Source organism: Crocodylus siamensis, chromosome 2, assembly GCF_052110815.1.
Source record: "Crocodylus siamensis isolate JL-2025a chromosome 2, ASM5211081v1, whole genome shotgun sequence".
NCBI classification, from domain to species: Eukaryota; Metazoa; Chordata; order Crocodylia; family Crocodylidae; genus Crocodylus; species Crocodylus siamensis.
Window position 1 is genome coordinate 48,291,476 of NC_143396.1, and position 144,179 is coordinate 48,435,654.

General features: G+C 42.7%; 2 protein-coding genes across 6 annotated transcripts in view; both read left to right on the forward strand.

The window, feature by feature from the left end:
- Positions 1-22,030: 22,030 nt before the first annotated feature.
- N4BP2 (NEDD4 binding protein 2) lies at positions 22,031-89,635 on the forward strand. 4 transcript variants are annotated; one of them, XM_090035784.1, is made up of 19 exons: positions 22,031-22,392; positions 29,198-29,307; positions 29,616-29,781; positions 48,219-48,564; positions 51,637-52,879; positions 53,866-53,990; positions 56,192-56,280; positions 56,968-57,044; positions 58,256-58,411; positions 63,068-65,334; positions 66,925-67,010; positions 67,450-67,495; positions 68,842-69,086; positions 70,405-70,523; positions 73,876-74,014; positions 75,476-75,664; positions 77,631-77,799; positions 79,859-79,982; positions 85,272-89,635. In XM_090035784.1, the coding sequence occupies exons 4-19, from the start codon at positions 48,336-48,338 to the stop codon at positions 85,315-85,317; spliced, it is 5,349 nt and encodes a 1,782-aa protein (XP_089891910.1). In that variant the 5' UTR covers positions 22,031-22,392; positions 29,198-29,307; positions 29,616-29,781; positions 48,219-48,335; the 3' UTR covers positions 85,318-89,635. The 4 variants fall into 4 exon arrangements, with proteins under 4 accessions (XP_089891910.1, XP_089891912.1, XP_089891911.1 ...); XM_090035786.1 differs by having other exon boundaries at positions 29,621-29,781; XM_090035785.1 differs by having other exon boundaries at positions 29,638-29,781.
- Positions 89,636-127,853: 38,218 nt separating this feature from the next.
- The window catches only part of RHOH (ras homolog family member H), a 19,792-nt gene continuing 3,466 nt past the window's right edge, over positions 127,854-144,179 (forward strand). Inside the window, exons 1-3 of one of the 2 annotated variants that reach the window (XM_090035789.1) lie at positions 127,854-128,144; positions 129,211-129,307; positions 143,823-144,179. The exon at positions 143,823-144,179 is cut by the window's right edge and continues 3,466 nt beyond it. In XM_090035789.1, the coding sequence (XP_089891915.1) occupies positions 144,015-144,179 (165 nt within the window). In that variant the 5' untranslated portion in view covers positions 127,854-128,144; positions 129,211-129,307; positions 143,823-144,014. The remainder of the gene's footprint in view (positions 128,145-129,210; positions 129,308-143,822) is intronic. The other variant, XM_090035788.1, reaches the window with a different exon arrangement.

Below are 144,179 nucleotides of genomic sequence, written 5' to 3' on the forward strand. Positions count from 1 at the left end.
GTCAGTTCCATTAGTGGAAGTCTCAACTCCTTCCACTTGTCCTTCCAGGACATAAATAAAGTCATATCATAGTTTCATAGTTTCTAGGGTCGGAAGGGACCTGAGCAGATCATCTAGTCCGACCCCCTGCCATGGCAGGAAAGAATACTGGGATCAAACGACCCCAGCAAGATGTTCATCTAACCTCCTCTTAAACACCCCCAGGGTAGGAGCCTGCACCACTTCTCTTGGAAGTTGGTTCCAGACCCTAGCCACCCTGACTGTGAAGTAGCGCCTCCTGATATCTAATCTAAACCTACCCTCTGCCAGCTTGTGACCGTTAGTCCTGGTCACTCCTGGCGGTGCTCGGGGGAACAGGGACTCTCCCAATACCTGCTGGTCCCCCCTGACTAGTTTATAACAGGCCACAAGATCCCCCCTCAGCCTTCTCTTTTGGAGGCTGAACAGGTTCAGGTCCCGTAGCCTCTCCTCATAGGGCCTGCCCTGTGGTCCCCTGATCATACGAGTGGCCCTCCTCTGGACCCTCTCCATGCTGTCGACATCCCTCTTGAAGTGTGGCGCCCAGAACTGGACGCAGTACTCCAGCTGCAGCCTGACCAGTGCCGCATAGAGGGGGAGGATCACCTCTTTGGACCTGCTCGAGATGCATCTGTGGATTCATGACAAGGTGCGGTTGGCCTTCTTAACTGCCTCCCCACACTGCCGGCCCATGTTCATCTTGGACTCAATGATGACTCCAAGATCCTTTTCCGTCTCCATGCTGACAAGAGGGGAGTTCCCTAACCTGTAGGTATGGTATCAGGCTGCACTGAAACATTCTACCCTATTAGCAGTAGATGTTACCACATGTGACTGGTTGGTTAGTGCTGATTGGTATTCAACTAATTTGACAAACTTTCAGAAATGCACCTAGAATGGGTGGTGGGATCGCCAATACAGGAAATGCCATCAAAAAGTAAAATAATTAGGTAAGGGATTAATTAAGGGCATCCACAAACTGGAGGAAAGGCAACAAGAAACTATCCTCTATACTTCTTCTGTACTGCAGCAGAACCAAGGCAAATCAATCCACATGTGACACTGGATGGTAAGATATCCTGCCAGAAAGTGTGACAAGTTACTCTGGAAAAGAGGTTAAGGTCGTGATGTTGCAGTTAAAAAATGTTGGGGCAGTACCGTGCTTGTTTTTTATATGAAGGAAAAGAATTGCCTGAATCTTCAGAACTAAATAATCAGAATAGGAAAATGGAATATGGAGTATATGTACGAAAGGAAGTTTGTCACTGTGATCAAAGTACTGGAAAGATACAGACAGAGGTGGAATTTCAGAATCATGCTGGAATGCTAGGGGGCATTTTAGGATGGTGCACAATTGCAGTATATTACTCAGGATCTAAGAAGGTAAGACATCATGGGAGTCATGTTTATATATCCAAGTAGACTTTAAACAGTGTGCTTGGATATAACCCAGTCAAACTGAATCATTACAATTCACCTTTGAATGAAGTCAGTCAGTATGTCAGTCATGCAGGCTTACACTTCTGTGACAGAAGCAGTTGACAGAGCAATTTAGAAGTTCTGTGAATGGCTTGAATAGACATTCATTAAAACACAGCACCAAGCAGAAATATCATTCTGGTAATTGGCTGCCTGAATGCAAGAGCTGCAAGTGTAAGCTCTCATACAGAAATCATAGGAAACAATGGTCTAGTTACAGATAAGAGAAAGGTTGCAGAGGATACAATGAACTGAGTAAACAGATATAAAGGTAGTCTAAACAAGGCAAGAGGCTATAGATAAGGACAAAATATGTACAACCTGAGAAAAATAAAGAGGATAAAAGCAAAAGGTGTGTTCACAACCAAAACATTTTCCCTGCAATTGAATATAGTTATAGATCATGATGGCATGACACTCGATGAAGGTGGTGATATCAAACACCAGCAGAGAACTTAATGTTTTCAAGTCCAACTGACATATATCCATTTACAAACAAACTGATATCTCGATGAAGGGGGTGATATCTAACACCATTTATAAAATCTCTGAATTGACTCCAGCATACCCTATTTGTGTAATGTACTGTACTGTCAGTGTACCAACTGTACTTCTGTACATTTTCAAGGCACCGAAGACCTAATCATACATTTGCTTTGATAAGCACATTCTAAATTTCTTAACATCTTCAACTTGGATCTAAAGCCATTGATACAGATACAAGAGCCAGGAATTAATCCCAAATAAAATAAATGAGAATTTTATACCACCCATTACTACAAAAAGTAAATTTGGCTCTTTTGTCTTCCAGTGGACCCAAGGACAATATCCAGTAGCTCAGGGGACTCTCCTCATCCATGCATATACCTGCCTGCTGCTTCTAAATCAGCTTTAATGCTGCCATTACTAATAAATGCCTTCTTGCAATGGTGTGCATGCAACAGCCCTCCAGAACTGGCACTAGAGAATGAAACTGACTGTTATACAGAAAGTGCTGTCAAATATACAAAGTAAACAAGCCTAAAATGGAGAAGTGTTGTTTCTCTCCTCTTCACTTTTAATAATATTAACAGTTTTTTGTTACAAAATAAGTTAAAAAATTCAGATGCAGATATGTTGCTTTAGTTCAGGGATGGCCAGCCTGAGGTACTGGTACTGCAAGCAGCACAGGCAGTTTATGTGTGGCATGTGGCAGATCAGGGAGGGGACAAGCAGCACAGAGAAAGATAGAGCAGGAAGCACAAAGCAAAGCAGCAAATTGAGTGGGGAGCACAAGGAAGGAAGCAGAAAACAGAGTAATAGACTGGGAAGGGAAATGGGATCAAAGTGGCATTTAGGGGAGGTGCAGGGCTAATCTGTGACACATCTGCCAAAACGGTTGCCCCCCACTGCTTTAGTCAATATCCTTTTAATCACTGTTGGATTTTGAAAGTAAAAATCCAATTGATTATTATAGCATCCTAAAGAACCATGAAACACTAGGAACAAATAGAAGATACAAGATAGAAAAGACTAGTAAAGAAAACAGTTATAGCTGGAGGCAAAAAATGGGAGCTGGGATTGCAAACATTTTTTCCATAGTATTTTTTCTCTTTCACTTTCTTCTCTGTTGCATGTAGTCCATTTGTTTTTTTTATAGGAAATGACCAAGTTTACCAGTAGATTAAAAAAACATTTAATGGGTCCTCATGCTTTCCACCCTAAACTATAAGCTACAATATACAGTACCATATTGCACATTTAAGAGAAAGTAGGGCTGTGGAGAGACTCCACTGATGTATAGAAAATTGGAACCATTACAGTAACATTTTTTAAAACTGTTAGAGACATGTTTTGTTTTTAAAGAAGATGGAGAAGCAGCAGTTTAGAAAATTCAGTATTTGCTCACCTATTTGGAGAATGCTAAGGCATGATTTTTATGTCAGTTGCATCTACGATTTTTCAAAGGAGGTTGCTTTATTTAGGTGGGCCAGGTCCAAATTACAATAACTCTTCTCTACTCCAAGTGTTGTATGTGGGCTGGATCAAAATTTAGACACTGCTCTGAATTGCATAGGTGCAGGGTGGGAATGGACTCTGGTTTAATATCTGAAATTTCCTTTCCACATATTCCTTTATTCATTTCATATATCCAACCTATCTAATTCTTATCTAGTAGCAAATAAAGCTAAAGTTGAAGGCTATGAATGACTGGGTTTTTTATATCTTAGAAACAATATAGCAGTTTTCAGCTACAAACAGTGCTCTAAATAAGTAAATGTTTTCTTAGTGGTTGGAGTCTATATTATGAATTATTGCAAAACCATGTATGCCTAGTTCTAATGGAATTTTAAAAAAGTAGAAGTGATAGAAGGATTTAAAAAAAAAGATAAAGCACCTATTCTTTTGAAGTGCGGTTTGACTTTACAGGATAGCAAATAAAAGCTAAGTTCCCCTTCAGCAACCACTCAACTAAATATATCCTGTTCTTCACTTAAATAAATATACTTCATATAATAAAGAATCACGTACGAAACAAAAAATTTCCTTAGGATAATTAATGTAAGCAGAATTATTCCTAGAGCTATTTTGTGTGAAGTCTGTTTTACTATTGCAGAGAATATTCCCAGGACCTCTTTTGCCTGGTTTTCTGCTACATAAGAAACATAACACACAAGCTGTCCATGTGCTTAGTAGATAACCGTCGATCTTCTGGATCATGGTGTACACATAAGAAGTCTAATCAGATGCCTGATGAATCCATTTGTGTCTGACAAGCACAACTCCGTATGCTCCGTATGTTGCCTGAGTTGGATTCCAAATTTACAGGATGCTGCTTTCTTCTTTCTCCCTTTGCTTCCATCCTCTGGATCAAAGCCGCTTTATGTTGAGCTGTATCCAGTGCCAGATGTTCCAGTGCCAGATGTTCCAGTGCCAGATATTCCCTGCAGATTGGATGGGGTTCTATGCTTTCCTCCCAGCTTTCTACATTGAAGCTGAATGACTTCATATAATTTTTGCACACATTGTGGTACTGCCAGAGGGCGTGTCCACACATGCAAGCATTTGAGCTTGCAGCAGCTCAAATAAGAGCGGCATAAATTTGAACTGGGGATTTTTACCTCAGCACACATGCCCAGACCTGTACTTTGGCATGGGGCAAGTTGTAACACTTAGGGCAAAATAACCCCGCCCAGCTCCTTCCAGATCTGCAGCCAGGGGGAGCTAGAGCCTGGGGCCAACACCTGTGCTGGCCCCAGCAGTATAAAAACCTTCCCTGGTGAGCAGCTCAGGGCTACTTACCCACAGGAGCTTCTGAGGCCCAGCCAGTTGGTATCTGGGGACACTACTCCTTGTGCCAGAAGGACTGCTGAAGCAGCCCTAACCTGGAGTGGCCCCTACACTCCCTGCCCATTGCAGCAGTCTAGCAATGGGGGCTGCTGCCTAGCTGTGACATGTTGCCACCTGTGACAGCATCTGTCCCCTTGAACCTGCGGCCCCATGGCTGCACACCTGCCAGCCCCGAATGGGGTACACCCACTCTGCCATCTAGGCAGCTAATGCCCAGAAGATGTGTTCCTTGCAGCAGCCCCCTTTGAACTGTCCAAGTATGTCCTCTTGGCCCCAAACAGCCAAGAGGTCAACTACCTCATTTGCCCTTCAGCTGGGTTCCTAGTGCTGGCCCAGGAAAGGCTCCTCTGGCTGGGTCCTGCCACTTGTCTCACCAGCAGAGATCCTGGTGTTCCCTGTTTAAAAATAGCAAATTCTCTGATAAGAAACCCAAATTTCTCATTAAAATATCCAAAATAGTGTTCTTTCACTATTAAAATTAAATGCCACTATATAGAGAGAGTTGGGCAAAGTTTTATTGATATATTTACAAGTTTAAAGCAATTTGAAAGCATACCCATGTCTCTTTCATCATCATAAAATCAATTCTAAATATCTATATACTTTTGGCTTTTCTGTCATAGAAAAATCAGAGCTGCCCACACCCCCTTTGCTCACCAGGATGTGCAGCACTGAGCTGCACTGATATGCCAGTGCTCTGCACTTGCCCTTGCCCCTTACCCTTGCCTCTTAACCCACAGCCTGCCCCCTGGCCCAAGTCCCGTCACTCCTGACCCACAGGGCGAGGTATGTAGGTGAGGAATTTGGAGTGCCTTGGGGGTGTGGGGTTTGTGGGTGGACTGTGGGGGGACTATGGGTGTTGGGGGCTGCGCAGGAGAGGCTGCTCAGGAGGGGTGGTTCCCCTGTCCTCACAGGGCACAGCCCCCCGGCACAGTTCACAGACTGTCCCCCCACAGGGGCCATAGCCCTCCTACAGGGGCCACAGCACCCCTCCACAGGGCTACAGCCCCCCACTGGGCCCACATGCCCCCCCACATGGCCTCCACAGGGCCAAAGCCCCCCTACAGGGGCCAAAGCCACTCCGCAAGGCCCACATGCCCTCCTGCAGGGGCTACAGCTTTCCTGCAGAGGCAAAAGCCACCCTCCGCCGCAGGGCCCAAAGCCCCCACAGGGTTTAAAGTCCCCCACAGGGCCCACAAGGCACCCCACAGGGCCCAAATGCCCCCAAGGCCCACAGCCCCCCTGCAGCAGTCATCGGGGCACTCAGGGCCCTCCTGGCTGGCTACCAGAGTGTCTCTTTAGAGGACCTAAGCCTCTGGTTGCCTCAGGGTACAGTCCTGGACCATGCCCCCGCCCCACTTTTTTTGCCTGTTTTTTTGATACTTAGATATCCAGGCATCAAATTTTGAGCCCGCACTGCAAATATGCAGCGCAGGGAACATTTTTTTGTTCCCAGCATGCTTCTTGCTGCATCTCAAATTGCTTTGAGATGTGGCAAGAGGCATGTGCAGGCTCATTGGGACGTGCCCATAAAGGGCACCCCAGCTTTCTAGAGCTATCTTAAATCTCGCTATACAAAATATTCTTGGGGATACAGTCTTCTCTCATTCTCCTGAATGGATGATCCATCACACCCTTTTCTTCTTGACAGTGACAGACCTGTGCATTCCAGTTTCTTTGTATTTGGTATTCTGTCTTCTCTCTTCATTTTCAGGATCATCTTATGTGTAAGTTGTTTAGTCTCTTGATATGCCTAGCCTATATAGTCCATGTTTCTGAACCATAAAGCCACATCATATCATGGATGACATCATATGTCTCATAGATTTGTATCTTTACCTTAGCTGATAGTTTACTGTTATTCCATACACATTTCTGTAATAGGACCTAGTTATGTAGTAACTAGTGTGCTTAGGAACTAATTGCTAAAAGCTAATACATAAGTTAATGCTGGTGTTTTTAGTGGATACATTTCCTAATACAGAATTTTTATCAGTAGTTGGAATGTTTCCCAGAATTTTATGAAATACATTGAGCTTTGCTTTAGGTAACCATTAAATTTTTTTTCATGTAATTGTGTACAAAATATGTGACAATTGGTAGTTAAGCAGAATTCACACTAAACACGATGCAAATGCTGCAATGCTTACTTTTTTCATGGTATTTCAAGCTTGCAGCTGTTACAATGTGATCCCATAAAATTTGGCCAAAAAAGCAAGTTCAAACCAGACATTTATTTTGATAATAGCCCTTCAAGAACATGTTCCTTCTAAAGAAAACAAGATGGATACTCCTCAAATTAACTGATTGGCAATTTTTGTGCTGTACTTATATGTAAATCATTTGCAATTTGCAATCCATTAACCTGAATTAAAAAGAACAACTGGGTATAAAAGCAAATAGGGTATGTGTTGACAAGTAAAAAGTATGTAATTTTTTAACAATTTTCCTTAAAATGTCTGAAAAGTCAGGTTAAAGTACAGGTTAAAATTAAGTCAGAAATTCCAGCCTGTTGGACTATTCCAGTGTTTGTCTGTTTTTCTGAATCAGAACAAAAAGTATCATTTCAAAATTGCTATCACATTAAATTTTGAAAAAATGTTCATTTGGAACCATTGAAACATTTCAATAGTATAAAATTACTTAGATAGTCTGTGTTTATAAGTCAAAATGTGTCGTCTCAATAATGTTAAAATCTAGGGGAAATCTACAACATTAAATATAATCTAAAGTGTAACAAAATTATTTGAAATTAAGTTGAAATTTATTTGAATTTAGTTGAAATATTTTGACATTAAAATGCAAGAAAAGCTTTGGCATAATTTATTTTGGCTTTTTTAGCAAAATCTGTATTCTAAATGAACATTCCCACAAAACAGTTTGATTTCAATTGAATTGACTTTTTCAAAGGAAAGCTGTTCCAACTGTATTTTATCCAATCTCTATTTAAAGCCAAAATGTTTGGCTGTACTAACCTGAAAAGCCTCAGCTACATCACTGCAAGCCAGTGGAGGTTCAAAAGTTTGAATTGGCATGTCAGAAGACTTTTCGGTCATGTTAGTCTAATTCAGCTGAGGTAACAAGAGTGAACTAGCACACTCTTTTTGTCCATACAGCCATAGTCAAAAGATATTTTTATCATTTATTAGCTAACATGTTATAACTGAAACTATAAAATCCTAAAGGCTGCCTGTACGTAAGTGTGGTACAGGCACCAACGTGCTGCATTACAGTGCATAAGAGCAAGTGCCACTTAGTCTGCTGGAGGGTGGTAATTACCATACTCCAGCTGCCTCCCAAACTTTAGTTCAAATGCCCCCGCTGCCATTTTGAAACACCACTATATACATGGGTATCAGTTGAACACAATGTTTTATTGATATATTTACAATGTTAAAGCAATTTGGAAGTCTACCGGTGCCTCAACTATTCATAGATTCATAGATGTTTGGGTTGGAAGGGACCTTAGCAGATCATTGAGTCCAACCCCCTGCCCTAGGCAGGAAAGAGTGCTGAGGTCAGATGATCCCAGTCAGGTGTATGTCTAGTCTCCTTTTAAAGACCCCCAAGGTGGGGGAGAGCACCCCCCCCCTTGGAAGCCCATTCCAGATTTTGGCAACCCTTACGGTAAATAAGTTCTTCCTGATGTCTAACCTAAATCTGCTCTCTGTCAATTTGTGGCCACTGTTCTTAGTTACCCCAAGAGGTGCCCTGGTAAACAGAGCATCTCCTATTCCTTGGTGTCTCCCCATGATGAATTTGTAGGTGGCCGCAAGATCACCTCTCAGCCTTCTCTTGCGGAGGCTGAAGAGATCCAGGGCCCTCAATCTCTCCTTGTAGGGTTTTGCCTGCAGGCCCCTTTTCTGATCCCATCTTGATTATGGAAAATATATATTGCTCCTTCATGTAGACAGCAACACCACCCCCTTTTCTCCCTACTCTATCTTGTCTGTACAGCCTATAGCCCTCAATGTTTATTGCCCAATTGTGGGTAAATTTCATAGACATTAGGGCTGGAAGGGACCTCAGAAGATCACAAACCCAGGCCCCTGCCCCAGGGGCAGGAAGTTGGCTGGGGTCAAAGGATCCCAGCAGGATAAATGTCCAAACATCTCTTAAAGGAGTGCTTGCACCACCTCTGGCGGCAGTCTGTTCCAGGCCTTGGGGGCTTGGACAGTAAAGAAGTTCTTCCTTATGTCCAGCCTGAAATGGTCTTGGAGGAGTTTGTGACCATTTGAACTTGTCATCGCTTGGGGCGCTTTGGTGAACAGGTGTTCCCCCAGATCCTGATGTACACCCCTTATATACTTGTAGGTAGCCACCAGGTCCCCTCTGAGCCTGCTGTTTTCTAGGCCGAAGAGTCCCATAGCTTTCAGCCTCTCATCATAAAGCCTGTTTTCCTGCTCTCTGATTATGCACTTGGCTCTTCTCTGGACTCTCTCAAGCTTCTCCACATCCTTTTTGAATTGTGGAGCCCAAAATTGGATGCAGTACTCCAGCTGCGGCCTCACCAAGGCTGAGTACAGTGGGAGGATGATATCCTGGGTTTGCTAGAGAAGCAAGCCAGAGTTTTGCTCACTTTACCAGCTGCAACATCACATTGGTGGCTCATATTTATCTTGTGGTCAGTCATGACCCCCAAGTCCCTGTCGTCCATGGTGCTAGCAAGCGTAGCACTGCCAAGTCTATAAGCATGCTGCGGGTTTTTCTTCTCAAGGTGGAGTACCTTGCATTTTTTGTTGTCGAATGCCACCAGGTTTTCATGCACACAATTTCAGAGCCTGTCAAGGTCAGCTTGGATCACCATCCTGTCCTCGGGTGTGGATGCTTTACCCCAAAGTTTGTTGTCATCAGCGAACTTGGCCAGTCTGCTTCTGACACCAATGTCCACATCATTAATGAAGATGTTAAAGAGTATAGGCCCAAGGACGGAACCTTAGGGGACCCCACTGGTCACAGTGCACCATGATGATTGACCACTACTCTCTGGGTATAACCTCGGAGCCAGTTCCCCAGCCAGCGGACTGTGATGTAGCCAAGGGTGTGCAGTTGGCCAGTTTTTCTATGAGATGATCATGGGACACCAGATCGTAAGCTTTTTTTAAATCAAGATATATGACATCAGTCTCCCCTCCTTGTCCAGGTGATATGTCCCTGGTTGTAGAAGGAGATGAGATTGGTCAGGGAAGACCTACCCACAACAAACTCATGCTGGCTATTCCTCAGGATGTTGCCATCAGCCAGTTTGTCAAGAATGGTCTCTTTGATAATTTTTTCCAAAATCTTCTCCAGAATAGAGGTCAGGCTGATGGGCCTGTAGTTCTCTGGATCTACTTTCCTCCCTTTCTTGAAGATAGGCACCACATTGGCCTTCTTCCAATCTTCAGGCACTTTGCCTGAGCGTCACAAGTTCTTGAAGATCTGTGCCAATGGCTGAGCTATGATGCTTGCCAGCTCCTTAAGTACCCTGGGGCGTAGACTGTCTAGGCTGGCTGACTTGAAGCTGTCCAGCCTCTCAAGATGTTTCTTCACGTGGTCAATATAGATGGAGGGTAACAATTCTTCCTTGCCCTGGCAGTCCCGTACTGTACTGAGCAGGGCCGTCCCTTGAGGCTGGTGAAAAACTGATGTAAAATACCCAATAAGCAGGTTGGCTTTTTCCTGGGCGTTGGTTGTCAGTTGTTCCACGTGGTTTATCAGGGGTCCAATGTTACCCTTGCTTTTCCTTCGGCTCCCCACATATCTAAAAAAGGACTTTTTATTATCCTTGATATGTGTTGCCAGTTGGAGTTCAGTTGCAGCCTTGGCTTTCCTGGTTTGCTTCCTACAGGTCTGGATCAGTGCAGAATACTCCTCCTTTGAGGTGGATCTAGCCTTCCATCCTTTATAGGTCTTTCTCTTTAGATGCAGGAGGTCCACTAGTTCCCTGCAGAGCCAAGGGGGCTGCTGTGCCCTTTTGCTGCCTTTCCCCCAAGACAGGATAGACATTGCTTGTGCTTTCAGGATCACTCCCTTGAGGAGCAACCACTCATTCTGAACTCCCCTCCCCTTTGAGTCATGGTCCCTTAGGGCCTTACTAAGAAGCCTCCTGAGCTTGTCAAAGTCAGCTTTCCTGAAGTTGAGGACTTCTGCATTGCTGTCTGGCTAGCCAGCTTTACGGGGGATGGTGAAGGTGATCAGCTCATGGTCGCTGTCTCCCAGCTTCCCTTTGATTGTTAGGTCGCTGATTAAGTCACCCTCCATTGCCAGTACCAGGTCAAGCAGTGCTTTGCCTCTCGTCGGTCCGTAGACTTCTTGAGTCAGGTAGAGCGCATCCATGCAAATGAGGAAGCTTTGTGACTGTTCAGATGTGGTTGAGCGCTCTTCCCACGAGATGTCAGGGTAGTTGAAGTCTCCCATGACAACCATGCATTGGGCGTGTGCAGCCTCAGCCAGTTCCCTGGCGAATTCATGGTTGAGCTTTTGATCCTAGCTAGGAGGTCTGTAGTAAACTCCCACCATTGTGTCCCCTGTGCTGTGTTCACCACAAATTTTAACCCAGAGAATCTCTAGTCATCCACCCGGGGTGCCAATGTTGGCTTGCAGGGATGCATAACTTTCCTTGACAAAGAGAGCTAGTCCCCCGCTCCCCCTTTGTCTGCACAATCTCTCCTGTTCATGGTATAGCCATCTATACCTCTGGCCCAGTTATAGGTGGAGTCCCACCAGGTCTCCATTATCCCTATGAGACTGTAATCATTCTTGTTTAGCAGGAGGACCAGTTCCTCCTGTTTATTCCTCAAGCTCCTGGCATTGGTGTACAGGCACATAAGTGTCCCACTGGGGGGCCTTGCCTTCCCTATGGATCTTTCTGGGGCTGGGATAGGGATGGGTTCCCTTGAGTGCCTTAGCCTGCTGGATTTTCAAAAGTTGCCCCCATCCCCCAGTGGGCTTAGTTTAAAGCCTGGTCAAGCAGGTCAGCCAGTCTGGCTGAGAAGGGCCTCCTCCCCAGTGCAGTGAGGTGGAGGCCATCTCTTCCCAGCAGACCACTGTCTCTCTTACCAAAGAGTGGACTATAACTGTGGAAGCCAAAGCCTTCATGATGACACTAATGCCACAGTCTTTGGTTGACTACCTTGATCCTCCTGATTTTGGGCTATGATCTGAGGAGGAAAACACCACTTGTGCCCCAACCCCTTAAGTCCTGCTCCTGAAGCCTTGTAGCTTCTCATGACCTCACTGGGATTGCTCCAAACCATGTCATTCGTGCCCACATGGATAAGGAGCATAGGGCAGTGGTCAGTGGGCCAGATGAGTTTTGGGATCCTCTTGGTCATGTCCCAGATACAGGGTCCTGGGAAGCAGCAGACCTTCTAAGGGGCTAAGGGGATGGGGCAGCAGATTGCGCCCTCAGTCCCCCTCAGGAGGGAGTTTCCCACAACAACCACTCTACGAGTGGCCTTAGGGAGAGCAGGGATGGTAGCTGTGGGTGAGCCTGCATTGCCTGCAGGATCTGGCAGCTCTGCAGGCTCTACTGGGGCTGCAAGAGGTTGGTATCTGTTGCAAAGCTCCAAAGGGATGGGGACTTTGGTGCAGTGGGCCTTGGGGCTGCTGATCACCTTAGTCCAACCCCCCAGCTGGACAGTATGGGAGATCCCTGAGTCCTCCCTCATCCTGGAAGGTGACCTTGGCCAGCCCTCTGTCTCCAGGTGAAGGGCCTGGCAGTAGGAGTCTATCTCCTGTTCACCTTCCCTGATGGCATGCAGTCTCTGGACTGTGGCCTGGAGCTCCTCTGTCTGGTGCCCCAGAGATTCCAAAGTGGAGCAAACCTCACCTAGAAACATGCCAGGCAGCCCCTGCAGTTGAGAACCAGGGGCTCCGTCTGCATGGAAACCAGAACCGTGGGTTCCACCAGGGTAGAGGCCTCTGAAGTGCTAGGGGGGAGGCCACAGACTCTGAGGGGACCCTTGGGGTGTGGCGTGTGCCCATCTGCATCGTGCTGGCTCCCTGGGGGCTGGGCAAAGTAGGAGCTGGGGGGGCATGTCCCTCCTTGGCTCCCACTCAGCTGCCCCTTGGCTGACTGGGTTGGGGGTACCTCCATCCCTGCCATGGGCCCCACCTACCTCCAGCTGTTCTGGGGATCCAGGTCAGGGTCCTGTTGGGCGGGTCCTGGGTGTCCCTAGGCTCAACGGGGGTACGACAGGCTTCCGCCCGTTCATTTCTTGTTGGAGCCAGGGGACCCACCGAGTTTCAGTTAGCTCAACTAGATAGCAGTTTTTGTTTGCAAGCAGGGGTGTGAGTTCCTCCTGCTTGTTCCCCATGCTCCTAGCACTAGTATAAAGACATTTGAGCCCTCTGATGAGTGCCCTTGATGCCCCTGTCCTGATGCCCATTGGGCCCCTTAGTACTTAGGTGGGCTGTTCCAGTTCATGGCTTGTGGTTTGTTAATCCTAGATTCTCACTGTCATCTGCATCCCCATCCCCCAACAAACCAAGTTTAAAAGCCCTTCGTAGGAGATCAGACAACCTGTAAGAGAACAGACTGTTACCTTTCAAAGAGAAATGAAGATTATTTTATTATAATAAAATAAATTCTAAATACCTATATATTTTGGTGTTTGATTTTGGTTTTTTTTATCATAGCAAATCAGAGCTCCCTCTGCCCCCTTCATTCACCAGGAAGTGGGTTCTGCTGTGGCTGTCTCCCCCACTGCTTTGTGGCATTGAGCAGCCCTGATATGCTGGCGCCCCTACCAAGCTACAGTCCTCCCAGCCCCGCTGGTGCCCATCACTACCAGCCTGCTTCCCCCTGCCCTCAGGCCCCAGCCTCCCAGAGTATGTGTGATGCAGGGGGGAGGTGTGGGGTGGGAGGGTGTGGGGCAGGGATGGTGCCTAACCATAGGTGACACAATAGGTGATGCGTTGTGGGGGCATGCCCCACCAGATTTGTATGTCCACCGTGGGACACAGGGCTGCAGCCTGGCCAGACTGGCATCAGGTCGCCGCTGTGGCCTATTGGGTGGCACCCAGCGTGGGAGGGCAGGAAGACTCATTACTGCTGCCGCTGTCAGGATCCTCGTGTCAGCCATGCACCCATGGAGTAATGCCGTGCCACCAGCCGGGCAAGAAGTAATGAACTGGATGGGGGGCTGTGTTGCGGCTCACCTCCTCCTGGCACCAGCCACTCATGCACCGGATCACAGCTTTACCTTGCTGCTGCTCCCCTCAGGCCTCCTGCAGTGACCTTACCCCGCCTCTCCTCCAGGGTAGAGGCATGGCCTAGCACATGGGTGGCGGACAGCGGGAGGAGGTGAGGGTAGTGTGGTTCCGCATGTCCATTACTCCTTGCATTGCTGGTGGCACAGCATTACTCCAGGGCAGCACAGTAGTGGTGGTGGTGGCAGCAGCAATGAGTTTTGCTGCCCCGCTCTGCCCTCCTGCACCGAATCCTCCCTGCTGGGCTGCAGAGGCAGCTCAGTGCTGGTCCACACAGGCTGTAGCCCTGTGCCTTACTGTGGCTGTACAAATCTGGGGAGTATGCGCCCCCCATGCCCTCCTGATGCATCACCTATGGTGCTCAACCCCTCCATGGGAGAGTGTGCAGCAGCAGAAATCCAGCCCCTCTCCCAGCCCTCCCTCTCACTGAAGGAGCTGCCCATGACTCTATCCCACTCTGCAGCCGGGCTCTGCCACCACATATTCCTACCTGGGGCCCTGCACAGCACTCCACCCCAGCCTCAGCCCCAGCCCCAGTCTCAGTCCCAGTCACCCAACCTGCCCCATTCCTTCTTTCCCCTTGGGGGCTTGGCTTGAGCCACCACTGCCTCAATCTCCCGCCTCTGCTTTTCTCCCTCTGGCTCTTCAGCAGATCAAAATGAATTAATCCTGGAGCTATATTTGTGTTATTTGTTGATACCTATGAAATATAGTATATCAGGTTACTAGAACCAGTATAGCAGAGTACATCCAATAGTTGAATTATATGCACCACATATAAAATCTAAATTGCCACTGTACTTTAAATTCAGAAAGTGGAAACTTCTTTGTGGCAATAGGGCCTCTCTCAAGCAAATGATTATGATCTCATTCTACTGCAGAAATGACACAAATAAACTTTTTTAGTTCCTGGATTATATCACTATTTAAACAAAAACATTAAACACATTAACTTCTATTCGGTATGTCATACACTCCTATCCAAGATAATATAGTGGGTATAACATACAAATTGTATTTCTGCTGTTCTGTAGCATATTTGGAGATGTCACTGTCAAAGTACAAAAATCCCAAATGTACTTGTAAATATTTTGCACTTCCTGTGGCTTTTTAACCAAAAAACTACGTCATTCTTTATAAGTATTAAACTGCCCCAATAACCTTGTTAGATCAATATATATTTGACAGGTGGTTAAACTAAAGCACGTATATGTTAAGAAACTTAAGAAACAATGAGTGGCACTGCCAGGAATATAGTTCAGAGGTCCTGAAATGAAGAACAGATCCCGCTGAAGTTACTGAAAGTTTTGTCACTGACTTCAAGCAAGGCCACTATTTCATCCCTGTTGTCAGTTTTCTGCTTTCAGCACTAAACCACTGTTTCTTTCTACACAAAATAATGCTTCAGCAGAACTCAGTATAAAAGGGATTAACAAGTTAGTCCAGGATAGGTATAATAAAAATAAATGAGATAGGATGAAAACAGTGGTACTAGGGCACTAAGGCAAAGGCATTTTTAAAGTATTTTCAAACTGGCAGTTAAAATTAAGGGTCTTTCTGAATTTCTGTCTTCCCTAGCAAGTCTAGAAACAGTGATGTGATCAATATTGCGCTCGTCTACACATGAAATTAATGTGCGTAAATAAACTTGGGAGCTTATTGCTCCTGAGTTTTTAGCTCCTGGGTGTGTCATCTGAACATGCATCCAGGAGCAAAAAAAGCTTTGGAGTATATTGCTCTGGAGTTTATTTGTGAGCAGCACATGGAGCAGAGTTTCTCTAGTTGGGCTCAGCATGCTGTGGAAGGGCTGGCTGGGGCATGAGGGTGGTTTAGTGTGGGGCTAGCCAGCAGGCAGGCCCCACACTAAAACACCCTTGTGCCTCAGCCAGCTAGTCAGCATCTACTTGTGCACTGTTGCACATGTAGTACTAGTAAATACAAGTACTAGCCTGCTCCAGAGTTTATTAGTTTTGTGCATCCTAACAGGGGTCCACGTGTAAACTCAGAGATGTTTACTGCAGAGCTAATTAGGCAGCTCCGTAGTAAATGTCTAGTATAGATGCAGCCATTGTGTAGGAATAAGAGCCATATGTGGGAGTCCTCACAGATTTAAGACATGATTTCTATGGAGATTAAACATTAAAAAGCACTGTAATATTTTTTATGAGCTGTCCAAAGGAGTCACATACACTACAATACTAAAACACAAAAGGTTAAATAAAAAAGACTGACATTTTCTTGTTTTTAATTATATGACTTTAATGGTACTAGTTTTCAATATAATTATATTTTTATAAATGTTGAAGGCAAGCAAGAATTTGGTAAAGTGTTTTTACTTTGAAAAGACTAGATTAAGGGACAGATTCTCTTTGAATTTTCTACATGGTATTTAGTGTACACTTGGGCCAAGAAGCACAGCTTACAAGCTATATGTTCAGGAAACACCAACTAGAAACAGACCAACCGTAGACATAAGGTGAGACAAAAGAAAGAAAAACATTTCTAACATGTTGTCGGAGATTACTGCATTGAGCTTCAGCAGCAGCTTGGCAAAGTTTAAAAAAAAAGACCATAACTAATTAAAATAATTTTAACTGAGGTTTTTTTTCTATTATCAGATGCCAATATCCATCCTATTTAAAGTGTTAACTGTGGTAGAGAGCAGTCTGCCAGTACCCAAATTAGTCTGGCATTTTCATGGTGTCAAATACTGTAACATGTACAATTGGCAAAGAATGGCATAGTTTGAGGCATGAAGTGCCAGCAGCAATACCACACTAGTACTCCAATATAATCAAGACAGAGAGCAATATATCAGATGTGAGCATTATTTCTTATTTCTCTTCCCTTTTTTGGGCAAACTTAAAAAAATAAAGATGCCATCATTAGACTGGAATTTACATGACCTATTTTTCATATGTATGATTATCATATAACCAGCATCACACCCTTTGAGAGAAGAGGTTGTTGTCTGTCTCATATTTGCTTAGAAGCTGAACAAGGAAGAAGACAGTTCCTTTCAGATACACAGAACCCTCACTTGGCACCATGAGCGTGCTGATTTATGAATTGTTTTTCCATGTTCTCGGGCAGTCTTACCGTGCTGAATTTTTTTTTGTTAAATTAGTGATTCATGGCAGAGACTGTTTCTTTGAAATGTGCCAGCATGTTCTGTGGGTTGAATGTGTATAAATATTACAAATGTTTCTTTTATTTACATATTGTATAATATACAAATGAAATATATACTGTATATGTTCAAATACCAAAGTTATGAGCAAATCAGAATAATTTAAATCAATTCCATTCTCATTTAAGACTGTAATTTTAAAGTGCATTTTCCATAATTTTTAACATTATTTATTATTTGTATTACAGTAACATTTAGGAATGCTACTTACAGATCAGAGTCTCATGATACACATATTATTTACTTTTCAACTGCTCTGTTTTTACACAAGTGATATGCAATATAGCTTTCACTGATCTTCTCTAGTGCCACTTTTAATCCTCTTCAGAAATAGTTCAGTGTGCATGTGCTTGCGCAAGTGTACTTGCTTTGTACTTTAATGTGAGAATTGCCACATTAAATATTAAACATGAAGCTAATGAATCTCTAGTGCAAATAGGTCAGCTTTGGCAGCAGAGAGAGAGAAGAGTTAGGCCTCAGTGAGACTTTCCCTTTTCAGTTTGTTATACTGATGGAACAAAATTTGTCCCTAAGTTTCTGCCTCAGTACAGAAAGAATCTGTAAAAAGCCACCTCTTCCTTTTCACTTTAAAGAAAAGCAAAAGAGACAGTTTTTGCCTGTACACTACTGCAAAGTTGCAACAAGTTACTGTGTGGTAGCTCGTTACTACTGTGTAATATTGTTGCTGCATGGTTAGTGCCTGGCATTGCTACTGCAACTGTAGCATCTTGAGTAGACATGCCCACTATCATTTTGGGCGTGAACGAGGCTGATGGGGTACAGTGACCGCCTGCAGGTGGCGGTGGGAGCAGGGGCATGGTAGAGGCTAGTGAAAACCTCATGCAGGCAGCCACAGTGGTGTTGGTGGCAGGGAAAGGCTAAGTGAGGAGCTCCTGCAGGCAGCCACAGCAGTGTCGGTGGCAGGAGGGCAGGGGGGGTGCACCCCCTACATGTCGCCAATGGTTTTGGGGGAGAAAGAATCTGCTAATTTTTCCTTCCACAAAGAATAATAATTTGTCTTTGAAATATCCTCATTACTCTTCAGATCTCAGAGGGGAATAACTGGACAGCACAAAGGGAGGGAATTCAGAAATAGCTACCTTGATTTTAGCTCCACCTCCTTCTCATCTCATGAGAAGCAGGAAGCTGTGGAGCTTAGTGGTAGCCTACATAATTGGATTAGTGATAGCTAGACAGATCCCACTGCTTATACTTTATAGTTGTCTGATTTAGTCAGTCTATAACAAAGCTTGTCAACCGGGGGGTATGCGTACCCCCAGGTGTATGTAGAAAGGTCTTTCGGGGTACATGTGGGTGCGTGGGTGGGCATGGAAAGACTGCGCCCTGGGGCACAGTGGCAGCATCTCCCCCAGCATGTTCACCTCTTATGCTGGGGAGGAGGAGGAGAAGTGGTGCACTGGGTGCTGCTGGCCCCATGCGGTGCATTGTGGCGCCTCCCCATCCCCCACCTCAGCTCATTCTTGATTGGCCTCTAGGCCACTGCCCTCAGCCAGTAGTGGTGGTAGATGGCAGCAGTGACTGCCATGTGCAAGCTCTCCCTGTTTGCCCCCCCCAGCACTGCTGCTACATGCACCCCCAAAGGTCATGGGGGGCACATGGCCCTAGATCTGCACACAGGGTGGTGCAGGGTGGGCTGGGGTGAGGCAGCGTTGGAGTGTTTTTGGTGGGGGGGAGCTGGGCCATGCTGCACTCAGGGCAGGTGGTGGTGGGGCTGGCAGGGGGGTTGGAGGGGCTACGGCGAATTCTGGAGTGGCTGCAGCCCCTCCCACAGCCCACCTCGCTAGCGTGCAGCCTGGTTCAACCCCCTGCCAGGAAGGGCCCGGTGCTGCCCCAGCCCCAGCCCGCCTGAGGTGTGTGCAATGGTGGGAGCCACCTGCTATCCCTGCGTTCCCTGAATGAGCCACTCATGGCTCCGTCCCGCACCTTGTCCCACCCTGCACCCCGTCCTGCCTCGGCTGTGCAGTGCCTGCCCCAACCCCACACCCTCCCTCACTGTGGGGGCCTCAATCTGCACCCCCCTCCGTAGAAACAAAACAGAAAAATCCCTAGGCTATAAGGTGCAAATCTACCCTGCCTTATGCTTGACAAGGAGACACATAGATGACAATATAACCACAGACTCCCAGAGAATTCCCTGGGAACTGCCAGTATTCCTGTTCGGTGGAGCTACTTGGGAATTTTCTGTCAAAATGCTAATGTTTGTCTCTTGAAACAAAATGTTTTGTGAAAATATTCCAGTTTAATGAAATTTCATGGAATTACAGGCAGGCTTCCTGCCTTGTTTCCTGGCAGGCTGTTGGAAAACTCAAGTTTCTAGCGTGGAAGGCTCTAGGAAAACTGTGCCCTATGAGCTGTCCTGGGGCTGGAGAATGAGATACTTCAGTCTCTTGGGCCTGCTCGCTCTCAAACTCCTGAATTCCTTCTTGTGTAGTCTGGAGCCAGCTGTCCCAGGAAACCAAGTGGGGTCTCCAATGTCAGCACAGTCCACACAGGGGTGCTGTCCCAGAGTTGTACATTTTGGAAGCCCAATCAAGGCCCTCCTCAAACCCATTTATTATGTCCATGATAAATTGCTGGCTGACAATGTCTATGTTGTTTGTCAAACAGAATTACTGATGTTAAGTGCCTGGCTTATTTATTTAAAAAAACTTTCACTCTTTTCTTCATCTTTCTTTCCTCTCTCCAAACAATTATGTATGCCTTGAATTCAGATAGAGTTTAATCTATATGGGAAAGGGACTTTTTTAATATGCCTTTTGTAATAAACTTAGAGTAGAAGTGCTGGATGCTAGTAATACAAATAAGAAAATTAATTCAGTTCGTTTCTCTGGTAATTCAGGGATGAATTTCTGTACAACATTTTTAAGATGAAGTGCTTTAAGCACTAAGTATTATTACTAAGTCAATGGAAACAATTATTTTAATGTTTTCAAGACAAGCATCATACCATATTTTATTTAGAGAGCACCTAGAACAGAGATCCCTGACTTAAATGAGCTCTTTAGGTATTAATAACAGGTCTGTTTAAAGAAAAGCAGGAAATATTGAAGCTTCCCACTACAGATGTGAAAGGTTAAATGATTAATTGTCTGACCAATAAGTACAGTGATAACCAGTTAGCTTACTGCTTATCCTTTAGCTTGGATAAAAGGGGAAATCTGTGGTTTTCTGTTTTTCTGTGGGAAACGGAAAACACGGATCCCTGCTTATCAATTAAGCCAAGGGTTTTCAACCTTTTTTGGTTGGTGCACCCCCTGCAGCCAGTCGAGAAGCTGGAAGTCCCCCGACTGGTCGACAAGCATGGCGGGGGGGAGGGTGTCCCCCTGCATCTGGTTGACGAGTGGGGGGGGACAGGAGGGGATCCCCCCACACGTAGTGACAAAACCAGAAGCACCAGCAGCAAAACCGGAAGTGCTTCCTGCTTCTCCACACCGCTGCCATGTATGCCCTGAGACCTTCCCAAGTACCCCCAGGGGGTACCCCTGGTTGACAACCCTTGAATTAAGCAGCTATCTGCTCCTTCACAGGTGCGCCCTCCTTCTCAGGGCAAGGCTTCATGTAGCTGTGTTATCTGGCTGGGCTTGCCTCCTCTCCCCGTCCCCCCAGTCAAAGGGCTCTGTGAGCGGGTGTGTTATGGGTTAACCGTTTAACCGGGTGAGGGTGGGACCACAGCATGCTGCCCTGGCTGGAGCTGGTGAGGCTCAGGCCTCATGTGAGTGTAGCAGCAGCAGCTGTGGGCCAAGTGGGATATATTTAATTGGTGGGCACCTGCCTGCTGGCCAGATAAAAATTGCCTGGCAGCGGCCCACAAGTCATATTTTGCCCACCCCTGGTTTAACTGCTGTAATTAGAGAAGGTTAAGACTTAAAAAAAAAAATTACATTCCTACTTCCCACCTCCTTTCTTCCTCAGCCACAACATAAGTAGTATTTTCCTAGTTTTCTTGACCTTCCTATAACAGGGTGTTCCCTAGCTGCTATTCACTTTCAACCTGCTGTTTATCTCCCCTCACCAGCTTTCAGTATGTGAAGCCAGCAGATCAGCTCCAGTCCTGTATCATCTTGTACCACCTGGACAATTCTTGTCACTGGGACTATGTGTTTGCCACCAGGGAGCTCCTCTGGTGGGTGAAGCAGAGTACACCATGGGGACCTAGTTTCCTTGGTTTGTAATGGCCATACTGGCTTACCACTGTGGTCCTCTGGCTCCAGGGTGGGAAAACGGGCTGCACACTGCCAAGGCTTTGACCCTTTCCCCACTGACAGAGCTCTTCTCATATTTCCAGAAGTTACATTTACCTTCTCTGCCCTGCCAGCCTAGCTTGCACTGTTTTGTTTTATTGGGCACTTGCCCCATCTCCCTTTGTACTCTGTGTCTTTTCTTTCCTACTTAAAGTAGGTTTTATTTTCATCCTGTATTTATTACCCACAACGACACAGATGCCTGGATTGGAAAGGACCGCAGGGGTCACCTAGTCCAACCTCAGCCCAGAGGTGGGGCGCATAAACCCCAGGGGACAGCACTTGGATGGGGTGGTCTGGATGGGGCTGATGCTGCCCGAGGCGTGGGCTGGCCTGGCTCAGCCCTACCTCTCCATGACCCTAATGACACCTCCCCAGCTCTTCTGGAACACGTCCAGCGAGGGAGGTGGCAGCACTTCCCCCGGCAACTCATGCCCTCCTCCCCAGCCTGTTTACGCAGGCCCGTGTCCCGTGTCCTCCATGGGGGGCGCTGATCACCCCGCTAGCCGCAGCTCCAGTCAGAGCCGGCTCCTGCGGCTCCCGGCCCGGGCCGGCTCCTGGTTTTGGCGCTAACCGGGTGGCGGCGCCGCTGAGGCCGGGCGCCGCGCCCCGGCCTCGGCCCCGAGCGAGCCGGCGCGGGCTGAGGGTCAGGCGCGCCCTGCTGCTCCTGGGGCAGGGAAGGGCGAAACCTCCTCCTGGGCTGCCCTTCCCCGGCCGGACAGAGAGCGGCACTGTGTCCCCGCGGCGCACGCTCCGCCGGAGCCTCCCCCTCGCTCCGCTCCTGCCGTCGCCGCGTAGCAGCCGCCTCTGTCCCCGCCTCGGAGCACGGAGGCTGCAGCAGCAGCGGCGGGCACAGGCCCCGGCCCTCACCCCACTCCCATCCGCGGCGCGGGCGCTGCCAGGCAGGAGCCACAGGAGGTAAAGGCGGCCGGGCCGGGTCGCGGAGCTGCGACTGCTTCTCCCTCGGGGCTGCGCGGCGGCTGGGCCAGGCCGCGGGCCCGGGGCGCCCTGCATGCTGCCGCGCGGGGTCCTGGACTGGTTGGATGTAGGAAGTGACCCGCGCGGCTTCGCCTGGGGTGGGGGAAGGAGGCGGCTGCGGGGGCCGGAGCCGGCCTGGGAGGCCGAGAGCGCCCGCGCCCCCTTTCCAGGCGTCGTTGCTGCGGCGTCTTGGTCAGGTTCTCGGTGGCTCTGTTCATATCTTCCCCCCAGACCGAAAGGACGTGGAGCTGCAGCACTTCCTAGCGCCCCTCGGCTCCTCAACACCCGTTCCCCGGAACAGAGAGCTCAGCCTGCTGGAGGACTGAGCCTGGCCCAGCTTCACAGTTGCTCTTGACTCTCAGACAGATCCCTCAATACAAAAGTTTGCAAGGAGCCCCTAAAAATTAAACCGGTGGGCAGGTCTAGTAGGTGATTCTTTACGATTTCCAGCAGTTAGCTGTTAAAAGCCAGTAGTGCCCTCCCTTTTCATCTGGACCAAGGCAGGCCTTTGAAGCTGCAGGGAGAACTGACTGGATGCCAGAACATTATATTTGAAGGAAATCACATTCATTTTGTTCAGTGTCTAGTCACCTGAGTTGTGACTAACACTGAGACATTGGTTTGCTGACAGCGTGCTTTTGAAATTGCATTCCTTTAAAGGAGTGCCAGGTGCTGCGCAATATTAAGTGGTTAGCTGTGCTGACACCTATACTTGATTCACCAGATAAACCCAGAGATATTGAATAGGAGTCCAGAGCTTCAGAAACTTTCTGACCTGTTATGGCCTTTCTGCACCTGAAGAATTGCACTCTTATTTTGTCCATAATTAAAGCAAGTGAAAGCTAAGAGCTGAGATTTTCTGGGGAGTTCCTTGTCTCTGAAAAGACTGAGAACCACTGCTTTAAAGCATGGTTTCCATCTGCAGTGTGGATCCACTTTAAAGGAGTACCCATGCTGTGGTCAGGTGCATCAACACAATTGACTTTGGTAGAGTAGATGTTACCTAAAAGTATGTGCTTGTTTTCATGGCATTTCCTAGAGAGCTTCTCTCATTCCTTCACTAAGCAATGAGAACAACTTGATTGCTACTTATTAAATGTTTACAATACTCCCTCCCCAACATATTTTCAATCTGCACCTTTTAAAGACTTGTACCCCTCTTCTGCTGAAGTTATGAGTGGGGAAAAAATCAAAGCAAATGATCAAGAAATAAAATAAGCTTCAGCTTAAATCCTAGCACATGTTTTTTGGTGATGACTTCAGCTAAACAAAAGAGAGAGAGAAAGTTAGTTGAATCATTCTTCACCTATTTCCTAGGCATTAAATCTAAGTGTTAACTTCTGGATGGATCATTTAAATGAATAGTTATTTAACATGTCATACTAAGAATTCAGTGCACTTGTAAAGAAAATACTTTAAGTGTTCTTTAGATTTGTTTTTTATGGTATTACCCTTCCCCCCTCCTCTTTCTTGATGGAACATATATGACAGTAATGTAGGCTGGAAGTGGTGGTGTTGCAGCTGTAAATGTGGAGCAGTGAAAACATTAAGATATTAGTATAGCTCAGGCTTTTAGGTACCATCTCTGCCACATTTGAAATTGTTTGAGGTAACCAAAGTGCAACACTAGTTTGTACTATACATCCAGTGGGAAGTTTGCTCTGACCTTTGCTGTCTGACAAAATAGAACAACTCTTTTAATCAAACTGCTAGATAAAAATGTGTTGTAGCAGGGTCCTGTAACTCCTGTAACTGGTATATTTGAAACTTATTTTCATGACCTGTTGCCTTTGGCCATTCTTTGTAGGCTGATACAGCCCTCTGCCAAATCAAAGCAAAGTTGAATAAAACAACAGACCTTTCTTAAAGAATTTACTACGTTTCAGGTATAATGGAAGCAGATCACTGTGTAGAAGTCTATTAAAATATGGATTCAGCTATAAAAGTTGCTAGATTACTAGCTCCAAGTTCTTGTTTACAATGGAAAGGTTGTCGAAAGAATGACCTGTGTTAGGAACTCTAGTGTAGACAAGAGCCTTCAGTAACTTTTGCTCAGCACAACATTATAAGGACTTGTCTACACGAACAAGTTAGTATTGCATACACTCTTTCTGTGCCCAGTATAAAAATAAGTTGCATTTGTGTGACAACCCCTTGAAGCGATGTAAATTGAGAAATTTTGATCTGTCTTCATCTTGGTGTGCTGTTTGTGTTTATGCCTCTCTGTCTTGATTGACCCTCCAAACGTGGTCCCACACTGCTTTAAACTCTTCAGTGACCTGACCTCTCTCTGTATATGTGGCTTGTGCACCTTTGGGGGTACAGTGACCAGGTGTTTAAACTTTTCCATGTAAATACTGGCATGTAGCTGTTGTCTTCATGCTTGAATGTGATCTACACATGCTTCTGTGCACACTGCAAACCTCTGAATAGTTCCTGTCATTGTTAAAGTTGGCCCCATGTCAAAATCCTAGGCTTCTTCGCACTTTGGGACAAAGGCAAGGTGTATCCTCAGAACCACGGCAACCAGGTGGTATACAAGGCCATTGGCAAAGAAGTGGCAGCCTTTGGGCAATTGCAGCAACACCACATATTACTGCTCTGAGGTAAAGGGTCTGTTGGGCTGTGAAGAATGTTAACTGCCTTGTCATACTGCAAGGAGTTGGACTAGATCTTGATAGGTGTCTCCAGCACTGAGCTGTACTTTTGTGGTGGATGCAGGGAAGGGACTGCATGTTCTGAGGACAGTGTGATAGACTTACAAAAGGACAACCCTGACAGCCAGTGACTGTTTGCAAGACAGGAACCCAATCAGGGCCCTGGCCCCTCACCCCAGCTCAGAGAACCTCCTCCTATATATTGCTAGCCAACTTGGCCACACTTGGTGAGTCCCAGACCTTCAGCAGGAAAAATATAGTAAGCAAACTTGCATTTCCCTTAGCTATTAGCACACAGCAAGATTTAGGCCACAGACATTTGTTTGCATAGTCATTGTGGGCCAGTGTGAGAAAATGCCCTGTGTGAGTTCTAGTCTCACAGTGGTGCCACTATTCACATGTCCAGGATGTTGAGCTTCAACTATGGTTGCTGAAAATGCCTTCTCTTCCGTTTCCCGGCACTGTCTTCTGTTCTCTCCATCAAGCCAACCTCATCCATATTGCACATGTTGCTTGGCTCCCTGGCAGTGACTACCCAAGCTGAAATGACTGCTCCTTCTTTCCAAATGCCCCTCTTTGCCCTTGTCTGGTCCCAGTAAATTAAAAAAAAGTAATCCAAAATATATATCTTTACTGTATCTCTGTTTTTTTGAACACCAAACCTTTAGGTTGCATTGCAGTAAGAAATCAGTGCACTGTTATTAGGATTTGCCTGTCCAGAAAATGGTGTCCAGGGTTTGTTTTTTTTTGTTATTCTCATAAGGATTTTCAAAGTGATTCCAAGTTCTCAGCTGGCTTTTGAGAGAACCATGACTTTCCAGAGAAGTAAAGTTTCAAAACAATTTGTCATATCCAGGGTCTCCCAAGACTGAAGAGAGGCTCTGGAGATGGCTTTCCAAAATTGTGGGGCAAAGAAAGACATTAACTCTGAAACTTCGGAAACCAAATAATCATTAGTAACTGGCTTGATACTTTTCTCATCTTTGGCACCTAAATCTTCAATAACTTTAAGGCCACAAATGCTAACCATAACTCATCATATAGTGAGCTTGATTCTGCAGAGAAAGTGAACCAAAATGAAATGTGGGAGGGACTGGAGGGAATTCTTTAAATGAAGAGTTGTGGAGAGGCTGGTTGAGTGTTCATCCTGGCCAGAGAATGGCAGAAAGCAGCTTTGATTGATTTCAGCAAAGGAACTGTGGAAATAGAGGAGAAAACTGAGGGGGTGGAAGCACAAATGCAGCAGGACTTAATTCATGTTCTCAGCAAGCAGACTTTTCTATAGAAGATGTTCCCTAGCTGCCATTCACTTCCCATCTTGTTTACTCCCCCTCATCAATTTTCAATATGTGAAGCCAGGAGAAGATTAGCTCCAGTCCTTTGTCACCTGGAGAATTCTTATTGGGACTCTATGTTCACCAACAGAGTCCTCACCAAAGCAATTTCCTTGTGGATTGAGCAGAGTATGCTATTGGAGCCCAGTTCCTGTGACTCATAATAGCTCTGATAATGGTTTACTGCTGTGTCCCTCTGGCCGCCAAGGTTCCCAGCCTGGAATGGAAAAAAGGGCTGCACACTGCCAAGGTTTTGACCCTTTCCCAACTGGCAGCTTTCTTCTAACATTTCCAGAAGTCACAGTTACCTTCTTGTCCCTGCCCACCTTGTTTGCACTGTTGTGTTTTATTGGGCACTTCTTGTCCTATCTCTATTTGCACTCTACATATCTTCTTTGCTACTTAAAGTAGGGTTTATTTTCTACCCTCATGCAAGAATCTGTTGAATTTATAAATAATTGCACAAGGTCACTTTTAAGGTAAAAGGTAAAAAAAACCCAGCAAAGCAGATAAAGCATGCAAAACATCCCACTTACATGCATCAGAATAGTTATCAAAACTTTTGACTCAGTATTTCACATTCTGAGAGAGAACATTTCTTTAGATGAGTCTTAGTTAAATCTGCTTAAAATGCTACCAGTGAGAGCAGCTATGGAAGGTAAAATTCATTTTGGAGAAGGAGATGAGTATATTGTCATGGAAAAAGCAAACATACTGAGATATATAAACAGGACTCCTATATGTTTTAAATGTAAAACAATTTTTCACTCTACTCAGCAGTAGTAAGGCCTCAGCTAGATTAATGTGTCAACTTTTGGGTACCATGCTTCAGAAGAGATTAGATCAGTTAGAGCAACAAAAGTGATCAGAGGTCTAGAAAGTACGTGCTGTGGCAGAAGATTGAGAAATGGAGTCTATTTTGCCTAGAGAAGAGATGGCTATGGGGAGAGCTGATAACACTTCTCAAATATGGATGACTGCTGAGATGTGGAAGGTTATAAACTTATCCATATCCACTGGGATAGGACAATAAGTAATAGGCTTAAATATGGTAAGGAAGATTTAAATTAAGCTTTAGGGAAACTTGCTAACTGTAAGAGTAATTAAATATAGGAAAGTATCACATATGTAGGTTTTGAAACTTTTAACTCTGGAAGCTTTAAATAAGAGGTTAAACAAAAATCTGCCCAGCCAGGAATGGTTTTGGTATAGTTGACTTGGTCTTTAGACAGGAAAGATGACCTCTCAAAATCCTTTCCAGCTCTGTTTCTGGTTCTGTAACAATTGTTTTAAATAGTCTTAAGAACTGTCCTGTCTTTATCTGTATTTCTTGGATTACCATACCATTTATTACATATATTTAAATGCCCGTTTGGAAATTTATAGTTCATTTAAATTAAATGGGTGGGAGAACACTGAATTGGCTCCTTTGATGTTCTTGTTCTTACGAAAATGTCTCCAGCTAATTTCTTTCAGCAGTTTTCCTATATATATTTTTTTTTTCTTTTAAACTAAGGGAAAACAACTCGGGGATTTGGAGAGAGGAAGTTCACATGCTGTCTACAGGGAAAAAAACCCTTGCAACTTTGTAAATAAAACCTAAGCATATAATTATCAAGTCTGTAGTCAGTTAGGTACTTCTCTTTAGCTTATTTTTAAAAAACTATGTACTTCATATTTTAGCACTTAGCTTAATGGATCATTTTGAGTATATAGATCTAAAAAGTTGGTGAACTGTCACATAACTAACTGGGTGAGAGTATGGACCTTTTAAAAATGGACAGAATTTTGAATTCAGACAATCTGTCTTTCACAATTTTGCTACTGCAATTCTTAAAATTTTTTATGCACTTGTGACAGCCTGATTCACAAATACAGATTTGGGTTAGAAAAGGATCTTCAATTTTAAATATTAGAAGAAAAGGAAATAACTCAAGATTATGTTCCATCAACCACACTTCAACTTGTTCTTACTGTTCTAGGTGCTTTATATTTAGGATCAGTCTTACTAACTAAGGTAATAATATTTCATAGGCCTTCTGGATGACTTCTCAGAAGAGTCCACGTGAGATTTTGTTGTTTTATGTGAATTAGGTGAACTTAAATTTTCATGGAGGCTCAAATGGCAGTCTCTTAAGTCTATAAATTTTTGTGTCTTCAATTCCTTTTGTAAATGTAGCCTGCCTTTGTAAAATCCTATTGCATATACAATACGCAGCGTTTTGATCTCTGCACCCCATATGTTTAACAATGTCAATATACTTTGCTTGGAAAGTGGAGACAGTTTTCTAAAGAACTCCGCAAAAATGTCTTTAGGCAGTGGGAACATCAATTCTCCCTTTTAATCAACCAACCATAACATTTGCTTTAGAAGATGATTTGTTTTTTCAGAATGGATTTTAGGACTGTAGGGTTCAGTCTTTTGTCTATCAGCTTCACTTGATTGAAAACCCCACTTATCTCTAATGCAGATACATTAACTAAAGTTACAACCTTACCTACTGAGTCAAGCTGAAAATGTTAAAATTAAAGTTGTCTTAAAGGAGTGAAAGGACTCTACATTCATGCTAAATAGAGTTTTCAATTGTGCTGAGTACTGCTGTTGAAAACCCCTCTCTAGTGTGGACATATTAGTCCAGGGCTATTCAGTTAACTTGATTGCATAAAACCACTCTTTTTCCTTATCTAGAAGAAGCTACAAAACAGCTTGATTAGTTGTGCATTAAGGGATATATTCTAATTTCTGTGCACTAGATATCTGTGCCTAGCTCCCCACCATGGTTGGATGAATCTTTTCCTGACTGGCACTGAAGTGAGAACACCTTCAGGATGGTTAAGAACTGTGCTGATGACATTCAAATCAAGTAAGACTATTTCTAGTATGATCTGTCTTCTGTTTTTACTTTTATGCACGGTGCTGTTTCTGTAACTGATGTAATTCCATGCATTTAAAACTAGGAAACAGAATCCTTTTGTTGAGTTAAAAGTTTTTTTCTGTAGAAAAGCAACTTAAATCTAACTGAGTTCAAGCTTGAGTGCCAGGTTAATTGTAGTGAAATAGTAGTTATATCTAGCCTTATATATTATTTAGTCCTTAAAATTATTAAGCATTATATGGTCTATTGGAAAATTGCATATTAGATTTTATATTTTTATAATTTCTCCTCATGAGGAAAGTGCGTTCACACCTACAGATGCCTAACTTGTATGTGCAACAATATGGTTTCCTGACAGCAAGAGAAAAGTATATTCTATAGCTACAAAGTCTTTATGAAAGAAAGATGAGAAGGAATCCATTGCTGGGCAGCACAGCTGGAGTAGTCAGTGAAGCTCAAAATGTAAGTTCTTTAGAATTACTACTTTATTTGAACAATAATTCTTTTTGGTCTCCAGGGTCTCAGTAGGTTTGTTAAGAATAAAAAAGTTAAATGGAACATTGAAATATGTTTTGCGTATATATGGTTTGGAAAATTGAATGTCAGATTTGTTTAAGTACTTGATTATTGTCTTTTTAATTCCTCTGAGTAATTTAAAATTTATATAGCAGTCATACCACTTGAGATTGTATGTAAAGAGTTGGGCAGGGTCAGAGTTTGTTGTATAGGTGAACTGAAGGCCTGTATGATGTAAACAAAATTGTAAGGGTGGATAGTACTGATGGTTCAGGCTTAAACTAATAACTTCTGGTGCTGGATACCTAATTTATGCATACTTTTTAAGTCATTCATAATCTAACACATTGCTAAAATATGTAGCTGGCGTTACTAATCCAGTGACTATTGACTGTAGAAAAATAACTATACTAACGTTTCTTCCACAGTAGAAGAAATGCAGTAACCTCTGACATAAAATTCTGAAAGGGTTGTGTGACTTTACTATGCATTTATTATCAGCTTTTTACTTAAACTTGTTAAAACCGTGGCTTACTACATTTTCCTTTTGTTAGGCTTTCCCTCCTTGGTTCGACTCTCTTTTCTTTTTCTTTTCCTACAATAATGTGATTATTCCAGCTTCATAGATTGTTGGATAACTGCTCATGAATTTTAGCATCCATTTTAAGGAATCCTGCATAGCTGCAACTGCCACATCCCCCAGTGTGAACTGTATGCATGTAAATGATATATATGTGAGGTCTTGTTTATATTGAATAATCCTATATTTATTTTTCAAAAAGTAAACAATGCATGTTGGACTCTTTCCTACTACGTCAGAAAAATAAAATACCTGCATCCTGTCTAGTAATCCTTTATCATTGTTGGAAAGCCAAGAAAAAAGTAGACCTTTCCCAGACTAAGAAAGATGATGTTATTTCCAATCAATTCGGCTTCATTGAGTTTAATCTTAGTATAAACACAATTTAGCACTTCCCACCCACATTTAGCAGATGTGTTGTGGCCTAGATCATGTCTCCTGGAAGACTTATATGACGGGTTTACACAGGAAACTTGCTTGCATAATGAAGTTAATTGTCATTCTAGCTTTAAACAGACATCTCATTTGAGGTGGTCCTGATTGATCCAAGTCAAGACCTGGAACAAATGAAATATAGCCCTGTATATATGTCACCATTCTAAGCTGCATTGCTTCCCCTCTGATATGTCTGTCCCTGCATGGCAATTAACTTAACGAACTGCCGTGAGTTCACAAATGTATACAGCTTGATGGAGGTGGGGAGGGGGGAATGTTAGCACATTTTATCTTGGGTACTTCACAATTACTTAAAGTGGGGAATGAACTTGTATGTCTGCAGGATCCCAGGACAAAGGCTTTTTTCTGGGAGAAATGTTATGTCTGCTTACATCCTTATTTTAGGGATTCCATTTAAAGCCTCACTTTCAAAACAAACAATTTAGCTTTTGTGTATGGTTGTAAAGTTGTTGCAGTGAGATTCAAGATGGCTCTAGAAAGCAGGGTTGTCCTGTATGGCAGTGCCACGATGTGTGCAAAAATAGGAAGTAATTCAACATCAACATGAAAAGCTGGGAGGAATGCGCAGAATCCTGTCCGGTCTGGAGGGAACGTCTGGTACGGGGTGCAGCTCAACAAGAAATGGTTTTGATCCAGAGGATGGAAGCAAAGTGAGAAGAAGAAAGTGGCATGCTGTAAACTTGGACTCCAGCTCAGACAACACATGGATCTGTGAAACTTGTAACAAATTGTGTCACTCTTGAATTGGGCTCATCAGCCACAAGCAGATTCATCAGACACTTGACTAGACCTCTTACATGTACACCATGATGCAGAGGATTGATGGTTGCCTACATGGCTGTAAAGTTGTATTTTTCCCAGGAGAAAGCCTTTTATCCCTATAGCTGTTCACACCCATTGTTCCACTTCAAGTACTTGTGAAATAGGCAGGATAGGATAGCACTTCCTTCCCCCACAATGTTCTGTGTTTCTGTAAGCTAATTGTGGGTCATTTAACTTAATAGTGGTTCATTCCAGGGATAAGCCTGTCAGGGTGTGTGCTCTATCTGGCCATCTAATGGCAGAAGAGCAGGGGTGCTTAACCTCTGGCACCTGGGCCAGATCCAGATCCAGCCCCTGGAGCCTGTGTGGCTCTCCCAGGGTCCAGAAATTTGGCAGCAGTAGAGGAGCAGTGGCAGTGTTAAATGCCACTCCCCTGCTGCCAAATTTCCAGACTGGTGGAGGGTCTTGTAGATCATTTTGGCTCGCAGCTAGATCTGTAGGTTGGCCTCATGGAACCGGATTGGGTGGCATTAAGCCAGATTGCAGTGGCAGGTCATGTGGGGTTGAGTTGGAGTGGTGGGCAATACATGGCTGGATCTGGCAGTCAGGCAGCAGGTACCATGATAGGGGTAGTGGCAGAGTGAGCCTGGGTTGAGGAGACACCCAGACACCCAGTGGGCTGCTGAAGGCTTGATTGAGACAATGCATAGTTTTTAATTACTAGAAATGATTCTTTACATGCTATAACATTTTGGCCATATCTGTAGTAGGAAAAAAGTTGGGTTTTCCCAGCTCTTAAGATCCATAGATGCTAGGGTCAGAAGGGACCTCAACAGATCATCGAGTCTGACCCCCTGCCTAGGCAGGAAAGCGTGTTGGGGTCAGATGCCTATACAGCCTTGTCTTAAAGACCCCCAAGGTAAGGGAGAGTACCACCTCCCTTGGAAGCCCATTCCAAATTTTGGCCACCCTTACTGTGAAGAAGAGGAGTTTAGGATAGCAACAGGAGGGGAGAAAGATTCCTTCTTGGGCCCAGGTGGCAATTAGCAAAGCCCAGAAGGTATGGGGAATATATAGTAGAGTATAGGCATAGGTGCTCCTATATCATCCCTGACCAATGTTTATCTAACCTGTTGTTGATGGAGATTCCACAACTTCCTTAGGCAGTCTATTCCACTTTCTTGCTGTTCTAACAGTAAAGAAGTTTTTCCTGATACTAATCTAAACCTACTTTGCAGCAACTTTAATCCATTGGTTTGTGTTCTGCCCCCTGCAGCAAGAGAAAAAGTGTTCTCCCTCTTCTTTATGGCAGCCCTTCAGATATTGAAGATGGCTATGATGTTCTCTCTCAGTTGTCTTTTCCAGAAGCTGAGCGTATCTATTTCCTTCAACCTGATCTCATGATTTGCCTTCCAAGCCCTTTATCATTTTTATCTCATGCCTCCGGATCCATGTGTCTATTTTAATATGTGAAGCCCAGACCTTCTCACATTACTCTAAATGAGGCATAACTAGTTCTGAATAAAGAGACTTGTCTCATTCATTTCCATGTCTTGCACCTAGTGCTTCTACTGATGAATTGGCAAACTGCATTTGCCTTTTGTGCAGCTGCAACATGCTGCAAACTTATGTTGAGTCTGTGATCTGCCAAGATTTCTAGGTCATTCTCTGTAGTGCTGCCATGCAGCCAGTTGTCACCTATCTTGTGTTTTTGATTATTTTTCCTGAGATTCAGCACCTTGCATTTGTCAGCATTGAATTGAGCCTGTTAGCTCCAGCCCAGTTTTCCAGGCTTTCTGTAATGCAACATCTTTTTTTTTTTAATCGCACTCGTTTCCTCCAGTATGTTTTTCAGTCCTTGCCTGTTTTGTGTCATCTGCAAATTTGCTCAAGAAACTCTTTATGCGAACATTCAGATCATTAATAAACATGTTGAACATCATTGGGTCCAGGACAGACTCCACTTGAAACCTGCTGTTATTCTGACATGGATCCATTAACCTTTGTTTGCAGCTTTTGAGCCAGCTGGTTATCCACCTAATTGTAGCTTTCTCTAGGGGGACTTTGTCAGAAGCCTTGCTGAAGTCCAGATGCACGATATCTACTGCATTTCCTTCTTCCACCAACTAATTATTTTGTTGAACAAGGAGGTAGAGTTTGTTTGACATGATTTGTTCATAGTAAATCCATGCTATCTGCTTGTTTTCAGCCTTTGCGTCTCCAGATGCTTGCAGGTAGATTTCCTTATGATATGCTCCAGTAACTTCTTGGGTATTTTGAGGTGAGGCTAATCAGTCTGTAGCTCCCAACATTCTCCAGGTCCTTCTCTTTGCCTGTTTATTTAAGAAAGGGCACTATATAGACCTTTTCAAGTCCCTTGATACCTTACCCATTTCTGATGACTTCATAAATGCTATTGACAAGTCCTCTGAGATCTCTTCTGACAATTCCTTCAGTACCCTGGGATGAAGTTCATCATGTCCTGCTGACTTGAATTCATTCCAACCCATCGAAAGCTTTCTGACTGTTTGTGTTATCTCATGCCTCAGTTTGTCCCCTTCACTATCCAAAGAACCCTTATTGACTGGTGCAGCCTGTTTTTTTGGGTTTTTTTATGAAAACCAAAGCAAAATATCCTCCCTGATTAGTTTGACATTCTAGTGTGATCTCAAACTACATATAGTATTAGATCTGAAATCTTTTTTTGGTAATGTGATGTTATACCTCAAATAACATTACTACGAAATTTTAAAGGTTGGTTCCTGTGTGGCTATACAGAGGTGGAGGAGCTTAGCACAGTCAGCCTTGGTCTCGCCAAATCTTTGAGTAGGCAGCAGCAATTGGACTTTCTTTGCCCTCCTGCACACCAAGATTACTCCAGTGCTAGAGTTTTGTTTTGAATAAAAAAAAGTTAATTTTTACCTTCAGTTAATAAAAGTTCAAAGCACACAAAATAATGTACATCAAGGGGCTACAACTTAACTGCTAAAATTCAGTTAAAAGCACTAAACCATGGGTGCCAAGTAAACATATAGATTGCTTTCTATACTGGCCAACACAAAAGGTGAAATGTAAAGGTAATTTTAATTGTTTTTCTTAAAGCTGTTGTCTTTCACGTAGGCCTGCTTTGACAGACAGAAAAGGTATAATATTTTCTAAACTGTGTTAGAGTAATGCAGTCTTGTCCAGCATATGATCCATGGGCTGCCATGCGGTCCACTGAGGCATTTTCTGTGGCCTGCGGTGCTGCGATGGGAAACGAGTAAACACTGTTTACTTTCGTTCCCACCCCTTGTCTCTCCCCCAGCCCCTCAGCAGCTTCGTAATGGCTGCTGAAGGGCTGGAGAAGGGACTAGGTTTTCACATGCACCGCATCAGCTTGACTTTGCCAACGCGGTGCGTGTGGGAAGAGGAGTAGCCATGTGCTGCTCGGGACAGGACGAGCCTGGCTGGAGCAGCAGGGTCTCAGCTGTGTTTTCCTGTACCTGCGCTGGTCAGTTCCGGGCGGCACATGGCTCTGCTGCTGCCTCTGCTGGCTGGTGCCGACCCGGGCAGGTCTGTCCCATCCAGAGCAGCACGCAGCTGAAGTCAGCTTCCCATGTGCCGCTGGGGATGGGAGGAGGCTGGCCAGGTCGGTACCAGCCAGCAGAAGTGGTGGTGGAGCCAAGTGCCGCTCAGGACTGACCAGTGCAGGCAGGGGGAAAATGCAGCTGAGCCTCTGCCTCTCCAGCCGGACTCGTCTCATCCTGAGTGGCACATAGCTCCACTGCTGCTTCTGCTGGCTGGTGCAGATCCAGCCAGGCTCCTTCTGTTCCCAGCAGCACGTGAGGAGCTGACTTCAGCTGCATGCCACTTTTCCTAGCTGGTGCTGACCCAGCTGGGTCCGTCCCATCCAGGGCAGCATGCAGCTGAAGCTGGCTTCCTGCAACTGGCTGGGGATGGGAGGACCCTGGCCAGGTCTGCACTGGCCAGCAGAAGTGGCAGTGGAGCCATGTGCCGCTTGGGGCGGGACGAGCCTGGCCGGAGTGGCAGGAATCAGCTGCATTTTTCCCTTGCCTGCACTGGTCAGTCCTGAGTGGCACATGGCTCCACCGCCACTTCTGCTGGCTGGTGCTGACCTGGCTGGCCTCTTCCCATCCCCAGCAGCACATGGGAAGACAGTACGGGGGGGTGGGCCTCAGCAGGTGGTGTCCTGGCATGACCTCTGCAGGGCAAGGTGACGGGAGCCGTTGTCTGCCAGACCCCATGCTCCCGGCTCACAGCTCTGAGGCCACTGGGACTGCGTGTGCGGGCGGCCAGGCACCACAGTGAGTGGGGCCGTGTGGATGGGCAGGTGCGGGGCTGTGGTGCAGCAGCCATCTCGCTCCAGCCCCTGTCAGGCAGCACTGGCTCGTGGGGCTGTGCTGCTTGAGGGATGGAGGTGTGGAGCTATTTATTTCTCCCCTTCAGTCTTTGGGGCAGTAGCTGGCTGGATGAAGAATGGGTCCCTCCTGGCCCTGCCCACCAGCAGCTACCATGAACCTTGGAGTAACAGGCAGGTGCAGTAGGGCTAAACAGGCAGAGTCTCTCTGGCCCAGGACAGAGGGTGTTTGAATATGGCTTGCCAGCCCACTGGATGATAAAAAGTTCATGATCCGACCCCCACATTCAAAAAGGTTGGACACCCCTGGATTTAAAACCCTGATTAACATGATTAAAACCCTGTATTAAAATCTAGACTAACATGTTTGAAACCATATTAGAGTGGGTTTTTTTGTCTGTTTCACTGTAGTTATTCCAGATGAACTCCTTGTATAAGCAGTCTTCCCAGCACATGTGTGTCCACACCAAGGGTTTTTCTTGAATTTCTCTAGAGTTTTAAATGTGGGCTTCATGGCTTCTAAGAGGCTGGAGGCTGCACACTGTATACACCATGCCAGCAGGGGCTGTGTGCCCTGGGAGTTAGACTAATATGAGTGAGAAACTGCCAGGATGCAGCCTGTCTCACACATCACATGAGCAGGTAGGTCCCCCCCTCTACCACTGTACTGTGCTGGTGGGCATTGTATTGTGTGTGGGCTCCACAGCCCCCCTCTCCCAGCGTGTATGGGTGTCCCTCACCTCAGCTGCTCCTATGGGAGTGGCAGGAAATCTAGAGACCTAGCTGCAGCAGCTGGAATGATAAGGGGACTGGTGACCAACTGGGAGTTCAGGGGCTGTACATTAACTCCTCTTGGGCTGCCAGTTGGACAGCTGTGTTTTAAAGGTATACCTGTCTTATTCCAGAATCACTTCCTTGTCTAATAGAGCCCACTGACTCTGCCCAAGCTATAACACTTAGTCATCTGTAATATTTTAGAATTATAATTTAAAATAAACAGGTGGTTAAGAGGAATAGAAAAGTATGTAAACTTGTGTTATGTTTATTTGGCACATATTGTTTAGTGCCTTTAACTGAATTTTAGCAGTTAAGTTCTAGCCCCTTGATGTACATTATTTTGTGTGCTTTGAACTTTTATTAATGGAAGGTAAAAATTAACTTCTTTTATTCAAGCAAAACAAAACTCTAACACTGGAGTAATACACAGGAATTGCATGAGGCTGGAATTATTACATAATTACAAAGGAAATAAAATGCAACAGTTGTTTATAACTTACCAGCTGTACTATCAATATAATGTTTGTATATGCTAATATTCAAAAGTTTGTCTAGGGACACTGGCATATTGGCTGGTGAATAATATATATATTAGGTAGAACTGCCTTCACCTCTGTATATTATAAGGAAATACAAACAAAGCATGTCAGGATTATGTTTGGTCTATTTTAATGTCTGAAATACTCTTTGGTCCCTGTGTATTCTTTTATACATTTTTGCCCTAAAATTATTTACTAAAGCCCCTGCTCCTCCCCCTCCCTTATCTACCCAGTCCAGTTTCCTTCTCACTTGGATCCTCAAATGATCCTTATTTTTATCCCCTTTACTTTCCTGAAATATGGATTCACCCTAACCTTCAGATGGAAAGGAATGTGTAATTCTTTCCCACATGAACAGTGAACTCCTTCCTTCCTGGGAGGTTCCTGACTCCTACTAGGTGAGTCATGGTAATTTATTACTGTTAGATACTGTTTGCTGGAGGGGTTAGTGCAGAGCTATATTTCAGACCTCTCCCCAATCTCTTCCCATGTTACACTGTATCTATACCCGTCCCCAACTCCCTTACCTTTTGCTTTTAACTTTAGAATATGTCTTTGCTTCCCCATTTTTCAGTTATTTTGGTTCCCAGCATTTTTCTTTAATCTCTCCCGCCTCAAACCCTTGTGATATTCCGTTATCCATTTTGTCTTTTCTCCCTCATACTGTTATTCAGTCCCACTAAAATTCTCTTGAATAGCCCTAGTTTTGTGACTTTTCTTAGTCTACTTGTCCTTATGCTTTAGTATCTTCTTTCTCCTATGTAGTTGAGATAAAGTTAGATAAGCTTTCAGATGTAAGACATTCTTTCTCAGATCTCTGACCACAGGAAGCCAGGCACAGCATTATAAAAACCAGGAGAGGGTGAGAGAAATTCTTAGGGGTAGCAGACACGCAATTAGCAGAAGAAAAGAGGCTGATTACTGGGAGATCAAGGCCTATTGAAAAGGAAGAGGGTCATTCTCACCTATCATGTGTGGAAAGATGTTGTATAAAATACAGTGTGCCATAAACCTGATATCAGTGTTTAGTTCTTGGCTCTTAGTGTCCAGCCAGCTTACCAATTTTTGTTCCCAAGTTTGTCTTTTAAAGGTGTTGGGTAGATTTCCTTTGAGTGGGAGGGTAGAAAGATCAGAGAGGGAGTGGTTGTTTTGTGAAAAATGTGCTTCTAGTGGTGTGTCTGTGTCCCTGTCCTTGTACCCGCCTGGCCTTGTGGAGTCTCTCTCTGGTGGCACTGGAGTGGGCTCCCTGGGGTTGCCACAGGGGCTGCTCCTGCAGCTGCAATGCTGGGTCTCGCTTTCCCCTTGGGATGCCCCGATACTTGCCTGCCACATCTTGGTTCTTTCATTCAGTAGTGGGGCACCCTCTTGTAGTGGTGCCTGTGCCAGGCGTTGTCACCAGTGGATGCTCTTGGGGCTCTGCCTCCCCTACACCCCAGCCATGCACCAGCCTCTTGGGACAGCAAGTTGATGGTCTGCCTGATCCCTTGCATCATCACCTCCGTCACTTCTTTGCTGCTCCGGCCCCAGTTTTCCACTGTGCTTGCATGTATTAAGGGTGGTGAGACGACCCTAATGATTTGTCGGGTCGTCTGCAGTGCTGGGATCTCTGCAGTGGTCCCAGCTTCCTTTGCCCTTTGAGTGTCACTTTTGGCCCTCCTCCCTTGCCCTAGGCTTTGAACAGATCAAAAGTAAAATAATTAACTAAAATTCCAGGGATGGGCCTCAGCCCACCCCCACTCACATACCCTGCGTTCAACCTTGCCGTCCCTCGACACCTTCCCCTCGGCCCAGCTCTCTTGTTGTCCAGGGTGGCGTCTCCTTTAATTAAATTTCAGACCCCTCTGTTGGGTCCCTCTTTGGCTTCTCCTCCCCTTTGCTGGGAGGTCCTCGTCCGTTTCAGGGAACAGCCCCACAGCTTGTTCCCCCAGCTGTTTCTCCACCACTGGCTTTTATCTTTGCTGGGCAGCATTTTCAATGACATCATCTTGCCTCGCCAGTCTTAGCCACAGATAAAAGCAACCGATGAACTATGTGGGCGTTCCTTCCCTCCACGGCTTGTTTGGCTTGCCTGTTTCTACAACGGGTAAGTTTACCCTTTTCTCAGGGCTTTTCTGCTTGTTGTTATGGCAGGCTGTCCCCACCTTAACCCACACCATGGGAGAGGTCTCCTGCCCCTTTTCCTTCGTCTTCCAACACCCCCGCCCCCGGCAGTCCTTTATATTTTTTCTGTAAGAGTTGCTGCTTTGGTTGGTTCCCTTTTTGCAGTTTCGTGGTGCCTAATTGCTGTTTAATTTTACCCACATAGTTGCCATGAGGGCACTTGGTGCATTGGATCAGGTATATCATATTTTAGGAAGGATTGTGTAGGAACCATGGATTCTGATGGGGGTTTTTATTGGGGGGGGTGTTGATAATAGTGGCAGTGGAGATGTGCTGACAGGTTAAGTATTATTTGCCAAGGCCAGGTTGTGTTCTACTTGATATCTGTTGGGCAGTGATGTGTTGGGCAAGGTTAGGGGGCTGTCTGAAAGCCATGAGTGGAGAGGCTGGGAATATTTCTCTCAAGATCTGATCTTTGTTGAGCAGAGGCTGTAGTTGTTTGGTGATTCTTCTGATCTGTTGTAACGTGGGATGGTAGGTGACCACCAGGGACCTGTGGTCCTAGAGCCATTTCAGCAAGTTTTTTACCAGGTACAAAGTGTTTCCTTTAGCTCCCTTTGCTTCTGAAGAATCATTATCATTGTGTGTGCAATGAAAAGTTGTTAAGATGGTGTCTTGGCAAATAAGTAGTGTAGAATGCAACGCTTGTAAAATGAGGCTGCATAAAGCTTCTGAGGCACAATCTGATGTTTCAGAGGGCAGGATGGAAATGTGTTTGGTAATGGAACAAGGCAGTTTTCTTAACTGCTTAGTTGGTTTTCCTCTACATTTTCAAAATGCATATTAGTTATAAATAGCATGAATGTGGGATGTGAAGAAGAAAGGAGTTCACTGGCTCATTCTCCTTTCATTTTATTCTTTTAAGTTTTATCAGTGTGGCTTTTAACTGTTTTAACTTTGCATTTATATACATTTGCAAGAAAGAAACAGCAGTTATTGAAATGAATGGAAAGAGAATTAGCAAACTTCTTCCTTGTACGTTGAGTATATCAACAATGTATTTGCATGCAGAGCATTTAAGTTTATGACAGTATCTCTTTGTACATGAGTAGAATCTTGCCATGTTTAATGGAGGAAGCCATCTGTGTTTTGTGCACACCAATATGAAAAGATATTTCATGACTAGTTAAGGTGACATACATTTTCTGGGGGGGGGTCTCATGTTTGCTTTTGCCATTACTGTCATTTTTACTATAGCAGTGAATAGTAAGAGCCAAATAAGTGGCAACATGTTGTGCTATCCTGACGTAGACTGGGTAGCAGATTGAGGAAAATGGCCCTGACTTCTGGTCCCAACTTGCCCCCTCACTCCTCCACTTTGAGCATAGCCCTCCATTGGTGTTGCTTCAGTAACCAATGTGCACTGTAGGGTGGAACTAAAGCTGCTGCTTCTTGCCCCTCTCATGGTTTCTTTTCTTACTATGAAGTGAAGCATCTGTGTCTATATGTAAATATCGAACTGCAGCATTGTAGTTTTTAAGAGGCAAAGGCTGAGGTTCAACTTTGAACAGAGTTTTTGAGCAAGAAAATCTGGATGAAATACTTTGTCCTGATCAAGTTAAGAAGTCTGCTCCAGGGTAGCCCAAATGCTGCCACTATTTTGCATCTTGTGGCAAGACCATGATTCACTCCTATAGTGAGAATGACAGTAATAGCAGAAGCAAACCAGAGAGACCCAAGAAAACTTTTGCCATCTTCACTGTTCAAAGTTAAATCTCCAAGTACCAAAATAAAACAACAGTTTCAAGCACCAGCCTCCAAAATTGGAAGTGTCCTTTATGTTCATGGCTGACTGAATCAGTGCTATAGCAACAAAGTTTGGCACCCAGGGTGCCTGCCCTCGCCCCGCACACATATCCAATAATCCAGTACTATCCAGTCAGTAAATTTGCAGCCCTTAAAACATCTGAGATGCTCAGACTACTAGCTAATTTTTTCAGCCATGAAAATCCATTTTTCTCAATAGCTTTCATTCATCAGCTCATTGAAAGGTAATTTTCATAAAAGTAGACTTCTCTACATGTGCTCTCTTATATAGCTGAGTGATCTCGTGGGAGCATTTTTAACACTAAGAGATGCCTGTCCTTGAAAAGCTCATTTGAAGGAGGAAAAAAAGTAAAGTTGAGACCTGTGCCACAAAGGAACATTCACTTTAGCATTGATGAAAGGCAAGCAGTGGTTTACTTTAATTGGATACATGTGCAACAGAGGTACCTAGTATCGAATCATGAACTACAGAGCAGATAACAGTCTCTGGCTAATTATCTGGAATTCCATTTCTATGGGTTCAGCATAGTCCTATCCATCACTATGTCTAAATCACCATGATATTACTGTCCCATTTTAATCTACAGAAGCACCCCATCCAGAGCTTAATACAGAAAGCTAAATACAGGGTGATTCATACCATATTTCCCAGAACGTATAGATGAGGTTCATAGATGCATAGATGTTCGGGTCAGAAGCGATCTCAGTAGGTCATTGAGTGTGACCCCCTGTCCTGGGCAGGAAAGAGTGCTAGGGTCAGCTAGGTGCTTGTCCAAGGTTGACCTGCATTTCTGATTACTGAAGTGCAGGCACTGTGTATCAGGGTTGTTGGAAATGTATTTAATTTTTTCTGTATCAGCTAATTCTGCCAAAAAGAAGTTTTAATTACTGAGAAGCTAGATATATGGTGAATGTTTATTAGGGTTCTAGACAGGCCCCTATACACTCTGGGTCAGATTTAAAAGAGGGACTTAGGTGTATGGGCTCTGAGCAATCCCGTGCCTTAAAGTTAAGTATCTGGTTCCAGGAGTGGAATTTGCAGTTAAGTGCGGAAGTTCCTTGCATTTTAAAAGGAGAGATTTAGGCATCTAGGACTGAGATTCACAACAGTCAGTATGATGAGTGGCGGTCTAATCCCAGCCAATAGGAAATGCTGTAGAGGAAGGGTTATCTGTAATCTGGAGTCACCAGCAGATTCTCCCTATGCCTGAAGAAGGATGTTTGTGCCTGGAAGTTTGCAAAGAACAATTTCTTCCAACTGTTTAATTGGTCTGATGAAAGATATCACATTTACCCAAAAAACCTTGTATGATAGTTGTAGATACCTGAATTTTTTCCACATTTTATAAGTAACATTAGTTTTGCTAACATTTTCAGGGGCTGAATAGTATATGGAATTTGACAAATTGGTGGATAAGGAGCTCAAGAAGATTAAATGCTATACTGGGTCATACCACACGTCTGTCGAGCCCAGTATCCCATATTTGACAGTGTCAGTAAGATGCTGAGGGAAGGAGGTGTACGAATATAGGGCCCATCAAGATTGATCTGTCTCTTCACATTTTCCTTTACAGCTTCTAGCATTCAGGAGCCTAGGAAATCCTAACATGGAGGATACATCCCAGCTATCATGTTTATGCAGGATAGGCCCATCCTGCATAAATTTATCCGACTGTTACGAACATGGTTGAACTACCAGCCCCTACAACATCTTGCAGCAATAAGATTAATAAATTAATTATACAATGCCTATAAAATAACTTCTGCTTGTCTTATTATACCTGTTACCTAATAATTTAATTGTATATTCTGTAGTTCTAATATTGTAAAAAATGTGAAGTGAGATCAGTCTTGCCTTCTGATTTAACCCCTGTATATGTAGCATGATTTGCTAAGCCCTTGACCAACGTTTTTATTCTACTTCATATTATATAAATAAATTACTACCTAGAGATTCTGGAGTCTTTCAAATTTAGATCAATATCCTTCAAAACTAAAAGAAAGATAATGAATTATGATGTCATTGGGATAACGGAGACCTGGTGGGACTCCACCCATGACTGGACCACGGGTATAGAGGGCTATATCCTGTACAGGAGGGATCATGTTGACAAAAGGGGTGGGGGTGTAGCTGTCTATGTGAAGGAAAGCTACATGTCCCTGCAAGCTGATGTTGGTGACCAGCATGGACAGCTAGAGACCCTCTGGGTAAAAATTCTTGGGGAACACAGCACAGGGGACACAACGGTGGGAGTCTACTACAGACCTCCCACTCAAAGTCCTGAGCTTGACCAGGAGTTCGCCCGGGAACTGACTGAGGCCGCTTGCTCCAGGACCTTGGTTGTCATGGGTGACTTCAGTTACCCGGACATCTCGTGGGAAGATCACTCAGCAAAATCCGAGCCGTCGCAAAGCTTTCTCTCATGCGTGGATGACCTCTACCTGACTCAAGAAGTCTATGGGCCAACGAGAGGCAAAGCGCTGCTCGACCTGGTACTGGCTACAGGGGACGACCTAATCGGCGACCTAGTGATCGATGGGAAGCTGGGTGACAACAACCACAAGCTGATCACCTTCACCATCCACCATAAAGCTGGCAAGTCAGTCAGCAACACAGAAGTCCTTGACTTCAGAAAAGCCGACTTTGACAAGCTCAAGAGGCTTGTCAGTCAGGCCCTTAGGGACCATGACCCCAGGGTGATGGGAGTTCAAGAAGAGTGGTTGCTTCTCAAGGAAGCGATCCTCAATGCACAAGCTAAATCTATTCCAACATGGAGGAAAGGCAGCAAGAAGGCACAGCAGCCCTCCTGGCTCTCCAGGGACCTAGCGGACCTCCTACGGCTAAAAAGGAAAGCCTACAAAGGATGGAGGATGGGATTCACCTCCAAGGAGGATTATTCTGCACTGGTCCAGTCCTGCAGAGAGCAAACCAGGAAAGCCAAGGCTGCAACTGAACTCCAACTAGCTTCAAGCATCAAGGACAACAAAAAGTCCTTTTTCAGATGGGGAGCCGGAGGAAAAGCAAGGGCAACGTTGGACCCCTGCTAAACCAGATGAGGCAACTGACAACTGACGCCCAGGAAAAAGCCAACCTATTAAATAGGTACTTTGCGTCAGTCTTTCATCAGTCCCATGGGACACCCATGCCTGCTATGGGACAGGGAGATCTGGGTGATGGGGATACCCTACCCTCCATAAATGCTGACCTCGTGAAGGAACATCTTGAGAAGCTGGATACCTTCAAGTCAGCCGGCCCTGACAATCTGCACCCCAGGGTACTCAAGGAGCTGGCGAGCATCATAGCCCAGCCCCTGGCACGGATCTTTGAAAACTCCTGGTGCTCTGGTGTAGTGCCCGAAGACTGGAAGAAGGCCAATGTGGTGCCTATCTTCAAGAAAGGGAGGAGAGTGGATCTGGCTAACTACAGGCCCATTAGCCTGACTTCTATCCTGGGGAAGGTCTTAGAAAAGTTTATTAAGGAGGCCATCCTTGATGGACTGGCCCAGGCTAACGTCCTAAGGGATAGCCAGCATGGGTTTGTTGCGGGTAGGTCTTGTTTGACCAATCTCATTTCCTTCTATGACCAGGTGACCTATCACCTGGACGAGGGAGAAGAGATTGATGTCATATATCTTGACTTCAAAAAAGCTTTTGATCTGGTATCTCATGATCACCTCTTGGCCAGACTGGCCAGTTGTGGCCTTGGCTCCACCACGATCCGCTGGCTGGGAAATTGGCTCTGTGGTCGGACCCAGAGGGTTGTAATTGATGGCAGTCACTCATCGTGGTGCCCTGTGACCAGTGGGGTCCCTCAAGGCTCTGTCCTGGGACCCATACTGTTCAACATCTTCATTAATGATGTGGACATTGGAGTCAGGAGTGGACTGGCCAAGTTTGCCGATGACACCAAACTTTGGGGCAAAGCATCCATGCCAGAAGATAGGCGGGTGATCCAGGCTGACCTGGACAGGCTCAGCAAATGGGCGGATGAGAACCTGATGATGTTTAACACCGAAAAATGCAAGGTTCTCCACCTTGGGAGGAAAAACCTGCAGCATTCTTATAGGCTTGGCAGTGCTACGTTGGATAGCACTACAGAAGAAAGAGACTTGGGGGTCATCATTGACCACAAGATGAACATGAACCTGCAATGCGATGCTGTGGCTAATAAAGCGACCAAAACGCTGGCTTGCATCCATAGATGCTTCTCGAGCAAATCTCGGGACGTCATTCTCCCCTTGTACTCGGCCTTGGTGATGCCGCAGCTGGAGCACTGCGTCCAGTTTTGGGCTCCACAATTCAAAAAGGAAGTGGAGAAGCTTGAGAGAGTTCAGAGAAGAGCCACGCGCATGATCAGAGGTCAGGAAAACAGATCTTACGATGATAGGCTGAGAGACATGGGACTCTTTAGCCTGGAAAGCGTAGGCTGAGGGGTGATCTGATGGCCACCTATAAGTTTATCAGGGGTGACCACCAGGATCTGGGGGAACGTTTGTTCACCAGAGCGCCCCAAGGGATGACGAGGTCAAACGGTCACAAACTCCTGCAAGACGGTTTCAGGCTGGACATAAGGAAGAATTTCTTTACTGTCTGAGCCCCCAAGGTCTGGAACAGTCTGCCAGTGGAGGTGGTTCAAGCACCTACATTGAGCACCTTGGGAGGAACAACCGGCACCATACCTACAGGTTAGGGAACTCCCCTCTTGTCAGCACGGAGGCGGAAAGGGATCTGGGGGTCGTCATTGACTCCAAGATGAACATGGGCCGGCAGTAAAGGAAGGCCAACCGCACCTTGGCATGCATCCACAGATGCATCTCGAGCAGGTCCAAAGAGGTGCTCCTCCCCCTCTATGCGGCACTGGTCAGGCCACAGCTGGAGTATTGCGTCCAGTTCTGGGCACCACATTTCAAGAGGGACGTGGACAGCATGGAGAGGGTCCAGAGGAGGGCCACTCATATGATCAGGGGACAACAGGGCAGGCCCTATGGGGAGAGGCTACGGGACCTGAACCTGTTCAGCCTCCAAAAGAGAAGGCTGAGGGGGGATCTTGTGGCCTGTTATAAACTAGTCAGGGAGGATCAGCAGGCGTTGGGGGAGTCACTGTTCCCCCGAGCACCGCCAGGAGTGACCAGGACTAACGGTCACAAGCTGGCAGAGGGTAGGTTTAGGTTAGGTATCAGGAGGTGCTGCTTCACAGTCAGGGTGGCTAGGGTCTGGAACCAACTTCCAAGAGAAGTGGTGCAGGCTCCTACCCTGGGGGTGTTTAAGAGGAGGTTAGATGAACATCTTGCTGGGGTCATTTGACCCCAGTACTCTTTCCTGCCATGGCAGGGGGTCGGACTAGATGATCTGCTCAGGTCCCTTCCGACCCTAGAAGCTATGAAACTATTTTACTTCTTTCTCTGATTCTTCGTTTGCTTTCTTCAATTTCTCATCCATTACCATTCTTCCTTTACTTTTGGAAGTGAAGTATCTCTCTCTTTCTGATTTTGTGCATTTTTTTCGTCTCATGACCTGCTTCACTCTTTCTTGACATCCTCTTTGTTTCAGACTCCTTTTTTAAATCTCTCTGAGCTCCACCTCATTTTTTATAGGGAGGCAGGATTTTTTTCTGAGATTCTTGATGATCCCGTATTTGTATTTAACTTTCTACAACCCAAGTGGGCAACCACCAGTTCCTCTGGAACCTTTAAAATTGTGTGTGTTTGCAAGTAATCAGAAGAGATCACTGAACAATAATAGGGGTTGTTACCATCCTGTAGTACTAAAAATGATGCTATCCTCATACATGCCCTGATGATGACCCAGGGAGAAAAGAGTCAAGTGTACTAGTAAATTATTAAGTGTGTTTGCTAGATTGTTGGTGGACCAATCAAGATGGCCATCACTGGGACAGTTCTTTTTAATTGGAAAAAGACTTATTTTAAAATCACTGATCATATGATCATGGATTAGTGATGGTTCACTGTAATTAATCCAAGGTTCTTAGATTTGTAGCCAGTTGTTTCAGGATCCTGGTTAGTACACAGTTCTTTGTACTAGGTTTGTAGTGTTACCAGCTACTGTCAACTTGAAAAGAAAACCAGAAACTGAAGTTCTTTCATCATGAAGAGGCAGATCTCACTATGTTTGTTTATGTTAGTTAATGCAGTGATTACAATAATTATAATGTGCTATTACATTTTATTCCGTAAAAGTGGCATTTGAAGGATCTTAGAAAAAGGGGATGGCCCCTCTCTCCTTTTCTACTTTTTATGATAAATATAGTTCTGAAAGATTTTTTTATCAAACTTCTGTTCATTTTAATACTTAGACATGCTATTTCTTTTTTTTGTCTTGATAGAAGACTTCTGGGAGATGTTGGATGGGTTTACTATGATCTTTAGCACCTTCATTTAAGGGCTCTAGGTCCTCAGTCTTCAGGAAACATTGCATTTCCCCAAAACATTAACTAGTCATCAGAATTAATCTGATACGTATTGACAAAAAAGTATTTTAAACCAGGGGTAGGCAACCCCCTTCCCCTGCATAGGTGATAGAGCATGGCGTGTGAAGGCATTTTGCTTAGGACATGTGCCTTGGGTGGGATGGCAGGGGCGGGGCTGGGGCTTCATTGACACAACAAGGATTGGGCCCCTTGTGGCTCCCCGCCATCTGCCCCACCATGCCAACATCTAATAAGTTGAGGTTTCAGGTGTTTTTGCACTGCCTAAAAACATTTTTTACTTCTGTTTTAAATTCTTTGAGTGATATTCCTTCCTTTTTCATTTGCTCTTCATCTGTAACATCATTATAGTCACTTGTTTGTTCAGACAAGACTTAAATATCTGATTTATAAAGAAAGAAGTATATGTGCTTTTTATGGCCCTTTGAAAGAAGGAAAAACAACTCTCAGAAAAAAAACTTCAGATCTTCTTTGCATATATTTAAAAGGAAATTCATAGAAACTCATTTGCATATTTCTCTACTGTTTTCCCTCTAGGTCTGCTACTGCTAATATGGGCATTGGAGATATGAAAAGTGCATTATCTTGTTTTCTCTGAACTTGACATAATCAACCTTGTGGGCAAAGTAAAACAAAAAGGCAGCTGGTCTTAGAATGCCAAAGAAACGAAAAAATCCTGGTATAAGTCCCTCGAGGAAAATTGTGAACTCTGATAGAACTGTCAATACTGTTGAGGGACTGGAACCATCATCAAGAGATACAACCATGTCACATGAAATGTACAGTGTCAATAAAGAAGAGCTCTTCAACAGCGTGTCAGAAATGTTTTCTGACTTGGAACCTACTGTGGTTTATATGGTTCTTTCTGAATGTGATTTTAAAGGTAAATTAAATGCTGTTTGTTGTATAAGTGGTTGCATTCCATAAGAAAATTTTGCCATCTGAAAGATAACAGCACCCCAGTCTTTCCTGTTTTTAAATATATTTTCTTTTTTGTTATACTCCTCTATACATTTTAACTGAATGGGTGCGTATACACTTTGCCCTATGGTGACATAGCTCTACACATGATCACCAGCTATTTTGTTGTAGCAGCACACTCCTCCAGTATAGCGTGTCACTACAGTGACGTAGCTGCAAAATTTACCTATGTGCCATGTGCATGGCGCAGTAAGAGCCTGTATTACATTCTGTAAGAGTGCTGTTACTGTGCCAAAAGGAAATACTAAAGCACAGTGCTGTAGCAGCGTTGCCATACAGCGACGTGTAGATGCACGCAGTGTGTTTTTCATGTGGACCTAGCTAAGTACTTTGAGGGAACATGTAACATGGGAGAGGAACAGAAAATCATTCATAAGAAAAGTGTTTGTTTCTCTTTAGCAGTTTCATTCTGCAATCTTCGTCATATAGTCATAGTCTTTGGCTTGGTTTTCTTATTTTCCTCCTATGAACAGATTAAAATAGGGAAATTAGCATTTTAATGCTAACTTGATACTAGCAAGTTGTCCGTCAAGAATGATGGTGGGGGGGAGGCAGGTGGGGACAGAGGCCTGCATCTGGCTTCCCCACCTTGGGCCAGGGCTGCAACCGCTACCTGCCTCCCCATTGCTGCTTTGGGTTGGGGCCAGGGCCATTTCTGTCCCCCTGAGCTAAGGCCATGGGTGCTCCCTGTCTCTTCCCCCCCCTCCCCTCCCCCCTCTGCCGGGGCCTGTGACCAGAGTGGTGGTTGTGGTGGAGTGCAGTCACCGGTAACCCCCCTACCCTTCCAACTCCCCTCCCTCCCTTCCCTTTCCCCCACTGCCTCCCCCTCCCCTCTGGCTGTTGTGGGGGTGGTGGGCACTCTGACCCCTGGTTCCAATGAGCGGAGGGGGGGGGGAACTGGCCTTCTCCTCCCACTCTGTCCCCTCCATCATGGCGGCGCTCTGGTCCCCATCATCCCCCTCTGCCTCCAAAGGCCAGCTCTGCTGGCTCCGGCCCCTCAGTCCCTGCTGTTATGGCGGTGCTCCACCATGTGCCTCTTTCTGTCCAGAGCACTCGACTGCCGAAGCAACCAGTCAGAGTGCAAGTAAAGAAAGCGTTATTGACAGACAAGGTTTTTATAATATTAGAATTTTCACTACATCAGTACATCAGCCCATAAACTATTGTTTTGAGTAGTTGACGTAATAGACTGAGGAAAAGCTAAATACGGGTTTCCCTTGCTCTATGAGGTACACGTGTTCCTGTAAAACAGCACATAACTCGAATTGGCATAAAGGGAACCTACTTCACAATGTAACAAATAGGGATATGTTCCAAGACCTTGACTGTACTGACCCCCAGACACATTTTTACCACTTTTGCAAGACAATTTTGGTATTCTCCAACAGCAGACGGTACACACAAGCACAGGGCACTATCACAATGGGGATGGCAACTACAGAAACACATCTTAGACAACCAGCAAGGAGCACAGGTCCACACAGGAGACTATATTCTGGTGCTTGTCACTCCCACAATGCACCGCACAAAGCAGTTGACTGTGGGCTTCCACCACACAGATCATATAGGTGTGAAATTACCTCGCATATAATACATTTTTGGTATAAAATGGGTCATTGCATAGAAGTGAATTTGCACATACAGAACCTGCATAAAGCAAGAGAAACCTGTAGTTTGTCTTGATTAAAGGGATATATCCAGCCCTGCCAAAGGATCTGAATTTAAAATAGGTTTTTCTACATGGAGGACAACAACTACATATCCCTTTAGAATAAACAGTTAAATTCCAGCTTATGTTAGTCATGTTAAGCTCTTCTTCTCCTAAGTCCTTAAAGCAGAAAAATAATATAGTAAGTCTTCCGTTGCAGAGAACACAGAAAGATCATAACGGGTCAGAATGGTTTTTGACACTGGATTTTTGTTTGACATCTCTGGGTTTATTTTGTGAATCATTTGCACACCTAAGAGTGCTAACGTTGTGTGGCATCCTGAAACAAAGGATCTCATGGCACCCTGGTTGAGAATCATTGCTTTAAAGTTTGATTTGCAGTTTTGTTGCTTTTCAAGTTCATAACAACTGCTAACACTATAAACTTAGTTTTTAGCTTTATAAAAATGGTGCAGTTAAGTGGATTTTCATACCAGGGCTGTCCAACTGGTGGCCTGGGGCCCATGCACAGTCTGTGACAGATTAATGCGCAGCATCCGGGTTCCTACCTGGTTTGCTGTTCCGTGTACCTCTAGCTGCTTCTGCAGCTGGGGTCTCTAGGCTTCCATTCCTCCATCAGCTTTAGCTTGCTGCTTCTGCGTAAGAGGGCAGGGCATGATTGCAGTGTCATGCAGTAGTGTATGTGGCAGAGGCTGACCATTTGCACGGTGTGGGGTAGGGGTATGCAACCCAGGGGCCTGTGGCTCTCAGTAGTGTCGTCTCCAAGATGTGCAGCCCCGATTGGTATGGAATATGTGGAGTATGGCCCTTGGTCACTGAGAAGTTGGACAGCCTTAAGCTATGTCATTTTTAAATGCTCTTGGATGCAGCAAAACAGTTTCTATGTTTCTGGTTTTTTCTGTGCATCTCTGTAATCCTCTCTTAGTGATTATTTCAGTCCATTTCATTCTATTTTTTCTGTGAAAGGTAGATTAAATTCAAGCGTCTGTTTCATTATCCAATGTAATATTTTCCTTCCTCTCCAAGGTTAAATTTAGCTTCTCAGTTTAACTACCTTTCAATCACATTATGTTGTTATTTTGCAGTGTGTGCAAATTCAGTTGAGTCTTGAATTCTAGTGAGCAATAGGTTTTATTGAGATTAAGAGAAAGTATAGTAAATTCTGCTTTCTAGTCATTTTATTCTATGCTGTTATAACAAATTAATAGTTCTTGTAATGTAGATTGTAAAACTTTACTTAAACTAAATCAAAATTAGCATCTGTTGTTTCTCTTGATCACCTCTTATTTTTTTTTACTTTAACAGTTGAAAATGCAATGGATTGGCTGCTAGAACTGTCCACAGCTGCTAATGGTGTAGCATCTTCAGAAGTCTCAGGGTTTGATTCAGTAGCATCATCTCTAGCTCTTGTTCAGCAGCAAAGGTCTCTTGCAAATGAAGCAATGAAAGAAAGTTCTGCAAAAAAAGATCCGGTAAATTTTAAAAAAGAAACAGAAAAGGTCCTATCGCCTGATACTCAGTTGACTGAAGAGCTGGATTCCTTGATACAAAATGCTTTTGAGAAATACAGACTGGAGGACAAATTGCAAGCTACTGAATACAGTAGTTCTAGTGCCATTACTGAATCTCCTGAATGGAAAAAATCCACATTAGGCTGTAATGCCATGCTTTTTCAATCTGAGATAAACAATGGGAAGTTAGAAAACTTCTCCTTTACATGCAGTGCAAAGTGTCACAAATCTCCTCAGCCAGCAGTAAGTCAATTGAGCCTTCGAACGAAAGAGAGATCATCAGCTGACATGGACAATTTTACACAGGTATTAAAAGACTGCAGGCTGCCAGATATACATGCTGACAATAGTGCAGCTCCAGAAATCATTGAACTAACAAACTGGGAAATGGGTCATAAAAATCCTGATCAAATGCCAAATGTTGTTTCCAATGATGAAAGTTTGAACTGTACTTCTGGTCAGTCCTCCCATGAACTTCTAGAATCTGGAACAGCTGTTTTTGGAAATTCCAGTTCAAAATGCTGTGAACAACAGGAAGAAGATATGGCTGTATGCAGTGGCCATAGAAATATTTTTATCCCTGCTGCATTTACATCTTTTGAAGGATCCAGTTTCAAACCATTAAATCGCTCAGATTTTCAGCAGTTCAAGCACAGTTGTAACTTTAATTTTTCTACATCACCACAGCAACTTCATCAGCCTCCTTGGAATCCATTGGCTTCTGAGTTATATCCGTTAAGTGGAAGTCACAGCTTTGTAACTCCAGTTGCTATCAGTCCTGGACAGTGGAGACCTGCTTCTGATTCTAGGACTTTTGGAAAAGGAGTGCCTTTTTCCTCTTCAGTTGTTTCAAATGTCCAAGATAGCAATGCGTCTCTGAAGATATGGGGACATCAAGATGGAAACCAAAAAATGAACCTCTCTCAAGTATACCAGCCATCTGTTTGTCACATGATGAGAAAAAAAACACATCTTGTAGGTCAAGTACTTGTTCTTCTCAGAGGGGTTCCAGGATCAGGAAAATCTTTTTTGGCAAGGTAGAACATTTTATATTGTGTGCTTATAAAAAAAAAAAGCTTAACAGTCAGATTATAGGATTTAATAAGGGAGAAAAACGAAGAAGAGTTTACTGGTATTTGTAGAAAGTTGTGCTTATGTCCTGATTCACTATTTTGTCTAAATTGAACGTGGGTAATTGTAGCTGCGGGAAGCTGAGCCACTAAGTCTTAGTGGTCTTTCTTTGCTGGATATCTCTGCTGGATATGGGAGGGGTCCTGCTCTGAGCTTTACCAGTGGCTCAAAGTTCATATTGGAGTTTATGCCAGCAGAGGATCAGCTATGCTAGAGTTCAGTTCACTCAGGTCTTCCTGTCCATCTGGGACATGCCTTACACTTCCTTGTGACACAACTGCAGGTAGAGTTGAACATTGCCAGATCTGGCAGTTTTGGGTAGATCAAAGTCCCGCTTTCACAGGAGGGAAATTTCTGGACTATTTAAATTCCAGCTCATTTGCACCATTTAAATAGGGGCAAATTTAACTTGCTGGATTGAAGAATCCAGCTCTTAGTTTTCATTCTGTTGAAAGGCTTTTGAGAGGTAGGTCTTTTGTACATATGTTATGTTATAGTCCATTTCAGACTTATGTAGATATTTAATAATAATGCCAGGTAAGCAAATATAACTTTGTGTGGGACTGATGCAGAAGTACTTCACTAGATACAGATACTATTTTTTCCTTGGGCTCTCTTTCCCTCTTGACTATTTGGCACTAGAATTTGTAGGAGTCACATTGCAAGGTTATTTTCTTCCAGCTACTTTCCATGGATGGCTATAGCCTGAGTAGAGAGTGCCAGTTGTGTCATTGACTCTGTATTTCCCTGAGGTTGAAGCTTCCTTCAGAGGCTGTGTTCCTGGGGCCACACCAAACCATATATATGTGTGCAGGACTTTGCATATGTATTTAATGGGTAGAGGCAAACATTGAAGAAGAAAAAAATGCTGCTTTAATGTCATCTTTCATAGGAATTTGCTAGAGGATAACCCAGGTGGAATTATTCTCAGTACTGATGATTACTTTTATAAAAATGAACAATACCAGTATGATGCAAATTGCTTAGGAGAAGCACATGAGTGGAATAAAATACAAGGTAAGAACTAAATACAAACTACTTATCTGCTTACATGCTGTTGAAAGCTAATACAAAGTAGTCTGTCCTATAATTTTTGTCTGTAATATAAAAGTAAAATATAATTAGCCCATAAGTCACAAAATATACCTGCCTTCTGTCTGACTTTGGATTAACATGAGTAAATATAATTCTTGTGCTAGGGGTTGAGTGCTAAATCCCATTTTAGAGGTGCATATTTAAAGTTATGTATAATAAATATCTCCAATTTGTGTGCTTTACTAAGCAATATCTACTTCTATACAGGTATACCGTATTCAGGTTGCAGCAAGGAAAGTTTAGATTAGATATTAGGAAAAACTTACTCACTAGGAAGGTAGTAAAACACTGGAAGAGGTTACGCAGAGGGGTTTTGGAATTTCCATTCTTGGAGCTTTTTAAGACCTGGCTAGACAAAGTCCTGGCTGGGTTGATATTGTTGGGGATGATCCTGCCTTGAGCAGGGGGTTTGACTAGATGACATCCTGATGTCCCTTTCAACTCTCATTTTCTATGATTCTATGACCTACTCAAATCCAAGATGAGTCCCCCTCCCCACCCCCCAATCAGCATGGAGGAAAAAAGCGTCGTCTTGGATTTGAGTACCAGCCTGGGGCAGGCACAGCTCAGCTCCAGCTTTGGCCCTGGGCTTGGGGCTAAAGCTAGAGCTGAGCCATTGCCTGCCTTGCACCAAAATGACTTTTTTGGCAGGGGAGGGAGATATGCAGCTGGGGGGGGGGTGGAGTTTGAAGGAGACCATGGTGGGGTGGTGGGGAAACCTGGACCTTCCTGCTTCTCCCTGGGTTGAGGCCAGGCCAGGCCAGGGGTGTGCTGCTGCTGATTGTCATGGAGGAGCAGAGCTGCAGCAGAAGGTAAAGGGGAGGTGGGGGGCAGATACAGAGGAGCAAGGAGGTAGGGGGCAGGTCGGGGAGCTGGGTGTGTGGGGGGTGGGTAATGGTGGGGGTAGGAGGTGGGAAGGCAAGCTACAGGGTGGGGACGAAGGCACGAGCACAGAGGGCAAAGAACAGCGTCAGGCATAGGCACGGGGCGGGGGGGCATGGCGGGGGGGGGCAGACCTGGGTAGGGACAAGGGACAGGGGAGCAATGGGGAAGGGATCTGGACCTTCACTCCATGCCGTTGCTTTCCTCACTACAGCAGTTGCAGGGGACATACTTAAAATGACCACTAATTAGATTCTATACATGGCAAATTATAACAGATTTATTGGGGGGTTGTCTTGCATTTGAAGTCATCTTAGATTTGGGTAAATGCAGTATTTTTTTCTTTCTTGGATTATATTTTGGTATATATTCTCCTTTGTATCCCACTCTTAAAATGGTAGTCTGTGATGTCTCCTAGAAATGTTTCTATAAATACTAAGTTCAGTAATTATTATTTGCATTCAGATATCAAGGCAGTTGGGGGTGTTATACATGCAGTGCTTAAATAAAACTTTCCCTGCTTTTGAACTTTCTTTCTTTGGCAGTGAATTATTGAGAAAATTACAATGAAAACACAAGGACAAAAGAAACCAGAAAACAGTGTTGTTACAGTCAGTTTTATTTTTTTTCCTTCACTGAACTCTCCACAGAACTATATTCTCAGGCTTTTCTATATTAAATCTTAACCACAATTACATTTTTAGAATTTGGTTTCTGCACAAAAAATGGATTTACAGTAAAAAGTACTGATTCAACAGTGACTAATTGGTAAAGGTAACTATTTTGGAACAGCATACTTTTTTTTAAGCCAGTGGGTATAAATGTCTAGTTACTGTGTATAAAACCTATAAAAAAAACTTCTGATTTTTCATACTTATACAGTTTAGAGTCTATTATTTTAAAAATGTTATAAAACCAAAAATTATGTGTACAACAAAAAGGTCCACTTTCAAATGATCTAGTTTTTTAGTATAACTTACTGATTGGTCATATTTGTGAGTTTACCACTGTATTTTCATTCCTTTATTATTCACACATTCATTGTATAATACAGTATGTTTTATGTTGGGGATAGGGAGCTTAAATGAAGATGAATTTGGAAGCAAAGAATGCAAACTACAATATCAACTCTTTGGATGACTGTCAAATATGATGGCTTATTTTTAAAAATAAGACTGGGTATCAGATTTATTATAAAAAATTAACCATATCTTATTCTTTTGCACACAAATGTCTTTCAGCAAAAAAAGCATTTGAAAAGGGAGTGTCTCCTATAATAATAGACAACACAAATATACAAGCATGGGAGATGAAGCCTTATATTGCTCTGGTTAGTATGATAATTTGAGTGTTATAAAAAAAAGATTGCAAACTAAGCTGAGAACATATTTTCAAATAAGGTATTAGGCCTCTCTCCAGTCTTTGTTTGATTTCAACAGGGGAGAATTGCTCCCACAAGCAGAAAAGTGATTAAAATTAGCATTGTGTTACTTGGTCTATATGTCCTAGTATTGTATCTACTTTATTGACAAATTTAGGTGTTTGTACTATGGAGCAAATGTGGTGTGGTTTTCAAAGAGCAAGCTGGATTCTATTCCATCTTATACATAAGATGGAATAGTGAAAATGTAATCAGTGAAAACTTAAGCAGAAATAATTGAATGAACTGAAATAAGAAAAAAAAGAAGATGTGCATGGTGTAAAATTTTGAGTTTTCAAAACACTAGCTGAACAAACTAGATTAGATCGGGTATGAAGAAACTAGTTGATAAAAATGAAACACATTTAATTAATTTTTATGGGAGTTATGCATCTAAATCACATAGATTACTATGGAACTTAATCTTCATAACAAGTAAAGCATAGCCCAGGGTCAGTATATTTCTGGAGTGTTAAATTTGTTTGTATATTGAGCACCTGATTTATTATTTATGTATGTTTTGTATGCAGTGTGCTCTTTCATGGAAATAAGGAATCCCTGATATGTTTTGCATTCTATTTTTGTATGTTTGTTCAGGCTCAGCAGTACAAATACAAAGTCATGTTCCGAGAGCCAGATACTTGGTGGAAGTTTAAACCGAAAGAACTCGAAAGGTAAAAGTAATATAGAAGATTTGAAATAAGCTCTTTCACCTTCCATTTATCTTGTTTAAAATAGTTTGTTACCTTGACAATGGCTATTGGGTTTCCCTGTGCCACTGAGCCTCTTGTTAATGATGAAATAAACACCTATGTGATATTTATTTTTATTTTAACAGCTCAGAAAGCTATTATTGTTTACAATTGCTTACAATGCTATTGTTTTTGCATGAGGTTTTGTTTAAGTGTTTGAGGAATTCCTTTGATTTTTTTTTTAAATATTGTTTTAATTTTACATCCAGGTTCCGAAGAGATTGACTAGTAGCTTTAAAACAGTAGCATATAAATAATACTTCGCAGAATTGTGAAAATGCTAACACAGCCTTAAAACATCCCTTGGGAACTGAAGCACAATTTTCCAGAAGGACCCACCCTTAACAATTTGCAAGGCTGTGTCCCATTATGCTGAGTCTCTTCTTGCATCTCTCTGGCTGTTCTGCTCCATGGTTAGCCTTCCCTGACTCAGAATGTCCCTCATAACTTTTAGATTGGACCAGTCAGCACTACTTGATATGAGAGAGAGAGGCCCCTGTGAATCAGCCCTTCTGAGCCACCAGTAGATGCTTGGTTACGCTCTACCTGTGCCATCTGAAGTGCTTAACTGATGATACTTACAGATGCCAGGTGCTTACAGGGATCCTTCTGAAGCAGCCCTGGGTTGGTGGATAAAGAAACAGTTTCACCTGCTGCTGGAACTTAACTTAGGTCTTCTTCTAGGTTTGTGCAGTTTGCAGCTCTAGCTAGGTTTTACTCATGCTAGATCAAGCAGCTTGTTTTCTGGGATATAATAAAGGCAGTGTAAAATCCTATCCAAAGTTGTTGGCATATGTTGGCATGTAGCTATAACAAGAGGCAGATTTGTTTGTTTCCTTCATGGCAGCTTCTGCTCAACTGAACAGTACCAGAAAGTAGCCCAGAGAAGGTGGACTGAACAAAATCTCCTCTATGCATTTTAAATCCATGCATCACTGACAGAAAGTGAACCAAGAGCAACTGTACTGGTTTGCCACATTCCAGACAGTAATAAAAAAGATAAGTGCCTTTAGTGTAAATATTGCATTGAAAATTAAGCAAAACATACAATACAAAGAAAAATCATTCCATCTTCTAGCTGTTCTCTTTGAGTGTTAAAATAAAAACTGTTAAAATCTCATTTTAATCTCCAGGCGTAACATTCACGGTGTATCCAAAGAAAAGATCAAGAGAATGCTGGAACGGTATGAGCGTTGCCTTACTGTTAATTCAGTCTTGAATTCTACAGTCCCAAACAAATCAGAGATTACTATCTGGAATGAAGAACCTACTCGGGATGAAAGCTGTGGGTAAGATTGACTTTTTTAGTCTTTAAAAGTTTAAGAATTTTAGAAATGAATTGTTAAAGGAGTCAGCCGCTGTAGGATGGAAATCTATCAGTCCAGTTGATTGCCAGTGTCCTACAAGCTTAACTTTATCCTTTTTGCTTTCTTCTGCCCTAGAAATATGCTGTTGGTTATATACTTTAGATTTTGTATGCTGTTTATAAAGTGCCTAATAAAGTTTTTAAAAATTTAGTCCCAACTATATGTAATATACCTATGAGTTCTGTATGTTCTTATTGTGGGGTTTACTGGAGCACAAGCTGACATGTGTGTGTAACTCCAATGAGCAATCTGTTTGATATTTTAAATTATATTCAATATATGTTTGTGTAGGTTTAAGGGGGCATATGTAAATTATATTTATTATATATTTATATAAATGCTTTGTAGCAATTATTTTTAAAGTCTCAGAGTAAATGATGTATTATGTATTTTTATAGTGTATGGAAAATGGATTCCTTTAATAGGACTGTATTACAGTGTAATTCAGGGGTGGGCAATAATTTCAGCTGGAAGGACTCTTAATGAGATTTGGTGAGGTGTCGAGGGCCACAAGGGTGCCCTGCCCCCTGGTCACCATCTTGTGACCAGAAGTTCTGCTCCCTGACCTTTGACACCAGAAATTTGTCCCCATGCCCAGAAAGTACTCCTTTTGGGAGGGACGGGGCGTTGCTTGTATATTGTGTGTAAAGAGGTGGGATGTGTTTGGAGTGGCTGTGGCTGAGGTGTGTGGGACTGCTCTGTGTGTGTGTGTGTGTGTGTGTGTGTGTGTGTGTGCTGGGTATGTGTGCAGGTAAGATGTAGGTGGGGTGTGTGTATGATGTATGAGTGGATGTGTGTAGGGGTGTGAGATGTGTGGTTGGCATGTGGGAGTGTTGGGTATGTGTGTGGGTATGGTGGGGGTGTGTGGGGGCATGGTAGGGTGCGTGTGTGGGGAGGTATGTGTGTAGGGGGTATGGTGGGGGTAAGGGGTGTTGGGTGGGGTGGTGTGTGGGATGTGTGTGGTGGGGTATAGGTGTTGTGTGTGAGTATGGTGTGGTTGGGATGTGAGGTAGACAGTGTTGAGTGTACGTACAGGTATGATGGGTAGAGTGTGAGGGGGCATGGGTGCGTGTAGGGTGGGGGTGGGTTGGGTGTGCATGTGCGGTGGGTTCCCCCCTGCCCACTCTTAGTGCTGTGGCTGAGCCCAGCCCCACCACAGGTAGGGGAGGAGATCAACACTTGCCTGGCTCTCAGTGCACTGCAAAGGGTGGGAAAGCAGCTGCTGCTGGTGGGTGGGCAGCAAGAGAAGCCCCTGGGCGGGTGGGGGATGACCAGGAGCTGAGCCTGGCACCGCTGTCTCTCTTGGTCTGTGTCCTACACTTGCCGGATGGGGCTGTGGTGGAGCTAGTGCTAGCTCCTGCTGCTGCTTCTACCCCAAGTGTCTGACTGCTGGGGCTGCACTAAGCTTGCGCTGGCTCTTGCTGCTGCTCCTGCCCCACCTGCCTGTCTTGTCTCTGCCGAGCAGGGCTGAACCAAGCCCAAGCCGGCTCCTGCTCCCACCTCTCCTTTCTGTCCCGTGCCTGCCCAGCAGGGCTTTATGAACAGCCAAACTCCTTCATGTCTCCCTCTCCATCCACACTCCCCCACCCAGCCGTGCAAGAGCAGTACCAAAGCAAGCTGCAGGCAGAGCCCACCCTGCTTCCCTCAACACTGCACCTACCTGTCCGTATGTGCTGCCTGGAGCACTTCAGCAGGGACAGGAGGAGGAGTTGCTGGAGGCCAGGGAAGTCCAGCAGTTCCCTGGGCAGCAGCAGCAGCCCTGCCTGGAAGCTGTGCCTTCTGGCCAGGGCTGGTGCCCTTGGGTCAGGGGAAGGGATGCTAGGAGTGTAGTATGTGCTGACTCAGGTGGGACTGGGCAGGATTTGGTCCCATATAGAGCACAGCAGAGGGAGCCACTGGCCAGGCCAAATGCAATTGGTGGGTGCCTGTCTGCAGGCTGGATCCAATCAGCTGGTGGACTGGATCTGGCCTGCGGGCCGTATTTTGCCCACTCCTGGTCTAGTTATTTATTGTTTTGTATTTTGCACACTTTAGGGGTATAGCAGGCCCAAGCCTCAGGGTCACCCCCTGATGCTCACATGGCTCTTGTCCTACTCTAGTTCCTTAGGTATCCTTTTTCATTTGCCATGCCTTGATGGAATTGCTTTTATTGTAGAAGGGAGGCAGCCCCAGAGCAAGCCCTAGACTGCTTTGGCCAGTGGGTCCTTCCCATATGCAGCTGACCTCCAGGCCTAAGTGTCCCCCCACTTCCCCATCAGTGCCTCAAGGTACTCCTTGTGTCCAGGGCTATTTGTGGTCTTCTTCTGCCCCTACAGCCCCACCCATACCTTGCAGGTGATATTTGGTATTGCTTCAGAGGAGCTGCCCAGCTCCACCACAATGGATGACACTCTCAGGCTTCAAAATCACTGTTGGGGTTTTGGCCTTCCTGGCTTTGGCCCCTTTTCTATGACTGTGCTCCCCTCTGCCTAGGTATATTGCCCTGGACCTCAGCTTCTGGGCCCCTGGCCTTGGTCTTGCCCTTCTTGAGTTTAGATTATGACCCTTTTGGCCTTAGGCTGCCTCTGTTGTTCCCACTGGTCTCGTGCTCTGGTCCTCTTGGTCTCAGCCTGCTTGCATCTTGTGTCGCTGCCCCTGGCATCACTCAAAACCTTGGCATGTCCCTCAGATACCCCTGTGGCCTCCTTTCTACCCCTTACAGCCATATTTGGCTCTCCAGTCTCAAATGCAATGCAAATACAAGTGACCGCTTTCAATAAAAATCTCCCCCAACTCTGGGTTTATGCCTTCCTGAAAGCCCTACCTCTCTTTGGGCTCTTACCTCCCAGCTCTCATGAGTGGCTAGGGTGCTTGTCAGACGAGCTTCTGCAGCCTGTTTCCCCCAGATATACTTCCTGTAGCAGGCAGGACCAGACTGCCTGCTGGGCTTGTGTGCCCTGAAGAACTGCCCCTTTAGGTGACTCTCTAATTAAGCACAGGGATTTCCTCTTGAGCTTAATAGTCAGCCTGTCTCTCTGCTGCAGCGTAGCTGCTTGCAGCCTTTATGTTCAGGCTGCTTGGAATCTGTCCCACAGCCTACTTATAGATTCATAGATTCATAGATGCTAGGGTCGGAAGGGACCTCAATAGATCATCGAGTCCGACCCCCTGCATAAGCAGGAAAGAGTGCTGGGCCTACATTACCCCAGCTAGATACACATCCAACCTTCTCTTGAATACCCCCAGGGTAGGGGAGAGCACCACCTCCCTTGGGAGCCAGTTCCAGACCTTGGCCACTCGAACTGTGAAGAAGTTCCTCCTAATATCCAATCTAAATCTGCTCTCCTCTAGCTTGTGGCCATTATTTCTTGTAACCCCCGGGGGCGCCTTGGTGAATAAATACTCACCAATTCCCTTCCGTGCCCCCCTGACGAACTTATAGGCAGCCACCAGGTCGCCTCTCAACCTTCTCTTGCGGAGGCTGAAAAGGTCCAGTTTCTCTAATCTCTCCTCGTAGGGCTTGGCCTGCAGGCCCTTAACCATACGAGTGGCCCTTCTCTGGACCCTCTCCAGGTTATCCGCATCCTTCTTGAAGTGCGGTGCCCAGAATTGCACGCAGTACTCCAGCTGCGGTCTGACCAGCGCCCGATAGAGGGGAAGTATCACCTCCTTGGACCTATTTGTCATGCATCTGCTGATGCACGATAAAGTGCCAGTGGCTTTTCTGATGGTTTCGTCACACTGCCGACTCATGTTCATCTTGGAGTCCACTAGGACTCCAAGATCCCTTTCCACTTCCGTGCCACCCAGCAGGTCATTTCCTAGGCTGTAGGTGTGCTGGACATTTTTCCTCCCTAGATGCAGCACTTTGCATTTCTCCTTGTTGAACTGCATTCTGTTGTTTTCTTGTTTCAGTGCAGCTAGTTCTTGCCCAGCTGCCTGCCTACACTGCTACACTGCTACACTGCCTGCTGCATTTTTTCCTTTGAAGCAACAGGAGCCTCTGGCTCCTTGTTAAAAGGGGGTACAGTTAAAGCAGAGTAGGAATGAGAATTAATAGAGTGAAAGATCACATGATGGTAAGGACCTTGCTGGAGCTTTTACCTTTTAGTTTCTAAAATATACTGAACATCTGACTTCGGTGACATTCATGAAATTTGAGCACAGTAACTGGATGTGTTGATCCAAAAGGTTAGTGGTCCTTTGGGAAGTTGCATACAGGACACGGAAAGAGAGAGACTATTAGGAAGATAAACTTTTAACCTCAGTTTGGAGTCGAGAAGGGGTATTCATCAAATAAAATCTTGTTTTTTAAGTGGGGAGTTGAGGTTTTTAACCTGTTTTCTAATCTGTTTTCTTCTCGGTAGATACTAGGGTGTTAGAGTGAAAATTAGAAATGTATCTCAGCCTGGTGATTACACAGTATTCTAGACAAGAAGATAGTTCTCACCTTCAAAATGTTTATGACTTTTGAATTTAAATTTAAATTTATTTAGTAGCTAAACAGGAGTAGAAAGGTTCCCAAGTGGGAGATAAATTGTCTTTTTAAAAAATTGGTTTTCAATACAGTTGTCTTTCATTGTAATGTTTGTCTTACAGACAGAAAGAGACTCATACTTATGTGAAAGAAGAAGGACCTTTGGCTTCTCTTTTGACATCTCTTGAATTAGCTGAAGATAAATCTGTATCTGCTACATCTTCAGTACTAGAAAATAGTTGTGTTATTTCGGATAATGTGGATATATACTTGTCAGAGCATGATGAAAAAGTGCCGTTGAAAAAAGATAAAAAAACAGAAGAAATGCATAGAAATATTGAAACAGAAGCAAGTGAAACTGACACTGTCGTATCTGAGGAAACAACAGGCTTGCATATATGCTCTTGTGAAGCAGTTCAGGAATACAGTGATAACAAGATCCTTGAAGATCAAAGTGAAGTAGATCAGTATACTGAAATTCCATTAGAACCAGAATTAATACAAATAAAAGATGTTACGAAACAAAATGATTCAATTTTAGTTACATCGATGAAGCCAGAGTTATTAAACTTTGTAGGTGATTGGCCTGTAGAACAGACAATGGGGCAGAGAACCAGAAGGACTAGGAGAATAGAAAAATCATCTGTGATTAGTGATGAAGATAATAAAGCCACCAGCCAGCCTCCTCTGGAATCATGTGAGGCAGAAGTGGGCCTGGCTGATATTCAGCCTGGTGAAAAACAACAGGAAGACATTTTACCTTGTGATACTCCTTCTGTTTGTGGTACAGAAAAAAATGCAGCAGAATTGGAGATGGTGGGAGATTGGCCTGCTTCAAGCTCTTTAGAGCAGAGGCAGCACAGATCAAGGAGAACACGAAAAACAAGTCAAAGCCAATCTGATGAAGCTGGAAATAGTAAATGTGATCTACACAAAAACATTCTCAGCACAGTGAATGTGCTTCATGGAACATCTTTGGGCATTGAAAAGCTACAGGATGCAGAGAAGTCAACTTTTGACAAATTGGAAACAGTAACTAGTGAAATTGTCAGTGAGAGAAAGCCACAGCAAAATAAGAGGTCTCGGAAACACCATAAATTAGCCGTAACGTTTACCAACCATGATTTGGCCCTCTCCAGGCCAGAGGAACAGTTGTCTACTCCTAATTCACTGGAAGAAAACCTGGAAATACATGCATATAAACAACTGAGCAGCTATACGCAAACTGAGCCACAGGATTTTGCTCTCTTGTGGAGAATAGAGAAGAAAATTATCATTTCTGAGAGTCCTAAAGTATTAAATAGCAGACTAGATGGATTCAGACCTAAAGATATGGATTCTGCTTCAGATTCTCTGGAAAAAATACCGTATAGAGTTACATATGATAAAAGCACATATGTAGAAGAAAGTGAACTTACCAGTATTGATGAATCTGAAAATCTTAATATTCTTTGTAAACTCTTTGGCTCCTTTTCATTTGAAGCACTGAAAGACTTGTATGAAAGATGCAATAAAGATATTGTCTGGGCCACCGGTTTGCTGCTGGATTCTGATGAAAAGTTGTATAAGGACAAAGAGATTGAATGCTTACAGGAACAAGGAACAGAACCACTGGTCATCAACCTTCACTCCAAGGCAAATACAAACTGTGGAGATAATCTGAATAATTCTGAACAAACCAATGAAATAATTATGACTGATGGTGTTCAACTTTCAGAGGACAATAATTTATCTATTTTTGATACAGAGAGTAAAACTACAGATATACTTGAAATAGCTGCTGAAGTACCTGATTCATTAATGAGTCTTTCGCTAGATTCTTTGGTAGAACCCAGAAATACCAATGACATTGCTTCTCGAACTGATGCAGAAACTACAGGAACAGAAATGGAACAGTCCATTTCAGAGATACAGGAAGTAAACTTAAATAATACGAGCTTGGTTTATGAAGTGGAAAATAAGCTACCAGTCTTGCAGCCTGATGTGGGTTTATATGCATCTATGACTTTTCCTAATGTTCTTAACCCTCCTATTGCTATTTTGGAACCTCAGTTAAATAAGGATAGAGACAGTGAACTTTCAGAAAGAGATCCAGAGAATCCTGAAGTAGATAAAACGATTATTCAGTTCTCGCAAATGGATCAAGCAGCTTTCATGAACCCTGCCAGTGACAAGCAAGAGTTTGGGACTGATAAAGAAACTCAGGGGAACCCTATGATATCTGTTGGGAATGTTAAAGAACAAAGTAAAATCTCAGATAGCAATGAAGACAAAACCAAGATACCAGTTTCTTCTCAGTCTTTGAATATAGATTGCCTAGAATTAACATTACCTGCTGAACTGGCACTTCAGCTGAAAGAAATATTTGGGCCAGTTGGCATTGACTCGGGTAATGACATACTACTTCATAAACATATATTTGCAATATAGGTCTATTAGTGTTTTTAAATTTAATCTTACATTTTATCATGCTGATTTATTTGGGAAATGCTTTTGATAAAATGGCACTATTCAAAATCTATTGTTACTTTATAATATAATCTCAGATGGAACATAATAAAATATAGTAGTAAGTATAGCTATTTTCCCTTTTTAATTGTTCAGCTCTACCCAAATTAATATTTGAAGTAATATTGTAAGAGAATATTTGAGCTTGCCTTGCAGTTCAGGAGAATCTAGTTTCAGACTGCTAAGGCTGAGGAGATTATGATGGAAAAAGGTTGTGGTTGGGTAGAGAAAAAAGGGACAGAAAATCTTAAACATAGAAGTAAATGAGGAAGGAGGAAGCTGAAGAAAGTGTTAGAGCAAACTTTTTCTTAAAAGATATTGTGCTGGACTGAGTGGAAAAATCCTAAAAAAATACCTGAGAAAACAACTGAAGATGCCTCAAGATACAAAATGTAAATCAGAGGCAAGGAGAAATGGGGGAAGAAGGAAGACACCATGAAATATCGTAACCTTTTTGCTTTTCCTAAAGTATATTTGTTATAGATTATGAATCTACAGTTTATCAGTGGATCTGGACATGTTCTATCACATTTAAAGGAATGTGGGTACTATTAAGTCTCGGGCCTGTTCTGTTTCTTTGTTTGCTGTATATCAGTGTCTTTTTCTTTTTCAGAGGTTGCTGGATGTAACAGGTGTTTGTAGGAAAAGCTTTATCATACAGTTGTCATGATCACTTCTTCTTTGATTAGAGTAGAACAGGGGTGGTCAATGTGCAGCATGGGTGCTGTGTGTGGGATGTGGTGGAGGAGCTAGGAGAAGAAGGCAAAGGAGCAGGTTGGGCACTGAGCACAAGGAAGGAAGCAGGGAGCAGAGTAGTAGATCAGCCAGGGATCACAGGGCTGGTAACAGCAGGATAGGGGAAATCCCCATCTGCTGGGGATCAGGATAGGGGAAGTGGATCAGAGTAGCACTCAGAGAGGGTGAGGGGCTAATTTGTGGCATGCCCACCAAAAGGTTGGTCCCCATTGGAATAGAAAGTGGCACCTAATGTTTTTCCTTTCCTGGAAAAATATTTCTCTAATTTGGGTATGATCCATGGAGGGGATACCTGGGCATTTGTGCTCACATTATAGTATTGTGTTAATTAGGACTATCCGCAGACAGGGATTAAATTAAGGGAAATGCAGTTTTGCAATTGGTCACAAAGTTAAAAATCAGTTGCCAAAAAAAAAAAAAAGAAAAAGAAAAGAAAAGCAGTGATGAATATATAAGAAATTATGCTTAACAATACCCCCAAAAACTATAAAAGAGCTTCATTTAGTAGTTAAGATTATGGAAGATGCACTTGTTAACAACGTGACATTCAAAATTTGAGTGCTGGTTTATGAATTCTGTGGGGAGAATGTCTTTGTTTAACTTATCAGTTGCACTTCTTTCAGGTATGACCTGTAAATGCAAATTGCAGTCCTGTATTTGGTTAAACTAACCTTTATACAGTGTTGTAATGAGTATATTTTCTTTCTTTCAAAAGGATCATTAACACTTGAGGATTGTGTGGTTCATATAGATCTGAATCTGGCAAAAGTGATTCATGAGAAATGGAAAGAATCTATTATGGTCGGTAGAGTTCTTTTGTATGAAAATGTATACTTGTACTTTGTCAGTCTATTTGTTTCTCTTTAGGTATTTGCCAGAATTTTTTTTTACAAGATGTTTATATTCCTAATTGAAATAATGCCTCAAACTGCAAAATTGGAAGGGTAGATGGACATGCAACATAGAATAATTTATCTAATTTTCATTATGAGATCTGATTCAGTATCTTAGCATAAATTATTTTTCTCTGCTCTGTTATTTGAAAAGTAATTTTATTTTCAAAATGTACCTCTTAATCTATTCTTATCTGTTGATACATGCATGAAATTTAATATATATATTATAAATTAATTTGAAAAGAGTTTACCTGGAAGGTAATATTTCTTGTGTTTCATTGGTGGGGAATCTACATCTGTGTTTCATTAACTCTCAGTTATTTTTTTTCAATAATTGTATTTAGAAGCGGCAAAGGAAAGAAGATGGATCATATAAACTGCTTGTGGAAGGTATAGTACACGCTTCCATTACAGCAGTGGTTTTCAAACTTCCATGGAACCCGGGGGTTTTCATAGGTCATCAGGGCTTCCACAGAGTGATTTGGGGGTAATGGCAGAGTAGGCATTACCCCCTGGGGCAGTGCACTGCCACTGCAGGGCCAGGTCTCCTGAACAGTGTGAGCTGACATGTGAAGCAGTAGAGCCAGGGATAGAAGGGTTCTGTGGCAGAAACGATATGCAGAAGTTCTGAGCCTTTAAAAAGTTTGAAAACTGGTGCCTTACACTCTTATAGAAATGTTATGTTCTTAAAATTAAAATGACAGTAAGATTTAATTCATGAGAACTGAGTGCTTCTTTTATTAAGCTAAGGTGCCTACCATTCTCTCTCAGTGAAACAGTGGCACTGTAAACAAATTAGCTAAAAATGTTAATTATAATAGCAGCACTGAAGTGCTGTGGTGATTGATTTTTGCATATTTCTGGGATCAAAGTACTTCAGGCCAAACTACAGCTGGGTGTTTATGAATGTTGGAAAGGCAGCCACAGTCTCAGCTGATATAGGGTGTACTGTATACCAGGCAATTGCCACTTGTGGAGTTAGTCTTCTGCAAAGGGACCTTGGCATTCCTCCCTCCCATCCATTCTGATTAGGAGGACTGATTTAGTCTGGGGCAAATGCATGTCACTCTGTTTCAAAGGGTGATGAAGTGGCTAATCCATTGTTTAGCCCTCAGTTTCCCAGAAAGAATCATTTGTTAGGGCATCCCCTTTCCTTTACCCTAAACCTTGGTTCTGACAATAGCCCACAATTCACATCATAAGCAGCTTCTTAAAAATGCTGTTAGTTTACTGACTAAACCGTGCCATTAATATCGGCCATAGAAACATAGGATCAAATTGTTGAACAACAAGGTGTTGGAAAAGGTGAATGCATGGAAGTAACTGCATCAACAACCCCCCCAAACCCTCCCCCCCCCAAACGGCCCATTTTCGTCTAGTTACTCATTTGTGATTGAGGGTTAGTTTTCAGTATTTGAATTTTTCAGTGTTTTCAGTTGTATGTTTTCAGTGCTTAAATGTCAGATACTTACTTTCTAGAATTAAAATGAAGCCTGATTAGAGTTTTGAAGAAAGAGGCAAAGGGATAAGGGGGAAGGGAAGCCAGAGAGAGATGATTAAAGTATAAGTAAGGTAATATTTTTGCTAGAAAATGCTTAGATCAAGTAGATATTAATGAATTATAAGTAAATTACAAAAAGTATCTGTGTAAAATGCATGCATTTATGGCTGTGCTTTGATTAAATATATTGTTGAGTGTTTCGTTCTGTCACCTTTGGGTTTTTGCTTTTTGGAAGGTCCCACGCTGATTGAGCAGTTAGATTTAGATGACTCGGGCATATTCTTATCGCAGAGCACAGACAGTAAACTGCAGAAGAAGAAAATGACTTGGGCCTCATCTTCATCTAACATTACACAGATTAAAAATTCAGCAGCACCAGAAGTTTTCCCTTTTATGGATCACTGGAATGCACAAACACATAAAGTATCACTCAGAGAAATAATGTGTGAAGAAATTGCTTTACAAGAGAAACAGGACCTGGTATGAATATTTTTATATTTTATGATGCCTATTTTTTTTTTTAATCTGATAAACTTGGAAAGCATATTTTGCATCTATGGTTACCTGTTTTCGTGTTGCCTGACTAATGCTGAGCTTCTGACACTGATGGATAGCTAGTATTATAAGTGATTCTGTAATAGCAACAGTGTATTTAGGATCCTAGATAAAAGACAGGTTTTTTCCTATTAAAATAAATCTGTCAATTAAAAGTTTAATGTCTTGTTTCACACACAGATTATGCTGGATTTCAGTGAACAGGTTAGCATTTGCATTTGATTGAGCTGCATTTTTAGTTTTCATATTTAAGAGTTTATTAAACTGATTTTTATGCATTTTTTGTGAGAAAGCTGTGCCAAAATTGTTAATTAATACTATATGATACTCATTTAAAAATGGATTTGCCTGGTTTTAATACTTTTTAAAAAGAACCCACAGTATTGCTAATGAAAATGAGTTAAGATTTCATTTTTTTCTGTTTTTCCATACTGCCTTCTTGGAAAAGGTTATTTAATTCTTCCATACAGTTTTGTTCTTTTTCATTTTTCTAGTATCCATTTTTTCCCTGTTTTTAATGTGGAGCTGATAGTTATGTAACAAGAGTGAGTGTTTACCCCACTGCCCTGTACGGGAGCCACTGCAAGACCAGTGTGACTGTATTACTTTATAAGTCTCCCTATTGCCTTTAAACAGCTGTCCTAGAAGGAAATCCCATTTCTGCTTACATGGATCAGACATTTAAAAATAAAGGTTTATAATCAGAGTTGTGGGTTCTTTTCCGTGAGCTGCATGTACAGTTATAACCGTGGTGTCCATAAATAGTTTTCAGCTTGGATTAATGGGATTTGGTTTTGTTTTGGTCACTTGGATTAAAAATATCTGACTGCTGGAAATATCAGTTTTATTTCAGCTTTTAACTAAAGAAGGGTGTTCCAACATTCCTGGAACCTTAAGGAATCTGGATTTAGCTTGAACAGTAGATGCCTAAACTGAAAGCTCCTTTCAAGAAATGCTCTACCATCTGCCTTTTAACAATTAAATAAAAGGAGCTGTAGTTTGGTCACCCCAAATGATTGGGACTGTGGCAGCATGGTATCCTTACTTTCTGTTCATTAGTGCAAATGCACGGCTTCTACTGAAATATAATTATTCTCTTTTTTGTCATAGGTATATAGATTGATTAGGTTTTTTTTCTGTGTAGTTGTGACAAATGAAATACATTATTGAATCAGTTCTATTACTGATGTAGATTCCTCTAATGATAATGTGGGGGGTTATTTTGTTTTACTTTCTGGATTAGAAACGTGCCGCTTGCATGGCTAGAAAAGATTGTGCTGCCAAACTGAAGGAGAAGCAACTCTTTGAGATGTTTCCAACCATTAATCAAAATTTCTTAAGGGACATCTTCAAGGATAACAAGTGAGAGATCTTTACATGTTTCCTCTGTTCCTTTGTGAAATGTTGCATAATACTTTTTTACGTACATGGTTATTCTGTCATGATTAAGTGCAAGAAAAGGATATTTTCAAAAGAATAGCAAAATAACATATTTAGCTGTGATTAAGGACACTTAATTATATCATCTCAATTCATCAAAATTGCCTCAATTAATCACATCTCAATTAATCAGAACTCTTTCTGGGGCTCCATGATCTTTTAAGCCGTATAATACTGATGAGGAAAAATGGGTTCAGCTCAAAGGAGCCATCTATCAACTTATCTTGGACACTTGTGGTACCTTGCATCACACCTCAAACAATTGAGAACTCATCTGCAATGATCCCATTCATAGAAAAGAAATGGTCAACTCTCCTTAAATATAAGTGTGACCTTAGCCACTCCAACTTGCAGGCACTTTGAGAGATCCAGCAAAAGGTCAAATGTGTAGTGAGATGGTGTGCAAACATTTATTGGCTACAACTATGCAGAAGTATCCAGAAAGCTGCTGACTGAGGCAACATGCAAGCAATGTACGGGGGCATCAGGAAAGCTCTTGGGCCTGTTTTGGGGAAGACTGTCTCTTTAAATGACCACAATAAGCATATGGATCAATGGGTTGAATGTTACTTAGAACTCTGTTCTTGCAGAGAAAATGTGGTCCGTGACTCCTCTCTTGATGCACTTGAAGACCTCTCAACCCTGACAGTACTTGACAGTGAACCTACTGTCGTCGAAGTAGAAAAAGCCATTGATCAGTTTGTTTGTGGTAAAGCCCCAGGTGCAGGTTGTATACCGGCTGAAGTTACTAAGTATGGGAAATCCATCCTCCTCCTCCATTTGCATGAATTAAGATGTATGTGTTGGAGAGAAGGCAAAGTTCCTCAAGATGTGCAGGATGCAAGCGTAATTACTCTACGCAAAAACAAATGACTGACTGCAGTAACTATCATGGAATTTCCTTACTTTTCATCATTGGGAAACTGTTTGCCAAAGTTGTCCTGCTAAGACTTCAGACTCTTGCAGACAGAGTCTACCCTCAGTCTCAATGTGGTTTCAGATCTGGTATATCCATGATCATAGAAACAGTGAGTTGGAAGAGACCTAGACAGATCATCTAGTCTGACCCCCTGCCATGGGCAGGAAGGGGCACTGGGGCGGGGGGGCAGGGGTCATAAGACCCCAGCCAGGTGCCTATCCAGTCTCCTCTTGAAGATCTCCAGGGAAGGTGGGAGCACCACCTCTCTGAATATGATATTTTCCTTGAAACAGCTACAGGAAAAATGCCATGAACAAAGGAAATCTCTGTACATATATGGCATTTGTTGATCTTAACAGAGCTTTTGGTTTTGTCAGCAGAGATGATTTGTTCTGAATCGTGAAGGCGAGAGGCTGCCTTCCTAAGCTCCTGAGCATCAAGTCCTTCTGCATAAGTATGCATGCAGCAGTGCAGTTCGATGGGTCATGTTCGGAAGAACTTGAAATCAGTCTGCTCTTGTGACAATTGTCTTCATTGGTTCGGACATACGAATCGTTTGAGCTCGTTTGAGCCATGGCCAAATCCCCAAGGACATACTCTGTGGTGAGCTGGCCACTGGCAAACATCAGCTTGGATGGCCTAAACTCTATTTTGTTGCTGTCTGCAAGAAAAACCTTTGTGAACTGCACATTGATGGCCAACACTGGGATTTAATCACTTTGGACCACTGCAAGTGGAAAGCTGCCATGAAGCAGGGCCTATGTCACTTTGAGTTGGAGAGGGTCAATGATGAGATAGAGAGGAGGAGACAGAGGCAGGCAAGACAAGATGGTACTCAAGCTCAACCAAGATTGTATGTGCAACTTGCCACAGAGTCTGCTTGTCGTGCATCAGACTCCTCAGACACTCAAAGCTGTGGTGGTACCTGGTAACCCACCAAAAGCGCAGCCTCTGTGGTCTCATGAGACTGATGTCTGCCAGTGAGGGGCACTTAAGAGTGAAAGTTTCCCTCCTACTGCCGTCCTTGAAATTTATACATAAAGTTTTTGCTTATTTTCCCCTTCACTTATTGGTTTGAGGAGAAGACTACTCCCTGACTCCCTTCACTTCACTTCACTTCCCTTCCCCTGCATCTGTTAGATGTTACTGATATCTGGCATAATTGCTGGCCCCTCCCAACTGGTGGCTTAGCTAATTGAAGCAACAGTCATCCTGAGGAGCATATTGGTCAAATTGCCCGGAAATGGGAACAGTGCAACTGAAGAAAACACATCTCACCTGACAGCAGTAGCTAATACTCCATTGTTTGCTACAGCAACTCTGAAGAAGTCTGTAACGGGGCAGAGTTATTTCTCCTTCCACTTATTCTTGCTTCTGATTATCTTTCAGCATCTTCCTAGATGTCCAGCTACTACTTTGAACTCAAAATAGGGAAAACTGAGTTTCATTTTTTTCTCTAAAATGTTCTTTCTTCCTCTATTGGCATCTTGCTTGACAACCCTTGTTATATTTCTTTTCATATGGGTTTACACCCTCTGGGATTCTCCTACACATCCAGGTTGACATCAGATCCTTTAGATCTTTTCTCTACAGAATTTCAGCTTGGTCATTCTTTCTATTTTCTCTAGAGGTCAAATGCTTGTCCCTCCACGACTACTGAAACCAGCTCTGTCACCTTTGTTTAATCCATCTGAACTGCTGCTCAAGTTTTCTATGAATCTTTTCAGTGGTGTTCTTTCATTTTTTTGTCAAGTAGATTTCTGGCTTCCCTGTCAAGCCCAGCACAACTCCACTTATCCCTGCATCTTTGTATTTGTTTCTTCCTTTCCTCCCAAACTCTTCCCCTTCTAAATTCTCTGTGTTGTTTTTGAGCCCTTTTCACAAAAATGTATTTAATTTGTAAGTCTTTCTTTCTGTTGTTTTCTGCCTATTGAGGAGACATTTTTTCACAGTATTGATGAAACTAAGTCAGAATACTGCCAGAGTTTCAATAGCAGGTTCAGGAGTCACTTAAAAGGCTGACAGAAAGTAGCTGTATGTTTCCACTCTAACTAGAGAAGTGGACACAATATAGTGCAGAAGTACCCAAGCTAGCTTTAGACTAGTGGTATGGCTTTTCTTTCCAACTCTGTAGCTTGCCATAGTGCTGGTTGTCTAGCCGTGGCATCATGGCTAATTTGACTTGCCAAGATGCGTTTGCAGTGTAAATCTACCCTTAGACTGATTTTCATATTTGGCTAAGTATCATGCTGTTGCCTTAATGTTTAAGAAGTAACAGGAAAAGCTTTTTAGTAAAGTGGCATGTATGTTAACAATGTCCTATTAATTGTATTTTATATTAATTATTTTCTACAGCTATTCTTTAGAACAGACTGAGCAATTTTTGAACTGTGTCCTGGAGGCAGATCCTGTAAGAACAGTTGTTGTTCAAGGGGCTGTTCAGCAAAGTGAAACCCTCCTTTCTTGCAGTACAGTGAAGAACCGAGATAAAAAGGTTTTGTTGAATTATTACTAATCTATATACTTAAATCCTGTCACTGAAGCTATTATATGTATGTTTTGTTTCAGCATACACAAATTTGTCTTTGTAATGGTACGCATGGTATTTCACATTCATGGGTTCGTAGAATTTGAAGTACAGAGATTTTTTTTAGGTGGCCAGTGCTAACCTATATTAATTGTATTTTATATTAACAAGATTAACCATAAAATTCTGTTGTCCTAAAGTCTAATATTTTTGGTGTTTGCCTAATTTTCTGAGTCACACATGCATGTCCTTCATGAAGGAAAGAAGCCTGCTGAGATTAGGCAGAGAAGAGGAAAGGGCAAGAAAGTTCCAACTAATCAGAAACGTACTCAGGATAGAACAGATTTATAGAATTCCAGGGCTGGAAGGGACCTCGAAATGCTGTAGCCTACAGTTAGAATGCCTTTATCTGGTTGGCTCTATTTTTATAGTGTTTTTCATTTTAGGGACATACAGAGAATATTTGGAATACTTTTTTTGAACATTTTTAGAATCAGATCATAATTGCAATTGCAATTTGGAATCTATGATGGCCACAGCATGTATAAAGTTGGTTAGTTTCAGTGACCTTGCATTGAGTAGTGTAGACAAACATGTTTTCCCTGAGAAGTCTGAGTATATATGTTGCTTATGATTAATGTAATACCTTACCCTCATGTAACGCTTCTCATGAATAGATCACAAAGCACTTAATATAAGAACAGTGTTGTTATACTCATTTTATAGATGGGTAAACTGAGGTACCGAAAAAGGAAGGGAGTAGCTAATGGCAGCAGGCCTGTGGGAGAGCTGTGAATAAAACCTAGGTCCTCCAAATCTTAGTGTGGTAACTTATCTACTAGGCAAAACTGCCTCCATGTGGAGTAGTTTCAAATAGCTAAAATGGGGAGCACGTTTAGTCAAGACAGGTTTAGTCAAACTTAAAACCATCTGAGGTTTTTAAAAAAAACCCTGTTGCAAGGACTGGATAGCTCATGCCATAAAAATGGGAAGATGAAATATAAAAATAAATGTTTTCTTTGTATATTAAAATAGTACATGGTTCTAAGAAACTTCAGTAACTTTCAGTTTAACTGAACATAGCAACTTATTTATCAGTTGGGGTCATTTTCAATACCATACTCTTAGAGGTGGATTACAGCTGCTTGTAATAATAAACAGGTAAACTGGACATGAATTTACATTTTACACATAAGAGCCAAAAGGGGACGTATTTTCACTTGTCACTGGTCTGGTCTTTTGATATATTGATGTCTTCTCTCATGCCTGTTTTCCTGTGATGTATTCAGTGTTTGCTCCACTGTAATGAATAAGTAGTTATCACATAGCTGAATGTTTCAGGCAATTACTGCTTCAGTGAGATCAGTAGAAGCCTTGTAAAGGGCTTAATTTGGACTAGACCTTTCCAGTAAATGTTACCTGTTACAGGCAAAGAAGTTCAAGGAAGATGAAGATGTTATGCGTAAGATATCATTTCAAGACATTGAGTACCCTGGATATGATGATTTTAGAGCAGAAGCTTTCTTACATCAGCAGAAGAGACAGGACTGTCTGAAAAAGGCAGGGGAGGCATATTGCATGGGTATGAAGCCTGTAGCAGCATTTTATGCGCAACAGGTAAAAAAAAGAGTTTTTTAAAAATGTGTTTTGTGTCTTGGTTTAGGAATGTGCTCACTACCCAATTAGATTTGATATGAATTCTCTCAGTTATCTGGATATGCTTAATCATTCCTCCCATATGGAAGTCTTGGGAAACCATCTAACACACATGCATTAATAGTTCTAAAGTAGACTGTAGTTTTACAGTGATCTGGTAGCATATGTAGAACTAATACTGTGATAAGGCAACTTTCTATTGAAAGATCCAAAGTTTTAAAACTGTGAAATGCACAACATATTGTAATATGACTTTGGATTGATTTTTCTAATGGATAGTGTAATATTGCATATAAATTGGGTGATATTTTATTATCTGTGCTCATATTGGTGGTCTGAGAATTTTAGTGAAATACTGAGGATCTGATTCTTTTAGGAGTGACTTTGTTATGTTCACACTTTAAATGGTATTATGTCTTGTTCAAAGAGATTCTAAATAATAATGTCTCTGTGATATTTGGGCAGCTACACAGTTTCAGTCTCTGTCCTGCCTTCTCTTCTTGGATACAAAAACAAGTAAAATTATAAAGAATTTATTGTATGGTTGGTAAGGGAATACAAACTACTACCTTTGCTCCAGAAAAACTTTATCTGCTTTTTGTGTTTTCAGTTTTGGGGCAAGTTACAAGGACAAGTTTTTATTTGTAAGCCTAAGTTTGAGGCTGTAGCCTCCACTTGTGATCTCTTACAAGTGTAAGTTTTAGGCTTGGTATCTCTGAGTCTGCAACAAGATTATCCTTTAAAGGAAACTTCAAAATGAAGTGTTACTTATTCCTTTTCTCTATTTATGAATACCCTAAATTGTTAAGCAATTTTCATTTCTTAATCCGTATTCACAGATCTTCAAGGAAATGATTTGCTGCTGCAGTCTTTACAGTGATGGTATCTGGAAGTTTATGTGACATGACTGCAGTAATAAAACAAAGTACGGTTATTAGTTGCAGGAAATAATTGAATTAACCGTGGCCCAGGAGAATAGAGTAACTCCAAAATAAAAGCCCAGTCCTATAAACGTTTATAACCAAGTATTAGTCATGAGTAGTAAGTGTGTGTGGGATGGAGTTGTTGATCTGGAGTTGTTACAGGTTCATAATCAATGTAAAAGTTCTCATAATTCAGACTCCTTATTGCAGGGAGCATAACGCAAGTGGTGTATGTTAGTGGGACTACTTTGATCTGCTATTTAATATCTTCTCTGGAAACCCTTTTTTAGTTAAAACATTGATAACATTACAAAAAAATTCAGTGCATCTACCCTGCCATGCTGACAGTTCCATTATTCAGGTTTTGTTTCTTCCATAACTCCTTAGTAGGCTAGGCTATTCCCTTGATAGAAGTGCTGTTTCTGTTTTGGATGATTTGTCAAAGACTTTACTGGAGGGCTTGGTGGCTATGGAAGAAGTATTTGCAAGGCCCGACTAGGTTGATCTTAATGCACGCATTTTGTAGTCTCAACTTAGATTTAAAATAGATGTGAGATTTGTTCTGGACTATGGGTCAATTTTTGAGTGTTCTGAAATAAAGCTTGTACAGCTAAATATTTTCAAAAAAGAAAATGTAATTGTTGGAAAAATTACTAGCAAAATTTGAGACCAAGTAGAATTTGTTTTATTCATAAGGGGTTCTTATAAGGTTAACTTGTCTTTCTGGGTTTCCTTCCCTTTTCTTACCAGGTTTTCATTCTGATCTCCTCTGTGACAGCTTTGACTAGTGTCTTGCGAACAGGTTTCATTAAATCAGCACATGACTCTTTCTGAATAGATCTTACTGAGCCATTTCCAGAAGTTGAGTTGTGATTACAGCTCACAGTTTGAGGCAATGAAATCTTAAAAGCACCCTGCTTGTGCTGTCATTTTGAATCCCCATAACCAGTATGGAGTTCAGATTATGTCTCAGAATTTAACGGTTGATGTGTTTATGAATAAAGGGCCGCCTTCATGAGCAGAAGATGAAAGAAGCAAACCATGCTGCTGCTGTGCAAATCTTTGAGAAGGTAAATGCCTCCCTGCTGCCCATGAATGTTTTGGATTTGCATGGTCTCCATGTAGATGAAGCCATGAATCACTTGTCCAGAGTACTACAGGAGAAAAGTGAAGGTAGGAATAACCTAATAATCATTTCTCCCCACACAATTATTTTTTGACGCTCTACTCATCAGGGCCCGAGTAGAAGGAATACATTACATATGCAGGAAAATCTAGGGGGTCTGAGTATTGCTAACTTACCTTCAGTATTAACACCTGCAAACAACTTGATTTTCTTGTAATCTTTGAGGACCCCTCTTTGCCATGGAAACATGAATAAAATGTTCTTTCCTCTTTTTACTTTCCCACCTGTGTTTCTCTATCAATTTCTTCCTTTTTTCTTTATACTTTATTCTCAAATCTTTTCTTCTTTTTCTTCTTCTTCAAGGAGATCTGTCACTTACTGATCTTTACCCTGACATCAGAGTTGATCACACTTGCCTTCATTACCTTCCTTTTACTTTAATCTTTTCACTTGTTTCTTTGGTATTGTGTTTTTTTTCTTAATCTTAGAAATAATAAAAAAAAATATGCTGGCTCTCCAGCAATTATGAGGATACTGTCCTAACACAACTGTTATACAAAAGTTTAATTCCTCTTTCAGGGCCTTTCCATATAATTGTCACCAGTACGCATTTCCTTTCAAGTTCAGAAGTACTGCCATTTTCAGACATGTAATTTGGTGAAGTATTTCTTGGGAGAGTCTTCTTCCAGTGGCATATTTAAGTATTGCAGAAATGTTGTTTCCTTAGGGAAATATTATGCAAACAAAGTACATGTAGAAAACATAATGTTATAAGTGAAGTACAGTTGACATTCTTTACAAGAAATACTTGGTCTATAAGTTACAAATATATGGGCTCTCTTTAAAAATAATTTCCTAACAGAGCAGAAACATGAATCCTAAGAGCTCTTTTCTCATTTGGAGTATGGGCAAGAGCTAATTTATTTGAGCCAATCTATAACTCTGTGGTCCTGAGATGATGCTCCTGTACTTTAAGCTGTAATGTAATACTGTTTGATAATGCATGGTATAGTTTTATTTTCCAGAAGCTCAGCATTTGTCATCGGGTGCTTTGGATCATTGCTGGAGCCTTTTCTACTCTAGAAAATAAATAAATAAAATTTCAGTCTGAATACATGAAAGGAGACCAGTCACAGGCACTGGATTGTCTGACAGTTAGTAAAGATAACAGAATGAAAAAGAGGTAGATAAAGGAAAGAGAGGCTGTTATAGATTTCACATGAAGTGATAATCCTGAAATACTTATTCATCTTTTTTTTTTTTTTCAAGTATACACTACATCAGTTTGTTTAATTATAGACTCCAGATTATTTTAACACTTTGCTTACTTTCTTTTCCTAGTCTACATCCAAAGGATTTAGCCATAGATAGTAAGCTATTGCAGTCTTCTCAGGAGGTAGAATTTTGTTGATTTACTTACGCTTACCCAAATAGAAAGCCTCTGAAAGCCCACACTGATGTATTGAAACTGCATATTGATTCGTAGGTTGTTTCCAAGAACTTGCTGCAGTGTTGAAAAAATTACTCTCCAGCTAGCGTAACTTCGATCTCCAGTTTAAAAAATAACGTACTGGTTCAGTGTCTGTCTTTTTCCTCTTATCCTTGTTTGTTAAATGAAGATGAACTTGGTTAAAAAAAATTGGTGTAAAATTGATAGAATTTGTTTAGATTTAAGAGTTTTGTTCTGTGTTCTGTAACTGGTAATTAAGTCGGTCAAATATGGTCCTTGTTATATTGTGCTCTTTTAACTGTTTTATCTCCTAACCATATGTTAATTTCAAGCAATGGTCTGATATTGTAAATGGTAGTTGAACTTGCTATAAAATCATTAGCTCTTTGTGACAGAACACATGTAGATTATACATTTGAACAATTCCAATATAAGTTCTTAAACAATAATGATGCATTTAATTTACTTTTTATGCTGGCAGAGAAAAAACACTAAGGCAGTGTTGCACAAATAACATCTATAGCCAGTGTACTAAAACAAAAAAGGTCTAAATCACTGTGGTAAAAGTTTTCAGATGTTTGGATGAAAAAGTTCTTTTGAACACCAAGTCTGTGCAAAGAGAACATTTTAACCGTTAACAATTCCTGCTATAACAGAGTACAAGCAGACTGGTGGTAAACCCTATCTCTGTGTGATCACGGGAAGAGGAAGCCATAGCCAGGGAGGAGTTGCTCGTATCAAACCAGCAGCCATTAAATACCTCACAAGCCACAACTTCAGGTGAGCTTAGATTTCTGTTGCTGATATTTTGAACTTACATTTAACTAGTTAAACACTGAAATTTGTTTTAGAATATGATACAATTATTAAAATGATTTAATAAATCACAACAGAAACATCCTGTGAGCGAAGTTTAATAGTTTTGTTCTGTCATTTCGTCCTTTGACAGGCAGACAGAATTCTGTTCTTTTAAGCATAGTTTGCCTATCCATTTCCATTCAGTATTACCAGACTGAGAAAAGAAAGAAATACTTCGAACACAAGTTGAGTTGTGCTATGTGGCTAAGAAAAACAGAAAATCTACATAGATGCATCAGATACTTCACACACTTAGCTTACTTTTCAAATTTAAACTTTTTTTCTAGGATTATCTTGACTTGTTGTTGAAATACGATACAAAAATACTTACCCGCGTTTCCAACACAGTGGTTTTGCTGATTGTTAATGTTTTAGTGTCTTGTCCCGTTATCAGCATTAATTACCTCAGTGACCACACTGAGGTAACTAGTATAGACTGGGTTCCAGCATCTTTACCACTTGCCTTTTGAGTTTATTATTATTGACTCTGTTATCTGTTTTAAACACATTATCTGTACAAAGTAGTTAAACTCTCCCCTCCTGCCTGCTACATACTAGAGCTGCAATTATAGGGAGCATCTAGTGCCAAACGACACCAGTCCTAGGTCATCATTTGAAGCCTCTGAGAGAGATGGATGTAGACAAGACTTAATTGCGAATATCCAAGCAATTAAGCATATACACCATACTTGATAACTGCTCAGTCTAGTATATCTCACTGTCAGCTGGTGTTCTTGATTTTTCAGATTATAATTTTCTCTTTCTTAATTTTACCCCATTCCCTTTGTTTATTCTATTGTGCTTTAATAGTTTTTGCTTCTGTTTGTACCTTCATGTGTGGATCATTACCATGACTATATCCTGGCAGTTAGCTAAGCTATATATATATTTTCCTTTTAATCTTTCTTCATAAATCAGTCTCTCAAAACCTCTAAACTCCATCCATTATGCCATTATGTTACTTGAAAACTTCACTTTTATGGATAGCACATTACAAGCTTAAGTCAGATCATAGCTAGATGAATGACCATTACCACCTCTGTGATGTGATGTGATGTGATATGGTGCCTTTGTATCTTTTCAAATATTGTATTGGCCTGTTTTGTTATCAGGTGACACTGAAAATGAATGTTATCACCCCAGTGTCTCTGTGGTACCATTCTAGACACTTCTCTTTCCAACCTGACATGTTGTCATTTATCTAAATTTGTCAAGATTTTCACTCTAAAAACTAATGTTGTCACTTAATTGTGACTATATTATCACATGTGCTTTGATTTTCTGAAGTATTTTGGTGTTGGCCTAACTTTGCTCTCACTGGCATCAAGGAACCAAAATTTGGCTAATTCTGAGCATTTTGGGGAAGTCCTTTCATTGATATTTTGCGATTCCCTCCATCTTTTTTTATTTTTGTTGCATTAGTATTTTTAAGTTCATTTTACAGGATAGTAGTTTCCAGTATCATATATTCTTTTTCTGAAGATTCATGCCATATTTGTTCTCTTTCAGCTCTTTGATATTGTCACATCTCTGTCACTCCTTTTATTGCCAGTGGTTCAATAATATGTAGTTCATTAGTTTATTCCCAGTGAGAGTTACCAGGTTTAGCTCATTTGTATATGATCAAATTTTCAATGTATTTCCTTATCTACTCTTTATCAAAAGTTACTTTACAAAATCATTTTAACATCCTAATTCATAACTGACTTCAGATTTCAGAAAGGAGTTCAGCATCTGACAATAATTTATTCTTTTTTTTCTTTATAGTTTTCTTTTTCTGATGATAATGTGATAGAAACCCTGCTTATTTTCCTTTAGCACAGTGGCTAACACTGATTGCCCCCCCTCCTTTTCCCCTTATGGTAATAACTAATTCTGACTTTGATGGATGCTTCCCCCTTTTTCTATTCTTCATGCAGATTATTTTTAACCTCAAATCTTGAGCAGTCTCTTGTGAAGCCATATTGACCATTGTTTGTTTCTCTTTCTGTTTTGGCATTGTAGTTAGCTAGTAGAAGCAATATCTCTGTCGCATCAAACCTTAAGATACTTATCTAATCTATCTTCTCTGTTACATCAAACATAAGCTATTGTCTTCACTTTCAGAGCTCTTCACAGCCTATTTCCCTTCATCTTCTTTCACATATCAAGAGGTCAAGCCCCCAACCTTGGATCTGATGCCAACATCCATTGCTCATTTGTAGATTTTCACACAAGCACCTTCATGCATTCTTTTGTGTTGCTCTGCATCCTTTTGGAGTTGCTACCCATAAGCAACCACAAAGCTACTTCATCCTTCTTCAGATCTTGAAACCACCTCAGTAAAAGTCTCTCCTTTATCATAATGTCTGCAGAAAACTTAACAATAAGATTCTGATGTGCTTACCTACTATCATGTTGACCAATATTTTCTTTTTATTTCCTTGAGCTACCCATCACACTGTTTGTACCCTGCTCTGTCTTATCATTGAACTGTAGACTTTCTGGGAAAGGGGACTGACGTACTGTGAACTTGTAGAGAATCTAACACAATGGGGCTGGTGATCCTAGTCATTCTAATACAGATAACACCACCAGTGTGAAAGTGTTTTGCCATATTCCTGAACTGTTTGAGTTGCACTGGAAGCAACTTCCATAGACAAAGTTTAAAGGGCAGTATTAGCACATGATTAATATTTTTCCATGTAGATATGTAACCAGCTTTATGTTCAGCAGATTAATGAATGATAGTCAACATGTTATTGTAAAATAAAAATTAACTAGATTCATTTGGAATTATTTCCACTCTGGATCTATGACATTTCTGATTTTAAAGTTAATGGTACTATCTATTCTGTTTCATTTTCAAAATGAGGCATTATCCTTCATATCAGTATTTTAATTTGTGTTGTTAAATCAAGATAGTATATTCAAAAGAATGTTTGCTACGATTCTGTGGTGGTATTTGTACGGTTGAATTGCCATAAAGTGCATTTCTTAATCCATTAGTTTCCACATAGAATTCTTAATGATTCTTTGTTAAAACAAAATATCCTTGTAAAAGCCAGATTTATATGACATCTTGTAAAATCATATTTGCATGCTTTGTTACTATTCCTGCCTCCTCAGTCCAACTGGTGAAGCTCATACATCATCAATTCAGCTGTTGTCCAACAGATGTCATTTAGGACACTCCCCGATAGTCCTGTACACCTTGTTTCGAGCTGCAGGTTTCCCTTATGCGGTGTGGGGGGTTTTTTGTTTGTTTTCTGGCAATTTACCTTCTTCCCTGTAGCAAAAAAGCTTCCCTGACTGCTTCATTTAGTGGTCTAAAATGTTTCCCATTAATGATTACAGAGTCTGCTCTGGTGGTTCCAAACAGGTATTCCATGTTGTAAAGCAGTGGAGGCATGTATAGCAGCTATTCTGAGGAGGCTGCTGGGTATTGACACCACTTTTCTTGGCAGAGGTTACAAAGTGAGGACAATATATAAGCTTCTGCAGGTTCTGTGTATATTAGGTTATGGTCCTGGTCAAAAACTGTGAATGTATCAACTTTTCCTGGATCTATTCTTTTCTGTTTAAGAAATGAATAGTGTTTTGCCCTGACTCTTGGTAAAACTTACTGGCTTAGCTATCTTAATGAACCAGTGGACAGCTGAGTTGTTGAAACTAATTATAGACTGGATGAGCGCTATGGGCGTATCCCAACAAGCGTGCACATGTGGTTTGTGCCACCTTAAGCCCATGTGAGGTGCTGCAAACCACATAAGGGACCTATACACCCATTTGGCACAATGCAAATTAGCAACACAGTGGGGGGGTTTTTGACACTGGGAGATCCTGGTGCCAAAAGAACTGCCAGAAATGGAGCCTGTCGAGCCAGCGCCATACCCTAGCTGCTAGCCGGGCTTTGAGTGAGTGGCCTGGTGCTGCTGTTGCCCCAAGAGGCCCCCAGGACCACAGGTAAGGCTGGTGCTGGCCCCAGTCTCCCCTACCCAACCTGGGTCAATTAGTTGTGTGTCAGAGTGTGCATACAGGGGTGTGTCTGGGAGCAAATAGCAGTGCCACATCTCAACTCGTGTAAGATCTGTAGCATGGGCAACTGGTGTTGCCTTAGTCAGGGGGGGCACATGCCCCCCAACGACCAGTCAGTGACCGAGGGAGGATCCCCCCCACAGCCAATCTTGCTGACCGGGCGGGGGGTTCCCCCGTGGCCAATCACATTGGCGCTCCCGCCTGCCCCCCTGCCCATTGCCTAAGCAGCGAGTGCGGCCAGTTGGGTTGCATGTGCACCCTGGTGTACCCCTATGCATCACCACTGGTCTGTAGAGTGTTGGCACCGGTCCTACATGAAGCTTCCACATGTTGGTGGAGTTGGAGGGTGGTATTGCCTCAATAAGAGACCCTACATGGATCTCAGCTGCACTGCCAACATATGTTGAAAGCTGGATCGGTCTCAGCAATAGCTTAGCTAGGGGCAGCATGAGCCCCAGGTGGCGACTTAGGAGGGACACCAAAATCATCCCTCATTCCTGTGGAGCCTGAGGTCCAGCAGCAAGAGCAGTCATGCAGAATTGCTCTTGCAGCAGCATTCAGTGCATAGACACTGCACTGCTTCTGCTTTAAGAGCAAGAGCTGGGATAGGCAGAGCACACAGTGATGGTAGCAGAAGGAGCAGCAGCAGCAGCCTTGGTCTGTTTTGGGTAAGACTCCTGCTCCCCACCCCTGGAACTAGGGCACAAACCTGCTCTTAACTACAGGGCATCAATGGTTCTGCTCAATTCCTTTTGGGATAGAACCTGGAAGTAAGTGTGAAGACAGGGCTTACAGTTAATGTGGCAAAAGAAGAGATGGGAGAGAAGTTATAGAAAGCCAAGGGGAAGATTGAAGTATGAGAGAAGAGATTGGAGAAACAAGAAGAGGAAAAGAGGAGAGGAGGGAAGACAAAAGTCCAGCAAACAGAAGGGAGAAGGATTGGGCAACATTTTTTTTTGTTTCCTACAACAGCTCTAAAGAACCTTCTAATTTTACTGCTCACTGACCATGCCACAAGTATGCCATATGAAGCCCTTCTTTACTACCGTAGAAGATAAATTGTCTTTATTTTTTCACTTCGGAAAACATGTAATTCTAGTTTGGGATGAGATACTTTACATTTGATTTTAGCTAAGAAATGTGACGCTGTACTTGGTTTAGATATGGAAGGTAATTTATTCTCTTGTTTCCCAGGTTCACTGAAATCAAACCAGGCTGCCTGAAAGTCATGTTGAAGTAAAAAGGTGGTATGAAGGAGAGTGTGAAAACTGAGGATTCATAACACAGCTAGAAACTTTAAACAGCTACAGTAAATATAATTTAATTTTCTTCAAAGAACAGTGTTTTAGTAGCTGTTTTATAACAATTGGTTTTGACAGCATGTTTCCAAGAAGGTTTTAATACTGAAATATATCTTTTTTGTAATCCCAAAGAGTAGTATTTATCAGAAATGCAGACTTGGAACACATAAATGTACATAAGAGATTTTAAAGGGAAATCAAGGTGCCATTTTCAAGCACCTCATCCTTCTCAGTGCAGCTGGGGCCTAAGATTATCTCTGACCCTGTACATTTTAATGGTTGTGGATGCAGTACTTTTTAAAATACATGCAGTAACTTGGACAATTTTAACTTGTTTAAAATAGTTTACTCTGAGTTAGAATTTTGGGTTTCAAAGAGTGTGAGGGAGCTATGTTGCCAACACGCACGGAAATAATATCCAGTGGGAAATGGGTGCCTACACACAGGGTTCATTTGAAAATTTTGGCTCTGGTCTTTTCAGTGGTAGATTCTGAAGAACATGAACCAGTTCTGCGGTGTTTATTCATACACAATTCTGAATGAAAGCTACATCTGAGTGAGGACTCAGAATGGGGCATGAATTAAGTAAGGAACATTTGCAAACTCACCTTAGTTTTTAATGGGGTGGGAAAAGAACTCTCATTCTCAACTCTACCTGTGTGAATATAAGAGACCCTACATGGATCTCAGCTGCACTGCCAGCATATGTTGAAAGCTGGATTGGTCTCAGCAATAGCTTAGCTAGGGGCAGCACGAGCCCCAGGTGGCGACTTAGGAGGGACACCAAAATCATCCCTCATTCCTGTGGAGCCTGAGGTCCAGCAGCAAGAGCAGTCATGCAGAATTGCTCTTGCAGCAGCATTCAGTGCATAGACACTGCACTGCTTCTGCTTTAAGAGCAAGAGCTGGGATAGGCAGAGCACACAGTGATGGTAGCAGAAGGAGCAGCAGCAGCAGCCTTGGTCTGTTTTGGGTAAGACTCCTGAGGAGTCGTACAGGAAAATCACCCATTTTGCTGAATAGCAATATACACAGTGAGCAGTGTTTAGTCTTTTATGAATTTTCAAACTGAGTCCTGTTATGAGTACGGTTTCATTTTAATGAAGTTATGTTGATTGATGTATTTCCATTCTTTGTGTTTAAATAAATTAAGATACAAAACAATAAATATATTGGCACTTCCTCTGCAGCGAATATGATGTTTTTAACTGCAGGGCATTTCAAAATGCAAGAGACAGTGGTTTCTTAGGGTGGCATCTTTTATTGGACCAACAGTGTAGTTGCGATAAAGTTAGACAAGCTTTTGAAAGCAAAACATGCCTTGCATTCAAAAGCTTTTGTCTAACTTTATCCCAACTACATAATTGGTCCAATAAAAGATGTCACTGTAAGAAATCCTTGCCTCCCACACAATTTCTGAACCAACATGGCTACAACATCACTGTTCTACCACCAGGCATTTCAAACACATTTTCAAAATTAAAACAAATATTAGAATGGCAGTTGGTTAATTGTAAAATTTGGGAGTACAGAAATCAATCCTTTGGCGTTATTAGTGCCATATCATCCAGAAAATATACTTAGAAATAACATTAGAAAATCCTGCTATACTTTTAATAAATGTTTTTCAATAAACAGAGCATTTTATTTTCAAGAAAAAAAACACAAAGATATCTTGCAGTATGCTTTACTTTTTAAAATTTTTTATATGAAGTCTTGTTTTAAGAATAGTTGAGAGAAACAGTACGAACAATGATGTGAAATATTTTTAAAGTTTTTAAACTACTATTTTGGTAAATTTAATGGACAGGTTTTTCAAAGCAGTGTGCCTTTGTGTACTCACAAATACTGGAATCCATGCATACTACCAAGTGTATGTCACTGTTGCATACCAATGGGTTATGTGCAAGTTTCATTTGTTTCCACCAATAAAACAAGCAAGGATTTAGTTTGAGTAAAGATGTGCGCACATATGTAGAGGTCCTTTTAATAATTTGTCCTTATGATGACAATTAACTAATTTAAACTGAAAGATCTTATGTTTTCAGAATATTTTTATATTCATGTAGTGTAATGCATACATATGCGCATAGTTACTAAAGGGTACTAGAAATATAAAAGTGAAATTGTCATATTTCTTCAGATACAGCTATGTTTCTCTAGTAATTCTAAGCAAATTATTATATCTGAGTGATGATATAAATACATTTAAGACACTGTCAAGAAAATAAATCTTTGTAATTAATAACTGTGCTTTGGTTTGTGGACATTTATGCATGTAATTTAGTCCCTTTACTTCATCTCTGTGCCGTTTTTGTAGGCAGTGTCTGAAATATAAAAACTCAGTTCTTCAGGTGCTCATGAACAGAGTTCCCTGTACACTTTTGTATGTTGCTTTATACATTAAGGTTCTGAATATGGTAATGAGTAGTAATATAAAGCCATAAGAAAAATATCCTTTGGAGTTAGTGGCAAAACTTCCATTGACTTCAGTAGTGCACGAGTGAAGTGTAAGGCTCTTGTTCAGTAAAACTTTTAAAATATGTGCTTCGTTTCATTAAATTCAATAAGATTTCAGACGTATGCTTAAATGTTTTCTCATTTGGGGCCTAAAATGGAGTAGAAAAGCAGAGCACAGAGAATTACATAACGAGAAAGAAGATCAAAATTTTGAGTTATTTGCAATATTGTCCAGAAGAAACCCTGGGATGTTATTATTTTGTAGCCTTTGTTTCAGACTGTCCAATATATTTAGTTTACAGTGGGAGGAACTGTTTTTAAATAAGTATATTTTAAATGTTATTTTAAAATATGTTAAATTATGGCCTCCAACCTTTATGATGGCTTTTTAAAAGAAACTGATTATATAATTTTTACTAAGAAAACGCCATGCATTTTTGTAACTGTACTTGTAAAAACAAAACAAAAACAACTACAAAAAGACTTTCAGAAGCATTACCACCAGCATTCTGAAGTAATAAAAGATCGTTAAAATAGCTATGTGTTAGTTTATTTTTTTATTTATCTTTTTTTCATTTAACAAAATTCTGGAGGTTGACAGGCCAAAAATGTGATTCCTTTCTTTTAAAAATATAATATTTTTAAAGTTCATTTAATTTTTAAATGATAAAAAATCTTTGAAATTATTTTTTCCTAAAGGAAACTTAATGCCAGCAGACCAGCATTCATGAACAACCCTTCAGTAACAAACAGACCCACAAATGCAATGAAAGAAAGCATGATTCTGTTTAAAAAAAAGCAAAAACGTATGTGCGCTTTTTGCATTAAAGATCAGTTTCAGATATCCAGAAACTATAAAAAAAAAAAGATATTAGGGCAGAACTGGTTTTAAAACTTTAAAAAAAAAATACCTTGAATACTACTTTTTGTTTTTTCTTTTATAGCTTGTGGTTCAGTTTCTCTTAAGCATACAATATATTTCAAAGCTGGATTAAGGTAATTTTAAACACAGTCACAGTGGTGCATTTGTGATATTATGAAACTGGAAATCTTTATTACTCAGGAGGCCAGAATCTAACAATGTTACCAGTGCCCCACAGTAACTTGTAAAGAGATTAATGGGCATGCACTATAAAGTGTTGTTCATCGCATGCTCTACAGAACTGTATTCTGGATTTTACTCTGAGGTGAAAGGTAACTACATTGATGCCTAATCTCCTTTGTAAAACATGGGTAGGTGGAGAGAGAATAGTCCCAGTGTTGGTATTATTAATAAAGGGACATTGTAAATGTACTGAGATGTATAATGCATAGAATTTGTATTACTGATGCTTATATCTTCAATTGTAATTCATGTTTCAAAAATGTCAATTTCCTTTGTTTACTGAATTGAAGAGAGGATGGAGTACAACACACGGAAAATCAAATAGTACATTGATTTCCTTCAAGTCTGTTGCATCACAGTTTGTTTTTTTGTTAAAAAGAGAACATATAAGTGATTTTTGCTGTTTCATCTAGCCAGTTGTGTTGAGTACCCAACTGTGGTACCTATGAAAGTTCACGTATTAAAAATACAGTATTGCAGCTATCAGTTGTAAAAGCTATTCGGACCAGTGCATTGGAGGATAGAAATTTGAAATGGAACATGGATTTTTATGTGTATAAAGTTGTAATTTTGCTGTTAACTATTATTCTGATTTTTTACTGGAATACAGTTTTGTAATTTGCATTTAGAATTTCTCATGTAAAATCAATTTACAAATGAAATCTAGTTTAATAAAGAAATTTTACCACAAACATGATCTTCAGTCTTTCCTTGGAGGACTAATGTTGACATTTGAAATAAACTGGAATGTGGAAACTTTTATAAGAGTTATTTGTCTCGACTTCAAGAAACAAACTGTCTTGTAGAAATATAGTTACCATCTGCAAAGATGGAAAATAATAGTGTTCAGTATTTTAGAAATCAGGTAATCTGATAATTTATTTACCTATTTAAGAAGCCAAAACAAGACCACTTGTCCAAATCCTTTGTACTGCCCAAGTAAACTAAAGAGATGACAAGACATATGGAACCTTTTCTAATCTACCTGTAGCGTACCTGAGCAGCAGCAGAGCAAAATACATTCCCAAAGAGTGCCGAAAGAGCAGTGGGAGGAGAGCCTGTACTTGCACCCACTCCACAAATCCCAGTAGGAAGGGTTTGTAGCTAGCTGACATATATATGTTGATGCTATAATGTGAAGTACATGTTAAGGTGGAGCATTATTCCCATGATGTGCTCTGAGCCCTCTGTCTATTGCTGTAGTATGTAGCCATATGACAGATGTAATTTTACTCTTACACTTGTTAAGCTCCATCAGTTAAGGACTAGTCTTAAGGCTTGATCCAATTAAGTCCTGGAGATGCCTAGGTATGCCTAAAATTGAGATACTTCAAGCCATTCAGGAAGCTATTCAGTTTGCCCAAGTATAGGTGCTGTTTTATATAGAGAATGGGAAAAGGAGCAGGTGTCTTTAAAACTGGATTCAGAAAGTTACAGCTAGCCAATAGGAAACACTAAGCACAAGGTTGTAACTGAACTCCTACCTTCTGAGGAGCTTAAGTGCTTGACTCAGGCTGAACTTTATAACCTACAATGCAGTTGCCTAGTCCTATTTCTGAGGGGAAGGATAGTAAGGGTTATTCCTATATTTTGTCAGTAGATCTAGGTTTATCTGGCCAACATTTTCTACTTCTTTTAAGAAGGCCCTAACTACCAAGTTACAGAATAGCAGCTGGTGGCCCTTAACGCTGCTGCAAGTCAGACCGCAGGGTCTCAAGCCAAACACCCAAAATGTGAAAAATGCACAATTAATGACCGCCTGTAGAAAGTTTGTATTAAGTGACTTGTCCAGTATCAGGTGGAAGCTCTGTTTCAAAGGAAAGGCTAGCATTCAGATTTTCAGGGTGGCATTCAATTGCCTTAATAATGCCTTTCTCTTGGACTTCCTGTGGATGTAATCTCCACCCCAATCTTTATTCTCAATCACTGTAGACAATGTCACCATATTGCCTGTCACATAGGCCTGCATGCTAGGAGATCTGAGAGTCAACTTTGATTCAAAAGTCTCTAGGTCAGGGGTCAGCAACCCCTGCACACATGCCAGAGCATGGCACATGAAGCCATTTTGCTTGGCACACCACAACCAGCCTAGGCTCTGGGCAGCTGCTGTCAGCCACAGAACCCACGCTGCTCATAGCAGGTGGCCAGGAAGGTGCAAGCCCTGTTGTGAGCAGCCTGTGCTCTGACAGGCAGCAGGCAGGCTGCAACCAGGGTCCAGACACCCAGCCTAACCTGTGGCAGCAGCTGCATGCACGCCTCAAGATGCAGGGTGGGAAAGAAGCTTGGGGCAGTGCAACCCTGGTCTCTCCCCCACCATCTGCCTGGAGGCATGTATGCAGCTGCTGCCGCCACGGAGCCAGGCGAGGGCTTTTGGACCCTGGGGTAGTGGTTGCAGCCTGTTCACCACCTGCTGAGTGTGGAGGTATCTACCTCCTCCCCTTCATTTAGCAGAGACGAGGAAACGCCACACCAGCAGCCCTCGCTGGCAGCACCAGGGGTGGGATGTGAGTGTGGAGGAAAGGGCCCAGGGCCAGGCTGGGCTGGGTTGAGCTGAGGATTCTTGGCTGCAGATGCCATGGGGGTGACTCCTTCCACACATGCCAGCTCCGGGGCCAAGGGCTAGGCTGTGGAGCTACCCCCACCCAGTGCTGGAAAGCAAAAGCTAGTGGCACATGACCAGGAGCCCCGTGGGAAGGGCCAGACACTGCTGAGTCAGGCTGTGGCTCGGCACCCCCGAGGATGAGACTTGCTGCAAGCAGCCATTGAAGCGCTCACTCACCCCATCACTACTGCAGAGTGACGCGCAGCCTAGCTATCCTGCAGGAGAGAGCCATGGGTCAGCAACGGATGCCAGCATGAGTGGGAAGTTGTGCACAGCAGTCCCCATGCTTGCCCCTGTGGACTGTGCCCATGATAAGTGCTGCAGAGACTACCTGCCCTTCCCATGTGCATGCAGTCCAGGCCACAAGCTGCTGCACTTACCACTGCCCACTTGGGTCCACCTGCCATGCCCCTTTTCATTCCTTACTTTGTCACCGCATCCCCACAGCACTGCTGCTGCCACTCCCACCCATGCTCTTTTTATTTTGGCTGCCCATCCCAGGGCTTTCTTGGCACCCTCAGAGCAAAACCAGAAACTGCTGGGAAAATGGGATGCAGCTTAGAAGCAGTTGTGAGGAGGGATGCAGGCAGCAGCCACCTTCTACCTGGCCCAATCCATCATGAGTGCCTGGTGGGGGCTGGCCCCCTGCCTGAGAGCACTCTGGAGGCAATAGGCACCAAGGGACCCACGCCACCATGAGGAGGAGGCGCTGCCGGAGGCACTGCCATCACAGTGGCATCACCCCACCAAGCTGGGCCCATCCCAGGGAAGGCACCTCCAGTCACCTAGGCTCCCCTGATAGCTGCTGAAGTGCTACCATGGGCACCACAAGTTCCCTCCTGGCTGTTTTAAATCAGCAGTGTGGCAAGGAGCAAGCACCTCTTTCTCTTCCCTTAGGGCTGTGCGTGCCACTTCCCCTCCCAGTGTCTCTCACCCTTGCAGGTTGTCTCCAGAGGCTCTCAAAACTTCTGAAAAGCCCAAAGAAGCCAGAAGAGAGGCCAGGGTTTCCTCAGGCTGACCTCTCTTATGGGGCCCATTGCATGGTTGGGATGGAGCTTTCTGATGTGAGGCATTACATAAAAACAGAGAAACTGCCATTTACTGGATTAGATCATCGGTTCTTCCTGCCCAGTCTTTTGTGTCACAGTAGCAGAGTAGATGCTGAAAGGCAGAGGGAACTGGGTAGGACCATGCTTTTTTAGGTGGCTGTTCCTGTCTCAGTTGCAGGCTCCCTCATTTAAGGTCTCAGCTGCCCCATCCTCTTCCCTGCTATGTGCCCTGAGTTGTGCATGCAGCAACAATCTGGGTTGGGGCTCCAGAATCCGGTGCAGCCACTTGCAGGCGTGTGGCTGCCTGCTGAGAATGGCCCGGGCTCCATGGTGAGCAGCAGGGGCCTGCCCAGAGCCTGGGCTGCTTGCATAGACAGTGGTGAGGCTGCAAGCAGCTGCACTGGGGTCCAAAACCTCAGCCCAGCTTGTTGCTCGCAGCAGCTGCACACACGGGCAACTGGTGCCTCTTGAGCCTTGCCCCACCTGACACCAGTCACAGGGGTGGAAGGGTCTCTTGCAGCCGATCATGCTGACCCGGGGTGGGGGGGGTTCCCCCATGGCCGGTCTCACTGACTGGGGTGGGGGTCCCTCTGTGGCCAATCTCACTCACTAAAGTGCGGGCACGCCGCTTCCGGAAGTCCTGCATCCACTTCTGAAAGCAGTGTGGCCACTTTTGCTGGTGGCTCTGCTCCCTGGCCAGTGCTCATGGGGGGGACACCAGTGCTCCTGCCTGCCCATTGCCTAAACAGGGAGCACTGCCTAACAGGGGGTGCACGTGCACCCTATGCGTCGCCACTGGCTGCGCACACCTCGAGGAGCACAACAGGGAAGGGGCCGGGGCTGCACTGCCACAACAAGGATTGGGCCCTTGCAGCTCCCCTGCCATCCACCCCTGGAATGCCAACATCTTCCAAGTAGAGGTTCCAGGGGTTTTTTAGCACTTGGCCCAAAAATATTGCCAACCCCTGCTCTAGGCCTTCACATCCAGGGTATATCTAGATCTTGTAGACTCTGCATTATTGCTGTAAGATATCCAAACAGGTTAAACACTCATGAAGTACCTTAATTACTGCCTTTGCAAATATGCTTAGTCCATTCAAAGCTAATCAGGAGGCTGCTGCAAAGTTGATATTCCTAGCTGATAGCTTTGACCTGTCATTTCTCTATCAAGATTCTTTCAGTGGCTCCCCTTTGGTGACTGTATCAAATATAAATTGCTCGTCTTCAATCTGAAGATCTTTCATAATTATCTCTACTGTACCTACTGTCTTTCATTTACCATCAAAAGCCTGAACAAATTGTTAAGCAATTTTCTCCTCGTCAGCCTAGGCAGCAGGAGGCCATAGGAGGTGGGGAGAGCTGTCCCGGCTTGCAGGATATTGCCTGCCAGCCATGTGGAGTTTGGGACCTGTCCTGATCTCCACCTGGCTGGGAGAGCTGTCCTGGCTACCCTGGAGCTGCCTACCCTGCCAAAACAGCTCCCTCCCACTAGCGCTTAGAGCCAGCCTGGTTGGGATGTAGTTGCCTGCTGAGCTGGGACAGCTTTCCCACCCTCTGGAGGTAGGGGCTGAGCTCCCATGCTCCCCTGCTAGCCCAGGGCTGGCACCCAGGGGAGCCTGGAGCTCCCCCTAGCTTCTGAAGGGGGACTAAGCAGAGCAGGAGCAGCCTTGGGCTGGGCTGCTCCTGTTGGGCTCAATTTGCTCCCAACGGGGGTGCACATGTTGAAATGCAGTGGGGAGCCCTTTAATGAGCCTGAATGTTCTGTGCAGAAAATTCAGGTACATTAATCACACATGTAGATGTAATCACACCGTGTCATTGTTTTCTTGTGCTTCTTCATCAGTCTGTCTATAATGTATTTCCTGTTGTTTCTTGTCTTATATTGAAATTGTTCTTTTGTCTTGTTCTGTGTTTGTACAGACAGTTGCCCAAGGATGTCTTGGCTCATGACTAGGGCTCTCAGGTGTTAAGATAACACTAAAATATTTTGTAAGAGTTAGGTATTAGACTTTCTCTGGCTGCAGTCCCTTAACATATATCATTCACTGCCCTCCTATTTTCTACAGCACAGGTGGCAGAGGTCTATCTCACTATGCAATCTGACACATCTGTCAACCAAACTTTTCTTCTGAATTCAATGAGGTAGGTCCTATGGATAAAAATATTTAATTAAAGAAAATTTAATAATGCATATGCACAAAGGGACCATGTTAAGGTCTAGGTCACTCTGAATCCTAGCCCTACCCTTCAACGTATCTACTATTCCCTCCAGCTTGTTTTCATCTGCAGACTTGCTGAGGGTGTACTCTGTGCCATCTTCCAAGTCACTGAAGACATTGAACAAAACCAGCCCCAGGACCACACCTTGGGGCACTCCACTTGATACCGGCAGCCAACTAGAGTAATTGATTCATTGGTTACTGCTCTCTAAGCCCGATGCTTCAGTCAGTTTTCTCTCCACCTTACAGTCCATTTTTCCAGTCCTTACTTCCTTAGCAGGCCTGCAAGAATGTTGTGGGAGACTGTATCAAAAGCCTTACTAAAATCAAGGCACACCACATCCAGCAGTCTCCCCACATCCACAGAGCCAATCATCTTGTCATAGAAGGCAATCGGATTGGTCAGGCATGACTTGACCCTGGTGAATCCAAGCTGGCTGTTCTTAATCAACTTCTTCTCCAAGTGCTTAGAAATGGATTCCTTGAGGATTTACTCCATGATTTTTCCAGGGACTGAGGTGAAGCTGACCGGTCTGTAGTTCCCTGGATCCTCCTTTTTCTCTTTCTTAAATATGGTCACTATGTTTGCCCTTTTCCAATCATCTGGGACTTCTCCTAATCGTCGTGAGTTTTCAAAGATGATGGACAATTGTTCTGCAATCACATTAGCCAACTCCCTCAGCACCCTCGAGTTCATCCCATCCCATCCCATGAACTTGTACATGTCCAGCTTTTCTAAGTAGTCCCTAACCTGTTCTTTCACCTCCTCCCCAAACTGTGCTGCTCCATGCAGTAGTCTGGGAGCTGATCTTGCTTGTGAAGATTGTGGTGGAGAAGGCATGACGTACTTCAGCCTTTTCTGCATCCTCTGTCACAAGGTTGCCTCCCCCATTCAGTAAGGGACCCACAATTTCCCTGATTCTTGTAGAAACCCTTCTTGTTACCCTTCACATCCCTTGCTAGCTACAACTCCAATTGTGCTTTGGCCTTCCTGACTTCATCCCTACATGCCCAAGCAATGCTCTTATATTTTTCTCCCGTTATTTGTCTAAAGTTTCACTTCTTATAAGCTTCCTTTTAGTGATTTACTTTACTAAATAGTCCCCTGGTAAACCAAGTTGGTCTTCGCCATACTTGCTGGTCTTCCGCCATGCTTGCTAGTCTTCCTGCATATTGGAATAGTTTGTTCCTGCACTCTCAGTAAGACTTATTTAAAGTACAACCAGATCTCCTGGACTCCTCTCCTCATCAGTTTGGCTTCCCAGGGATCCTGCCTATCAGTTTCCTGAGTGAGTTGAAGTCTGCTTTTCTGAAGTCCAGGGTCCTTACTCTGCTGCTCTCCATCCTTCCTTTCCTTAGGATCCTGAACTCAATCATCTCATAGTTCACTGCTGCCCAAGTTGTCATCTACTACTAAATTCCCCACCAATTCTTCCCTGTTTGTGACCAGTAGGTCAAAAAGAGCATGGCCCCTAGTTGGCCATGCCAATACTTGCACCAGGAAGTTGTCCCAATACTTTCCAAAAACTTCCTGGATTACCTGTGCACTGCTGTATTGCCCATCCACCAGATGTAATGGGGAACCATGAGAACCAGGGCTTGTGATCCGGAAACTTCCACTAGGTGTTTGAAGACAGCCACTTTCTCCTGGTCTGGTGATCTATAGCAGACCCCCACCACAACATCACCCTTGTTGCTTTTCCCTTCTGACCCTAATTTAGAGACCCTCAACAGGCCTGTCCAGCTTCATACTGGTGCTCTGAGCAACCATATGGCTTTTTTACATAAAATACAACTCCTCCTCCTGTTCTCCTCCTCTGGTCCTTCCTACACATTTTGTACCCATCCATGACAGTGCTCCAGTTATGTGAGCTCTCCCACCAAGTCTCTCTTACTCCAGTCATGTCATGGTTCAGTGACTGTGTGAGGACTTAATTTCCCAGACTTCATGAATTTGTGTACACCTGAGGTAACTAGTTGATTGCCCTGGTTTCTCAGGAAGTATGAGAGCACCACCCATGTTGTCCTCTCCTGCTTGTCCTTCCTCCAGGTCTCCCACTTCCTCACTTACCTCAGGGCTTTGGTCTCCATCCCCCAGCAAACTTAGTTTATAGCCCTCCTCAGTAGGTTAGTGAGCCTGTCTGCGAAGATGCTCTTCCTTCTCTTCATCAGGTGGATCCCATCTCTTCCCAGCAATCCTTCTTCTAGGCAAAACATTTTATGGTCAAAGAAGCCAAAGTCCTGCTGGTGACACCACCTACACAGCCAGGTGTTGTTCAGCAGGATGCACCTGCTCCTGCCCAGGCCCTTTCCCTTGACCAGAAAGATCGACTCAGGTTGTGTCGATCCCTTTCCCTTGAGCAGAAAGATCGATACCACCTGAGCCCCAGACCCCCTCACCCTTGTACCCAGAGCCCTGTAGTTGCTTTTGATATGCTCAGGGTCTCCCCTGATAGTATCATTGGTGCCCACATGGATGAGCAGCAGGGGATAGTAGTCAGAGGGACAGATAAATCTCAGTAGCCCCTCTGTGACATCTCAGATCTGGGCACTGGACAAGCAGCAGACATCCCAAGACAACAAGTCAGGTTGGCAGATGGCTCCCTCTGTCCCCAACAGAAGGGAGTCTCCAACCATCACCACCTGCCACTTCTTCTTGGTGGTGATCTCAGTCCTTCCCACCTTGGTGAGGCCTGGCGTATCTTCCTCCACCAATGGAACATGCTCCTCCCTCTCTGCTGCTAGGGGTGCATATGTGTTCTCCAGACAAACCACTGCAGATGGAGGTGAAGATCTCTGCTTGCTGCTGGAAGTCACAAGCCTCCAGCTTCCACCCTTTGGGTGTCCATGTCCTCTCTCTTCTCTAGTGCTGTGTTTGGCACTTCTTCCTCCACAGTCCTGGAGGTCTCCAGCATTGAACTGATAAATTCTTCATGGCAGAAGATGCTTTCAAGCCACCTTCTCCTTTAGCTGTCTTGCCTGTTCCCTGAGACAGCACCAGGAGGCACCCCTCACATCGCAGGCGCTCCCTGACCTGGCCGTTGCTGGAAAGAACCTACAATCTGCAGTTCCCACAGTTGCCAAACCTGGACCTGGGTGGAAGCATCAGTGGTGAGCAGTCCTGCCTGGATAGAAACCTCACAGGTGCAAGCAGAGGCAATGGGAGTGGCTCTGGCATTGTGACGCCCTCCAGCCATTTCCCTGGGTCTCTTAATCTGCCTTCTTTCTCTTACTGCTCTTCTTCCAAGCAGACCTTCCCTAGTGAACTTGCCTGGAAGCTGGCCCTTTTGTTGTTTGTTGGCCCCAAAGGATTCCTTTTTTTCCTTCTTCCTCATGCCAAGCTGAAAGCCTTGCCCCTCAAAAGGCGGGGTGCGGGAGTGCCTACAAACTGGTCTAGGAACTGGCCTGTGAACTGCTTATGCTGTTTGAAGCCCCTGTTCGCTGGCTCCCTGGTCACCTTGGAAGTCTCCTTTTATACCAAAAAGGATGAAGCTAGACTGGTCTCAATGGTGACAGATGGCAGAACAAGGAGCAATGGTCTCAAGTTGCAGCAAGGGGAGTTGAGGTTGGATGTTAGGAAAAACTCTCACTAGAAGGGTAGCAAAGCACTGAAACAGGCTACCAGGACAAGTGGAATCTCCATCTTTAGAGCCTTTTAAGACCTGGGCAGACAAAGCTTTGGATGGGATGATATAGTCAGGGTGGTCCTGCTTTGAGCAGGGGGTTGGAATAGTTGACCCTCTGAGGTCCCTTCCAACCCTAATTTTCTATGATTTTGTGATTTTCTATACCCTGCTGGACCCGGACTGGCTGTGTCCCCTCGTTAGGGCTTCTGTCAGGCCCAGGCAGCAATCACTCAGTAGTCAACAATCACTCCCAGATTCTCAGAGCACACAGCACAAACACACAGAGCCCACCAAACAAACACTTAGCAAACCAAAGGCATGCTTGTGTGTATGTGATTTCCTAGGTGTGATGGAGTGCAGTCTTGATCAAACAGCCACAACGACACTGGTATAATCAAAGAGGCTCTCTCTGCCCTGCCCTATAGATAGGTTATATAAACAGAAGGAAGAAGCTAAGTGAGGAGAGTGGGTTTTAAGCTGAGTGACCTACTGCAGGCAGCTGTCATTCTCTCCAATGCTAGGTGACAGGAAGGAACTGACTCCACTGACTGGAGCACTGAGGTAAGGTCTTCAGAGCTGTTTGAGAATAGCTTCCTCTCTGAGTCTGTCTCAATTGGAACACATTTGTTTTGGCCTCCCATGGCTTAGTTCCTTGGATCACCAAACTACGGAAATGAATGCCACAATGTGTCCCACATGGGGCTTTAGCAGAACTGGGACTCAGAGATCCAGAAATCAGACTTCTGCTATCTGATCTGAAAAAGGAATTGAAAGAAGTAAACCAGAACTACAGGGCAACCTACACTTTGCCACAGGGTTTCACAGTTCTTTGCTGACGGCAGAGGATTGGTGAAACTTGGGGATCTGGGGTTGCATTCCAGGCTCTTGAGGGAGCTGTTTCTAGTGGTTGCAGATTTTTCTGCACATTTCCCCTTGCAACCTTGAACTCTGTTTTGTCTCCCAATCCTTTTCTATCTTCCAGTCCTTTTTCTTTCTGCCCTTGCAGTTCTTCATCCCTGCCCCATTTTTCTTACCTAGTCAGCACCAATCATGTCAGTCTCCTCGTCAAGCAGGTCCTTGTTTTATACTCCAGACTCTTCATCCCAGTCCTAGTTTTCCCATGAAATCTTAATCTTTCTTGAACCAATCCCAGTTCCACTCACTCTCCCATATTGTCATTTGCTCTGTCCCTCCACCTGGCCTCAAGATGCCCACACCTTCCTCCAGTGTCCCCCATCCCCAACCTTGTTCCTCGGGCTTCTCCTTCAGTCAGTAACTTGATTCCTCCATCTTTCACATCTTCTTCCAGCCTCTATCCACTCCTTCCTCTGTACTATGGCTCTTCATTTAGCTATCTGTCTTTCCTCCCATTTTCCCAAGTTCCAGTCTCAATTTCTGTCCACCATAGGCTCATCCTGTTCCCTGACCCCCCTTGGCTCTTGGGCCTTTGTGTTTGACTGTGGTAGGTTCACCTTCCAAACAGTGTACCCAGCATAAAAGTGGTAATTGAGAGAAGAAGGAACCTAGAGTTGTAATTGCATGGAAAATCCTCTCCATCCACTCTAGGCATGCTTCAGGACAGAATGCATGAGGGACTTAGCTTCTAAATTGAAGAAGTGTATTGAACATGTATGAACTACACGTTTTCGAATATTTATAGCTTGACTAAAGACAGCCCTTGGTGCAAAGGTTGTATTTCTGCCAGATTTCAAGCCCCAGCTCCAAAGCTTATGGACACACTACTCTTTTCATAGAAACGATGACCAGAAAATTTAAATCCAGGTCAAACCCAATTTGTCTCCTAACATGATTTGCAGAAATAGCTGAATGTTTTTGGCTGAAAATCAGCTAAAAGCAGACACTAACATAGAAAACTTTAGACCACATGGTTAAAGTTTTGCAAAGTAGTAAGCAACTGCAAACAGTGTCTTGCAATGAGATTTGTGGGGAAACCTTTTAATATGTTGCTAAGAAATAACACCAGGTTGTGGTATTACAAGTTTTCACATTACTTTTAGCACTTTAGTTTCTTGATGCCTCAAATGTTGGCCACCCTCCTCTCCCAAAAGGAAGAAAATTGTATTCAGTTTTATGGTTTTGGTAGTCTTTTTCTCAGGAGGTGGGGGCTTGCTTTTAATGTATTTATATAACCAGGTGTTGAATAAAAATCAAAGAAGTGGGTTTTGCACTTGGAATATGGAAAATACATGTTTGTGAGGTCCTTAATTGCTGAGGGAGTCTGTTCCATAGTCTCAAACCAGCACACAGACAACTACCCAATAATGAAGGACAGATGTATAAGTAAACAATGTGGTCATATGCATTTTTTAAAAATCATGACTATATATGTTCTAGGGCTGTGTCCAGCTTGCATTAATGTCTATGCTGTGTGTAGACAAAATGAGGGGCATATGTGCACGACACTTTAAAGTGGGCTAAATGCTTTTGCACGGCTTTAATGGTGTCAGTGTTTGCATGCCTCAGTGGGGTATTGTGAATTAATTACAGCCACTGTAGCAAATTTGATGGTGTAATGTGCCTTAAATGACTTGGGGCGCAGCTGTCCTACCAGCTGCAGAGCGAAGCACTGGGCTCTGGGCAGCTCAGGGGCTCTACAGGAATCTCTGCAGGCAGCCTGGCAGCAGCCTGGGAAGGCAGGCTATGCCCAAGACAGGGAAAAAAAAAAGCACCAAACCTGATCTCCTCCCACCCGCTGGAGCCTGCCTGCCTGCCTGCCTGAGCTTCGCGGGGGCCTGGTGCTTCCCTCCATGGTTGTGGTACCCCCCAGGGCCACCTGAGCTGGATGCCTGCAGGTGGGGGCTGCCTGGGGGAGCCGCGGCTGCCATAGAGGGAAGCACCAGCCCCTCCCACAGGGACCGCTCTACCCACTAGCAGTTTGCCCTCCCCTCCCTGCCACTGGAGAGGCAGGTAAGTCTGGTGTGTGCACAACCAGCGTTTCCGTGGCCCTAAATTAAAGAGGTATTTTTAAAAACCCACTGCTTCAATTTAGGGCTCCTGTTTTTGTCTACGTCCACCCTATGACAGAACTCCAATTGACTGCAAATGAGCAAAACTCCTTGCTGAGAGGTGACTGACCGTTGGCAAGTTGTCCCTATATTTAATTATGTTTTGAGGCAGGAGGGAGAGTTAGAGATGAAATCTGCCACTGTACATCAACATCGCAGGGAATTTAATGTTATAATCTATTTTTTTTACTTACAGAAACATTTAAAAGGCTTTTTAATTTTTCATTATTTCATGTCAAATATGTGTAAGAATGACACACATTGATCAGACGAAATGTCTTTCAGCACCTGAAGTCCTGTAGGAGCTGATCTATATCTACTACTAACATGTCTTTTTTAACTGCTTTGTTAAAGTAATTGAATGCATTGTTATTTAAGCTATTACAAAGCTTTATTATTTGGACCTTTCCAAATCTGTCTATGGTTGTTGCATTGGAAATTAATCCAGCACATCGGCAGGAAATCTGTGGTGTCTATCATAGGACTAAAACCAAGATCTCCTGGCTCAAATGACCAATGATGGCCAAGAGTGCATGCTGATGAGGAGCTACTGAGCTCAGGGCCCTCACCTAATTATTTAAGGTGTTTTCTGAGATATATTTACTACCTCAGCTCTGATGATATAGGATGATGTTATATATAAAATGGGAAGAGATAAAAACCCTTCTCACTCTGTCACATTGGAAGTGTGTTATTGCCCAATTTTTCTCATTTGATCTAGCTATCTTAGGACTCCAACTGGGTTAGATACACAACTCAGAAAATGGAGGATTTATTGCATTAAATAAAATATATGTACTTTTTAGTATAAATGATTATTTATATGTGAAACTTGTTTGAATTGTCCGTATTTTATGTAGCTCCCATATTTTTGCTGTGCTGTGTATGTTTGTCTTGACAGTACAGTTATATCTCAGACATTAAAAGAAGCAAGGCTGGAAATGTTGGCACTTTTTTCAGAGAAAATTGGGGATTTTGGCATCCAATGGTGTGCAGAGGATAAGATCTCAGGCAAATTCTCTAGCTTGGGAATCACAGAATAAACAGGCCACTTCAGTGCTGTGGGGGGTACTGCTTCTGTCATGATAATAGCAGCAGAAACCGTTGGTGTCAGCACAGCCTACGCCAGTAAATAGTGTTTTCTGCTGCCAGGGTTACAACAACTTCCTTGAGTAATGGAAGCTCTTGAAAGCAGAAGCTTTCTTCTAGGGGCAGACCCACATCAGGGGTTTTGCTACCTCTGTTGCGTGTAGACAACACAATACAATCTTTTCACACCCCTAGCTAGCATAGCTCCTCTAGCAGTTTTACAATCTTGTAACAGTATTTGTCAAAAACAGCAATTTGTCTCTTCCACCACTAGAGGTCATAAATAATATAACACAAGGGGATGCCTCTTCAGATGTCCTCTCACAGTTATCTTTGTTTTATTTACAACTTGAAAAGAAAGAGAAAAGAGGTGGAGGGGGATAGAGTCCACCATATTGTTCTGTAAACCTGTTCTGTGCCCCAACTTTTCTATGTTGTTTTGTGGCCTCCTTCATTGTCTTAGGTCTGAAATGATCAAATCTAGGGACAGGAAGTATATTTTCTTATATCTATTGTGAGATGCCCAGCATAATTTTTGATTTGGTATAATACAAGTAAAGACTATAAAATAGTAAACGTGTTGGCGTATTTCCCTAACACATTAAAATTAGGAGATTAATATATTTTTTAGGTTTCAAGGTAATATTGGGTGTGGTGGTAGTGATAGAAGTTGTAGTCTTACAGATTCTTGTAAGTAAATACAGACATTCTTTATATATGTTTAAGGAACAGTTGCCTCCTCAGTTTTAGTTTCCCTGAAGTGCTTCACTTCCTGTTGTAATTGTTGTATAAGTGTGTACAGAACTGGCCTAAGGAGTTTGGAAATATGAGCTAAATGATTCTTTTGGATACTATTGCCAGACTGGGCTGTTTCAAGGAGAGTAGGCCAAGCTGCTGAAGTATGGCTAAAGCAGAAAGCCCCAAAGCATGTTTTTTGGGTCAGCAAAGCAAAGGAAGTGTGTCCTCTCCTTGTCTTGGGAAACAAGCCACTCTCTGGGCCTCAGTTCTTCATTTCTAAGATGAGGATAATATTTCCTCCTAACTGTCATCTACCTTGTCTTTTCATATTCTCTCTGATGCAAGAGTTTACAGTCTTCTACTACATCGTATGGAGCTTCTCATAGTGGTGACTCACTCTTGTCGGGGTACTAGTGTATAATAATAACTAATATAAAACTGTGTGTACACGGCAAGAAGGGAATCTTTAGAGTCTCTGGTCATCAGGACCTGGATCTTCCTACCAGACTGGTGTAGCTGAACTGCTTCTTTCTCCTCCACTGCCAGCCAGCTTGTTCACAAGGCTTTCTTCACAAGGGAAAGGAATAGAAAAAAGGACACTAAAATGAGTACTAAGTACAGTACTCAGTTCTTTACATTTTTTATTTTTTTCAGAGCTGGGGCTGCAATGGTTTTGTAGTGAGATCCACTCTGTGGTGAGTTTTCTATTTCATACAAATAATATCTCGGGTTTGAAAAAATGAGCTTAGTATTTTACAAGGATTTTTTAAAGTCATCTGCTTTTACTCCCTGTAGTACTTCAAGAAGAGGCTCAAAACACTCGTTGTGTTTGTGGAAAATACCATCAAAATGTACATTGCATTTTTGTCCCTTAGTAATTATACTCTATTGCAGTGCTTCCCAAATTGCTGTCTCTCCCCTCATTAATTCCCAGGTGAAGAAATATTAGAAGCTGACTTTTCATTTGTACTGTAGAAAGTTTTGCAACAGAAGTGGCTATCAAAGAGAACAGCACTAGAGACTCTACCCTACTTTAATCCTGGGTGCAGTGGTTATTTCAAGATCAGTTCAAACTGGTAAAAAAAGGAAAATGTAGGGGTTGCCCACAGCCCCAGTGACTTTGACACTGAAATAAAAAACTGGACAATACATAGAACCAGATCCTCCCCTGCCTTTAAGTAGCCTTGTGTTGCCTTGTTTATGAGAGATGATAGGATGTGGTTGCCTATCATGGCAAGGGACTGGACTCAATGACCCCTGAGGCCTCATTCCTGTGCTTTAAAACTGGGGATGGCGTAGGTGCTAAGGTGCATGGTTGACAGCCCAGAGGCTGTAACTCAAGGCCATAACAGAAACGCTCAAGGCATGAGAAACCAACAAATCTGCAAATTCTGCTAAACAAGGATGTGGAAAGGGAAAGGAAGGAATCTGGTTGATCCAGTTGTGGTAGAATGTCTCTTGTGCCTCTTTGGGGATCTTCCTCTGTACAAGCCCACTGGTCTCAGCCTCCCACTTGCTCCTCTTCTGGGCAGAACCGCTTAGTGAATGTAATTATTGTGTTTGTTTCTTCTTTGGACATAAATAATATGGAGCTATATAATGATCCCTGAGTTGACCCTTAGAGCTATCTCTCCCCTCATTAATCTCATTACTATTTATCGGTATGATTCAGTGTTTCATCTGACAAAGTGTCTTGTCCATGTGGCAGGGTTGTTTGTTGTAGCCGTGTTGGTCTAAGGACATAGGCAGGCAAGATGTGGTATCTTTTATTAGACCAACTGAGTATTTGGAACAAGTTTCTTTGCAAAACTACTAAAAAACAATCTATTTTATCTACCATAGTCTCTTCATCCACTGAATTGGATTCATATTTGGGAGTAATTTGCATACATTGGCATAGAAGGGCAGCAGCAGTAGAAAATGATGCTAGTAAATAGAAATGTACTAAAGTCCCCAGTAGAAAACAATGGAACGTGAGCATAACTGCTTGGCATAGTATGGCATTCCATTCCACAGTTACTGTCTTTAGCTAAAAGGCTGCTCAGAATTAGTACCTCCATGGCTGTGGGAACCTTTGCATTTTTCGGTTCCCTACTGCTGGAACAAGCTGCTTGGGGCTGTAAGCAGCTCTACAAAGGAAGAACAGAAAAGGACGGATAAAGGAAGGGTTATCACCAGTAAGAGGGGCACAGAAAGGAAATGCTATTGCCATTTCACAGTCAGTGAGTCATCAAGATCAAGTCTCTCTCTCGCATGCACATACACATGCATACAATGGCTGTAGCATGCATGTTTTGGGAATTAGGATATGCTTACATGTTTTTATTTTTGAGGATAATTTAACTTGTTTTCACGCAGTATGTTTTCATAATAGAAAATCAGTGGAAATACTATTTAAATAGGGAAGGGGAAATTAAGTAACATGAGATGAAATATCTGAACAAAATTCATTTACAAGAAAAGGGAAGTAAAGATTCATCATACTGCAGAGGAAAAGGGCTTCCTTCAGATGGCATGGGCCACTACTTCCTCAGTCTTACCACTGTAGGAATTTTGGTGAAAGGCTATCATGCTTTTTCCGCTCACTGCATGTTCAAGTATTGGACTAGAATTTTAGCACCGATGACACACCTCTCTAAAGTTTTTGGGTGCCGCTGCCTATACACATACTCTGGTGGGGGAGAGGGGTTGTTTTAATTAGAGTGGCTCCTGGGACAGTTAGGAAGAAATGTTATCTAATTAAAACACCACAAGGTCTCATGTATTCAGCATCCTGCATTTCAAAATGGCAGTGGAGGTGCTTTAACTAAGTCCCGTTCAACAAGCTTTAAAGTGCCCCTGCTGCCATTTTGAAATGTGGGATGCTGAATACATGATATGCTGCAGCACACTGGAGCATTCTAATCGGGATGTATCAGAGCATGTGTACAGGCACCCTCTGATCCCAAAGGATATTGATCTGTTAGTGGTAACTAAATAGGGACAATTATTTCAAGGTATCCTTGAAATAATTACCCTTTAAGCCTCATTTTCTATTAGGAAGCACATAATGGAGGGCTCAGAAATATGGGAAACCGCCACATGTCTACGTTACTGTAATGGGACATTTTCCCCTTTTTTACTTGGAGGAAGTAAGATCAGGGTTGCGAAGTAAATGCAGCCTGCAAAGTGACTAGATATAAAGGGTAGCAGGTACATGTGGCACTAAGTGAGCTGCAGGATACTGGGCTGCTGAACAAAGGGTGAACAGCACCTGGGCCTTATTAACAGCAAACCAGGTTAGCTGACTGGAAGGGGGAGAAGAAAAGGCCATATAAGTCTCAGCCTGGGGCCCAAGGCTCAGACTAGCTCAGATTCTCACAACAGAAGGTGATCTGCAGGCATGCTATCTGGGCAAATAATTTTGTGGTTTGTTTCTATTGCTGTTTGGTGTTTGTGTTACACCAGAAGACTGGGTTGTGGCTGTAGGGGAGAATTGGAGGTCACACAGCAGGTGCCTGGGAGCACTCTGGATTTCAAGGTCTAAAAGGGGCTGGGGGAGCAGGGCAGGCTTAGGCTAAGTGGGCTTAGGCCTTGGCCTAGGTGCAGCGAGGTGGGCCAGGGACACAGCATAGGGAGAAAGAGAGAGCACCGGAGGCCAGAGATGCGTGCCATTCTTTTGAGTTGTGGGCTTGTAACTGGGTATATGCAGCCTGTGCAGGTTGTGGCCCAGAGCTCTGGGATAGGGGCTAGTCCCAGAGGAAAGCAAGGGCCTGGAGGGCCTCCTAAAAAGCAGCAGGTCTGAGACTAGCAAAAGGAGGAGGGCTTGAGGTGTTAGTGCTCCAAAAGGAGGCACAGGTGGAGCTGAGGCAGAGGTGCTGATGCCTGAACAAAGTAACCAGAATCAAAAGGGGATCACAAGGGAAGTGACTTGGAGATGCTCTATATTGTGAGTGGCTAGGCCTAAACAGAGACCTGCCTGCGTCCAGGACCTAGTGGGCAGCTAGGTGTTAAAACTAGGGAGAGGGGCCCAGATAAGCATGAAATTGGGCCAGGGGAATCCAAACAAGAGTGTGTTAGAAATATTATTAAAAATGCATTATCAATAGCTGTTAGCTCCTATCAATAGTGTTGTCCTTTGCCAGCCCTCCTTGTCTCCTTAATGAGAGAGGGAAGGGGGGGTTGGGAACTGAAGGAAAAACTCCAAGAGCTCTCTTTGTTCTGCAAATTTACTATCTCTTTGTTACAGTAAAGCATATACTCCTTAGCGTTCTCATGTAGATAAGAGTAAATTGCAATTTTTAATGGTCCTGTCCTTGGGGCAGAGAAGGTTTGAACTTTTGGTAACCTAAAATACTTTCTGAGCAGGCGCAATCAGCTAATACATATTAAGCCTATCCGCCCCGCATACTTAAGTAGTTAATTATAATACACATGGGATGCATGATCTGACGTATTCTCATGCATGTTTGTATGAACCGGAAATGAGTTGTAAGAGTTCCTGCTTCTGTACACGTGCCAGAAGAGAGGGGATAAAAGCCTGCTAATGATGGTACTCAGGGGCAGAGGGTTTTGATCTTTTGTCTTCTCCCTCTGACCCTATTTGCAAATATATACCTTTTGTCTCACCAACAATGTGTGCCTAAGGATTTGTTATTCAATGAGCCTCCAAAGAAAACGAACCGAGAGAGAGTTTTTTTTACTTCAATCTGGCGCCCAACGTGGGGCTTTCTTTGGATAACTCCGGAGTTCGTCGGCACATCGTCTCTGCCCCCCTGGGGGGTTTGCGCGCCGAGCCTTTCTTTTTGGCTCGCCCTGAGGGGGGGCTTGAGGTGTGAGCCGGAACATCCGGAACACTAAGAGCTCCTATGCAAATTTTGTTTTTTTTTGGAGTCTCCAGGTACACATTTTTGGCTTTGGATCGAGATCTCTGGGGTATCTGAGTGAGTATACGAATTCCCTTTGCCCAATTTGGTTCTGGGTCCGGAGCAGGAGGTGTGCATGTTCTCATGGTAAATCATCTGCTGTAAGGGACTTTTTGGTATTTGGTGTGCCTTGGGTGCACTTTTGTGGGCAAAATGGGTACGGTTAGCTCCCGTGTAGAAAACACGGATACCCCTCTAAGGTGCTTATTACGTCATTTTAATAAATTTGCAAGGCCGGCCGATTACAGAATAAAAATGAAAAAAAGTAATTTAACTCAATTTTGTCAACTCGAGTGGCCAACATTTGGGGTCCACTGGACCCCGAAAGGATCCTTTGTGCTAAAAGAAGTGATAGCTATCCATGAAATTGTTATGCAAAATGGGTATTGGAATCAGTTTCCTTATATTGATTGTTGGTTGTGGGTGGTTCAAAATCAGCCACCTTGGATTAAGAATTACTTAGTAAAGTTTCATGTGATGCTTGTTAAGAAAAAGACTCGGGGGGGGGGCGCCTGTACTTCCTGAGTCTAATGAGGGGGGGGATTCTGAATTGGCTGAGTACCGGACCCGTGCTCCGGTTGCCCTGTCGGGTAGCGAAGATGAGTCAGACGCCTCCTCGGGGTCCAGTCCTTCTGCACCACCGCCCCCTCCCTTAGAGAGACCACCACCGACGTACCAAGGCATACCTAATGAGTTAGAGCGTGAGCCTCAGCCAAGTGCCTCATCTGAATCAGGAAATAAGGGTTATTATTTACGCAAGCCTGTAGAGTCACAGCCGGTGCTGAACTGTCCGATGCGAGAGGTTATTGGGGAAGGAGGCACTGCAACTTTTGTCTACGCCCCATTTAGCACTTCAGATTTATTTAACTGGAAGAATCAGAGCCCCTCTTTTCGTGAAGACCCTGAAAAGATGAGGGATTTGTTTCGATCCATTGGGCAGACTCATCGACCCACTTGGGCTGATGTCCAGATGATGCTCCAGACCCTCCTAACCCCGGAGGAGAGGAGATTAGTGTTAGGGACAGCAGAGCGTATTGCAACAGCCAGAGTTGAGTTAGAGGGTGCTGCTGGTCGTACTCTGCGTGATACCTGCCCTGTAGAAGAGCCGAGATGGGATAATCACACTGCCGAAGGCAGAGAGCTGAGTGCACGGTATCTGGGAATTATAGTGGAAGCAATGGGAAAGGCAGTGCCTCGGGTTACCAATTTGTCTAAGTTGTATGAAGTGAGACAGGGAAAAGAGGAGGATCCCTCAGCTTTCCTTGGGAGGCTGTATGAGGCGTTTCGCAGGTTTTCGGATCTGGATCCAGAAGCCCCAGATAACCAGCGCATGGTAAATCTTATGTTTATTGGTCAATCTGCTGCTGATATCCGTAAGAAGTTACAGAAAACTGAGGGAGGTGCTGGGAAACCGATTTCAGAGCTGGTGGAAATTGCATATAAGGTGTATGGGAATCGTGAGCAAGTGCAGGAGCGCAAGGAGGATAAAAAGGCTCAGCGACAGATGGCAGCACTAGCAGCTGCTATAACTGGAGGGAACTCTGAAAAGGCTGGGATGCAGAAGGGGAAAGGAGAAAGAGTGGGAGCAGACGTTTGTGCTTATTGCAAAGAGAAAGGACACTGGAAAAGGGAATGCCCGAAGTTGAAGGAGAAGAGAGAGAGGGAACCGAGAGGTCACCTCATGCGGGCAGAAGACAAGGGTGAGGATTCAGAATGAAGGGGACAGGGATCTAAGACCACTACCCTTCGGGTTGGAGCCCGAGAAGATCCCATGGTAACCATTAGGGTTGGTGGCAAAAACTTTGAAGCCTTGGTGGATACTGGGGCTACATTTTCAATGATTCCAGAAAAACCCCCCTGTGCAGGAACTAGTGAACAGCATGTACTTGTAGAAGGGATTGAGGGAGTGCAAACCCGACTCCCTGTTTGTAAACCACTCCTCACCAAAGTGGGAGATCATTTGCTTGAGCACTCCTTTGTGTATTCTCCAAGTTGCCCGGTTGCACTCCTTGGGCGGGACTTACTCACAAAATTGCAAGCTGAGATCTTTTTCAGAGACGATCAGATGGTGGTCCAGATACCTGTCAAGCAGAGCTCGAACTATCAGATGGCTCTCCTGGAGGACCGATGCCCTGCAGTAAGTCCAGAACATCACATGACTGGAGTAGACCCCTCAGTATGGGCTGATGGAACCCCTGCGCGAGCTAAGTTCGTCTCCCCGGTAAGGATCGTACTCAAGGATGGGGAGGGGCCCGTTCGGGTAAAGCAGTACCCACTCAGCCGAGCGGCCAGAGCTGGACTCAAGCCGTTAATAGAGAAATACAAGAGGTACGGATGGCTAGTGGAAGGGACTTCACCCTATAACACCCCCATCCTTGGAGTGCCGAAGGCAGATGGGGTCTCATACAGACTGGTCCAAGACTTACGGGCAGTAAATAAGAAGGTCCTTTCAGACCATCCTGTAGTCCCGAACCCTCACACGATTTTGACACAAGTACCGGGGGAAGCTGAAATATTTTCAGTGCTAGATTTGAAAGATGCTTTCTTCTCTATTCCCCTTCACCGAGACAGTCAAAAATTGTTTGCTTTTGAATGGGAGGATCCAGACACCTTCCATAAAGCCCAACTCATGTGGACAGTTCTCCCACAAGGATTCGTAGCAGCCCCTCATATTTTCGGACTTGCCCTTCAGAAGGACTTGGAGGAGTGGAAGGGATCACACCCCGCAGTGACTCTCCTCCAGTATGTGGATGACCTGCTAGTTGCAAGCCCAAACTTGCAGCTCTGTGAGGAAGCCACCAGGTCACTCCTAAACACTCTGGGAAAAAAAGGATATAAAGTTTCTAGAGAGAAAGCCCAGATATGTCAGCCTGAAGTCACATTTTTGGGATATAAGCTCTCAAAAGGAGTCAGAGCCCTAAGTGCAGATCGCATACAGGCAATCCAAGGTCTAACCCCACCTAAGTCACCCAAGGAGCTGCGGGCATTCCTAGGGCTAACTGGGTTCTGTCGACTATGGATACCAGATTATGGTGGGAAGGCTAGACCACTGTATGACTCCCTGACTAAGGAGAGTCTCACTAAATGGAAATGGAATAAAGAAATGCAGCATGCCTTTGATCTGCTTAAAGCAGCATTAACCCAGCCCCCTGCCCTGGCCATCCCAAACAGTAAAAAGCCATATCGACTGTATGTTCATGAGAATCGAGGGGTCGCATCAGGGGTGCTGACACAGCCATCGGGCCCGACCTGGAGACCCGTGGGATATTACTCAAAGGTTCTAGATCCAGTGGCACTCGGGTGGCCAGCCTGTCTTCGGGCTGTGGCAGCCACAGCAGTGGTTGTTGAAGAAGCCCAGAAGATAGTCATGGGTGCGGATATGGAAATACTCACTCCTCATGGAGTTCCCCAGATCCTAGGGACTGAGGGAGGGAAATTTCTTAACCCCTCCAGACAATCACGGTATGAGATATTTTTGCTCTCTAATCCAGGACTTACTTTCAAACATACTACAGCTTTAAACCCTGCAACCTTGCTGCCGGAGCCAGGAAAACCGATGCATGACTGCCTTGAGGTCCTAAATCAAACCACACAGGTGCGACCTGATCTTGCTGAGGACCCAATTGAGGACCCAGATGTTGAATACTTCGTAGACGGCTCCAGCTCTGTCATCGATGGAAAAAGACGAACAGGATGTGCAGTGGTAACCTTGGATAAGGTAGTATGGAGGGAGTCATTGCCAAGCTCATGGTCGGCACAGGCCGCAGAACTCACTGCGCTCACCCGAGCATTACAGCTGGGGACAGACCAGCGGGTTAATATATACACTGACTCTCGCTATGCTTTTTCTACAGTCCATGCACACGGACTATTGTGGAAAGAAAGGGGTTTTATTACGGCCTCTGGGAATAAAATTGCTAATGGCCCCCAGATTATCAAGCTACTAGAGGCACTCCACCAGCCTAAAGAGGTAGCAGTCATTCATGTGCGGGCCCATGGGAAGGCTGCTGAGGAAAAGCATAAGCTTGGAAATGCAAAGGCTGATTCAGCAGCAAAGGAAGCTGCATTTATTGGGGGAGAAGCGGAGGAGGTATCCAAGCAGGCCATGTCCCATGCCATATGGCCAGACATCCAAGATTTAGTCCCACAGTATTCCCCTGAAGAAGATAAATTTGCACAAAGAGCTTGTGCAGAAACGAACTCCCAGGGGTGGTGGATAGTACCAGGAGGGAAAGTCATGATACCCAGGCCATTGCTTCGGGAGGTGCTGCAACAGCTCCATGCAAGAACCCATATGGGAGGCTTGGCCATGGGTGATCTAGTGATTCGCCAAGCAGTAGCTCCAGGGCTATATGTAGAAGCTCAGCGCATTGCTACCAAGTGCATCACATGCCAGAAAGTAAACCCCCGAAGGAAACCCCCTGTGCCAATGGGAGGTAGACCCTGGGCAGCGTACCCTGGACAGGCATGGCAGATTGATTTTGCCGAGCTCCCACGGTCCGGACATCACGGGTTTTTACTTGTCATGGTAGACCAGCTCTCTGGTTGGGTCGAGGCCTGGCCCACCAGGACTGCCACTGCGGCTACAGTAGTGAAGTATTTGTTGCAGGAGATCATTCCACGGTATTCCCTGCCTGAGTCCATTGAGTCGGACCAAGGACAACACTTCGTGGGAAAAGTGGTTCAAGGAGTCGCGCAAACTCTCAAGGTTACTTGGAAATTACACACACCATGGAGACCACAGAGTTCAGGACAAGTGGAATGTATGAATAGGACTTTAAAGACTTTGCTCACCAAAATCTGTATTGAAACACGTCTTAAGTGGCCTCAAGCATTGCCGCTCGCCCTTACTTGCATTCGAAACACTCCCCGACGGGGCCTTAAATTGACCCCATATGAAATTATGTTTGGCAAGCCGCCTCGAGTCTTACCTCCTGGGATGCGAGAGAATGTAACTTTTGAATTAGGTAATAGTGAGCTTCATATGTACGTTATTGCTTTGCAGTCTGTCTTGTTTTCTCTTCACAGGTATGCAGCCTCCTTTCAGCGCCTGCCTTTAGACGTACCGGTACATGACTTCTCCCCGGGAGACTGGGTCTTGGTGCAGCGGTGGAAAAAGGAACCTCTGACTGAGAGGTGGAGTGGCCCTTTCCAGGTACTTCTAACAACCCACACCGCTGTAAAGATTGCTGGCCATGACCGTTGGATACACCATACCCGTGTGAAACGACATCCACAAGCGTCAGAGGACAACAACTCCCAAGACGAACTCACTCCGGAAGCTGAGTCGTCTTCGGAACAAGAAGCCAGCAAGTGGAGCTGTGAACCTACTGGTGATCTCCAAGTGCGCCTGAGACGGCTTAATCAAAGTTCAGAAAATTAGTCCAGAAAGTAAAAGGGAAAATATGGTGGGAAATTATAATGTGCCTTGTTGTTATCTGCATAATGAAAGAAGCAGGATTGCATAGCCTTAGCCACTGGCCTATGCCCCCGCTTTCCCAAATTACTCCCCCAGGGACAAATTTGTATGTTGATATGATGGAGAGAATTGCAAGTACTTTTAATCTTACCAACTGCTGGGCCTGTGGGGGGCTCCGAGAGGCCGGAGAACAGTGGCCTTGGAGGGCTTTTCCTTTGGCCCCAAAATGGTTAGTCAGTGACAAAGCAGATGTTAAGAGTACTGGTCAAGAATGGGATGAGAACCACAGCTGGGATCTTTCCCAAGTGGCATTGGGAGAGTACTGTATTAGCAGTAATGGTACAGGAAGGAGGTTAGGACATAGTCAGTGTACATGGACATTAAAATGGGCCCGAGTATGCAGCAGGTATGCTGATCAATGGAATTCTGCTGCCGTTAGGCTCCCAATCTCCACACAGATGCAAAATCTCAAAAGGACAAGAATATTACCTTTCGATCCTGACCCTACCAGATGTCAGGCATATGAAAAGACCCGAGGCGAACGATTTACCTACATTTATAAGTGGCAATGGGCACACCTGAATGGCACAGTGGCAAGGTTTAATGCATATTGGAGTGCCTTAAATGACACAAATGAAATAACCAAGTGCGAGTATAGGGATAAAGATGGCGTATGGAAATGTCAGTTTAAACTGAGTAACTATCACACTGGCCCTTTAGGGCATAAGGGCACCAAATACTATCCCCTTCTTTTCCACAGCCGTGACCCCCTAGCCTTGGGAGGGGAACACAGGGCCCTAAAAGGACATTATTGGATTTGTGGAAAGCATGCCTATACGGTCCTACCATGAGGGTGGACGGGAACCTGCTATATTGGAGTAATTGTACCATCTTTCTTTTTGTTACCATCTGAGGTTGGAAATAAGCTGGGAGTCTCTTTGTATGATGATTGGAACAGGGCCAAGAGAAGTATTGATGTAAGTTTGACACAGGGTGTCTCCCAAAAGTGGAAGGAGGATGAGTGGCCTCCTCAGAGAATTATTGAGTATTATGGACCAGCTACATGGGCTAATGATGGAAGTTGGTGCTACCGGACACCAATATATATGCTGAATAGAATCATCCGGTTGCAGGCAGTCTTGGAAGTAATTACTAACCAGACCGCCACTGCTCTCGAATTGCTGGCTCGACAAAGTTCTCAGATGAGGGAAGCCATATACCAAAATCGAATGGCTTTAGACTATTTACTCGCAGAGGATGGCGGAGTCTGTGGAAAGTTCAACCTTTCTAATTGTTGCCTCCAAATAGATGATAACGGGAAGGTGGTCATAGAGATTGCCAAAGAGATTAGGAAAATAGCCCATGTACCAATACAAACGTGGGAAACCACATGGAATAAGGACTGGTGGTTTCAATTATTTGGAGGACCCTGGTGGAAAAAAGTAGGGTTTGTGCTTTTGTGTGCTCTAACTGGTTTGATTTTTATCCCTTGTCTCATTCCTTGTCTTACTAGATTGATAACCACCACAGTAGAAGGAATGCAGGTTGCAGCAGTCCCTCTAAAAGCACAGACTGTAGCAAAAGTCATGGTCCTCAGAAAAATTCCTCGTAATTATCTTGATATGCCCAAATGAAGTAAAGATCAGAAAGCATCTTGAGGGGGGAATATTGTTAGAAATATTATTAAAAATGCATTATCAATAGCTGTTAGCTCCTATCAATAGTGTTGTCCTTTGCCAGCCCTCCTTGTCTCCTTAATGAGAGAGGGAAGGGGGGGTTGGGAACTGAAGGAAAAACTCCAAGAGCTCTCTTTGTTCTGCAAATTTACTATCTCTTTGTTACAGTAAAGCATATACTCCTTAGCGTTCTCATGTAGATAAGAGTAAATTGCAATTTTTAATGGTCCTGTCCTTGGGGCAGAGAAGGTTTGAACTTTTGGTAACCTAAAATACTTTCTGAGCAGGCGCAATCAGCTAATACATATTAAGCCTATCCGCCCCGCATACTTAAGTAGTTAATTATAATACACATGGGATGCATGATCTGACGCATTCTCATGCATGTTTGTATGAACCGGAAATGAGTTGTAAGAGTTCCTGCTTCTGTACATGTGCCAGAAGAGAGGGGATAAAAGCCTGCTAATGATGGTACTCAGGGGCAGAGGGTTTTGATCTTTTGTCTTCTCCCTCTGACCCTATTTGCAAATATATACCTTTTGTCTCACCAACAATGTGTGCCTAAGGATTTGTTATTCAATGAGCCTCCAAAGAAAACGAACCGAGAGAGAGTTTTTTTTACTTCAAGTGAAAGAGCCTTGTTCCAGTTAGGGTGTGAGTCTGGACTGACTAGCAGCCTAATGATGAGCAGGGTGGGGCAAGGCACTGAAAGCCAGACTCTGGATATCTGAAGGCAGCGGCCCAAATCTGTTAACTTTTGACATCAGGAAGTGGCAGGTGAGAGAGGAGGAGGCAGCCAGATGGGGAAAGCCGGAGTAAGAGAACAGCTATAGGGTGGCCACTAGGGGGTGCTGCAGCCATCCCTGGAGGTGGAGCTAACTACAGTTATCTATGGCTTAATCTGAGTCAATGGTGTCATTGCTGCTTCATCTGTGGTGGCACTGCTGTGGTGGCCAACTGCCCTGATGTAGATGCAGTTCTTTTAGCGGGAGTTTTTTTCTGGTGCCAGAGACATATCAGCTCCTACAGTTGGCAGATGTTCTGCATCTACACCAGGATTTTGCTAGCATAGCTATGTTAGCTATGGCAAGAGTGTCAAATGTATGGCCTGCAGAGCCATTGTGTCCAGCCAGCTGAGCTACCAGAAGTTTGGGGGTGGGGGTAGTAGTGGGATCTGCCACAAAATTCAGGGCCCCTGGGCCCTGATAGACATGACAGTTGATGGTATGGTGGTGAGCAAGGGCCATGCAGATACCCTCAGACCTCTTCTAATGCAGCTTGGCCCTGCCACTGGGTCCCAGGGCCCCCACTGCTAGCACTGGATCCACTGTAGCTGCTGGTGGTCCTGTGGATCTGGCTCAGGGTACAGGGTGAGTTTGACACCCCTGAGCTATGAAATGATTTTTTCAACCCTTATGTCAGCTAGGCTGGCAGAACTTTATAGTGTGAACAAGGCCAAAATCACTAATGTACAACATGTACCACTTTAGTTTACAGAATGGTTGTATAATTTGGATCACTTAGGGCATGTTTACACATCGTCCTATGGCAACATAGTGATCATGTGTGTCTACACATGATCACCAGCTACGTTACTGTACTGGCGCACTCCCTGGGTATAGCACACCATCACGGCAACATAGCGGCAAAATTTACTTGCGTGCCATGCACACAGTGCAGTAACCATCTGTAACTGTGCCAAAGGGAAGTACTAAAGCACAGCACCATAGCAACATCACTGTGTAGCGATGTGTAGACACACCCTTTGGAACTAAAATACCAATACAGCTAGGCATAGTACTAACTGGTACACCCAGATGCAGTCCTTTTACTATGAGTAATACCATTACAGTCATTGTATCTGTTCTGTCTATCTTGGGTAATTATATGGTGACCATTACTAAAGTATATGTCTGTCTTGTAATCTAATGTACTATGTGCAGTGGGATAGGGCTGTGGTCTCCATTTTACAGATGTAAGACATAGAGACAGCAGCAGCTAGATCCTGTTTGGTCATGTAAATGCCTTGGCAGGACTAAGATGGGAACGTAGGTGCCTAAATTCCAAAAAAGTGATTCAGACTGGTCCTGCACCACGAAACCCAGTAGGTGCCTAAGTTCAGGTGGTGCCTCCATCTTGGACTGCAAAATTCCCTGCACACCTACAATTGGACCTGTGAGCATTCTAAAAAGAGTTTCAGTTTGATTGCCTAGAGATCAGCCTCCTACCTCAGTTCCTTTGCTATCCAGAATGCAGTGTTGTTAAGACCCCAGAAGAACCCAATATATTAGGTATGCTCAGAGCATGCCTAACTCACAGCAAGCATTGAGTTCAGCTTAAAAAGCTGAAAAACCAATAGCCTAGCAGTAATAATACTAATGCAGGAGACCTGGGTTCCAGGACCATCTTAGCCTGAGAGGATTCAAATACACATTGTGCACTTATCAGGAGAGTACCCTGACCATGCAGGCTATAGAAAACTTTGGGTGAAGTCACTTTTTACCCCTTTTGCAGCTGGGCCACTGGGCAGAAAATAATTCAAGAGGTGTGGAGCCAGAAAGAGAACGAGCAAGAACGACCCTGGCTGTGTCACCCATCTGTTAGAGCACACCCCTGAAAAGGGAAGGCATCTCCTGTTTCCGATTTTGCTTAACTAGTTTACATTATTTAGTTAAAAACATAAATAAACTAGGGAACAGGGACCAGAACCTAGGTCTTCCCATTCAGAGCTGAGGGCCCCAAACCCTAGGCTACAGACATGGTGTCCTATTTACTTGTTCTCCTTCAGTCCCCATGGCTTCCATTCTTGTCAGCTCAATGGCCCAGTTTCTGCAGGAGGGATGAAGGTTGTTCCCATCCAGCCTCTTCTACGGCTAGGTAGATGTTCTACTCCAGAGAAGTAGAAGAGTATATATGACTGTTCTTCAGGCTAAGAAAGGCTTATAATCCAGGTGTCCCATTTCTTGGGCTAGTGTTGTTATAATTATTCTATTATGCACAAGGTGAACTTCTTCTCTTTGTTCTCTTGAATTACATGCATGTTCTGAGTGTCAACCCTTTCTGCACTCAAGTAACTATAGGCCCGTAAGCCTCACCTCAGTCCTCGTGAAGATCTTGGAGAAAATCTTCAAGGAGCACATCTGTGGGGGACCAGCTGGGGAGATCATGCTCAGGGGCAACCAGCATGGGTTCATCAAAGGCAGGTCCTGCCTGACCAACCTGATTGCCTTTTATGATGAGGTAATTAATCCCTTGGATGATGGTGTCGTCATGGACGTAGTCTTTCTTGACTTTAAGAAGGCCTTTGACATTGTCTCTCACCCCATTCTCATCAATAAATTAAGTGACTGTGGCATTGATGCCTACACAGTTGGATGGGTAAAAAACTGGCTAACGGGCTGCACCCAAAGAGTAGTGGTGGACTGGTCATACTCAGCCTGGTGAGATGTGAGCAGTGGGGTCCCCCAGGGCTCAGTCCTTGGGTCCTCACTGTTTAACATCTTCATCAGCAACTTAGATGAGGGAGTTGAAAGCACGTTGTCCAAGTCTGCTGATGACACTAAGATGTGGGGTGAGGTGGGTACACTTGAAGGGACAGAGAGGCTGCAACTAGATTTAGACAGACTACAAAAGTGGGCAGATGAGAATAGGATGGGGTTCAACGTAGACAAATGCAAGGTGCTGCACCTTGGGAGAAGGAATCTACAGCATACAGACAGGCTGGGGAGTTCCCCTCTTGAAAGCACAGAGGTGGAAAGGGATCTTGGAGTCATTACTGACTCCAAGATGAACATGAGCCGCCAATGCCAGACCGCAACCAGCAAGGCCAGCCATACCTTGTCATGCATCCAAAGATGCATCTCAAGCCGGTCCAGAGAGGTGATACCCTCCCTCTATGTGACATTGGTCAGGCCGCAATTGGAGTACTGCGTCCAGTACTGGGCACCGCACTTTAAAAAGGATGTGGCCAGCCTAGAGAGAGTTCAGAGGAGGGCCACCCATTTGGTGAGAGGGCAGCAGGACAGGCCCTATGAAGAGAGATTGAGGGACCTGAACCTGTTCAGCCTCAGGAAGAGGAGGCTGAGGGGGGACATGGTGGCTGCCTACAAACTCATCAGGGGAGATCATCAGCAAATAGGAAGAGCCCTTTTCTCCCCAGCACCACCTGGGGTGACGAGGAACAATTGTAGTAAGCTGATGGAGAATAGGTTTAGGTTAGAGATCAGGAGGCAATATTTTACAGTTAGGGTGGCCAGAATCTGGAACCAACTTCCCAGGGAAGTGATCCTCACCCCTACCTTGGGCAAATTCAAAAAGAGGTTAGATGGTCACCTGTCTGGGGTCTTATGAACCCAGCATTCATTTCTGCCTGTGGCAGGGGGTCAGGCTAGATGATCTGTTCAGGTCCCTCCTGATCCGAGCTACTATGAAACTATGAAGCTACTATGAAACTATGACCTGGGGTCTTAGGTGAAGTTCAGTTGTTTCCCATAACTGATCTGGATCATAACGGGCTTAGACAGAAATTAAATACCTTGGTGGCTTTGTGTCACTTAAGGGCATACACAGCAGCCTAAATCCAGCTGTCAAGTAATCTTTTCAGGCCAAATTGAGTGAATCTAGGTACCCCAAACCTGTTCAACTGCTGAGTGGTATTGATTTGGAATGCTTTTTGTGACTTAAGACATTTTGAATTTTGCCCTAGTCCTTTGTTGGCAAGTACAACGTTGATCAGGATCTGGCCATAAGTAGTTTTCCCAATGTCACATTGTACATAGTGCAAAATAGTGTGTATAAGATAGGGTGCATCTTTAGTGTAGCTGTTGCTTATACCTTTTGTGTAATGGTTAGGGGCAGCTAACACTGAATATAATATAAAGAAATTGAAAATAAAATTGTTTGCTGTATAAAGATAATGGAAGGTCTGTAGTAGGCTTATAGATATTAATATTAGGAGGCAAATGAATGAATGATTCCCCAGTCATTGTGTTTCTGCTACATCTGGCTAGTTCTCTTACCCTTCTCCTCCAGCTGTTTTTTACTATGCTATGTTTGGCGTGTTCTGCTCAGACCTGAAAAAGATGCATTCAAGAATTCATCTAACTCTTTCCAAACTACACAGCTGGTCCAATGAAAGCTATCACCCTAAGAAATCCTTGCCTCTTTCATGATTCCCCCAGGTAATTTGAAAGAAGCTAATTTTACTTTCTGTGCATGGTGGCTAAACAAACTGAGATGGAAACATAATCATTTTCTCTCAGTAAAGTTAGAGGTAAAAGAAGCTGAGAATGGAAAGCTCTCAGACAGTGGTTATGGGAAGAAAATTCTCAGTCTGATCTCACAGCTTTTATGATGTCAGTAGCCATATGCAAGAAACTATATGGCTCTTCTCTGTGTTGTAGTAATAAGCAGGAAACTCCTTCAGGATTGCAAGATCAAGCCCAATGCTTTTTTTAAGGAAACTGTTAAACGAAAAATGAGAACTTGTGTGTAAGTCAGGTGACATCTTACATCAATGACCAAAAAATGTGGGTAATCTTATATTATGTAACTCAACATAAACTGTGAGTGACTCTCATTAAAGTCTTTATTTTGATCTTCTTTTTTTTGTTTTTGGTCAATTCATTTTCAATGCAAAATACAGTCCTCTTTAGACCCATCAATATTTTCCACAACAAAGACCTGATTTCTGGCAACCCCATTTATTATGACTCATAGTGAATTTCAAAAAAAGGAGAAGCAATGTATTTTTGAATCATGTTTGTGTTAACAGCATTTTCTCATAGCCACATGTTTCTCTCCACTGCACAACATGAAGAGGGGAAAAACGATAGCAACAGACCCCAAGAAAGAAGGCAGAATTAAGGGGGAGAGACAAGAATTATGCTGCATGGTTTTCCTATTACTCTGAAGCTTACAGATATCCCTTTCTGTGGCTGGTGTTCTGTTTGGGAAGTGATAGGACAGAAATAAAGCAACCCATGGAGTAAATGTTGTATGCAGGTTGCAGACCCTAAGAGACTATTCAATGTTCCATCCAAAAATGAGACAGGAGGAAGAAAAATAACCTCCAAATCCTTCTAGGCTGAGACTGTTTTAGGAAGCACAGCAAACTAATGGGAGGAAGGGAATAGGAATCAAAATATATTAAGTAGTTCTTTAATTCCAAGCATTGTTTTTTTTCAGACAGCTCAGTTGATTTGAAAGTTGTTTATGAAATATTTTGCAGATGGATGTGCTATTTCTTCTAATATGCAAACTGCATACCAGATGGTCTTCACATCTGGATTAGCCTATAGTACAAAGCAAGAAAAATAGTTGAATTTCTAAGCAACTGTTCTAAAAATGATGGAAAGCACCTCAGAACTTTAAATCAGTGGAAGCTGAGTACAGTAGTTATTATCTCTATTTCTGACATGCCATTGAGTATTGGGGGAAATGTAAGATTTTTTTAGTGTGTTGTAATTGAAAGAGTCTGCCTTCCACCTTATTATAAAGTACTAATAATCCTTACAGAAGCTTGCAGCATGGAATGGCATACACTGCTTTTGGGAAGAATCAGCGTGGCTTAGTAGCAATAAAAAATAGCAGTTTTTGTTTCTAACTTAAATCACACAAAAGCTCTAAGTTAATGCAACAACATGTTGGAGTGGTTTCATAAAAGCTACTAATCAACCATCTGTCAACACAAGTGAAAGCAAGGTTGGGCTGATGTCCCTTCTGGAGTCATTTCCCTTCTAGATCCTGTTAAATCATCCCTTCCAGAGGGAGGGAAATGTATAATATGCCCTAAAGTGACCTGGAAAGGATAACCTCTGAGCCCATCACAGAGTTCTTGTCCTCCCCATCTTTTTCCCACTGTACAACAATGTGCTATACTAAACTAAGGGTGCCTACTGACTAAGGGTGCCTACTGACATTTAGGCAGCCTGTCAGGGAGGCGCCCTATCTCATGGCAAAGTACCGTGAGTTAGAGTGCCATTGAATCCAATAGGCATTCAGTTGGAGGGCTCAAGCTTGCCTACACTGGCCCTGGCCTGCAGGCAAGGACACTCCAGTAGCCTCTCAGGAGGCTGTCGAATTGTCCCTCTCCCCAGCCCCATGTCCCCTAGCTCAGTTTCGGCTACAGCAAAGCTGAGCCAGCAGCTGTGTGCTGCCTCTGTTAAGAGGCTTGGGTGGGGACTGGGGGAAAGGAGCCCCACCAGTCTTGCAGGCTCTTCCCAGACATCCTGGCTAGGGTATTGGAAGGAGTAAGGCCTGCAAGGCAAGGGGCTCCCTTTCCCCACCCCCTGCCCAAGCCTCTTGACAGGAGCAGTACACAGCTGCTGGCTTGGAGCTGCCAGCTCAACTTTGCTGTGTCTAGAGTTGGCAGCGGGATGTTGGAAGAGAGCCTACTTGCCACATGAGCCCGGCCCAGCTCCCCGCAATACCCCAGCAGGAGTGGGGGGATGTGCCATGAGGCGAGGGGGCTCTGTTCAATTTTGCCTCCTTTCCCCAGGTCAGCTGTGGCAAAGCCAAGCCAGTAGCTGCGTGCTGCTGCTGTCAAGAGGCTTGTGCAGGGGCATGGGGGAAGGGAGTCCCGACCACCTTGTAGGTGCCCCCCAGGTACCCTGGCTGGGGTATTGGGGGGAGCCACGTTTGGCCCACAAGGCAAGGGGCTTTGTTCCCCCAGTGCCCCACCCAAGCCTTTTGACAGTGGCAATACATACCTGCCAGCTCAGCTTTGCAGCAGCCAGAGTTGCGGTGTGGGGAGCGGGGAGCAGAGGAGGAGGGAATGGAGCCCCCTTGCCTCATGGGCCTGGGCTGGCTTCCCCCAAGACCCCAGCAGGGGCACCTTCCCCCACCCCTCTTTTCCCCTCCCTCCCCCCTCTGCATAGGGAGGAGGTTGTGTCTTCTTTGCAAGAGCCCCACAAAGGCACATGGGATGTGGGCAGAATCATCCTCACTTAATCCTTACAAGGAACCTGAAAAGAAGTTCCCTAAGGCACCCTGCTCTACCGCGCCTTCAGCTAATAGCTGAGTTAATGAGGGTTAGTTTTTCGCACAATGAGGTAGTTTAATAGCACTTTGCAGCTGTGAATATGTGTTATATCATGGCTGTAGAGAGCTTTCAAAGGCCCCATCATGTGAAAAATGTAACTTGTGTAAGTGCCCTTAGTGCAGTTTTTAAGAACAGAGCCTTTGCCACTTAGTATTGCCTCCTTCTTCCTGGTTACCAGAGTGGATTGTCCTTCACATATAGTCCTGTTTTGTGGAGCTTATCTCGGCAGCTTTAGTCTTCTCTATATGGGAGAGATTTTTTTTTTCCAGTATATGTTCAGACTTTTTGGCACAAGCTGCCTTGCATCTTTCTTTGTTGCATCTTATTTCACTATAATCAGTCCTTTTTTGGAATCCCTATCTATTTTTGAAGGAATTATACAGACACAAGGTTCCTGTGGACATATCTTCATTCTGAACTAACTCTTTCACTTCAGAGACTCATTCCACATCTATCACACAGTGCATTGCTTCACATCTGATTTGTCCAGTGTGGTTTCCGTTTGCTTTCCATCACTCCAGGGGCATCTTGGCTAGTGCTAGTCAGGAACTAATTTGCCAACATTTAAATGTTATATGAAAAACATCTTGGTTTCAACAGGGTTTTGTCAGAACACAGACAGAGTTCTGAAAGGAATTGGTCTGATTTGCTGGCAGATTGATGAGAAACTTGGGAATTCATAGTCTTCAAATCAGGTGCAGGGAGCAATTTGGATTGCCACGGATCCGGGGCCAACACTTTTGGAATCAATCTCCCTGCCACGGAGCCAGGAGCCAAAAAACCCATTAAGATCCCTAGCTCTTGCTAGGGCTAAACTTTTAGTTGTGCTGTAGGGAGTCTGGAAGCAAAAAGGCTCCCAGCTTAAACTGGAGTTCATATTGAGGATGATGGGACTTCCATGCCTGGGCCCTGGCGCTCCTCTAGAATGAACTTCATGGAGATTTTCAGGAAGCGGTCTTCTACATCTAATGTTCTGCAGCAACTGCCAGTCATTCCTGATTTTACTGCTGCACTCTCCTGTCCCAGAAGTAGGCCTAGAAGTGGCATTTGTGTGCCAGTGACAATGCGATTCACAAAGACATTAGTTTATGCTATTTAAAACAAATCAGCATGAATTTGAATGGTTTCACTACTCTTTTAGGTTAAATATATACCTATATAATTATAGCAGGAAAACATTGCTCTGCTGAAAAACTTTTCTGTGGATACAAAGCCTAAGGATGGAGTCACATGACCAAGTTACCACACATCAGATGCTGCTTACTATCCTAGGTGCACACACTCTTACACTATGGTAAATTAAAGCGAACCAGCAATAAACTTATATCTCTTTCATTGAGATGCTACTGAGGCTTATCTTACATTTACTATGGAATAAGTGGGTGTACGTGGGCAGTAACTGTGGAACTGATGCATAATAAAACCCTACTCTCTTTGACCTCAAAGTAATTAGAACATGTACATATAATCTAAAACCTGTCTTGATGGGTAAAAAGGGCATGTTTTCCACTCATGTTAGCTCATATTAACATAATATACCACATTTTCTTGCATGTAGCACATGTTTGTTTCCCAAAAAGCAGCTTCTGGAGATTTCAGAGTGCATTATATGAGAGAAACTGTAGTAAGAGCAGTTTATGCCAGTCATTGGCAAAAGTGCAAGTAGAATCTGTGTGTGACTCACAGGGTGGGTACAGACATTTGACAGGGTTAGACCACATTAATAATGGCCACCTGATCTAACTTAGTTCACCCACATGCAGACTTTACACTGAGATCCCTAGTTAGGTCAATCTCAGTGTAAGCTGTGCCGAAGTTCCAGGAATGTTAGATCAGTTAAAAAATGGCCGACCCAATCTAATTTAATTGTACCTCTGAGGTGCACTAAGTTAGATTGGGCACAATTAGACTGATCTAACTGAACTTCTGTACATATTCTGAGCACAGCCCCCTTTTCCTACGCCACCCATGCCACTGGGCTATTTTTAGCCCTCAGCCCCTCCCTCTATCCCCAGTCAAACAGTCTCTCCTCTCCAGTGACCAGCCAGCTGCACTGAGCCCATCAAGCTCCCCAATCCCACAAGCTGTTCCCAGTGCATTTTACTGGCATTTGCTAGTGCTGGGAGCCAATTGAAGTAAGTTGGGATGGGGGAGGGGCAGGATCAGGGGGTTGGTTCACTGGGGGGGTTGTTTGTCTCGGGGCAGGAGGATCAGACAAGGAAGTCCCATCAGCCTCAGTATGAACTCCGGTTTAAGCTGGGATCCTTTTTGCCAAAATAGGGGATTTTCCTTTCACATAAGGAGATAAACAGCTGTAATTGTTTAGTTAGGAAATTGCCTGGTCTGAAAGGATTAAATCACAGCTCTTGTGTATACCAAGCCTAAGATACAAGCTAACGTTGGAAATGATTCTGACTGACCAACTTGTATTTATGGTACAATATAGTCAGTTAACTGGTTTCAAATCTGAGACCTTGTCTTAGGTTTCAAATCTGAGACCTGGGAAAGTTTTATCAGTTATCTAATATACAGTATGGACAGTTGAACAAGTTAGCATGAGGTACACTTAAGGTGTGGACTTAGTGGTATTGTCTGTACCACATCAATGCAGGTCCTTGGGGAGAATGGGACTGAGGATGTTCTTCCCATCCTAGTCTGCACTCTAGAACTGGAAGATCACTTATGAGGCTTCTCCAGATTCATCCCTAAAGCCCATTCTCAGACCAGCCAGAGACTGAAGACTCAAGAACACCATCTGGGGATGACTCTCGAGCCACCTTGTTAGTGAAGTTCCACCTCTGGACTCCCTCCAAGGTGGGAGGGGTGTACTCAATCCCATCCTTCCCAGAAACTACAGCTACACCATATCAGTTGCTCTCTGGAAACTGCCTGTGTGTATACTCTGCCCCTGTGATAAATACAAAATAACATACCTGCTTTTCACTGAAGAGTCAGCTTCCTCTCATTTTCTATGGAGTAAGAATGTACACGTAAGCATTTATTGCAAAGTAGCTGACACACTGGGCACACCTATATGAGATGCTACTGTGCAGCAGCTTGTTGCGACCACATGGTAGCATTAGTGGGCACTAATCACACAGTGACAATATTGCGCAGTAGTAGTGATCTACTGTGCAGTAGCTTGTTGTGACTGCACAGTAGCCTCTGAAAAAAACCATGTGGTGATGGTACTGCATAGTAACACCAGTTATTGTGCATTCATTTAGTATGTGCATGAGCTCATCCAAATACTAAATGACTGCACAGTAACAACTGCACAGGCCGCCACTCATGTAGATGCAGCCACTGGAAATTTAAACCCTACTTTACTTAATGGTAAGTTGCTTGTGTGCCCATTCTCATGTTTATACAAGTACAATCCCTCCTTTGTGGACATATTCTGCTTCTGGTAAAGACTGATTCATCTTAAACCCCATCCCAGTGTCTATGCCAGTGGTTCTTAATCTTTTTAGATGCAAGGCACTCCTCACTGAACTTGAAGCACAGTTTGGAAAATGCCATCTCTTAACTTCCACTAGTTTTTTTTGACTACAGAGAAATAATAGAATGATTCTTCTGTTGCAAAGAACTCAGAAAGATCACAACAAGTCCGAATGGTTTTGAGAATATGGATTCCTATTTGAAATCTCTGGCTTTATCTTGTGAATTGTAAGTGTGCACACGTAATAGTGCTAATATTGTGCATCACCCTTAAAAGGATGCTGTGGCACCCTGGTTGAGAATGACTTGTTTACACATTGAAGTTATACTGGTACAGTGATATGGTTTAAATTTCCAGGAGGATATATCAGAAAAAAATTCAAAGGTAAGCAAGGCCTGAGTCTTAACAGGGCCTTTCAGTTATCCTGCACAAACTGATTTGAACTAACATGACTGAAAAGTTTACTCTTTTAATTGTCAAGACAGGATATTTGCTACACCATCAATGACCTAAATCACTCTCTCCTTCTTCATTTTTTGAGTTAAGACCAAGGTCTTGACTGAGAGTTTCATCGGTTTAATGAAAGGTGTGACTTCAAAATTAATTTAATTTAGCTGAAATTAATGCTGAATCCAGTGTGGAAATATTTAATTCCATTCATCTTAATTAATTTCTTCATCTAATTAAGCTACACTCTGATGAACTAGGCTTATATCAGTTAAGGAACATCCACACTAGGCTTTGTAGTAGGTCCACTAAATTAATTTCATCGTTTTAGGGCAGGTGTCTATGCACCAGAGCCCCCCTTCAAGCTGGTGGAAGTTTTAATTATAGATAAGACTGTGGGCAGCTGGGCTGCTTTCCTTAGAAGTGAGTGGGCTGTGCTATTCCCATGCAAGAACAACAGAGAGGAGGTGACAAAGGGAGCAGCAAGCTGCAGAGATACCGTAGTGCAGTATGGACTTGCCTTGTTCCCCTCCCCCCATCTGGCTCTGTGGGTAGGTTTTACATGCATTCATATATAGTCATCAGAGAGAAGAAGACACACACTCACAGGCAAACCCACAACAAAACCCACACAGGCAGAGCTGAGAACCCTCTCCAGGAAGCTGACTTATACTAAACCACTCGCCTATTTCTTGTTACATTACATCTTGCTTTGCTGCCCCTGCCAGCAGATTAACTAAACCCAGTCTCCTGGGCTTTTTTTTTATCTTTCTTAAGTAAAATACTGAGAACCTGGTAAGGAAAATTCAACTGAAGAAAAAACTTAGAGCTCACATTTTCTTCTTTATCTCCCACCTGCACTTAGAATGTTCTGCCTTCTATAACATTTATTTTCGAGAGCCTCGTTCAACTTCCTGTGTCTGGTGAGTCTTTAAGAATTTTCTTCCTAAATGCCATTATGTAAGTATATAATTTAAATCAAGGTTAGTGTTTGTCGCTGTCACTATTGTCTCCTCTAATAAAAATTTATATAAAATGCTATAGGTTTCGCAACAAATACTTGATATTATATATTTGTCTTTGTGACATTGTATTTTAAATATAATCTAGTCCTTGGCATGCTTCTTAATATGCATGTTTTGTTTGCTTTAAAGACTTCTTTACTTTAGCTTAAAATGACCTGTTCTCAGACAAGGAATCTGTATTATTAAATGCACCACTAACACAATTTTTTGGTGTTAGAAAAAGAAAGGAAATCAATTAATCTAAAGACCATGGGTCTGTCTGACCTGATTTACGGTGGTGTAAACCATGAATAACTCCAGTGAAGTCAGTAGAGTTCTACATATGTACGTATGCCATGTAACCCAGCATAATTAAAGGGGAAATATTGTCCCTTCTGTCCTTGAGAGAGAAAATCATATTATTTTATTTTTAAAAGTTATATCATAAATTTAGATTGTTTTAGTGATATTTGTCAGAAAGGTAGAATGCTTGATGTTTTTATACAGTAAAATTAGTATTTAAAAGTTTTTATTAGCTGTTTTCATCTCCATTCCTACTTCTATCTGGACCCTGGTGCAACTAGGGGTCTTTCATGTCTGCACTCTTCCCAACTAAAAGGCCTTGAACACAACTCTCCTCTTCCATTTCACATGTACTCTTTCACCTCCTCTCTGTTGTAAAACAGGCGCATTATTTTCATGACGTGATCTGGTCACATATGTAGGTGGGTGTATATCCACCCAGATACACATTCCAAGGTTATGTTTTGTGAGGCTAGTCCTTCAAATGTCAGAACTGTTATTAAAATGGCCATATTTCTTTGCAAATGAAGAATTAGTTGATATAAGACATGAATGAAGAGAGAGGTTTAAAGAGACTGGATCATGGAAAATCATGTAATGTCAGCCATGTTCTGGGATCCTCTCAGATCCCCTAAAAACAAATATGATTGTGAGTCTAAGATTTTCTCTCCTCCTCTTTCAGCTCTGTTTCCATTAGTGCAATGGGCAGGTGCAAGGTTGTGATATCTGGAAGAGGCCATCTTTAACATAGATTTGTCCTGAGGATGACATTTTTAGAGGTACGAAAAAGAGATAAGGCAGTCCTTAATGGCTTTAGTTTTTCTCTGTTTCTGGTGATGCTTGTGTGCTGCTGCTGCAGATCAGATAGAACGTTGCATCACATGGCATTGTATTTTACATTTATAAATAAGACCACTTAGAGTAACTTATTTTTATTTTTAAAAAGCAGTTACAAACAACCATAAATATTTTGTTTTAATGGCATTTATTAAAGATAGATTTAAATATATATTGTGTAAATGCATCCGGTTTTTAAAGGGGGAGAGATATGACCCTGACGTGAACATCCTATTTGGGTATGGGGCACAGCTGAAGTTTTATGAGAGATTTGTGTGTGTTGATTTTGGGTACGGAGAAGCACCTTCGGAAATTTACTTAGAAGTTTTACTCTCACTAGAGTAGATGCTCCATGATGGGAAAGTTAGTCATCTACGTGTTTATAAATAACCTGTACTTGTTGTCTAAGCCCCTGAGCAAATTAACATTTAAAATATAGTCAATGGGCCTGTGTCACTATTAAAATAAGGCCAAGAACAGTGCCAGAGCAAAATAATATAAAATGGCCTTATTGTAAATGAGAATCTGGCCTCAAATGTTTAAGTTATTACTGAACAAGTTTTGGTGCTCACATATTCACTTGACTTTTATGGTGACAACAATGTTACAACACTACTACAAAAATTAGCAGCATCAGAAGAAGCTTTTCACATTTAATTCTGCTACAGTAAGAGCATAAACTAAACCTCTATCCTTAGCCCTCTTTGCAGCCTCCAGCTGTGCAAATTTCTGAGCTATTAACAAAAAGTATTAGCTGATTTTGCAGTGGACAGCAGAGAGGGAAACTTTTGCATACGTTGAACTACACTGGGCATGTCTACACGTGCAATGAATATGGATGAATAAACTCCAGTGCAGTTTCTGCAGAAATTTTTGGCTCCTGGGCTTATTCAGCCTGAGGTTACTCTGACCTGGGTCAACCTGCTGAGAGGATCTGACTGGGGCATGAGGGTGCTTCATTGTGGAACTAGCCAGCAGGCAGCCCCCACACTGAAGCACCCTTGTGCCCCAGCTCGGCCCATCAGCATCTACATGTCTGTTGCAGTTGAGTAAATGACTCCACTGTAGGATAGTACTTGTGTTGGGAAGTACTGTCTTATGTCAGAGTTAATTATTTTACTCCATCCTAATAGCACCACAGGTGTAGACAGTGACCTTTACTGTGGAGCTAATTAGTCAGCTCCGCAGCAAGTGTTTCATGTAGATACGCGTACCATATAGGGGTTTAAGGCTCTAAATGAACCCCCAATGCACCATACTCAGAAGCTAACTGGAAACCAATAGAATTAGTAATGTAGCAAACTTCCTATAGCTGATCTTATAGTGGAAGCTTTCAAGCAGCCTTTCTGTGTAGTGTGTCATTTGGGACCAGTCTGGAAGTCATTAACACCAGGCCCTTAGATAGCTTATCTGTCATCTCAGTCTCCTTGTAATCATCTAGCTGGTTGTAATTTTTCAGAAGGGTAGCGGATAGTTTTTCATTTTAAAATGGGATATTATTCCTTAAAATTAAATGATTACTTTATTCCTAAAATGCTGGTAGTGCCATTTTTATTAACTATATTGGAGTATTATTAAAGAGATTATGTAAAATTTTCAGTTAAATTAAATGTTGTGATAACCATTTCAATATTTTAATAAAAAAATTGCAAAAGAAATGACTAGATCATAAACAATTTCTAGACCATGAAAAATGCTCCTTAGAATTAATCTTTTTAGACTGAAAATAATGTTGACATTTCAAAGTATTTCACAGAAATAGATTCTCATTATTTGACTAGCTCTGTATGGATCTAATGGTCAGTTTCAAACTTTTTCGTGATAAGACCTCATAACGTGCCCCTAATTTACAACATTAAGATAACAATAAAGTAATAAAGAAATAAAGAAAGGGAGGCCTCATTGCACCAGAGTTGAAAATGAGTTTTAAAATATTGGACCAGCACCTTAGAGATCTGGCTGCACATAACAAAGCAATAATAGCAACAAAGTTTGAAGGCCATAATTTGCCCTCAGCGCTTTTACATAAAGCCAAGCACAATTTCCTACCTATTTAGCATAATTTAGTTGTGCTTAATTTCTAATGCTAATTGACAAACTGAAAACCTCCCTTATACCCCTCCTCCCCCCGCACAGTCTGATCTGTGCTGAAAAGTTAGAAATTTGGAGCCAAAAAGCAGGTTATGCATCTGCTGAGTCTTAGCAATGGGAGCTCTTTGTACAAAACATTTGCATAATGAGGCTTAACTGTCCAAAGTATGGAAGAGCTGGTAGACACAGTAGCTTGAATTGTGCTCTTGGTTATATCAGTGCACTTCAAGTGACTGAAGAACATTTGACCAGGCACATCTGTTTATTGATCCTAAAGAAAAAGTGGCCTGAAATACTTGTTTGTTCCTAATTCTGGGTTTATCACAGATTAAACTACTTTGCCTGCCTTTCCTAATTGTGCTTGGATATTGGAAGACAATTTATGTAGAGTGTATTCTGATATACCTGCACAGCCCCCAGAGAAGTTACTGGAATTGAAAATTCATACCTTATCAGGGTGGAATTGAACTCAAAGGGTTGTTTTTTTCATTCAGGTGGGCAAGTAAAATGTTCAGTTCAAACTTCAAAATTTAAAAAACCAAAAATGTATTCTGTTGCTGGTTTGGGGGTTTCCCCAAAGGGATGCAATTGATGACATATAAGATGGGAAAGGCCCAACGTACATGGGGCGAGAATGAACATTTTATTTATTATTTTATTTGTTCATATGGGATACAACAACTGAATGACAGAACAAACTATAAACAACCTATAAACAACAGCACTGAGGGATAAGGCTAGCATGACAGTTTTAGATTTGATATTCATTGCAAGACATCATCCGTAGTCTGGTGCAGGTATTAAATACAACCATTGAAATGATAAATAGGACATTCCTCCATGATGTGTGCTATAGTTTGGATTTCTCCACCCTCACATTTGGGATCTTTAATAAAATTCCATTTATGTAGTAGGTAGTTACATCCACCTTGTCCAGTAGGAATCCTGTTCAACGTTGTCCAGCTTCACCTTGGTAAAACAAAGCCATTAGGTTTAGCTGTAGGGTCCATGATAAGAAATGTATTAATGATGTCGATTGTGTTCCATTGCTGCTGGATCTATTTTTCCTCGATGTCAATGTTTTTGTCATTTAGCTCTTTTGCCTCACTCCAAAATGGCGTTCTTGACTTACCCCTCAGCCTAGGGGAGTAGTTCCTTAAAAACTGGTAGTGAATTGAATGTAAACCATTTTTTGTAGTTTTAGAGTAATCTGTTTATGTCAAAGATCAGGAGGAAGGATATGAAAGAACAGACAGCCAAGGAACAAGAGTGGATCTGCCAGAATGAATATTGTGGTTAATGTACCATACATTATTGTTTTCAGTATGCATATGTTTGCAGCATAGTATATTTATCTAAATAAGCTACATTCACTCAACTAACCTCATTGTAACACCTGCTGATTTCTGTATTCCTCACAGGTGATATGGATCTGATTTTAAAGGCTGTTCTTGTACTTAATAGTTACAGAAAAGGCTGATTCTCAAAATGCAAATGTGGGAGACCTAGAGTCCTATTCAGTTAAGGATATTTTATTGTCTTCCATTTTCATGGTCTTTGAAAGACTGCCTTAAATCTTTCATTGTAACAATAAAGCCAAGTGTTATTTTTGTTCATTTTGATGAAAGTCTGTTTGCGAGGAGTACTGAACATATATTGAGTATATAAGATACTTTTAAACTTTCAGCTTTTTACAGATTTTTAAATTTTAGTCATTGTATCAAACCAATTACATATTGAATAATCTGTACTTTCTTCCTTTACTCATCTTTTTACTTTTGATTTCCTCAATACAAAGGCAAGTTATACAATAAAATAAATGAGGGCTCTACAATATGGAACATTTTATTGTTATACATCCAAAACTCACTTTTAAAATTCACGCTTTAATTGTATGTGAATTTCCATTGAATTTGAAACAATTTAATCTTGGATCAATTCAATCTAACATTGGAATTTTTCATATACAGCTTCAAAATGTGTCATTCAGGCCCCTCTCTCAAAATGTTTATTTTTTTCATGTAAATGGCCATTATCTGCAAAATGTACTAAGGCTCCCTTATAAATCAAGAACATTTAAAAAATATTCCTGTCTACCCTTTCTGCACAAAAACACAGCAGTAAAATTTAGCCCAAGATTATAACATGCACTATCCATTCATTAAATGAAAGGCAATTGTAGGCCAGCTATAAGAAACTAAAATGGCTTCTTGCAAAATTGTACCATGGAAAGTCTCTATAAATGATTTATTTCTGGTAGTGGAAGGAATCTGAAAATCCACTCTTTGATACATTTTTTCCTCTTAAAATCTCCCACATGGCCCAAAGCCACCTGCCATTTTACACAATTTATATAAAAGTGACAAGATGTGAAGGTTACATAGCATCCAAGCTGAAGTAAAGTAGACACCCCAGGCCAAATTCCATACTGACTTGTGTAGGGATGGTGTGGGGGACACATTAGTGTTGGCTCTTAACCTCTGTATAATTTGTGTCACTTTAAAAACAAAAAAGATCAAAAAAGAAAACAAAACAAAGCAAAACATAACAGCACAGTCACTTATATAATAATAACAGCCTTGATTTCAAAATAGGATTAGCTTACCTGGACTTTTACTCAAGTAGAAACCCTCTCATTTCAAATGGATTCCATATGGACAGGGTATTGGGTTTTAGTGCTATCTCTGCATTTTTTTATGTATTTAATGAAACTGTGTTAAAACAAAAAATCCTAGGGAGACTATAAATGCGAGACAGGAGCTTTACCTACATATCCTGTAAATACTTATTTATGCTGATTTTACAACTGCGGGTTCTAAAATATGTGAAAATTGGATACATTTTTGGTAGTATAAGGGGCTTTAAAGTTGTGGATACATTTATTTTTTATAATTAATTAATTTTGTTTTTAAAAAAAGAATCCCTAAGGGAATCATAAACGTGAGAAAAAGCTTTAGTTGATTGCCCTGTAAGGTACACATTTACATTGTCTTTACAGCCACATGGTGTAGGCTGAATTGTGAATTAGACCTTGCAAGTAAGTCACATATAAATTACCTTGTATGCAATGTAAACAACAATTAAAAAGTTAAAAAGCTTAAAGCAGCAAATGCTGAAAAAACTGTATATTTTATAGTACAGTTTCCACCTGCAGTGTGCTTTACAAAATGATTAATAAACAAGCTACAGATATATTTCCACACTAAAGCTATCTCTGACAAATAGTTGTCTTCTGAAAGATAACAGTTACTATGGCTAATATCCAAACAAAGATTTTCAAAGCTTCTTACCAAACAAACAGGAAAAAAGCTGTGAGAATGAGGACTTTTGGGACTACAGCATTAAAGATATTCAGTGAGTTCCTTGTTGCCATGAAAAAACGTACCAATCGCTAGCACTCCGAACAAGATTCTACTGCTCACTCAATTTTGAATTTGCTCTCTGAAAACTTAGAAAAGTAACACAACTGAAGTAACTGCAAAATTTAGATATGAGAACATTGTCTCTCAAATTTGCACTAATATTCAACATAATATAGCATTAATATATTTTACTAAATAACTTACTGTGTAATTAAATATATTATTTGCTATGCAGAACAGGTACAGATTCAACACATCTTCAGTTTTAACTATGAAAAGATGTGTAATGTGTAAAAATAATAGAGATAAAGTGTATATGTGAATGCTTATGTTTGAATGTGTGCATATCTTGATCTAAAAGTAGCTGTATTTCAGTAGCAATGCACATATGACTAAGGACCTACCTAAATCGCAGTGGAAGCACACTGGGCAGTGGCTCCTTTAATCTTGCTCTTTTCACTGTGCACCCACCCTACTGATGATTGGTGGAGGGGCCCTGGTGTCCCTGCCAGTTGAAGCTGACCAGCCAGGAGGCCAAAACTGCAACATATTTCAATCTGTGGTTTTTGCCTTTCGGACGATCAGTAGCACGTAGCAAGTGGTGTGGCTGACAGGGCCCCTCCACCAATCAGCAGTAGGGGTTGGAGGGCGCACGGCAGAAAAACCAAGGTTAAAGAAGCCACTGCATAGCATACTTCTGGTGCAATTTAGATAGGTCCCTGCATATGAGTAATGAAGACCATATACCTTAGATGGATATATATGGAGGTTACTTAATACACCATGGGGCCAAATTCTGCTCCACCTCTTGGGGATTTAAGTGGACTTAGGTGCCTGAGTGCAATTCTATTCCACCCCTGGGGTGCATCTAAGCAATTTTGGTACCCTGAGCATAGATGCTGCTGTGCGTTCTAAAGTGGGTAGAAGGGTCCCAAACATTGGACAGCAGGGTTCAGAGTGCTTTGGAACACTGCTGGCATCCTCTCAAAATTGACCCCCAGGCCTGGTGTCTGGCTCATCCTGCCCTCATTAGGCTACTGCTTTATCCTACCTGAATCCCTGAAAAACTGTTAAGTAAAACAGTAAATGGGTCTTTCCTGATTTTTGTGTCCAGCTCTTACGAGGCAGAGTGTGGTACAGAAGTAGATGTATTACAGATTTACAAGGACTTGAACAGGATAGAATAGAATTACACTTATGTGCCTAAGTTGACTTGGATGCCTACTAGGTGGAATAGAATCCCGCCTTGTGGATATGTATATCCATCACTAAAATGCAGTTATATCTTAGATGCAATTCAAGAAAAAGTTAAGAATACAGAACTAAAGGTATTAAAGTTGAGGATAAAAAACAAAGGCTGTTTTCAAACAAAGGCTGATATATCAAGTAAGAACAATTTTAGATAGACACAGGGTACGTCTACATGAGACATTTACTGTGGAGGTCCGTAATTAGCTCTGCTGTAAACAGCTTGGCATCTATAGGTGTGGCCTTATTAGGCTGCAGGAAACTAATAAACTCTGCAGTAGGTTAGCACTTGTAAATACATATCCTACTAGGGAGTTTTTTCACAGGAATGCACATGTAGATGCTGACCTGGTTGGCTGGGGCATGAGGGTGTTGGGGCTACCTGCTGGCTAGCCTTGCACTGAAGCACCCTCATGCCCTAGCCAGCCCTTCTGCAGCACATTGAGCCAGTTTGGAGCAGCCTCAGGTTGACAGGTTGATCCCCTGGGTCCCCTGCCAGCGGAGGCTCCTCTGACCCAGCCCCACATGCTGTGGTCCTGGGAGCACATGTAAACTCAGTGCCCAGAACCAACTCCAAAGTTTATTGCTTCACATTAATATGCACATGTAGATGCACCCACAGTGCATGAAATAAATCATTCTTTTGAGGCGTGAAGCAGTGGTGCTTTGATTTCTTTTGATTTCCATGGGCATTGAATTGGTTCAGGCCTGTTCAGGGGACTCTGGCAAGGGGTGAAGTTCACCCAGAGGAACTAGCTAATTAGTCCAAATTCTGTATCACATGAAGAGGGTTACATAGCTTCCAGGTCAGAAGGCAGTGCAGGTAGAATAGTGCAGTGTGTTTCAACATGGCACTCCGGTGTGGCAAGTAGATGGTGTAGATATGCCTATATTAGGGTTGCCAACTCTGACTGAAGCTATTCCGGGAGATTTTTTTTCCAGCATGACGTAATGTCATTAATTGTACTGCACTGTTAAATCCGTTCACAATATCAGTCTCCCAAATTACTTTGAATAGTGACCAGGAGATTGAAGCCAATTCTGGTAGACTCCCGGCTAATCTGGGAGGGTTGGCAACTGTAGCCCATATTTCTCACTGACTATTTGAGTTGGCAACCGTACCCCATATTTCTCATTGACTAGCTTCAGATATCTAAAATTAGCCCATTAGACTGCTCAGACCTTTTTTTCCCCTTTTTCATGTTGTTCTAATTAATAGACACATGTTTAATTTGTGTGTGGCTGCATTAACAACATATTCAAACCCAAATAAAAAAAAATTAAAATTTCGGGGAAATTTAATATTTCCTTAAATTATTAATAAAAATATAAAATCAATATTATAGACAAATCAATCTCTCCTTGAAGTCTTTGACAGATCTGGACAGATCTTTAGTAATATTATGACCCATTTTTGTCTGTATTTAAATGCATGTTTTTATTAACCTACTTAGCCACCAAAGACCATCAGTTGTAGAAATAGCTCAGCATATATTATATATATTTTTAAAAACACATACATAGGGACATGCGCATATTTATATATACATTTTCTTATGCGTAATGTTTTTTATTCCATTATATGAAAAATCTGAACTTCATGCAATATTTTAATTTCTAAATAATATTGGGCTATATTATACCAGCAGTCTAAAGCAAAAACTCTGTTCCAACTAAAGAAGCTTTACGCTTCAACATTGATAGGACAACATAATTTACTAAAAACAACATACACAAAATGTCTGACTATTTGTCACTTATTTTCAATTTCAAACATTTAACCTTCTGAAGAAAAAAATTGGGGGGTTAAAATTTTCATGGGTTTTTAGACACTGCTCATGTCAAAGCAAAAAGGATTTTTTTACAATATTTAAACACAAAAGTTTGGCCATTTTGAACTGCAGATTTGATAAAGAAGTGTCTGTTTTTAAAGAAGAGTAAAAAGTAAGGTAAGTCTTAGCTTCCATTTTCTGATTCAGAAAATTGAAAACAAATAAATTTTTCCCCTTCAGGCTTGTCATGATCAGGACCATTCATTTTATTTTGTTTTTTTTAAAAGTTGGTTTTGAGGCAAAAATAGTAATAAATGTTTTATTTATTAATAAATGTGCGAATTGTTATCCTAACATTACTCTTATGTAGGAGACTTCCCCCTTTTTATTTGAATGCATAAAAACTATATAAATAGTGCCTTTTGGACAAAGTTCTTAAAAATACAGTTAATCACAAAAAGAGTCTGGCATTTACCTCCTAAAAGTATTGCCTCAATAGCACCTAAATATAAAAGACATTTAACCCTGTCGGTGCTACCTGACCTTCTAACTGCTCTCCCAGCTGTAAACTCAATCCACAGCTGTTAGGCCCAAAGCCTCAGGGGCAATATTATTGGCCAAAAGGGCTAATGTTATTCTTGCCTTATCTTCTGGTTGCTTTTTCCCAACCATTCAGCATCAGATCTGTGGTGGCAGGTCTGGGACTCCACTAGTTAGCTTTTAGTCACAAATCAGTCTCCCCAGACACTGAGTACTGCAGTCCACATTTTAGATTATATTGGCAGAAATGAAGATGCTATATAAAGTTGTCTGCTGTTCAGCATACTGAAGGCTTTTCCACCCATCTGTCTTCCCTAGCCCTCTTAAGAACCTTATATTTACAGAAAACAAAAGGGGCAACATTTAATTATTACAATTTGAAAGTATAACGATTATAAAGAATGCAAAAAAGTGGATGTCATGGAAAAAGGGCTACCGACCATACTGTGAGGTACCCTCCTCCCAGTTTGTGATCAAGGGGAGCTCCATGCCTGGTAAAAGGCAGAGCAGGTATCTGAGTATTATACAGCAAACTTAAATCTTTTAAAGATTTGGAACCTCTGATGGGAGTGAGGTTCCACTTTTCAATATCACTTCCATGCGATATTAAATCTCATGATATAACCAACTTGGATACTATGGATCTTACATAACTGAGTATAAAAGACCTTGCTTCTCGTAACTTGAATACTGATAGTTACAAGAATTACAATCAAATGCAGCTGCAGTAGGGTTAGACCAATGATTAAACTAGCATGTACCTTACTTTAATATTCAATACAGTTTTACATATGTAAAAGCTGGAGTGCCTTGCTTACACTCTTCTGTCACATATTACCTAACTCCTTTTAATGTTTACTCTAGAAAGAGCCTGAATTTGTAACAAATGTAGGATTAGAATAGAGCTGGTTCAGATAATGGGATCCTGTCTCTTTCTTCTGGATGTCTGACCACAACAGACCATACCCTAGGCCTTAAAGAAGCCTTTATTCTTAGTGGTAAAATTGAAAAATATAGTCTCATTTAGTTCTGCAGCTCAAACCTACATAATTCCTGATCTTCATGTTCCTGAGTCAGTTAACTGCTGAAATTGTTGGCCACAAACAGTGCTCATTCTTTTGGCTATATATTTAATTGGGCCCTTATTCTGTAATGAGCAGGGCTGGATTAACCCTTTAGTAGGCCCTAGGCAAACAAATTCCTGGGCTGATCAAAATGCCTCTCCCCACCTTGGTGCTACTGCCCACAGGCAGTGAGTGGGTCTCAGAGTTGCTGCTAGGAAGCAGCTGCTTCAGTGGTGGGGCCACTGGAGGGAAAGGGAAGGGAGGTGGACAGGGCCATTTGTGCCACCGCTGCAGAAAGAAGGACTGGGGACCCCCACAGCTAAGCATGTAACTAACTTGCCTATGCATGTAACTAATTTGCCTATGCATTAATCCAGGCCTGGTAATGAGCTTTGTGTTGCTGTGCTGTTGTTCCCACGTTTTCTTGCTGAGGACTAGGACCCTGGTTACTTTTCTGTATGACAAGAAAGCCATGTTGGGTTTTGCAGTTTTAAAATAGTTCCCCAGAAGTCAGTGGGTCACTAACACTTTATGTTTCTTTTTAATGTAACAGATTAAACTGTTGAGTAGATAGTATAATTAGTGAGCCCAGTCCTGCAAATGCTCACACAAACAAGTATTGTGCCTTTATTGCATTGAGTGGACCAACAATTGGATTGCTGCTGTGATCAAAGGTACTTAAATGTATGTTTGCAGGTCAGGCTCTGTACTGTTGCTGCACAGAGATGGTAAGAACTGGGCTGTAGCAGTCTCATATTGAGCATTTTGGGAGCGCAGGGGTCTGATGACAGCTCTTGAAAGGTATTGTGCCTAAAGCAAGCAGCCTTCTGGTGCTTGAGGGGCACTGCTCTAGGTAGCAAGTGGTATCATCTTCTCTCGTGGACTAGCTAGCACCACTGCTCAGTGGGAAGGAGTGAGGCAGCGGTCTGCCCTCCTTTGGAGAAGCTACTACTGCTAAGTGTACTGGTTGCACAATCCTGGTAATCCCCGAGCTTCATGATTCTCATGTGATTAATCTGTGCACAGGAAATGCAAGGAGTGAGGAGTACTTGTATCCTTTTTTTACCTTGTGCACACATGCAAGTTTGGACATAGTTGGTCCTTCACTCTGTAGATTATATGATTCAGTTGTGGAATCAGTATTACAGATGTGATGGAATTGAAACACTAGTTCTGTTTAAATCAGTGGGATTTTATACTGACTTTAATGGGACCAGGATTTGACTGTAGATTTCCATTATATCCTGCTGCAATCCATTCTCTGCATTCTTGTTTTTAACATTTCTTTCATTCAGAGTTTTTCCCCCTTTTTTCACCCTTTTTTGGGGAGACTTTCAAAATCATAAAGTTCATTTAGGCTGAAATACAAGTGCGGCAACTCCCTACTATTTGTGCCTTTGAAAATCTCTCACAATATTTTAAATGTTTACTTGCCTTTTGTCTTTTTCTATAACATTATATGCATACATCTCTTAAGTCAGCATTACATTTGATTGTACAGGTATTAAGAAATTTAGTTAAGATTCCCATTGCAACCTAAATTCATGTCTCCGTGACTAGGAGTTTCTAAAGCAGTCTTTTTTAGGTGATCACACACAATTGGGCAATGTGATATGCAATGTGTCAAATTCTGCCACGTATTGCAGTGGAAAGGAACTATAACTTTGTTTTTTTCTAGCCCTGTGGGTTAGAAAACAAAGTGCTGTATTGCTACTATGTTTTAAAGCTCATATTTATTACTGCCCTACATCAGGATTTTTATAGGACATCATACACATATTGTTCATTTCTGTTTTAGCTAAATGTTTTTCTTCATCTTTAAATGAGCTTCTGCAGTGTTTTCTGTAATGCGTACAAGCTGAATTTTAGTTCTCCTATAATAAGACTGTAAAAACTTGTTTTCTGCTTATATTGTGTCTTTCTTTATAAATTATCATCTTTTGTGTTACTGCACGTGCTGTACAATCATGTCAGAGAAGACTTCACTTATTACACAGGGTTGTGTTAAAGTTGATAACGGAGTTTTACTTCTAAAATGTCAGTCTTTGGTGTAAATACAATCTCAAAGCAAATATGTGCTTGTGTAGAACATATATGATAAACTGGGCAGTGCAGCTGATAACAGACTTATAGCAGATCTAGATCAGGGAACAGCCCCTGTTGGCTGTTTTTCAGTTTCCTAAATCTATGAACTGTAGTTTGATACACTTTAGTTTGAAAATAGGCAGATATTCTTGTGATGGGACATGTCTTCTTTTCAGTACATGTCAGTACATGTCAAGACTTATGTGTAATAAAATCATTCCATTAATATCTTTTTCACTCTTAATCACCTTTACATTTTAATTTTAAAATATCCAAAGCAATAAAATCATTTTAAGGGCACATTGCTTGCTACAACTATGCATCTATCTGCCTTTGCATTTTTGATATTTTAAAATGAGAAAGAAGCAATTTGAATTAGTAATTTCTATTATTCTCATTCTAATGTGTTACAAAAGAACCAGAATGACTGAAAATAATTTAAAGAAATTTGTGCTCTGAAGAAGAGACTTTGTATGTCAAATTTCATCTGGAAGAGAATAGTAATGTCTGAGGTATAAGCCACTGGAATATTAGGTGTTAAAACAGTAACAATAACACTTGTAAACTATAGCAGTAATACAATAAATATACTATCATGTACAAATAATCAGACTGTGTATTCTTTGTATACTTGTCAAATCTTCTATATTTCTATTTACAATTTTGCTTGATTTATTGTAAACTTATTTTTAAGTGATATGTGTTGCAGAAGATGCTTGATTCTCAGGAGAAAAAATGGTTATAGATTTTAAATTGGCAGTTTTAAAATAAATTATATACTAAACCCTGTCCAGCATCAAGTGTCCCTTCATGGGACTGTTCATTTCCTGTTACATAGATGTGATTGGACCTTATCAGTATTCTCAGAATCAAATTTAACAGTGAAGAGACACGCATTGAGCTTGCAAACCAGGAAATACCCTCTGTTGCAATGACTGTTTTAAATACCCATAACGAGAAGTTAGCATGAGAACTGCCAGGCAGGACTTGAAGCAGTTTATAAAATAAACCTTCACTTGACTACAAGGCAGTCACTTGTGAGACTCTCTGCTTTGGTTGTCCAGGCAGTTGGCGATATCAGAGGAGGTAGGACAATGCTTGATTATAAAACAGAAGCAGAATAAATTGTACCATGGATGCCAACTGAAAACAATGCAAGTCTACCTGATGTTTTGTTTTTTATCCTCTGGGAAATCAGCTTAATCATGTAATGTACTATAAATATATAGCTAGAAAAGCCAAATATTAGGGCTGTAAACTGAAGTAGGTTGCTGCAGTGCATTTGTCTATGTGTCACTGTGAAGTGATCATTCCTTTTGTACAAATAAACTCCAGAATTGTCTCCACTCTTCATACATGAAGGAAATATAGTAATGATTTAATGCTCATTAGAGGAACATTCAATTTAGAAATTCAGTTGTGGGATTTTTTTAGTCTTCATTTCTCTTGCACAATCAATCATCAAGTCTCTCTCATGCTTACATGAATATTGCACATAGCTATTGGAGAAGAGAAAAATATTTCCAAAGATTGGAAAATGTGATTAAGTTTTTGTCGGGTCCAGAGGAGCACTATGCAGTTACTTGTAATTAACTTGTTGAAACTAAGTTTCAAAATCATTGTATCGTCATCAGTATAACAGTTGGGGTGGAGGGTCTATTCCCTTGCCTTATGTTCTTAGTTTTTTGTTGAAAGACATATAACAAAGGCATGTTAAGCATATTTTTATTGCAGTAGATACCGCATCACTTCTAAGACCAAAAAAGATTCCTGTCACGAGATCTATATCTAAAGTCAGTTTTTTCTTTGTTGTCATCACAGAAGTTCTGTGTTATCTTGAATTATAGCACTGTTTAAATAATCAAATTAGTTAGTGTGCAGTGTTTTTATGTGTTACACCTAGAAGCTTGGATACATTTTCAGAAGTGCTTGAGGAGCCTAGATTATATTTTCACTAGTGAACTATGGTATTTGGAGCCTAATACTCAGTGAAACCTGGAGGGACTTGACCTCCTAATGACTTGCATGCTTCTGAAAACTTACCCCCATTTGCTTAGAGAGATCTGACCTGCGTGTAATATAAGTGGTTATACTAAAGAAACAACATTATTGAATTTTTACCCTAGAGTGATTTTTTTTATGCTACTAGGTGGAATAATGGGGCCTTTAATCCCTGCTTCAAGAACATGACTTGCAACCACCAAAAAAGATGTCCTGAGAAGCTTATTTTGATGATGAATGACTGGTTTGTTTTCATTGGGTTATAAATGTTAAATTTTAATTTTCCTCTTTCAGGAAGGTCATTTGACTCATTGAAGAGTTGGCAGGATCATACACTTGTGTGGGAGAGAAGGGGATTTTATACTCCAATGAAATACCCACATTTTGAAATGCTAAGAAATCTGGATGTCTTCTTGCTGAATAGAAATTATTTCTAAAGCATCTTGGTGCACTGAAACAGGACAGTTTGAGGCAGGCTCTGAGAAAATGTTGGATTCAATCAAGTGTGTCCTGGTTGGAGACTCCGCAGTGGGGAAAACATCACTCTTGGTACGTTTCACCTCTGAGACTTTTCCAGATGCTTACAGGCCCACGGTGTATGAAAACACAGGGGTGGATGTCTTCATGGATGGTGTGCAAATTAGCCTTGGC

Coding starts and splice junctions, on each gene's coding strand:
- N4BP2 (XM_090035784.1), top strand. CDS start 48,336: ATGCCAAAGAAACGAAAAAATCCTGGTATAAGTCCCTCGAGGAAAATT. Junction 52,880..53,865: donor GGAAAATCTTTTTTGGCAAG/GTAGAACATTTT, acceptor CATCTTTCATAG/GAATTTGCTAGAGGATAACC. Junction 75,665..77,630: donor CAGCATTTTATGCGCAACAG/GTAAAAAAAAGA, acceptor TTATGAATAAAG/GGCCGCCTTCATGAGCAGAA.